The 144,179-nt window shown below is 42.5% G+C and overlaps 2 protein-coding genes across 3 annotated transcripts; both read right to left on the bottom strand.

The window, feature by feature from the left end:
- Nucleotides 1-42,883: 42,883 nt before the first annotated feature.
- Nucleotides 42,884-45,707, bottom strand: CARTPT (CART prepropeptide). The gene is made up of 3 exons (XM_054032399.1): nt 45,357-45,707; nt 44,952-45,035; nt 42,884-44,257 (listed from the first exon to the last, which is right to left on the bottom strand). Exons 1-3 carry the CDS (start codon nt 45,498-45,500, stop codon nt 44,150-44,152), a joined length of 336 nt encoding a protein of 111 aa, XP_053888374.1. The 5' UTR covers nt 45,501-45,707; the 3' UTR covers nt 42,884-44,149.
- A 14,712-nt stretch (nt 45,708-60,419) lies between these two features.
- Nucleotides 60,420-142,689, bottom strand: MCCC2 (methylcrotonyl-CoA carboxylase subunit 2). 2 transcript variants are annotated; one of them, XM_054032413.1, is made up of 17 exons: nt 142,504-142,684; nt 134,426-134,492; nt 131,705-131,789; nt 127,860-127,961; nt 125,063-125,190; nt 118,196-118,308; nt 110,199-110,312; nt 96,564-96,628; nt 92,398-92,497; nt 90,134-90,229; nt 88,693-88,765; nt 88,367-88,443; nt 81,591-81,657; nt 81,207-81,363; nt 80,228-80,342; nt 70,753-70,838; nt 60,420-60,831 (listed from the first exon to the last, which is right to left on the bottom strand). In XM_054032413.1, exons 1-17 carry the CDS (start codon nt 142,633-142,635, stop codon nt 60,714-60,716), a joined length of 1,695 nt encoding a protein of 564 aa, XP_053888388.1. In that variant the 5' UTR covers nt 142,636-142,684; the 3' UTR covers nt 60,420-60,713. The 2 variants fall into 2 exon arrangements, with proteins under 2 accessions (XP_053888388.1, XP_053888389.1); XM_054032414.1 differs by lacking the exon at nt 70,753-70,838 and having other exon boundaries at nt 60,709-60,831; nt 142,504-142,689.
- Nucleotides 142,690-144,179: the final 1,490 nt, after the last annotated feature.

Here is a 144,179-nt window from a genome sequence, read left to right as displayed (position 1 = left end):
CAGCATCAGAGCTGGAAGGGGGACACAGGCTAAATGCTCTGTGGTGTCAGAGCTGGGAACAGAACACTGGGAAACAGACTCTGCTGGTGTACAGAGCGATGGATATGCTTGTTTGGAGTTAACCCCAGTAAACATCAGATTGTCTGCACTTCAGACTTCTGGTCTTTAATTGCTTGCTGTCTGTGTGACAAGAACCAGGGAAGTGGGAGGGTGGAGGGAAAGCCCTCTAACAGGGATCACAGTTGCACTGGGGGTTAGGCAGAGATAGCTTCCTGGATGTCTAGTGTGAGGCAGCCCTGCAGTTGCCCAGAGGTAGAATCTTGGGTTTCTAGGGACCTTGGACAATGAACACTGACGTGTGGAGAGAAAGATTAGACACCTCCAGGATTAGGCAGCAGCTGAGTGAGGATTGCAATGGAACCTAAAACAGAGACTAAGGTGTCTACACTAGAAGCATAGGTCAGCAAAAACTGCCTTGCATCAACTTAACTATGAAGATATACACATTGCAATGCTCCTCCCACTGCCTTAACTCACCTGCTACACCAACCTAATAAAACCACCCAGACGAGAGGCATAGAGCTTTCTGTGACACAGTGTCAGGGTAGACAATGTGTTGCTTGTGTCACCTTAAATGGCCTCCAGGAGGTGTCCCAAAATGCCCACTGTGACATTGACTGCTCTGGTCACTGTTTTGAACTCCACTGCCCTGCAGCCAGGGCTGGCTCCAGCTTTTTTGCTGCCCCCAAGCGACAGGGAAAAAAAAAAAAAAAGAAAGCCGCGACCAGCGGCAGTTCAGCAGCACCTCTGCTGCGCTGCTTCATTTTTCAGCAGCAATTCGGTGGTGGGTCCTTCGCTCAGAAAGGGACTGAGGGACCCGCTGCCGAACTGTCGCCAAGACCCAGACGTGCCACCCCTTTCCATTGGCCGCCCCAAGCACCTGCTTACTGCACTGGTGCCTGGAGCCAACCCTACCTGCAGCCAGGTACACAGGTGAACAATCCTCCCCCTTTAAAGCCCTGGGGAGTTTTGAAATTGCTCTTCCTGTTTGCTCAGGGTGGAGAGCTAACATAACTGCCCAGATGAACATGTTGATTCCACATAGCAAATGGACTCCAAACTGATTCATGACTGACTAGTGAAAATTTGGCATTGCCAGCTTCTGCACAGCAATTGCCACTTGCGTCTCTACTGTTACTGTAGCTTTCATTTTGGTGTCCCTGCGCTGAAGGACTGGGGTGAGCTCTGCACATCCGAAAGTTGAGAGCCATCCCTAAAAGTCATCCCAGACCTGCATAATGATGCAATCCCACCACACAGTGCTTGTTTCTCAAGCCCAGAACTGATGGTCCACCGTGTGCAGCTGCTCCATGAATGCCAACAGCAATCTTTAATTGTTTCTGTCTGTGGCACAGAGCAGGGCAGACACCACAGCATCAGAGTTGCAGCTCATGAAATACTGCAGGATCCACGATCTTGCCACACTCTGCATCACTTGATTGTTTGTCATATGTTTGGGGTTAAAAGCAACAGAGGGCCCTGTGGCACCTTAAGACTAACAGAAGTATTGGGAGCATAAGCTTTCGTGGGTAAGAACCTCACTTCTTACCCACAAGAACCGCAACTTGCATCTGAAGAAGTGAGGTTCTTACCCACGAAAGCTTATGCTCCCAATACTTCGTTTAGTCTTAAGGTGCCACAGGACCCTCTGTTGCTTTTTACAGATTCAGACTAACATGGCTACCCCTCTGATACATGTTTTGGGTTGGCTGTGTTACAATGCAATACCTGAAGAGCTTTTCTATTTCTTCCTCTGACAGCAGTGTCTCTGTGCCCTTAATTACTATTCTTGCCCTTCCCTGGACATTTTCTACTTCTTCTATAGTAGAAATGGCGTAACCAGAATTGAACCCAATATTCAAGATGAAGGTGTTCCATCCATTCACACAATTTCATTGACACCCTTTCTGGATTTTTTTTTTTTTAAATGGACCCTTCTATCTCCTCTGCCTTTACCACTTTTGTGCCTGGAACAGCTGTTTTCATTGAGTTGTCCACAATGATGTTCAAGTCAGAACAATAATTATATCCCAGCTGCCTGAAACATGCATAGTATTTAACTAACCCACAAAATATACTGTCAAAGTAATTGAGGCTTATTACAGTTGGTTTGTCCGGTTTTTCTTAAAGCATCAGTTAACTCCTGGCAAGCAGGAAAAATTAGCTTGCTTTATTTACAATAACCAATTCCTTTTGCATGCAAGGGAAATTTGCTTTAAACAGGGCTAGACCAGTATTGCATCTATAGTAAATGTTACAAAACACTTTTCAGTTTAAGGTTTAAAGGCTCAAATTCTTCTAAAAGTAAAGTTTGCAAATGAGTTACAATAGTTGCAAAAGTTGGTATTTTCCAGTTACTTATGCTGTGGGCAGCAGCTATTAAGCATTACCAGCAGCTCAGTTTTGTCCTCAGAGGAATCTATAGTATTGCTCAATTGTACAGTTATGACAATTTCACAGTTCTATGCAATTCATTGTGTGGGTGATTACTGTTCCATGGCATATTTTGGTTACACTTTATAAACTATTACAAAATGCAGCTTTAATGTAAAGGGTTAATAGATGTTTTAATGAATGATTAAATTGTTAGTCACAATAGATCAATGGGTTGCTTATAACCTGTGCTGTGTTTCTAACCATCACTAATACATTGGTCATGTCAGTAACATGCTTATGACATCCATCATTAACCCTTTATCTTACATTTATAAATAGTTGATAAAGTGGGACTGACCATTATGTTTGTTTTTGAAGTGGCTGTATAAAGTGCAGTATTTTCATGATGAAAATAAAGAAATTCTTACAACTGCTGTACTGTAGGGAATATTTTTACATTGGTGGATATGGACAAGATGGCTATCACTGACTTCCACATTTCTGTGAATTAAGAGCCATAGTTTGGCACATCCAGAAACTAATTCAAGAGACAAAACAGCCCCAGCCCAGAGCCTGTGATTTACTTACTCTTCCTGAATTTCAGGACAAAGGGGTCCACTTAAGGCCTCCAGCATTGGTAGTTCTGCTATGTGGAGGACAGGCAGCTGCAGAGCAGGTTCCCAGCAGGACGCCACATGCCCATTCCCTGGGAGGTCTGGACTCCTTGCCAATTCTACATAAGCCATCCCAGAGTTAAGAGTTATGATACTCTGAAGAGCCCTGCTGATTTTAAATGGGGCTACTCATGCAGTAAGCTACTACTCAATGTGAACAAAGGTAGCAAGATCTGGCCTTTGAGTAGTCCCATTGAAACCAATGGCTCTACACCCATAATCAATCGTTTTGAAGGATACAGCCCAAGCTTTTTTCAATTCCAATATCAATGATCCTGAGTCTACAATAGCACAGAATAGTACATTGAGGTTTCAATAAGTTTTGTACACAGGCAGATCTCAGTATGAATTAGGGAATGCTTTTTGTTTTAATTTTACAATCAATTTGCTATTATTCACATGCGGTTTAGGCTGTACCTTGTCATTTATAGTCAAGCTTTCCCATCATTAGGATTATAAATTACCCCTGCTTTTCTAAACAGACTTATCTGGAAAAAAAAAAAAAAAAAAACACTTCACGTGTAGAGAGCCATGTTAGAACAATACATACAGAGATGGGATGCATGAAACCAGCAATATTAGAGAAGGACTGTCTTTAGACAGTCATGTTAAACTGACACCTCACCAAGGATTGTGAACCCCCAGATAAGAACCCTGAATTAAGGAGAGAAGGGGTATTGTTTGTTCTTATTGTCTCGTATGGCTTGTTTGTTTTTAAGAATGTTCAGTGTTGAGTGTAATTATGTTAGTTGATTCAGTAACTAAATACAAAATTGCAGACAGTACATTAGATACATAGAGTAATTTGGAAAAATGTTTAAGAAAAATATGCAATAAATATTTTACTGAAATATTTTGACCTAGTCTAAACAAGCCACTTATGTTCAGCTATTCATTTATTTTATTTGCTGACTTCAGCATTGCTGGATATACAGTATACTACAGTTTTCATTACTTGAGTAGCCTACTGCTGCCCTTCAGTGGGAGATACTGATGTAGCACTAGGACTAGCTATTTTTGTTTGCAGTAAGAAAGTGTATGCTAAAGAAACAAACAAAGTCTTCATCATACCAAATACTGTGCAAACACTTAAAAGGTAAAACGATGGGTTTAGTTCATATTTTAGAAACCATGTTCATTGCAAAATCCACTACAAAATCATGCAGAACTTGAACATTTTCCCAAGAATTATCCCTCAGATTCAATGTTTTATGTCTTTCATATTATGACTGTGCAAGCCATTTTAATATGCCTAACTGTACTTCTGAAAGAGCACATTTGGTTTTAAAGGCTACTGAATTTCCTAATAAAATCCAATACATTGATATTGACAAACAATCTTTAAAGAGCCATAGTAAGTGTCCCAGTATCTTGCAATAAAGTTAAAGCAATATTTATTTTTTCAATATTTAGATGAAACCCTCTGGGGTATGGATCAATTTATTCCCAATAGGTATAGGATATACTGTATGAAACATAGCTTAGGCTTCAAGAGTACAATAGGCACTTGCACTGGCATGGAGTACCTCTGATGTCAATGCCCCTCTTTCCCCACCCTATACACCAGCTGTTAGGGTTCCTTCCCCACTCTAAACTCTAGGGCAGAGGTAGGCAACCTATGGCACGGGTGCCGAAGGCGGCACGTGAGCTGATTCAGTGGCACTCACACTGCCAGGGTCCTGGCCACTGGTCCGGGGGCTCTGCATTTTAATTTAATTTTAAATGAAGATTCTTAAACATTTTTAAAACCTTATTTACTTTACATACAACAATAGTTTAGTTATATATTAAAGACTTTTAGAAAGAGACCTTCTAAAAACATTAAAATGTATTACTGGCACGCAAAACCTTAAATTAGAGTGAATAAATGAAGACTCGGCACACCACTTCTGAAAGGTTGCCGATCCCTGCTCTAGGGTACAGATATGGGGACCCGCATGAAAGACCCCGTAAGCTTATTTTTACCAGGTTTAGGTTTTGTTTCAGGTTGGCCCTTCTGATATTTGCTCCAACTGCTACTCAAAGACTTTTTGCAGATGCTCCAGGTGTTCTGCCCATGAATCAGAAAAAATGGCCACATCAAGGTAGGCGATTGCAGATTCTCCCAATCCCACTAGGAGACCATCTACAAGTTTCTGGAAAGTGGCGGGTGCATTTCGCAGCCCGAAAGGCAGTACATTAATTCATACAGCCCTTCATGGGTGATGAAGGCTGACCTTTCCTTGGCGGGTTTATCTAGCGGTACTTGCCAGTACCCCTTGGTTAAGTCTAAGGTAGGGATGAACTGGGCATGTCCCAGTTTCTCCAATAACTCATCTGGGTATGGCATTGAATAGTTGTCTGGGCGAGTTACAGCATTTAGATTATGGTAGTCCACGCAAAAGTGTATCTCCCCATCTGGTTTGGGAACCAGAACCACTGGAGATGCCCATGCACTGTTAGAGGGGTGGATTACACCCATCTGTAGCAAGTCCTGGATCTCCTGTTCTATAGCAGTTTTAGCCTGAGGAGACACCCGATAAGGTTGAGCTCTAATTGGGCGAGCATTACCTGTGTCAATGGAGTAGTATGCCCGTTTGGTCCGTCCTGGGGTGGCTGAGAACATTGGCGCGAAGCTAGTGCACAGCTTCTTGATCTGCTGTCATTGCATATGTCCAAGGGTCATGGAGAAGTTCACCTCTTCCTCACCACTGTCACTTTTTCCTTCGTAGTAGACACCTTCAGGCCACTCTGCATCATCTCCTCCCTAGGCTGTAAACTGACAACCCTTTAATTCTCTGGAATAAAAGGACTTTAGAGAATTAACATGGTACACCTTAGGCTTTAGGTTTGAGGTGCGGGATGCTATGAGATAGTTAACAGCTCCCAGGTGCTCTTGGACCGTGAATGGCCCTTCCCACGACGCTTCCACCTTATGGAGCTGTAGCACCTTCAAGACCATGACCTGGTCCCCTACTTTGAAGGAACGCTCTCTGGCATGTTTATCATACCAGCTTTTTGCTCTTCCTGAGCATCTTTTAAGTTCTCTAGCAAGGGCTAAAGAGTTTTGGAGGGTGTTTTGTATGTTGCTTACAAAGTCTAGAATGTTAGTTCCTGGAGAAGGCGTAAACCCCTCCCATTGCTGCTTCACCAACTGTAATGGCCCCTTAACCTCGCGGCCATACACAAGTTCAAATGGTGAAAACCCTAAACTGCGATGTGGTACAGCCCTGTAGGCAAAGAGCAACTGCTGCAACACTAAGTCCCAATCATTGGAGTGCTCATTTACGAATTTACGTATCATGGCCCCCAAAGTTCCATTAAATCTTTCCACCAGGCCATTTGTTTGATGGTGGTAAAAAGGGGTGGCAACCAAGTGGTTCACCCCATGAGCTTCCCACAGGGCCGGTTCCAAGCAAGCAGGTGCTTGGGGCAGCCAAGGGGAAGGGGCGGCACATTGGGCTGTTCGGCGCAATTCGGTGGCAGGTCCCTCTCAGAGGGAAGCACCTGCCACCGAATTACCCCGAAGAAGAAAGTGGCGTGGTGGAGCTGCTGCTGGAGTGCCGCCGATCGCGATTGCGGCTTTTTTTTTTTTTTTTTCTTGCCGCTTGGGGTGCCAAAAACCCTTGAGCCAGTCCTGGCTGCGGGTGACCATTCCCACCCTCTTGGCTAGCTTCACATGGTTGGCCAAGTCTTCCCCAGCAGCATGGGAATGGGATAATCATCATAGACTGCAAAAGTCCACATTCCTGACCAGCTCTTGTACTGGACAGGCAACTTGACTGTAGGCAAGTTTAGAGAGTTGAAGGGTTGAATTGTCACCTGGGCCTCTGGGTTGATGAATTTGGGCTCCACTAAGGATTGGTGGATATCTGACATTTGTGCTCCAGTGTCCCTCCACGCAATAATCTTTTTCCCGCCCACACTCATGGTTTTCCTTCACTCTGAGGGTATCTGGGAGGCATCTGAGCCTGGAGGGCCTTTGCAGTTCATTACACCAGAATCACACCAATCTGTTGGGTCAGTTGGCCTTTATATGCCCCAGGTCATTACATTTAAAACATTGCCCAGCTGACTGGTCACTGGGGTGAGGTGGGTTGCTGGAGACTGGTGTGGTGGGACAATAAGGGGTTTGGGGTTTTCCTTGAGATGTAGGTGGGCCTTGGGCTGCCCCCAGTGGTAGGGTTTTGTTTCAGGTTGCCCCTTCTGATATTTGTTCAAACTGCTACTAGTTTTTTTTTCTTTTCTGCCACCTCCACCCATTTGGTTCCAATCTCCCCCACCTCGATTACAGTTTTGGACTTCCCATCTAGGATATACCTTTCTATTTCCTCAGGAACACCCTCTAAGAACTGCTCCATTTGCATTAGGAAAGGCAGATCTTCCAGAGATTTAACGCTTGCTCCTGATATCCAGGCATCCCAATTTCTTACAATGTGGCAGGCATGTCGGGAAAATGCCACGTCTGGTTTCCACTTCAGGGCTCTGAACTGCCGACAGGCATGCTCAGGTGTTAGCCCCATTCTAATTTTGGCCTTGTTTTTAAGAAGTTCGTAGCTGTTCATGTGTTCCTTATGCATTTCAGCTGCCACCTCTGCTAAGGGTCCACTGAGTTGTGGCCTCAAGCTCCACCATATACTTTTCTGTAGAGATGCTGTACCCAAGGCAGGCCCTTTCAAAATTTTCTAAGAATGCCTCTGTATCATCGCCTCCCTTGTAGGTGGGGAACTTTCTAGGATGGGGAGCAGCACCTGGAGAAGGATTGCTAGGGTTGTCTGGTATATTCTGCTTAGCCCTGGCCCTCTCTAACTCCAGTTCATTCTTCTTCTTTCTTTATCCTCCATCCTGTTTTTTTCTGCCTCCATAGCTCTCTTGTGGGCACTTCTTCTGCCTCCATCCTGGCTGTTTCTGCCTCCATTCTGGCTTTTTCTCTGGCCATCTGTCGATCATGTTCTTTTTGTGTTTCTTCAGCTTCAAATCTGGCTAATTCCAGTTTTTTCTGGACGCCACTTTCTGTCATCCTAGCCTTCCTGTGCTTAATCTAGCTTAACCCGAGAGCTAGAAAGAAAAAGGAAAAGAAGCACCTCTGTAAAAATCAGGATGGAAGCTAACTTTACAGGGCAATCAGATTCAAAACACAGAGGATTTCCCCTCTAGGTAAAACTTTAAGATTACAAGAACAGGGATAAACCTCCCTCTTAGTACAGGAAAAATTCAAGCTAAAACAAAAGATAATCTAATGCATTTCTTTGCTATTACTTACTATTTCTGCAATACTAGATGTAGGGTTACCATACGTCCGGTTTTTCCCGGACATGTCCGGCTTTTCGGCAATCAACCCCCCGTCCGGGGGGAATTGCCAAAAAGCCGAACATGTCCGGGAAAATGCTGGCCGGGCACTTCCCCTCCTGGGCTCCGGCGGCGCAGGGTCCGGAGGCAAGGGGGCTGCCCGAAGCCGGTAGCGCTCGGGCAGCTCAGCTCTTAAACAGAGCCGAAGAATCAGGGGAGGAGCAGAGCCTCCAGCCGTGGCGGCTCTGCTCCTCCCCTGACTCTTCGGCTCTGTTTAAGAGCCGAGCACTACGGGCTTTGGGCAGCCCCCATGCCTCCGGACCCTGCACCGCCGGAGCCCGGGAGGGGAAGTGCCCTGCCGGGGGCGCAGGGTCCAGAGGCATAGGGGCTGCCCAAAGCCCAAGCGCTACCGGCTTCACGGTTTGCCGGGCAGCCTCCAGACCCTGCGCCCCCGCCTGGGCGCTTCCCCTCCCGGAATCCAGCTGCGCTGCGGAAGCGCCAGCCGGGGGCGCAGGGTCTGGGGGCTGCCTGGCAAACCGTGAAGCCGGTAGCGCTCGGGCAGCCCTTTTCGCGTGGCTGGGAGTGGGAGGGAGGAGGGGGCGGAGTTAGGGTGGGGAAGGAGCGGAGTTGGGGCGGGGCTGGGGGTGGGAAATGGGCGGGGCCAGGGCCCCATGGAGGGTCCTCTTTTTTTATTTGTCAAATATGGTAACCCTACTAGATGCTTAGTCAAGCTATGGCTTAGGGAGATGTATTTGCCCTGCTTTGGTTCCTTTGCTGACTCAAAGAGACCAAAACAAAGACACAAACAAAAACCTTCCCCCACAGACTTGAGATCTTCTCCTCTTATTGGTCCTTTTGGTCAGGTGCCAACCAGGTTATCTGAGCTTCTTAACCCTTAACAGGGAAAAGAGGAATTAACCCTTTACAGGCTAAAGACGGATTTTATGCTATCCTTAGCTGTATGTTTATGACACCAGCAGTTGATGGATCTTTGCTGCCTAAACCTAAAAGTCCTTATTGAACTGAGTAGTGCCACTAAATAAGGGCTTGCAGAACTGGAGCCTTATGTGGATGTAATTTGTTCCAACATGAACTGTTTCATAATTCATAAACTGTGTCAATTTGTTATTTTGCTAAACTCCAAATCTGGGGACATTATGTACTTGAATATCTGGATCTGTTGGCACTATAGCAGAATTCTAAATTAGTTAATACTGGGACATATGTCCCTCTGCAGCCAGAGGGGATATTAAAAAAAAAAGAAAGAAAACAGGATCTCTGCTGTTACAGATTGTGGAAGGGGAGAGCACGTTGGTTTTCTGCTTCCCCTGACCCTGCAAGAAGCCCTTCCTGTGCAGCTTGTGCTCCCTAGGCCAAGAGTGAAACCAGGAAGGTGCCCTGGACAGTTACCATCACATTCCCTCAAGCCCTCTCGACTTGCCATGTCACTTAATGCTGACCTATCAACAGCACCTTGCCTGCTTTTCCTCTGTGCTCCAGAGTCTTTGGGGGAAGAGATGACTAGCAGATTCCTCAGAGGGCCCACTGTAGGACCAAAGGGCCTCCACATGGCTAACCCTGTAGATTCCATTAGTTCTGGGGATCTGGGAGACAAACTCACTCACTTGCTGCTTTAGTGAGACACTGGATACAAGCCATGTGCTTAACAAAAGAATGCAAGAGATATTCTGCAATTGCAAAGTCGGAGTTTAGGCCTTTGCACGGATGTAGCCTCTCCAGGGGACAATATAGCCCCTTATGTTCATTACAGCTGCTGAGGACATTTTCAGATTTCAAAGTTTCAATGAAAAGTGTGACTTTTTTCTGATTTTTGACCAGATCAAGTGTTGATGAAAACATGGAGATTAATGAGAAGACAACATGAACATTTCCCCCCAAAGTATACCTAGAAAAAACAAAGCTTGAGAAATAATATATGTGTGGGGGGGAAAAAAAAATCAAAGCCCTCTTCTGGTATTTCAGAGTAACAGGTTTGTACTGCTGCACTGAGTGTACTGCAGGGATGCATATTATTGCTGCTCTGTCACTGAGCTACCCATTGCATTTATACAACTTTTAAGAAAGGGGTGGGACACAAATCTGCTGACTCATTGCTGCCCCACAGGTGTTGCAGTGATGCTTAAGTGCAGCATTCAGGCCAGCTAGCAGCAATTTCATGCTCTTGCAGCATTCAGGAATAGCAATCAAGGCGTCTTTATAAGAAAAGAACAAGTAGTCTTCCACAAGGCCAGTCCCCGAATTTGTTTTTCTCTACAGGATTCATGTGTTTGAGCTCTCCCATATTTTCAGGCACGGGAGTCTTAAGTCTGTGGACTGCTGTCTACAAAGCGCTACAGATCTGTTCCTTCAAGCTGTTTCAGCAGTCCCTGTTCTGCACACCACCCCCTCACAGAGCATCACAGAAGCCATGGAGTAGAAATAAGGTCTGACTTCTCTGGAACCACAGCCTCCTACCCCTGGCCCTGAAAGGGGACTATTTAATCTAGCTGTGCTAGGGCTTACGACACAGTTGAGAAGTTCTGATTCCAGCCAATAGAAAAGTACAGGGACATGACTGCAGTACATGATAATACAAAGGGATGCTGACGGGGCCAGTGCAAGGATGTTTCGCGGCCTAAGCGAAACTTCCACCTTGTGCCCTCCCTCCTCCACGAGCCCTGCGGCAGCTCCCCGCCCCCCCCCCCCGCCCTGAGGAGCCCCTCCCCCATGGCAGCTCCCCACCCCCCCCTCCGCCCAGAGGCACTCCCCCGCAGCAGCTCCCCCCCCGCCCAGAGGCGCCACCCCCTGCGGCAGCTCCCCTCCCTACGCACCCCTACCTGGGGAGCCATGCGGCAGCTCCCCACCCCAGTTCACCTCTGCTCCACCCCCTCCGAGCCCTGCAGCAGCTCCCCATCCCTGCCCTCTGCCCTGAGGCGCCTCCCCCATGGCAGCTCTCCAACCCCACCCGGGGAGCCATGCAGCAGCTCCCCACCCCAGCTCACCTCTACTCCGCCTCCTCCCCAAGCACGCCGTCGCTGCTCCACTTCTCCCGCCTCCTAGGCTTGCAGCGCCAATCAGCTGTTTGGCGCCGCAAGCCTGGGAGGGAGAGAAGCAGAGCGGGGCAGTGTGCTCAGGGGAGGAGGTGGAGCAGAGGTGGGCTGGGGGGGCGGGAGTTCCCCTGCGTGCCGCCCCCTCCTTACTTGCTGCAGGCGGCCCTCCCCGCACCCCCCTACCCCAGCCCCCTCCGCCGAAATGCTAGTGGTGACCGGGGCAGCCAAAAATCCCGTTGCCGCTGAAGAAAATGCCGCCCCCCAAATCCTAGTGCCCTAGGCAACTGCCTAGGTCGCCTAATAGGTTGCACCGGCCCTGGATGCTGAGTGGCGATTCCTTCTCCACCCAGAAGCATCGTAAACAAATTGCCTGACTACTGCTGCTTTAGTTAGAGGCTTCTCTCTAGTCTCTTCCATGGCAGAGACGACTACTTTTGTTGGACCAGCTCTGCTTCAAACTCCCATTTCCCCATCCTAATAATAACAACAAGCATGCTAATGTGTTACACTTCAGGGGTATGAGGATTAGTGAAAACACATTGGACTCAACTCAACCCTTAGGCCAGCAGAATAGGGCCTGGTGATAGTACCTTCAGTGGTGGGGAGGAGTTGGGAGGATCATGGGTGCCTTGCATCTCCTTCTGCTGAGTTTACAGTCAGCAGCCTTGAAGACAAAGGTGCTGGGTGAGGAGGAGAATTGGACAGCCCAAGATGCACTAGTTCAGTGCATTCCATGGGCAGTCTCTGCTAGTGGAGGTTGCTATGGAGCCCTGCCTGCAAATTAAAGCTGCCCTGGATTGGCAAATCATGAAGAGTGGATACTAGTACAAATGCTGCCTACCTTCCCTGAGAAGTGAATCCTCCCTGCTGTAGCAGCAGCAGCTGAAACAGGTGGGGGCAATTTGCATCCCCCAGCCTCAGCCAGGATGAACAAAGTCCATTCACACTAAAGTATTCACACTAAAAAGTACCCTGTACACAGAGATGAAAGTAAGCCGGTACGCCCCAGTACGGCGTACCGGCAAGAGCTGGTTTGCTCTACCGGGGCGGCCCAGCTTCCCCAGGGGGCAATTTAAAGGGCCTGGGGCTCCCAGCAGGGGCTGGAGTCACCAGAGTCTTACTGCTGGAGCCCTGGGGTAGGGCTGTGGGGCTCTGGGGGCTATTTAAAGGGCTGGGGCGGTAGAAGCAGGGGAGTCCTGGGCCCTGTAAATAGCCCCCGGAGCCCAGGAGTAGCGGGGGGCTCTAGGGGCTATTTAAAGGGCCCAGGGCTCCAAATGTATTTGCCACCCTGGTCCTTTAAATAGCTGCGGGAGCCCCACTGCTTCCCCAGGGTTCCTGCGGCTATTTACAGGGCCGGGGCAGTAGAAGCAGGGGAGCCGCGGGCCCTTTAAATAGCCCCTGGAGCCCCAGGTTGCTGCTGCTACCCCGGTGGGTGGGGTAGGATGGCACTTACCTTACAGGGTGGGCTGGGGCTAGCTCTGACTCCCTCAGCCATGCCCCTGCCACCCTAGGCCCTGCCTCTTCCGGGGGCCAGAGCTGGCCCCAGCGTACCGGTAAGTCACTAGATTTACTTTCACCCCTGCCTGTACAGCACCTAAAAGGGAGATTTTCCCTTAAGAAAAGCCTGTAGTTCTAAACCAAAGGCTATGTTCAGCAGACCTATCAGGACACTAGTGCCACTTTTACCCTATTTTGATTCATGCAGCAGAGTCTAAACAATCCCATAGATCTATTTAAGAAAAGAGCACACAAGAGCACAGATGCCCAGATATGTTCCCTGGAGCCTCCTGCAGAGAATCAAAGGGAACAGAAACTGCATTATCACCCCCTCACTCACACCTTGTGGAACACAGCCTCATTAGATACAGCTCTTCACTTTATAAAGCAATTGTATGGATAATAGTTTGGTTCAGGGTTTTTCCAAATACAGCCTTTAGTCAGCATTAATCACATATGTCTGTTAATTGCTGGCATGAGGGTTAGGACAGCCAGCCAGCCTTATTGACATTCCTGGCTTGGAGAGACACCCTCAACACTCCCAGCTGATGCACACTCCAGATCATTGGGGCATGGCATGTACACATGTGTTACAACACGGTGCCCACTCTCTATATGACAGTTCTGCTAGGGTTCAAGTGGCAGGCAAAGGCAGCATCATGACACTGGCATTTTTCCACCTGATGACAATTGCTGCAATTAAGGAGCCAAAAATCGTATTCCAGAACAGTGAAGTATGAAATGACTGAGGAGTTGAAGACACTTGAGGGTGCCAGATAGCAGACTGTATCAAAGCAAGCCTCTGGGAAACCTATTAGGAACATATGGGGGGTGACAAATGTCTGGGACACAAAAGTAGCACCCACAGGCATGCTCTGCAACAAGAAAAAGCCCCTGGCAAATAGTGGCAGCAGCGTACTAGCTTAAGCACAAAAGAGTCAATGGGACAAAGCAGAAAATGCAAGCTGTGCATTTGTGTCAAGAAACAGGCCACCGGGTTTAGAGCCCCAATGGACTCCCTGGTTTTGTTGTTAAATGAGCGTAGCAGGATAGCTGCAATGAATGAGATCTGAACAGAGCTGGGTAAATAGGAGAATAACTTATTCATGAACATTTTAAACAATTTCTAAATAAAACTATTTCAGCAGCGTTCACACTCCACTCCATTCATTTTTCTGAGCATCACGCAAGTGAAGTTCTGCCAGTACAAGTATGTGCAAAAAGCAAGTGTCAGGCTCACAGCAGAGATTCATTTAATTTAATAAAATTGGATTGGTGCCAAAATAAAATCATTGTGGGTGGAAGCCAAAGTAGTTTCACCCCACATTGTGCAGGGCACAATAGCCAAATCCTATGGTTAATAAGAAAGTCTTTGCCCCACTTCTTGGGTGAGGCTATATTTATTTCAGGCTCTTAATAGAATAAAAACAAAAATGAAAGTGCAAGACCCACCACAGATCTCTTCCACTCAAGGTCCCAAGCCTGCTGCTTTGGTTACAGGCTTTAAAAGCACACAATTACAAGAAGAGAGTCCCAGAACATAGGGGTCCCTCCCTACCAGCTCCCTGGGCAAAACAGGCCTTAACATTAACTCTGACTAGCCTCTGAGCTCCCCAGTCCACATGTAGCGTCAGTAGGTTATATAGTTCCTTATTGGCAAGGTAACAAGGCTCATGTGCCAAACAAACAAACCTCATCAATTTGCCACACCTGGTCCTTTGTAAACACTGTAGTAGAGGCAAGGATAGAAGGGGTTTCCTTCCAGGGACTAGCTTTGAACAGGACTTCAAAATGTCCTCCTCCAAGAGCACCAAGGACTAGTATATCCCATCATCCCCTGAAGTAGTTTAGAAAGGTTGAGTCATCCAACCAGGGAACAGACAATACCACGTGACTTGGACACCAATCACATTGCTCAAACATTGAATACTCTAAGAAATATTCAGTAAAGAGCTCAAAAAAAACCAAACAATCCACAGCCTGGAATCGCTCAATGTTTATGGAGCAATTTTGAAGAGAAAAATCATGAAGATCCTGGTTCATCAGGGCTGCAAATGTTTTTAGGGGCCCAGGGCAAAATCTGAACCTAAGGCCCCCCAAGCTGTCCCAAAGAATTGCAACTGAGTGGAAGCTGGCGGGGGGAGGGAGAAAGGTGTTGGAGAGTGAGTCCACACCACATTTGCCCTGCAACAACTGCTCAACTCTTGTCCTGCAGGGCTGGTTCCAGCTCCCTGCTCCAAGAGGTGCAAGTCGACATGAAGGGTCACAGTGCCACTCAGGTGGTGCTGCAACCCCACGTACTAGGTTGCAATGCCAGTTTGGGGGCCATCCCATCTCAACTGGGGGAAGGGGCTCCCCCTCCTAATGGCCCTGTGGTTCATACAGCTAGAAAACAGGGAATGCTAATGTGACAAACTGTTTTCTTCCCACTGACATCACCTCCATCTTGCCTTTGTTCAGCTTCAGCCAGGTGCTGTCTCATCCAGGCAATAGAATTGTTAGGAGATGGTGCTACTTATGTCAGAGTTGTGTGAAGGAGATGTAGAACTAGAAGATAGATGATTTTCATCTTCCTCCCTTAACCCCTTGTGCCCCAAAGCAGGTAAAGGCAGCAGGGCCAGGTGTTCAACACACACAACATCAGAACACACACACTAGACTTTAGGTTTATAAACCAGAAAAACCTGGAATGTCAGCACCAACACTTTCTTCAAAAGGTCCTCAACATAAAGTGGGAGGATCACTGCACTAATGCCAGTGTCCACAGAGGCCAACATCTTCAGTGTTGAGGCCCAGATTATCCAGCACCAGCTGAGGTGGAGCAGGCAGTGTGTGCACATGCCTGATGTACACTTACCAAAACAACCGCTGTACGCCCAACTCAAAGGAGAAAGGAAATGGGGAGGCCAAAAGAAACACTTTAAAGACACCTTCAAGATAAATCTCCAGTCATGTGGCATTGACACCACACACTGGGAGACAGTAGCCCAGGACAGGGATAACTGGCAAAGACCTGTCAGAGAGGGAATGTCCATTTGAGGAAAATCGCCTTCCTCTGGTTGCAGAAAAAGTGCCAGAAAAGAAAAGACAGACAACTGTCATGCAGCCCAACCCTGATTTCCAACACCACCTGCAATGTCTGCTAACGAGCCTGCGGTCAAGGATCGGACTCCTCTGTCAGTCAAAGGAGCCATAAACACCTGCGAAAGATCATCCTCAACCTTGAGGGATCACTGACAAAAGGCAGCAGGGACAGCACTACATACAAATAGAGCTTATTTTAAGGAAATGGGTCCCGATGCCCCCTTGCTGTCCACGTGCAAAGCACATTCCTTTGACCTTGCCTTGTCTAACACAGTCAGGCGGGCGGTTAAACAAAACCCTATCAAAGCAAAACACAATTTTCCTCCCTTGGGAGAGAATGTGTGTGAGAGAGAGAATGAGAACACATGAACCAAACGTAACAGGTGTTAGTCATGTTGCTTAATGCACTACTGGAAGGTGCTCAGGCACTACAGTGATAAGGATGATATAAGACCCTATCTAGGATAGCAGCTTGCAGATGATTCAGTCATTTAAGACCACAGTGTCTTACAATTTCTCTCAATGGCTTTTTATGGTATAAAAGGATGGGTGTGGGAGGACTATTAATCATACACAGCAAGAGGTGTTAATCCAGGAGTTCCTGTGTGGGAGGAGGAGGAAGTTTAGGAACAGGATTAAACTTTCTCTAATGATCAAACTTTCAGAGCACAAGACACTTTAAGTGTGTAATACTCAATTACATCCATGGATGTCAGTGAAGGACCACTGTTTGAGTATTCTGGAAGAAAACACAGTTTAAAATGAAATAGCTCAAGGTACTTAAGGGCATTGCCTAAAAGACACAGGAGCCAAACTAGATATCAAAAGGGCAGATTGCTATGCATTTCCAAAAATGCCCTCCTAAAAAACATACGAGGGTCAACATATGCTTAGGGTGCCCTCCCCTTTGTATAGCTTAAGTGCTCTCCTTTTACTGCCCACCCAAATGGTCTGTCCTAACCCACAACACTCTGTGTGCAATTCTGGTCTCCCATATTTAAGAAAGACGAATTAAAACTGGAAGAGGTGCAGAGAAGAGCTACTGGGATGATCAGAGGAACTGAGAACCTACTTTGCCAGAGGAGACTTAAGAAACTTGGCTTGTTTAGCCTAACAAAAACAAAGACTGGGGAGATGTGATTGCTCCCTATAAATAGAGAGGGATAAACACCAGAAAGGGAAAGGAATTAAGTTAGGGGCCCTATGCTGGCACAAAACCAAATGGATATAAACTGGCCATCAATAAGTTTAGGCATGAAATTAGATGAAGGTTTCTAGCAGTCAGAAGAGTAAGGTTCTAAAACTGGCTCCCAAGGGGAATAGTTGGGGGGGAGGACTTGTTTCAAGACTGAGCTTGATAAGTTTATGGAGGGGATGGTATGAGGAGGTTGCCTACAATGGCCTATGACCTATCCATGACTGCTATTAGCAAATATCTCCAATGGCCAGAGAGGGGACACTAAAGGGGGAGGGCTCTGAGTTACTAAAGAGAATTCTCCCCAGGTATCTGGCTGGTGAGTCTTGTTTACATGTTTAGGATCTAACTGATCACCATATTTGGGTTCAGGAAGGAATCTTCCTTCCAGGTCAGATTGGCAGAGACCCTGGTGGATTGCAGTATTGTGCACAGGTCACCTTGCTAGTTTGAACTAGAGTAAATGGGGGGATTCTCTGTATCTTGAAGTCTTCAAATAATAATAATTAATAATAAAGATTTGAGGACTTCAGTAACTCAGCCAGATGTTATGAGCCTATTACAAGGGTGATTGGGTGAGGTTCTGTTGCCTGCAATGTTGCAGGAGGTCAGAATAAATGATCATGATGATCTCTTTTGCACTTAAATTTTGAGTCTCTTTATGCCTCCTGCCAGCACTTGGGGCTTTGTCTCTCTGCATCTCCCCATACTTCCTTTTCATGGGGCAAGTCCCTGGTGTCTGTTCCCTTCTCACTCCCAAATCGCTCTAGGAGGCTGGCCTTCTCCTCCAATTCCCCCAGGTCTCTATCTATCTAACCCATCTCTCCCAGTGTCCTACCTTAAGCTTCTATTCAGGGGTAGGCAACCTATGGCATGTGTGCCAAAGGCAGCATGCACGCTGATTTTCAGTGGCACTCACACTGCCGGGGTCCTGGCCACCGGTCCAGGGTGGGGCTCTGCATTTTAATTTAATGTTAAATGAAGCTTCTTAAACATTTTAAAAACCTTATTTACAACAATAGTTTAGTTATATATTATAGACTTATAGAAAGAGACCTTCTAAAAACATTAAAATGTATTAACTGGCACGCGAAACCTTAAATTAGAGTGAATAAATGAAGACTCAGCACACCACTTCTGAAGGTTGCCGACCCCTGTTCTAATTAGTAAGAGAGACAAATGCTGCCATCTGCTGTTCCTCTAAGAATATGGCTGCCTTCCTGTGCTGCTGTTGCAACTCCAGAAGCTGCCCCAGGAACTGGGGAGAGAGGAGATGGAAGCAGACACCTAGGCAAAAGCTTAGCTTTAGAATGGAGCTAGTCAAAACATGGAATCTGTTCCCGTTTCCCCCACCTGGCATGCAGTTAGAGAGGAGGCTGGCCTGAAGGAGAGTCCCTATCTGTAGGGGATTGACCCTTCCCCCCCGACCCATGACCAAATCCAAGCCCCACTGCCTGGCTTGGATTAGCAGAGGCAGCTGGTATGCTGTGTATCAGGGCTTCTCTGAGAAAGTATTTATTGTGATGGTGGTCATGCTGAAATAAGATTGTGTTAATTACGCCTCCCTCTCTAGTTCAGTTAAAGCACTCACACAGACCAAGGGATTGAACAAAGAAATAACTTATTAACATCAGCAATCCTGCTGCTTTAACCATTTAACATTGCAACAGGGCATCAGTGAACAATGCCATTAGCAGAGCCAGTTTAACAGTGCAGCAGTGAATGCCCCCATCAGTCCAGCAAAGACTAGCATTTAACAGTGCAACAGAGAATACCAACAATCCTGCTGCAACAGTTGACATTGAAACTGTGACCCATAGTAGCAGCCCCCCGCCTTATGAACGTGTGGTGCACTCAAGGGGTACAGTGCCAGTACTGCACATGGTCTGGGTACTTCATCACTCCACCATCTCTGCCTCGGGGTGCAGTGAGAAGGGTGAACCTGATCATACATACTTCCTTCCAGGCACTGGCTTACACACACACACCCCAACCCAGAGGGGGCACCTCAGGAGAGTTCATGGCTGCAGGATGAGGCTGCTCCTGAACCAAGGCTGGTGCTGGGGCTCTGCTGCCCACAGTTCCCTCACACCATTCATACATGGCCATTTGCCAGTGGCCCTCTTTGCACTGCTGCAGGCAGTCTTGTTCTGGCATGACCCAAACAGGAGAAATACTCAGCCAGCAGGTGCTACTCCTGTAATGGACTGTTAGTTATATGTTCAGCCACTAGGTAGAACCATGTGTAATGTATCTTACCTGCACTGAGAATAGCTATAGTTGGCAGTACATAAAGGGTCTTAAGGAGAACACATTTTTGTATCTCTTTCTGGGGTGGAAGCTCTGTAACCAGTCCATACATGGCATATCACATGCCGTCTGAATGCAAAGCTCTTGTCTTTGTAAGTTGTTTGTGGTGAACTGGCCCATGCAATTCAGAATAGCTCCAGGGCTAGTCAAGGCTGTGTTCTACCATCCTCTTAGTTGTAGCCTAGAATTACCATTGCTACTCTGGCATCATTTGCTGAAGCTTAAAGTTCTTCAAGACCTTTTGCCAAATACATCTCCACCAGAAGGCCCTCCTGTGACCTCTTCCTCCTGCTTCTCTTATTCTGACCCGTGGCAAGGTTCAGAGCCTTCTGGGAGGAATTGCTAGGATGCACTTGTCCGAATGTGCCTTGAAGGAAAGAAATAGTACATCATTTTTCTGTCAAGGGTTAAAACAGAAAGAAGCATCACTTCTTTAACTTTAAAAGCAAGGCTTAAACAACAACTTTTATCTCTAGGCCTTCGCTCCCCAACAAAAGCAAAACTGTTTTGCAGCTGCTGAATTCTAGGGATCTTGAGCATAGTAACAATGGTAAGACCTTTACGAGTAAAAATAAGCTTAACACCATTTTGGGAAGCTTGAGTGCATAGTGAGGAGCAGGGCTGGGACACCAGAATGTTACCAGGGATGCTCTTAATATTATTTCAGGATGTGTCCGCCTTGGAAAATGCTAACCTCCCTCAGTGGATCAGCTACTTTCTTAGCAGAACAGCAGATGGCAGACTTCAAGAAAACCCTCAGTTTACACACTGGCCTTCTTTTGTCAGCTCCAGATTAAAGGACAATAAATGCCTGTTGGGGAATGGTCAGCTTCAGAGAGAAGTTGGAGCTGCCTAAAAATCTGAAGAACCATCTGGAAAGTCTGCTTTACAGAGAGTTCTATTACCCAATACCACAAGAATGGGGTAAAATTCAGGCCAACAGCCAGACTGTTGAACTGGATGCAGGAACATCCATACTACAGTTCTTTCCACCCCACCCCATACCCCTGCAGAAGTCAGAAACCAGTCCTGTGCTTTTGAAGTGCTGTTAACTGTACACCAAAGAAAGGCCCTGCAGTGGACTGACTTCCTGGGGCAGTGGTAACAGAGTTTGGATTGCCTCTTTAAGTGCTGAAATACTACTGCCGGTGAGAGAGAGAGAGAGCGCATAGTGCTATATATGCACCCCACAGTTAATTGTACCCTCCCCTGATTCTGCTTTCACAGGCATTTACAGTGCCGGATTGGCACATGTGCAGTGATGTGCTGCAAAATAAATCCATCAGAATTACAAGGTGGGTGAGGTAATCTTACATTGGACCAACTTCTTTTGATGAAAGACAAGCTGGCAGTACATTCTTTGGCTCTGTGTAGCTTGAAAGCTCGTCTTTTTCACCAAGAGAAGTTGGTCCAATAAAGAGACATTACCTCACCCACCTTGTCTCTGTAATATCCTGAGACCAACACTGCACACAATCTATCAGAACACCTAAAAAAAATTTCCCCATTGCTTAGAATCCATCTTGGTGCTGGGGATGTTGACCAGCGGTGGGGGAAATGGAGGCTGCTGATGCTAAGGCACCATTAGTGTATGCTGTAGGAGTAGGGGGGGGTTGGTTTACCACACTTGGCAGGGAATGGTTTTTGCAGCTGTACTGAAGCCAGGCTTCTGGATGCTGGGCTATGAGGTGGAATGATGGTTCCATTATGTGTGGCAGTATCAGAATCTTGCCCTCTGGACACCAGGGGTTGGCAGGTTCCCATGCCCAGAAAGGAGGGAAGCTACAAGCATCTGCCTGCCCTCTACCACACAACATCCTCCATTCAGATTAATCCTACAACTGCTAGGATAGGCCCCGTATGTCACTCCCTACCCCCTGACCATAACAGGAATGGGAAATGGAGTCCTTACCTGGGTGAGCTGATGAAGGTCCCTCCATCGCTTCCTCCATCTCCTCACTTGAGTCCCGGATGTGGCCTGAATAGCTGTAGTCCTCAGTGGAGAGTGTCAGCACTACCTCACTGGAGGTGGTTGTCAGTGATAGCTTTCAGTCCTCCTCAGGGACTTATGGTCAGATCCTCATGAACTTCCCCAGGAGCACTTGAGCCATCAAGTGTGAGGATGGGCTCTGTACTTGGGGCACCACAGAGCCCCTGGTTGAACTGCTTGTAGTACAGCGAGCTCATCAGTTCTGGACCAGACTGGAGTTCTAATCCTTTGCCTGATGGTATTGGATCTTCTCCCAGTACTGCTGGCCAGTCCAGTTGATCACTTCAGACAGTTTGAGCTCTCCTTGGATACCTGCCGATTTCTGGTCTTGGACCCAAAAATCATAAGTCCTGCTGGCATCACACCACAACTGAACAGGCAGTTTGGTGTCAGCCTCAGGCCAGGGAGCCATATGCTATGAAGAGGGTTTTCCACAGGTCACCACCTGACTGATGAAGCCTAACAGCAGATCTAGAGCAAGTATTACAGGTGTGGAGTGCTACATGTAAGTGGGATCTGACCACTGAAGTGTCATATTTACACTGGGTTAACTTCCTGTCTCAAGGCAGGGAGGGATAAACAAAAATATGCCAAGGCAGGGATTTGAGGAATGCCCTTGGGGGACTTCTAGCACGTGAGTGGCCTGTTACTGAGTTTCCTCTGCATTATTAGCTCAGAAGCACTCAGACTTCAGCCCACACTCCCAGCAGGCTAGTTACCTCAAGCTTAAAGCCCCACTTACAAAAATCTCTAGTTTGAGTTGTGTGGACAAAAGTTGGCTTCAAGCTAACAAGAGACAAGACCTCTGCGTGTATTGCTGTGCTAGACATAACTGGGGTCTCCCATGCTCCAGGCCAAATAGCACAAACTATAGTCATAAAATAGCACCTACAGGTGAATCTGACTCACCATCATTGTCCAGTTCCACCCAATCTAATGTAATCCTTCTGCCCATCAGAGTTGGCAGCAACAAGGGCCAGGTTCAGTATCTGGGGGTTCTGTTTTAATAACACAATGCAAAACTGGCTTGAGCCCCCACCCAGTGACCTGGGACAATTACATACCACCCCCTGGGTGCCTCTAAGAGGCAATACTTCCCCTCTCGCATGGGAAGGAATCTGAGTGTAGCAAAAGCCTTTTAATGAAGAAGGGAAAGAATGCGGCATTATGTTGGGGAAACACCACAAACAGGATTCATAACACAAACCATCAGCAAAATATCCACCCCCAAGTTAGTCTGGCAGTGTCCTTTTCCCCTCAGGGTCTTAAGTCCAGCAACCCAACAGTCACCCCACCCAGTGTCTGACCTTGGTCAGTGCAGCCCCCAGAGTTCAGAACTTCATCTGCAGAGTTTACCTCCCAGCCTAGGTGGAAGTGGCAGGAGGTTTGGGGGAAGACATCTTACATGCTCCTCTGCTCGGGTTGAAGGCCGAGTGCCATGCCCCTCCATGGAGTTCTGCTGCAATCTTCACCGCCAGCTGCGCCTCTCCACCAGTCATCCTGCTGGCTGCTCCTTTCCGCTCTCCACCAGCCACCTGACTATCCGCTCTGCTCTCCGCCAGCCGCCCTGCTATCCACTCCACTCACTATCCTGATGTCTGCTCCACTAGCTTGTCTTCAGGCCCCCCTGACTTAACACAGCTCTCACTGACTTTAGCTGGTAGTAGGGGAGCCTCAGTGCTAATGCACCATTAGTCCAAAGTAAATCTAATGCTTAGACCTAAGTATCAGTGATTTCAGCTCTACCATATGTAACAAGACTACTAATGGAGTCAAAATTAGCTCTGTTATTACATAATAGCAATAGGCAGGCTCAAAGCCATGTACACATACCTGTAGCCTACCTCTCAGGTCAGTGGGCTTTGGAACCCATGTCCCTTGCCTAGTGAGTGCTGCTTAGTTGAGGAGGAATCCCTTCATCAAAAAATGCCAAGTATAGTTCTACTGTCCTTGATTCACATATCCAGGATAACAACCCTTTATTACTCCTGCCCCAATAACAAAGAGACTGGGGTTCCCACAGCAGCTAAAGTGACCATTTGGGCAGGCAGTCCATCATGCTAGGCAGGGTGGGTGTGCCCATGCAAACGAGATCAGCCTTGAAGTCCTTTTCCACAGCTCACCACCAGATGTCAGGGTAGCACTCATTCTGACTCTGCTTACACTAAGGAGCTCATTTCAGACTCCACTACTCTTTGAGAGGGCAAGAAATCAAAGACAATCCATCAGCCTCAACTAGGCTTGCTGGGATGAATGCAGATGGAAAGAAAAAAAACTGTCTTGTCTTCCAGAATCTGAACCAGATGGACCTAAGCCATCACAAGTACAAACAGACTGGAAAGAAATAATCTGCCAAGAAAGGCAAAGGAACAATGGAAAGACTTAAAGCTCTAGCTGGCCATTACCCTGTGATGTGACTAGCTTTGTAAACACATGTTGTTAGAAATCCTGCTTCAAGTTCCCAACAATCTTCTCACTGTATGGGGAGAAAAATCCCCAGCAATCTGGCACTCATACGGTTAATGAGGAGGATATCATTTATTAAAACTAGATGGTTAATAAAGTACTTAATGGAAACAGCAGCACACTGTATCATACATTTTATATTGTGTTTTTTGTCCTTAAGGATTTATTAACCATGCACAGGTACAGGAACAACTTCACCCAACACGGAATACAGCCATCTCTGATGTGGAATGCAACAGTTATTAAACAGCATGCATCAGCACAGGAAGTCAAGAATACCAGGCCAGATTCTGAGTAGGGTGGAAGGACTGAGGCAGAAAGAAGTTGATCCTGGGGACAGTTCTGTGCCAGCTTGGTCCCTGGCATATATTAGAACAGTTGTAAGGCTGTTCTAAGCTACATTGTACATGTACAATCCTCAGGGGCCATTCCATTAGCAGGGGACTAGTGGAGCATAGTGATACCACAGCACTGCCCTTTTCCTCCTTGCTACAACCCCAGTGCCAGGAGTCAGGATGGCTTAAACCACTACAGCTGTTCTATAACACCAGAAAATTACCTAATGCACAGAGAATTCTTCTGCCACTCAGCTCTACTGGCTTTAGGACAGCTTTGCACTACCAGATCTGTGCAAAGCTGCCCTAGTGGACCCAAGTATCAAACTCCTGAAATGGAAGAAGGAATTTAGATTGAAAGAATGAATGACTGGAATGTGCTGATCACATTGCAATTTGAGTTAATATCCCTCATTACCAAATGGGTCATAAGTGCTTAGAATGGCCACAATAGGCACACAGCCTCCAATTTACACAGAGTACCTCCATTAGCACAATAGCGTTTAATACCGTGCTGATCCAGTGATGATTCAAAAGGGAAAATATCAACTACAGAATTACCACTGCCACTTTCTGCAGCTTTCGAGCATTCATTGGATGTTTCCCATCCAAGTCTGACCAACCCCTACAGTACTTGGTGCTTGTCTACACTTGAAATGCTACAGTGGCACAGCTGCACTGCTGTAGTGCTTCAGTGTAGACACTACCTACGCTGATAGGAGTTCTCCCCCAGCACAGGTATTCCACCTTCAAGAGGCAGTAGCTAGATCAATGGAAGAATTCTTCTGTCAACTTAGTGCTGTCCATAGCTGGAGAACCCAGGAAAAAATGAAGCCTAGGTAATCCACCCTCCCACCCCCAAGCCTGGCACCCCAGGCGGTTACCTGCAGGGCCGGCTCCAGGCACCAGCTTGGCAAGCAGGTGCTTGGGATGGCCACTCTGGAGAGGGGTGGCAGGTCCAGCGATTCGGGGGCAATTCAGCAGATGGTCCCTCACTCTTGCTGGGAGTGAAGGACCTTCCGCCAAATTGCCGCCGCAGATTGCGATCGCGGCTTTTTTTTTTTTTTTTTTGGCTGCTTGGGGCGGCCAAAACCCTGGAGCCGACCCTGGTTACCTGTGTCACCTGTCCCTAAATCCAGCCCTGGGGCTACCTGTGTTCATGATCAGCACCAGCTCTCTGGCCACGGCCATTCCTTCTGCAATGGACTGTGTCCTCATGCATGCTACACCTCAAACAAAGGTGTAGCAAAGATCATACTGATATCTGTATTCGCTCCATCAGCTCAGAGGGTCCCAGAGTACCTTTCTGCAGCACTTCAGTTAACAAGTCACAGTTGGTGAGTGAAGCAAAGCATTCTGTCCATACTTAATCCAGGCAACAACAAATGGTGACTGACTGTTCTCAGAATGAGCTGTGGCCTATCTGAGGTAAACAGCATAAATCAAATGCTCTAGTTGTCACATCAGTCCCTAGCTACTTGAGTTATTTTATCTGAATCAAGAACAAATTTCACTAGACAGATTGGCTTTTAGAGTAAATTGTCTGTAAATATTCTCTCTTTTTTTAAAGTCTGTCCTTCACATAGTAATTTCTCAGTTACATGGGTCTATAGGGACTGAATAGATTTTTTGCATCCACCTTCTCTTTTTATTTTTCCTCCTCATGAGATCATTGTTGTCAGGTGGGGGACTCCTGAATTTTAGTTCCAGTTTTGACACAGATTGAGGGCCAGATCAGGCCCTGCCTGGTTAGGGTACAGGGGAAGGCACAAGGAGGAGCTGCCTTCTCTCCCTGAGCCCTCTGCCCTTTGACAAGGGCTGCTTCCCCTAATGCCCCAGGTAGCCCTCCCTTCCACGCCAGCACAGCTATCTGGGCAGCGAAGAAAGCATGCTACACCATTCGAAGAGAGGTGCAATCGCTCCTGGAATTTCCCACACTGTTTATGAAACTAGAAGACACATTTCTTACATGTCCTTTTATGTTGATTCTTTACTCAGCACTAGTCACCTCTCTATGTCCCTTGACTGAATGCTCCCCACCTCTTCCTCACATAACCCTTACATTTATTTTGATGCATGCTGCTGACTCAGTGATTCATTTTCCTGGCTCTCCCACAACTGCTCTGAATATTGATTGTCGAGCGTCAAGCCTTTTCTATTTCTTGATCTCGGCTGAGCAAAATGGATTAATCAGTGAGGATTATTTATGTAGTTGCTGTCACTGATTAATATGTCTCAAGAGATTTTAAAGAAAAACAGGGTATTTTTAATGATGTTGAAACAGCAGTAAATACAATCTTAAAATGAAGAGTTGTGTGTCAGTTCTGGCACTCTGTGATAGTCTGGTGCTGTCTCAGGCAAAGCAGAGCTCAGTAAAAACATCCTAATAATTTTACATCACTGTTCCTTTAGGCTTACATAGCTATTATACAGAAGGAAATGAAAACTGGGAGGTTTTTAAATGTGAACGGCAATGGGTCTAGTGGTCAGAGCATGGGACTGGTGGTCAGGAGACCTCAGTTTCTGATTTGCTGTGTGATCTTGAGCAAAAACACAATCAACCTGTGCCTCAGTTTCCTATCCTATATGATGGGAATAATGATCCTCACTCTCATTTACAAAACAGTGTTAAATCATACCCTCACTGAAATCAATGGGAATTTTGCCACTGATTTCAGTGGAGCCAGGATTTCACTCTGATAGCCAGATGAGATCCATTATATAAATGCACCATCTTAATTATTATAACAAAGAAGATGTACATTGAAAATCTGTTTATAAGCAAGATTGTCTTTATTTTTCAACTAGCAAGCCAAATACCCAACCAAACCAAAATAATTCTTCTTAATAAAACAGAAAATAATCCGTGGTACAGCTCTCTCTGTGCTGCAGATTTTAGATGTGGAGCACAGTGTATAAATATAAATCTTTCTGTACTTACATAGCAGCTTTTTCCTGCGATTTTAAATCATTTGACAAGCATCACAACCAACCAGAGCTGTATCAAAGCTTCCAGCCTGTAATTCAGTCATAATAATTGAAGTAATAGAAGTTGTGCGTGATCAGTACCTCTGAAAATCAGGCCTCAGGTGCCTCATGTTGAGATGAACTGAGGCACTCAAAATTTTTGAAAATGTGCAGAGGCAAGGGCTTGATCCTGCTCCCTTTTAAGGGAATGGAAATTTTGCCATTGACCAGTTGGAACAGGATTGGTCCGTATATGCAAAACTGGGAAGAGAACTCATGTTTTAACTCAGTCTCTTTTCAACACCTTCTCCTTAGAATGTACAATAGTATAGCAATATAAAGCACTGAACTAAATGTGCAAATTGACTAACTAAAGACAGAAAACAGGAAATCCCTTCATAGGCTGAGGTGGTCCTCATTAAAGCAAATTAATATTTGGTGGGGGAAGGCTAAGCAAGTCTGTTATTAAAGTCTCATACCAAAAATAAAGGTAAAATACAGTTATGACACTTCCCCTCTAAGCTATGTTTAATACTATATTGAATTGATCTTTCCAGTGAGTGGTGAGTCACATAGTGGAATGGGAACACTTTTGGTTCTCCATTTCTGGGTATTTGTACGGCACTCAGCACTGCAGTATCTGTGTGTCTAGGATATGTAGCTCTTCATAGCAATCAATTATTTGATGTGCTGTGATAGACAACTTGACTGAGAAAAGTCCTTTCAGATAATGTTTCCTCTTGATCAACACTCTTGTCAGTGGTTGGAAATTGAAAGGGAAGTCAAAAGTCTAAGGCGAGCCTTCATATTTCATTTCTTTTAATCTCCAGAGGAATAGGACTAGTTTATAGACTAGGTTATAGAACCGACATGGCATAGCTGCCTCAGTACTTCGTTAATGGAAAACAAATGTACAAGGAATTAGAGATGAATTAGAGTTCGGCTACAAAAAATGTACAGGTATGGCAACCTAGTTAAGTATCTGTAAGATATTTTCTTTAACAGTCAGGGTTGGTAGGAGATAATTTTGAAGCCATAGAAACCCTGGTTCTGCAGTCTACATCTATTTAGCAACACTTAAGCATGTCCTCACCCACAACTATTTCACATTTGGGGACAATATATACCTTCAAGTCAGCGGCACTGCTATGGGTACCCGCATGGCCCCACAATATGCCAACATTTTTATGGCTGACTTAGAACAACGCTTCCTTAGCTCTCGTCCCCTAACGCCCCTACTCTACTTGCGCTACATTGATGACATCTTCATCATCTGGACCCATGGAAAAGAAGCCCTTGAGGAATTTCACCATGATTTCAATAATTTCCATCCCACCATCAACCTCAGCCTAGATCAATCCACACAAGCGGTCCATTTCCTGGACACTACTGTGCTAATAAGCGATGGTCACATCAATACCACCCTATACCGGAAACCTACTGACCGCTACACTTACCTACATGCCTCCAGCTTCCATCCAGGACACACCACACGATCCATTGTCTACAGCCAAGCTCTAAGATATAACCGCATTTGCTCCAATCCCTCGGATAGAGACAAGCACCTACAAGATCTCTATCAAGCATTCTTAAAACTACAATACCCACCTGCTGAAGTGAAAAAACAGATTGACAGAGCCAGACGAGTACCCAGAAGTCACCTCCTACAAGACAGGCCCAACAAAGAAAATAACAGAACACCACTAGCTGTCACCTTCAGCCCCCAACTAAAACCTCTCCAGCGCATCATCAGAGATCTACAACCTATCCTGAAAGATGATCCTTTACTCTCAAAGATCTTGGGAGACAGACCTGTCCTCGCTTACAGACAACCCCCCAACCTAAAGCAAATACTCACCAGCAACCACACATCACTGAACAAAACCACTAACCCAGGAACCTATCCTTGTAACAAACCCCGATGCCAACTCTGTCCACATATCTATTCAAGTGACATCATCATAGGACCTAATCACATCAGCCATACCATCAGGGGCTCGTTCACCTGCACATCTACCAATGTGATCTATGCCATCATGTGCCAGCAATGCCCCTCTGCCATGTACATTGGCCAAACCGGACAGTCTCTACGCAAAAGAATTAATGGACACAAATCTGACATCAGGAATCAAAATACTCAAAAACCAGTGGGAGAACACTTTAACCTGTCTGGTCATTCAGTGACAGACCTGCGGGTGGCTATATTACAACAGAAAAACTTCAAAAACAGACTCCAAAGAGAGACTGCAGAGCTAGAATTGATATGCAAACTAGACACAATCAACTCCGGTTTGAATAAGGACTGGGAATGGCTGAGCCATTACAAACGTTGACTATCTCCCCTTGTAAGTACTCTCACACTTCTTATCACACTGTCTGTACTCGGCTAGCTTGATTATCACTTCAAAAGTTTTTTTTTTTTTTTCTCTTAATTAATTGGCCTCTCAGAGTTAGTAAGACAACTCCCACCTGTTTATGCTCTCTGTATGTGTGTATATATATCTCCTCATTATATGTTCCATTCTATATGCATCCGAAGAAGTGGGCTGTAGTCCACGAAAGCTTATGCTCTAATAAATTTGTTAGTCTCTAAGGTGCCACAAGTACTCCTGTTCTTCTTTCTACTTAAGCATGGGTTTAGCTTTAGGTTTAAGTAAGTTCAACCATTCAGCATTTTCAATAGTGACTTGAATAATGGAATGGAGAGTATACTTATAAAAATTTGATGACACCAAGCTAGGAAGAATTGCAAGCACTCTGGAGGACTGGAATAGAATTCAAAGTGGCCTTGATAAATTAGAGAACAGGCCTGAAATCAACAAGATGAAATTCAATAGAGACAAGTGCAAAGTATTACACTTAGGAGGCAAAAATCAAATACACAACCACAAAATGGGGACTAAGTGGCTAGGCCAGGGGTTCTCAAACTGTGGGTCGGGACCCCTCAGGGGGTCGTGAAGTTATTACATGGGGGGTTGCGAGCTGTCCGCCTCCACCCCAAACACAGCTTTGAATCCAGTGTTTCTAATGGTGTTAAATATATAAAAATAAGTGTTTTTAATTTAGGGGGGGGGGTCGAACTCAGAGGCTTGCTATGTGAAAGGGGTGACCAGTACAAAAGTTTGAGAACTACTGGGCTAGGCAGTAGTAATGCAGAAAAGAAACTGGGGCTTCTAGTGGATCACAGTTTGGATATGAGCAATAGTGAAAGAGTCTAATATCATTCTGGGGTGTATTAAAAGTTGTGGCATGTGTAAGCCACAGGAGATAATTGTCCCTCTCTGCTCAGCACTGGTGAGCTCAAGTATTCATTATGTCCATTTTGGGCACCACTCTTTAAGAAAGATGTGGACAAATTGGAGGGAGTTCAGGGAAGAGCAGCATAAATAAGAAGTTTGGAAAAGCTGACCTATAAGGAAAAGTTAAAAAACTGGTCATGTTTAGTCTTAAGGAAAGAAGACAGAGGAGGGACCTGATGATAAGTCTTCAAATATGTTAAGGGCTGTTATAAAAGAGGATGATATATTTTTCTCTGTGTCCATTGAGCATAGAACAAGTCGTAATGGGCTTAATCTACAGCAAGGGAGATTTAGGTTAAATATTAAGAAAAACTTCCTAATTATAAAGATAATTAGTACTGGAATAGGCTTTCAAGGGAGGCTGTGGGATCCCAGTTATTGGATGTATTTGAAAACAGGTTAGACAAACACATGTCAGGGAGGGTCCAGGTATATTTGATCCTGCGATAGTGCAGGGGGCTGTATGAGAAGATCTCTCAAGGTCCCTTTCAGTCCTACATTTCTATGATTCCATGTTCTTAAAGCATTTATTGAAGAGCGATGGTCTTAAACAGTACTCATTTTGGCCCAGAGATCGGAATGCATTTTACCACAAATCTCAAAGTTGTAAAGAAGAGGACTCCAAAGCAGAATATACCTTAAATTAGGACCTTCAAGCAGTTAAAAAAAATTGTGATTAATTGCACTGTTAAACAATAGAATACCATTTAAATATTTTTGGATGTTTTCTACATTTTCAAAGATATTGATTTCAATTACAATACAGAACAAAGTGTACAGTGCTCACCTTATTTTTTATTACAAGTATTGGCACTGTAAAAAACAAGACATAGTATTTTTTCAATTTACCTAATACAAGTGCTGTAGTGCAATCTCTTTATCATGAAAGTTGAACTTACAAATGTAGAATTATGTAAAATGTTAGAGCATGCAAGTCCACTCAGTCCTACTTCTTGTTCAGCCAATTGCTCAGACAAATAAGTTTGTTTACATTTGCAGGAGATAATACTGCATGCTTCTTGTTTACAATGTCACCTGAAAATGAGAACAGGTGTTTGCATGGCACTATTGTAACCAGAGTCGCAAGATATTTATGTGCCAGATGTGCTAAAGATTCATATGTCCCCTCATGCTTCAACCACCATTCCAGAGGACATGTATCCATGGTGATGACGCGTTCTGCTTGATAACAATCCAAAGCAGTGTGGACTGACGCATGTTCTTTTTCATCATCTGAGTCAGATGCCACCAGCAGAAGGCTGATTTTCATTTTTGGTGATTTGGGTTCTGTAGTTTCTGCATCAGAGTGTTGCTCTTTTAAGACTTCTGAAAGCATGCTCAACACCTCATCCCTCTCAGATTTTGGAAGGCAGATACTTAAATCTTGGATCAAGTGCTGTAGCTATCTTTAGAAATCTCACATTGGTACCTTCTTTGGGTTTTGTAAGATCTGCAATGAAAATGTTGTTAAAATGAACAACATGTGCTGGGTCATCATCCGAGACTGCACTAACATGAAATATATGGCAGAATGCGGTAAAACAGATCCGGTGACATACAATTCTCCCCCCAAGGAGTTCAGTCACAAATTTAATTAACAAATTATTTTTTTAACAAGCATCTTCAGCATGGAAGCATGTCCTCTGGAACGATGGTCGAAGCATATCTGGCATGTAAATGCCTTGCAATGCCGGCTACAAAAGTGCCATGCAAATAGCTGTTCTCACTTTCTGGTGACATTGTAAATAAGAAGAGGGCAGCATTATCTCCTGTAAATGTAAACAAACTTATTTGTCTTAGTGATTGGCTGAAGAAGTAGGACTGAGTGGACTTGTAGGATCTGAAGTTTACATAACTGCAGTCAAAAACAAAACAATGTAACAAAAAAAAAATCTACATTTGTAAGTTGCACTTTCACAGCAAAGAAATTGCATTACAATACTTGTATGAGGTGAATTGAAAAATACTCCTTTGTTTATCATTTTTACGTTGCAAATTTGTAATAAAAATACACTTTGATTTCAATTACAACACAGAATACAATATATGAGAAAATGTAGAAAAACATCCAAAATCTTTAATAAATTTCAATTGGTATTCTATTGTTTAACAGTGCAATTAAAACTGCCATTAATGTTTTTGCGTTAATCATGTGAGTTAACTGCGATTAATCGACAGTCCAAACTAAAAATATATACCACACCTTCCCACACCCCACCACCATGGAGGGAATTCCAGTGGAAAAATAATTGAACACTTCCATATTCCAGGAAATACCAGCAGGGTGAACCCGGCTGGCTGCTGCTGGAGAGGACATTGACAAGTAGGTCACCACATCAGTTTTCTGACACTCCCCCACAATTTCAAACTTTTTGATCACGTGTGAATAAAAAGTTTATCAAAATACAAAAGTTTTTTTTCTGTACTTAGCTTACTTGGAAAGATATTTATTGAAAACATCATTAGCAGAAAGGAAACACAATGAGATAGCAAACAGAGCACAGCTCAGACCAGCCAATCCCAAAACCAGTTTGTGTTTTGGACTGTAGTCAACTATATAATAAAGTAAAAGAGCCTTTTAGGCTATAGCTGCATTATCTAGAGGTGTTGACCTCTCATTTATATATTTAATAAATAAGAGCTGTGTCTAACATATCTGCACCAAAACCACACATTACCTGGATATTAGAATACCATTTTACCAAATATCTGTTTGTATATCAATGCTGCCCTAAGAACTTTTGTATAGAACTATAATGCAACCAGTACCTGTGCATGTGTCCTTACTTTTATATAACAATATCATACTTTAGAATATATGGTACAGTCTATTTTAAATGTAAATGTAAATATAAAGTTCAGTTTCTCACACACACACACACACACACACACACACACACACACACACACACACACACACACACAGTTTCAACCAGCTCAAACAAAGCAAGTAGCCCAGGTTTCTGTCCTCATCTTTCTTCCAATTCTAATCCACAGGCTACAAACTCTAAACCTACTGTATCTACAGTATATAGTGATCCATGTTTTCCCCCTACTTGGCATAAACACTAAGAGCAGGGGCTTAGTCTATAAATAGACTGTCCTCCATTTTAAATTCCCTTGCCAACCTCACAGAGCTAGCTTCTGGTGCAGTAAAGCAGCTAAACTTAAGGAAAGAGGGAACAGGGAAAGAAAGGACAGATGGGAAAGGGGAAGAGCTGGCAAGTGCTGGAGCAGAACATACACCCTCTGTCTAAAGGAAAAAAGATTCATTCCTCCTTTGTCTTGATCCTAGAGTTCTCTTGGACAAGTATCATTTCAGATTCCCCATCACAATGATTATACATTTTCCAGGTTATCTGAATCCAAGTGCATTCAGAGGGGGTGAATTCAAATATAAAACAGAGTATTCCTCACATCCCTATAAGTCAGTAAAATTTTATTGAATGTTACTAAATGGTGAGCAGGCCTCAGAGACATGGCAAATTTTGGAAAGGTTACTAGTCAAATAAATGACAGGAGGTTTAGTTCTATTTCCTGGAAGTATATGATTGAGTTTAATGGAATTAATTGTCAGATTCTTCAGTTTGTGTGTGTGTGTATTATTTACATTTATATATATATTTCACTAAAACGTGTGTGTGTGTGTGTACACACTCACATACATACACGCATTTTAGTGAATCCCACGGGTGAAATCCTGGCCTTATTGAAGTAAATGGGAATTGATTTCAGTGGAACCAGGATTTCAGCATGTGTGTTTAATATGTTGCTGGAACATTTACAGTTTTGATATTAACTTCTTGAATTTCCTCCTTTCTTTACAAAATAATAGACAAAAGTCAGTCCAAAAGAAAGAGGTTCCTCTGAATTCTACTTGGTAGTAAGAGGTAAACATCACCTGCTTCCATATGAGAGAGGGTTTGGGGGGCAGTCATTGTCTGGAAAATGAAACAGTTTCTCAGAAGGCTATAAGGACAATAGTAAGGACCTCAATATATTTTTCTTCTTCTCCAGATTTGGAAATGAGAACAGTGACTGTGGTCAGCTCAGTGTCACAAGGACAATTTATGATGTGAAAAAAATGTGTTTGTCCAAAACTAAACAAGACAATGAACAAAGCTGGTGATTAGCCTGGAAGAACATATATAACATTTCTTTCCTCTTATGTAGCTTCCATATGCCTTCCCTCTGATAGACTCACACCATGAGCATTGCAATTACAAGTGCTGTTGAGGAACTAACTAAAGAGTCTATGTTTAAATGCACACCCTTCCTATCTATAGGAGTAACTACATCTGTCTATAGTAAAAAATTTTGGACTTGAGCCAGGTGTTCTTCTTGTTTATCTAACTCTATCCACATTTAAAATGCACATTGTCAAGATGTGTACTTGAAAAAAATTAGAAAGTATAGTATAAAACTCAGAAACAGGCAATTTATTCAAAAAAGAGACCATCCACTTTTATCCAATACGTGCTTCAGGGAAAGCCTGCATGAAAGATGTAGGGTACTTTACATGGTGAGGTATGGAAAATCCTTCAGAATGCACTAAAGTAGTATGGATAACGTAAAAGTGAAGAGGGAACAGGAAAGAACAATGGTGACAGTCTAGAGAGATACCAATCAAACATTTCACTAATGCACATATTCTTTTCTAAAGAACATTGATAGGTCAAAGATCAGATGAAACTTCCAGAGAGACTAGGAGGGAAATGCTATTCAAACTCCCAGTGAATGTGGCATTTGAAGGAAATACATTTTGCTGAGGTGGATTAGAAGAAAAATTTAGACATTATTCACAGCTGAACAAAGCCCTTGGAAGCCATATAGAAAATAGGATATTACAGAATAAATCATAGCAATCAGTTCTAAAGTGTGATTAAGAGAACCAAAATGAGAGCAAGCTGATTTCTATTTCACTTCAGCCCAACTTCAAGTCAATATGTTGTCATAAAAGTAACTCACAATGTCTGATTTAGACAATTCAAACAGCCTCAGCGGCTGTACACACATCTCCCCAATATTACTCTAACACTTTTTGTAACAGAGCCATGATTCCTCTGAAACATATCAAAATTAATGCTTTCTTGAGATGTATTGGTTGAGGGGAGCCCACTGCATATGATTTTGCATATGCAAAATCACTTTCTGAATTCCTGACTATAAAAATCTTTCACTCCAACATGGTTGCTATCATCCTTGGAATGACTACTATGGCAGCACCTTTCCTCTAGCTAGAGAAGGAGGTCGCTCTTCAAGGCCATCATGAGAGCTGCAACGAATTAGCCCTATTCAACCAAATGTGGTTTCCATGGTTCTCAGATAACATGCAGATGAGCATGGTGCGTAGATTGATTGGTCAAATCAATAGGCTATACGGTGGCCACAGGTCTCTAAAAAGAACCACAGACTGAATTTCCCAGCTGCAGTCCTTAGGTCTTGATCTACCTTTAATCCAGGAAACTGCCTAATATTCAAACTGAATTGCTCAGTTTCCATCAGTCACGTTACTCATAGTCATACCGGCTATATGAAACTGAGCCAAACTGGGTAGCTGGAGTTCAGTGTTCATGGATTTACTTGTAAATGGAGATCTATACATACACTATATTGTCTTCTGTGAATTGTTACCCTCAACCCTTTTAGATAATCTGTATATTTTTCTCTGCAGGATGCTATTATCATATTGATGGTTCAGGGGATGTTTTCATATTGATTAACACAAGGCAGCTGCACATGCTAGACTGAATTATTAATGATTAAAGTCATCCAGTGATCTATGTAATTCTGTTCAGTGACAGCATATCCTTCTTACTGAAAATGATACAGCTGACTCTGTAGAGGTGCAAACTGGGAATGCACAATACCACTGTCTAAGATTTGCACAAACAGACCCTTCATTTATTATTTGCTTTTCATCTGAAGACCCTTTGTGGATTATAACTGACTAATTCTAAATATTCCTTATGTGTTTCATGCTTTTCAGATTTATTTATCTGCTCATTACTCATCATTATCATGGTTTTACAAATGAATTGCCAGTTGGATAGAGCAATTGAAGAGATATTGGTTGTGACGTCAAAAAATTAGCAGAAACCTGAAAGCAAAGATAAGGGGAGAGTGGAACCACAATAGCACTGATATTTCACATTGCAATGCATCATTCTATCTATTGTCCCTGTCACTGTGTTTAGACCATGAACTACAGAACTAGATCTGTGTAGACAGTATTGAGCAATAGACACACCACTTTCAAAACCAGCCAAAGAAAAATGAAATATTTTCATCCTTGCTTAAAAAAACTTGGGGCTACTAATAAGGTAGGAGATTACTAATACTAATAATAAGGTAGATTGCTGAATTGAGGTAAGTGGTATGTTGGTAACTAACAGGGAGAAAATACTATTTTTCTGCTAAATAAAGTTGCATCACTTTTTTTATTGGGTCAAAATTAAAATGCACAATACCTGCTCCTTCTCATAGGAAAAGGAAAACAAATATTTGTATTGCCACCCATCCTTTCCACACAAATGATCTATATCAGTGGTTCTCAACTAGGGGTACATGTACTCCTGGGGATATACAGAGTTCTTCCAGGGAGTACATCAACTCATCTAGATATTTGCCTAGTTTTACAACAGGCTACATAAAAAGCACTAGAGAAGTCAGTACAAACTACAATTTCACACAATGACTTGTTTATACTACACACTGACATGGAAGTACAATATTGATATTCCAATTTATTTATTTTATAATTATATCATAAAAATGAGAAATAAAGCAATTTTTCAGTGTGTTGTGACAATTTTGTATTTTTATGTCAGATTTTTGTAAGCAAGTAGTTTAAGTGAGGTGAAACTTGGGATATGCAAGACAAGTCAGACTCCTGAAAAGGGTACAGTAGTCTGGAGAGGTTGAGAGCTACTTATCTATATCACCTACTAGTCCCCCAATTTTGTTTTCTTTACTATTATCAGGCTCAGTGCAATAAAACTGACTGGTTATGAAGTGTATGGAATGTGGCAGAAAGGAAACATTAGGCCTATTCTTTTCAAAATGAACTAGAGAGCTTTAAACCCGCATGGACTCCTTCTTAAGACCTGATCTACACCAAAACTTGGGTCAATGTCACTCAGGGCTGTAAAAAATGTTATGCCCTGAGCACTGTAGTTAGGTTAACCTAAACCCTGTGTAAACCTAGCTACTGCCCCTCAGAGAGGTGGATAACCTACGTCAGTGGAAAAGCCCTTCTGTTGATGTAGGACACCTCTAAATTATGGCACTACAGTGGTACAGCTGCAAGGCTCTAGCTGTGCAACTGTAGCAGCTGCAGTGTAGATGTAGCCTAAAATAACACATCCTCAAGCTCTGTGGAAGAAAAGAAGAGGATCAACGGCAGAGCTTAATTTGTGCCAGGGCTTGCCAGAGCTGAGCCCCGGCACCTCTCAGCTTGGCAGTTCAGAGCCTCAGCCCCTCTGGGCTTCCCATGTCAGTTATGAAAGTAAAATAATTACTTGAGCCCCAGCACCTCTTTCATCACAAAGAAAGCGCTGATGGACAGACAATTTAAACTGAACCTAGACTAAAATTAGATCAGTATTTTGAAGAGTAACGAACACGTGAGTGTCAAGTGTCGGAGTAGAAGGATGGCTTCTCCCTCAGTCGTATGAAGTTTTCCTTATGTACAATGCCAGTACTGGCTACTCTCAGAGGCGATATTTGTTATTTTATCATTTAAAATCTTAGAGATTTGTTGTATGCTATTATGAGTTTTTATTTAACTCTATTTGGAGTTGGGTCTTATGACAAGAAAAATGAGAACAAACAAGCTGAATGTGTCCTGGCAATATGTATTAGTCTTGTTTTGTATTAATGATTTCAATAAAAAGCTATATTATAAAAAAGCGTAGATGTGCATGGAATGCTATTTGTTCAAATGAGTGTGGTACAATGCACTGTCTAAAAACACCCACTGCCTTAGAAAAGCTAAATCAAATATTTGCTATGCCTTCAACCTTCTGTACTCTCTATATTCCCCTTAGACACAAAATTAAGCAATCCCCACGCCACAACCTGCTGCCCATTCAGTTCCTCAGATCCCCACGCAGTCATGTTCCCCTCATTTCCTGGTTCCTTCCTCCCTCTAGTTCCTTCCCCTTTCTCCATGGGTCCAGCATCTGCACAGCCTCCAGTTGCCTGCCAGCCCTAATCTCCTCCCCCAGGACCCAGCATCTACCGCCTGCTCACTCCTTGGATTCTTTCCCTGGCCCCACATTCCATAGCAACTTCACATCAGTCCTCAGCAGCACAGACCTCCCACTTTTAAAAGTGATGGGGCCATGACCCCTGGGCCTCCCCCTCTCCATGTTGGGAACCTTTGTGCTAGTAAGAAGTTATTAGAATGATATGGTGTAACACCTACCCAAACCATGTTACTCATTAATTCATTGGCTTTTGAGTTAAGCTAAAGTACAGAACCAAGCCTTCTTGTAGGTGGATGGTAGCACCACTATTGTTAAAGTTGAAACCAGCTTACTGTTTAACAGCCAGTTTTCTAAGTGCTTTAAACAATTAATACATTCCTGTCAATTACATTCAACATTGCCATGATCACACATTTTAGGGTACTTAATGGTTGTCTCCTAGCAACAGACTTTCCTCTTATGGCAGCTTGTCTCCCCCAGAGTATGTTCTGAATATTTTGGGTCAAACTCTCAACTCACTATAGTTTCTGAAACCTAGTCAGGAAGGAGTACCTTCCTTTAGATCAGTCTGATTTCTTATCAAAAGGAAATCACTGATTCTGTAATTTGAGTACAGTTATCAAATAAAACATGGATATTTTAGATAATCAAAGTTTCAATTCTATTATTTACCCCATATCACAAAAAAGGGACATTTCTCTTTCATAAATGCCCCAGGAGTTCATGGTTTATAAAATAGCTTGCCAAACACAAATAAAAAACAGCTATCCTGAAGAAGCTAGTGGAAACTCTCTCGGAATCTGCAGATTTGCCACTGATATACATAATCATAATCATAATAATAATAATAATAAAATTCATATCATGTGGATGTCAACAGTACAATGTTGTTTGATTTACATTTGAATCACTAAGGCAAGCCAATCATGAATTTGCCACTTTACTAGAAGAGTTTGATTCAGGGGTTGATTGGTCAAGTAGTGTCATCTAGTTGTCAGAACTAAGGCCCATGACCTGCAGTGGGGTTGTTGGTAGGGGAGCCCAGGTCCTCCCACTCCACCAGGCTCTGACCCAGGGCCCTTTGGCGGCTATCAGTGATCCTACAGTCAAGGCTGCCCTCCACGGGCCACTTCCTAGCTCCTCTCCCCCCCACAATTGTCCCACAGTCACAGTCTGGGTTAAGGCAATGTGAAGGGTACCCATTCACCACAAGGCACTTTCATATGGCAATGTGCAGTTTGGTAGCTCTCTTTCTGAGGCAGCAACTTCCTCCTCCCGTGGTACGCTCAGTCCAAGGGTGTTCCCAGGCTGGGGTAGTCCAAACAAAAAATAAAAGGGCTTACCAAAGTCAGAATTCATATGAGGGGGGAAGAGGGGAATGCTTCCCTCTCAGGCTGTCTCTGTGGCAGGTCCTCCCTTCCCTCAGGGAGGGACCTTTTAGCAGCAGTCTTAGGGAGAGATTCTGACTTCACTCAGCTCTCCTCTGTTAGAGTTGCAGATCTGCTCTCTTCCCCAGTCTGCCCCCAAATGAACTGCTCCCTGGCCTTTTAACTCCTCCTGCAGTTGGAGCATCTCCTACAAATGTGATGGAGCGGGGCTGGCTGAGCCTAAAGTAGTTCCCTAACCCCTTGTTGCCCAGTGGGGGGTTGTACACCCCATCACACATGGTACATTAACTGCAATTTCTTATCCAGCTAAGCTTGGAATTCTCTCAGAACAATAGATTTGTCTTTGCAGATTTTGATGATACAAAGTGATTTTTACAACCAAAACCAGACCTGGTGCTGAATGTATTGATTTTAGGACCAGAAGGAATCATTGTAATAATCTAGTCTGATCTTCTGCATAACATAAGCCTAAGATCCTCACACAGTGATCTCTGCATCAAGCCTATAACTTCTGTTTGATCTAGAACATACCTTTTAGAAAGACATTCAGTCTTGATTTAAAGACATCAAGTGATGGAGAATCCAGCACATCCTTAGCTAAGATGTGGCAATGATTAATTATCCTCACTGTTAAAAAGCTGTGTCTGATTTCTAGCCTGAATTTATCTAGCTGTGGCTCCCACCCATTGGCCTTCATAATGTCTTTTTCTGCTATTTAAGCAGCAGAGGGACATGATGGATAAGAATCTACTGTCCTTTATGTCTTTCGCCCGCAGGTGCTTGTAGACTGTGATCAAGTCACCTCTTAACTTTTTCTTGGACAAATTAAATAGATTTAACTTCCTAAGCCTCTCTCTATAATGTATGTTTTCCAGACCTTGACTCATTCTTGCTGCTCTTTTCCTGAATCGTTTCCAATTTTTAACATCCTGTTTGAAGGGTGGACACCAGAACTGAACACAGCATTCAGCCAATGGTCTCACCAATGCCTCCCTACTCCTACTTGATCTATACCAAGGGACTGTGTTTGCCCTGTTAGCTGTAGCACTACACCGGAGCTCATGTTTGCTTGGTTATCTACCATGTGGCCAATACCTCTTTAGTGTCACTGCATTCCAGAATACAGTCACCCACATTTTGTAAGTGTAGCCTACATTCTTTGTTTCTATATGCATGACCTTGTATTTGGCTGTATTCAAATGTATGTTATTCTAATGAGACTACCTTACCAAGTATGCCATATCAACCAGTTAATTGACCAGTCCCCATCATTACATAGCACTCTGCCAATTTTTTGCACTTCGCCAAGCTCCTCCTGCTGTGACTGGCTAACCTCCTTCAGCGTAGAGAAGAGCTCCTGGCTGCATGCATCTCTGACCTCCGAGTCATCCTCTGCCTCGGGGTTCCCCTCCCCCTCCACATCCTCGTCCAAGATTTCCTCCTCCTGGTTTGGTCCACTCTGGACTGGTATGCGCGCCACCGAAGTATCCATAGTGGCCTTCGCTGTGGAAGTGGGGATTGCACCTGAGTATCGCATCCAGCTCTTTGTAGAACCAGCAGCTCATGGGCGCAGCACCGGAGCAGCGGTTTGCCTCCCGCACCTTGTGATAGGCATTCCACAGCTCCTTCACTTTGACTCTGCACTGCAGTGTGTCCCGGTCATGGCCCCTTTCTGTCATGCATCATGAAATCTGTCCATAGGTATCATAATTCCTACGGCTGGAGCGCAGCTGGGACTGCACGGCCTCATCTCCCCAAATGCTGATGAGGTCCAGCAGCTCAGCATTGCTCCAAGCACAGGATTGCCTGGTGTATGGAGCAGGCATGGTCACCTGGAAAGATGCACTGAGACCACTGAATACGTCACTGAGCAAAGACAAAGGGGAGTTTCAAAATTCCCAAGGAATTTAAAGGGTGGGGCTCACAGTTGGTCACCTAAGGGCAGGGCAGTAGAGTTCAAACCTATGACCAGAGAGGCAAGAACAGGCATTGTGGGACACTTCCCGGAGGCCAATCCCAGCCCTGTAATCAACCAGGGTGTCTATACTGGCACCGCAGTGCTGTAGCCCCAGCACAGAAAGCTGTACGCCTCTCATTGGGGTGGTTTTTTTTACAGTGCTGCAACTGCGCAGTTTCAGCACACTAAGTGGCTGGGCAGTGTGTACACCTCAGGAGTTACACCTAGGGTGACCAGACAGCAAGTGTGAAAAATCAGGATGAGGTGTGTGTGTGGGGGGGGGGGGCAATAGGCACCTATATAAGAAAAAGCCCCAAATATCAGGACTGTCCTTATAAAATTGGGACATCTGGTAACCCTAGTTACTGCACAGAAACTTGCCAGTGTAGTCTCCCAAGGTAAAGGAAGAATAATAACTGAGCTATTTGACTATGACATTCTGGCAAAATCATACACATTTGTTGGAATTTGAATAAAATTAATAAAATGAGGCTAAGCCTCAATTTGTACACAAAACTCACAGCAGAAATGTCTTTTTAAGTATCCAACTGTCCATTTTCACATGCAGTCTATGCCATTTGTGTGCACAATCATGGTAACTGACCTGCATTTTTGCAGATGGGAGCTCTGACAATGTGGTCCAAAATGTATTAATAATGCAGATATTACCAAAACAAAAGAAAGTTAAAATCTTTTACAGTTTACAAAAGAAATTCCTTGCAGTGCTTGTTGACAAAATTAAAACTTTTTCCAAACATTGTCCTTGTCACCATGATTTTATTAACGGAGAGTAAATAAAGGTTGAAAACACATTATGACTTTTTTGAAACATATAGGACACCTATGAAACATATAATAGAAGCTTTACATAAGTTTGTTATAGAAATATGTGAATAATTTGTCTTGTGTGCCTTTAAATAATTTAAACATTCTGCATCATTTGGTAATGAATCTAGACAGTTTCTCTCTACAGTAGCCCTGGGAAAGCAATTGATTAATCAGACAGGAAGATGTTACTATACCAGTGAGTCCTATCAATTTCATGCAAGATTTCCTCGAGTGTTTGATTAATATTGTAAGATTATCATTCTTAGATCTACAGGGTGGGTTAAATTCTACCCTCAAAGGCATGAACACTCTCCCACTGGCCCTTATGGAGTTGTATGTACTGAACTGAATGAAGATACTGGGCCAGAGTGTTTTTCACATAGAAGTGCCTCTGCATCACTAACGACAACTGAAGGATCCCCATATTTTCCAAGTTTTGCCCCTCACACTCATATACACCTTTGTGTTCCAAGTCAAAATGCAGTCACCCTTCTGAACAAGGAGGACTGGAGAAACCTCTGAAATCCACTGCTTATTTTTCCTGTGGAGTTGGTATTTTGCAATGAGGCACTTCCCACCCTGTAGGGAATGAGCATGCTGCATCCAAAGTGCTTCCATTCTTTCAACTGAGACACCAAAGCTGGGCTTTGATGATTCAGTAATACCCGCAGCAGCAGCTGCTAAATGGGTTGGTCAACAGAAGGGTGTTTCAGTACTGTTCTGTTAAGCTATAATGGTGATGTAGCCAATCATACAGTTTCCCTAGCATGAAGCAGACTTATAGACTGTAATGCAAAAAGGCAATAAACTAAAAACATCACTATGAATAATTTGTACATGCTGTATTATTTTGTCTTTGTTTCCCCCTCAGTTCATTTCTGGAAAAGCCTGTCATTTACAAGTGCTGTCTAGCTCTAATTTTCGTTAGGACATTCCACATACAAAAATACAATTTGCAAATATAAGAAACTCCTTTACACAGCGATACACACATTTTGACCGACAAAATTAAACAGAGAAAGCGAGTACAAATGCTGAACGTCAGACATGGCACTGCTCTGGCACCTTTAGAATGTCTAACTGACTTTCTCTGAATAACAAACCACAAGACGTTTTCTCCACTGTCTTCGGGTGAGCACAGGTATTACTTTCAGGCAAGGTCACTGGGTCCTTTTGTTGTTCCGTGGGGAATTCTTTATAAGCATTTCAAAAGAAAAGAGTTACAAGAAGTTCCTCTTGGACAGTCGCAGAGCTTCCCAATTCTAGCTCCTTTCCTCACTGCACACTGCTCGCCAGCGTCACACTGTAAATAGCAACAAACTCTTAGGGACAGGACAGAGCAAAGCAACCGACATGGTCAAGGTCTCAATTCCTGGTTATTTTTACAGCACCCGGAGGCGCTACAATAAATTATTTACTTTCAGCTACTAAAACATTTATCTCAAAGTTCCTCATTTTTCTTTAGAATTGCTTCAGTTTCCATCTCAGTTGTTTCGAGATAGGGTGAGAAACGTGACATTTACAGCAACAATGTTAAAGACTGAATTTGCCAGCAGTGGGAGCCAAACTAAGGCATTTTATGCTGCAGAAATTAAACAGAAGAGTTACGAAAAGCTGATCAACTCAATGAACTACAAAGGTATTTTCCCAGGAGAGAAGCAGCGCATTCCCAGCTTGAGAAGAGGGCACAGATCCTGATCTCAGTAACACGGGTGTAAATCTGGAGTGTCTCTACGGAAGGCACTGGACTTACTCCAGATTTACACCCTTACGCCGGTGTATTTGAGATCTGTATCTCCCCCACTGTTATCTTTCAAGTATTTATCTAATTCAGTTTCATGGTCTAGTCCAATGCTAAGGTGCTCCTGAGTTTCCAGATAAATAGCCTCAGTTGAATTTATCCTGCTGTCCCAATCGCTGTAGTGGGGAGAGCCCATTTTTGGCCTTGGAAACATTTGACAGAACCTGAGGCTTGGCTCGGATCTGAAATCACTCACCATGGGGACTTGGCCGAACTTCTTCTCGTAAACTGGGATCCTTTTACTTTTCAGCTTCTCCAGGACCTCCTGCAGCGCCTCGATCTGCAAACATACAAACGTTCAGCCCACCGGGGCGCTGCCCTCCGCGGACACAGAGCCGGGAGCCCCAGCGCCGAGCACCTAGCGCCTTAAGGCAGGCGCCCCGCTCCGTTTCCCGGAGGGCTGTCGAGACAGAGCTGGAGTGTCCAGCTCTCGGGCTACCTGGAGCCCAGATCCAGCGCTGCGGCTGCATGAAATACCCCCAGCTGCTCGGTACCTAGCGAGGGGGTTCGGGGAGGATCCCAGCCTGGGCTCCACCAGCCCTCGCCTCCCCGGGAGCCGTGCACATGGCTCGGCTGAGCTCCCCTGTGGGCGGGCACCTACCAGCTCTTTCTCGTGGGACGTGTCCTCCATGGTGGGGTAAAGGTCCAAGGCGCGAGGCTGCAGCTCCGGCTCCTCCTGGCCGCGGGCCCCGAGAAGCAGCACGAAGGTGGCGCTCAGGAGAGCTAGAAGCCGGGCGCTCTCCATGGTGCTGAAGCGCCGCGGAGCCGCCGGGCCCCTTCTTTATAGAGCGCGCGGGGGGCGTGGGGGGGGCACCTGTTGACAGAGCCCTTGCACCGCGCTACGTCAATGGCCCCCGCCCCGGAGAGGCTCCTGGTTGCAGGCAGTGACCTCAGCCTCCAGCAGGGCAGGGAAAGGGGACGGGAGCTTAGGGCAAGCGAACGAGCAGCTGCCTTAAACAGCAACAAGCCGATGTGTGTGCGCCAAGGGGCTGATCCCCCCAGCTATATGAGTTACCTCCTGATCCCCTGGAGCCCCGGGGGAAAGCGGAGCGGGGGTGGGGGAAGGGAATTGGATGTTGGGTTTTTCCGCTGAAGGAAAATTCAGATTTTTCAAAATATTTGTCAAAGTCCGTGGGTGGCTAAAGCAGCAGGCCCGTGTTAACGGCTCGGGGTTCCTGCCCACTAGTAGAACTACCCATGAAAGCTCTCATGTAATAGTAATACATACATGCTGCACAGAGCTTGTGTGTTGGTGCGGCTTTTATTCAAACACACTAGTCAAATACTCGTCAACACCTTACTATTTGGTGAATTCCATCATTGTTTAGGGAATAGCTTATTCAACCAATGTTTCCAGTATCGACCTGCTTCAGCAGTCAATGCTGTTGAAAGAATACATCAACATAAAGTTATGTTTTAATATGTTCCTTGTCCCTTACGCTAACTGCTCACCTCTAGTTTTAGTAATCTAATTTCTAAGATCACATTCCACATAGGGATAGATGAAACATTGACTAGCTGAGCAGCAAGGATAGGGGGAAATGGCAACTGATCAGAGTGAAAAACTAATGCAGCTCTGTGTAAGCTCCAAAGCTTGTCTGTCTCACCAACAGAAGTTGGTCCAATAAAATAAAATACCTCACCCACCTTCTCTCTAATATCCTGAAATGAATGGGGCTACAATAACACTGCAGAACACAATCCCATTTTATTGACAGGAACAGAGGCACAATGACAATGTCACCGTTGGTGCCAATTTGAGACACTTAGGACCTGATTTTTCAGAGTACTTAGCATTTTATAACACTTATGTTCAAAGTAAACCCAGCTATTGTCTTAAATTGCAGCTGTGTGCATGCTCAGCATTTGTGCAAATCAGATCCCAAGGTCTTGAGTTGAACAGCCATAAACAAGGAACATGCAATCAGTGAAAAGTTTAGTTTAAGTGACTTGATTGTCCAGCATCACATAGCAACTCTGTGGCAGAGGCAGAGATAGAATCCAATTCTCCAGACCAGCATTCAACTGCCTTACCCATAAGACCATCCTTTCTCTTCTTGCAGCCCCTGCATCATTCACTACACATCTTCTAACTTCGGCAACAAAAGAGTCAGGGATCCTATAGCCAAATGCCTCCAGCACTACTCAACCCTGATTCATCTCCAGAGGATGATCTATCAGCACACTGAATGAGACAGGGATCCTGTGGAAAAAATAGTATGTAATCATATAAAGGTCATATCATAATGCATATATACAAGGGGGCCAAACTAAAGTTGCATGAGCAACCTTAATTCAAGCAATTCCTAACTTTTAATTGACTTTGCAACCTTAATCTTTTAGTGTAGTTTTGTGTGAGAGATATTATTAGTGGCCAGAGACTCCAGTCAGTCTCAGGGCTCCATTTTTCTACAAGTCCCAAGATCACCTAGGAAGATGTGTGTAGGGGCCTGGACTAGATGACCTAGCAAGGTCCCTTCCAGTCCTACAATTCTACGAGTCTATGTGCCCTGCCACAAAAAGCTCACACCAAGAAAAGAAGCAACATGGTACATGTGTGGTAGGGGAGAAGGCTACAATTTTAAAGGATATTTGCTTTTTTCTGTTTGTTTTGAATATATAAATAATTTCCTCTATCCCTGACTGCCTCTCAACACAGTCTTCATTAATTGGCTGACTTCTTGTAGGATCTGCAGCAGACATGAGGATCCAGAGTATGGCTAGCACCTTGCCTATACCACTCCTGGGCGGGCATTCCCTGCACTAGCACATCAGCAGTTATAGCTTCTAAGAGGGTTTTGTGGGGTTGGGACATTGATTGTTGGTTGGAATGGGAAAAGCTAAGGCCTGGTCTACACTACACGGTTAAGTCCACACAAGGCAGCTTATGTCAACCTAACTGTGGATGTGTCTACACTTAAATTTCACTCCTGATGACATAAATGCCCTGCTACACCAACACAATAACACCACCTCCCTGAATGGCATAGAGTTAAGGTCAACGTAGTTAGCTCAACACAGTGTCAATATAGATACAGAGTTACTTAAATGGACTGCTACTGGCATGCAGGAGGTGTCCCACAATGCCCCCACCCTGGCCTCTCTGGTCACTGTTGGGAACTCTATTGCCGAGTGGCCAGGTGACCAGGGAACCACTCCTCCCCTTTAATGCTTTGCAAATTTTTGAAGTTTCTTTTCCTGATTTCCCAGCTTATGGAGAACACCTAGCAACTGACCATGCCAACTCCACGCTGAAGAAGCACTGCTACCTGTAGTACACAAGAGGTGTTGGATCTCCTCGGTCTGCGGAGAGAAGAGGCTGTGCAGGCACAGCTCCAATCCAGCCATAGAAATGTCAACATCTATGAGCAGATTGCTCAGAGCATGGAGGAGAAAGGCTACAAGAGGGACCAGCAGCAGTGCCGCTTAAAAGTCAAGGAGCTGCAGCAGGTGTACCAGAAGGAAAAGGGGACCAGCAATCAATCTGATGCAGAGCTGCAGACCTGCTGCGGAGACCTCACCACCACCCCTATCAACCCCATGGATACTTCGGAGGAGCTTGAGTCACAGGCCCTGCACCATAAACAGGAAGGAAGAGGAGTATTGGGACAGGTGGCCTAAGGCATCCAGATGTGCAGTGAGCCAGGACATGTTTTTGACCCCACCGCAGCCCAGCCAGTCCCAACAGTTGAGCGTGGGCGAGCCTGATGCTGGGGAAGGATGCAGCTTGCTTTTAAATTACAGGGATAGAACTCAAAGTAGCAGGTCACATCTGTTGATTACTGTTTTTACTTGTACCAGAAGAAGTAGTGAAACAACCAAGAGGTACAGTTCCTATCTCCTTTCCACAGTTTATGTGCACCAGGATGTCTGTGAATCCTCCATAGAGATCTCAATGAAACTTTCATGGAGGTAGTCTGCAATCTTCTATTAAAGGTTTCTAGGGAGGGCTGTCTTATTTCTTCTGCCATGGTAGGACACTTTCCCATGCCACTAAGCGATTACTTCAGTCGGCACCATTGGAGTATACCTGCTAGCAGTATATGGTCCCAGGAGGCACTGTGACAACAGCAGAAGCTCTGTCTCTGTCATCCTCAGACGTGAGATATCAGCCGAAATCACCATTGCCCATAAAAAACTGTGCCTTTATTCAGTTTCTTTGACGTATACACATACACTCAGGCCTGTGAGCTATTCCCTCCTCATTTTTCCAACACCACCCAAGCTTACAACTGGTGTGGATGAAGGGGAGTGAGTTCAGCATCCTAAGTTTCAATTTCTGTCATGAATACACTGACCTCTGTTCGATGCATCATTAGCTGCTGGCGTTGTTGCTTTGAAGGTCTCCCTCTCCACACCAGTGGAATGCCTGAAACAAATGAGGAGAAAGATGAGGACTCGGGATGATGTGTTCCAGGAGATCCTGCAAGCCAGTGCTGCATCAGAGAACTAGCACAGGGCTTGGAGGTTCACCCTTGCAGACAGCATGGACAGGGATAGAGTGAAGAGGAGAAAGGCACAAGAAAAGGAGAGGGATGTGCAGCAGGAGATGCTTGCCCTTTTCGGGCAGCAAACAGAGATGCTGCAGACTCTGGTGGACCTGTATGTTCAACAGTCTTAGACTCACCTCCCTCTGCAGCCCATAGAGAATTCCATATCAGAACCTCCTTGCACCCCACCCCACTCAACCTTCCAAATGGCATCAGAGATTTCTGCACTACCCCCAACCACGCTACCCCAGGGGACATTAAGTGCCCAGACACTTACCTGTGAAAGACATGGTTGGTGTATGTGCATCTGAAATGGAAATAACTGTTCTTTCCGCTTCATAAATTCTCTTCTCTTAATTCATCAAATTATATTAAGTTATAATTTTTATTTTATTTTATAAAATGTTATATTTTGAAACATAATTCATCTTTATTAGTTTACAACATATGCGGGCTGGTACTGAGTAGGTATAACACCCACCAATTTCCTATAACTTCATTTTATAAGTTCTATAACAACAGCATACACTGACAATATTAATTGGTGCACTGGCAATGTTACACACACACACACACACACACACACACACACACACACACACCACTGCAAGGTTCATACTGGTCTGAAAAAGAGCAAGGCCAGGTAGAGCGCACTCTACAGCAACACATACTACTCTGGCTCACTATTAAAATGATCTTTCAAAGCCTCCCTGAGCCGTTAAGCTCTTCTTATAGTCCTGGAATCTGGCTGTTCACAATCAGCAGACAGCTGGTGAACTAAAATCCCTGCTTGCAGCTTTCTGAACATCCTGTGTTCTTAAAGATGTGCATATTCTGTACCTACCCTGACTAGCCCTCATTGATGTCGGGAAAGCATCCCCAGTGATCCACCAGCACTTGTATTACATGGAAAAGTAGTAGTTTCTGTTGATGTACTCTGCAGCAAGCAGGTCTGGTGCTAAAATAGGGATACACATGCTATCTATCACCCCGCCACAATTTAAGAAGCCCACTGCTGCAAAACCATCCACTATGTCCTACACATTGCCCAGAGTCAGAGTCCTGTATAGCAGGAGGTGATTAATGGCCCTGTACACTTGCATCACACCAACCCCAGCAGTCAATTTCCCAACTCCAAATTGATTCCTGGCTGATCAGTAGCAATCTGACATTGCAAGTTTCCACAGTGCAATTGCCACTCACATCTCAACTGTCCATGCAGCTGTCATTTTGGTGGCCCTGCGCTGGAGCGAGTTCAGCATACAGATCCAGGAATGTGGTCTTGCACATCCGAAAGTTCTGCAGCCACTGCTCATCATCCCAAGCCTGCGTGACAATGAGATCCCACCACTCAGTGCTTGTTTCTCAGGCCTAGAACTGGGCTCCACTATCTGCAGCTGCTCCATGAATGCCGCCAACAGCCTTGAATTGTTTCTCTTTATATAGCACAGGCATCTGGCTTCCAAGGAATCGTCATGTTCCCCATGGCTCCTCTTGCAACTCTGTAAATACTGCAGGATCAAGTGCAATGTTCTCACAATGCACATCACTATAGTGCAGAGCTATGCAGGATCCATGCTTCTGTCAGAGAAGGCTGGAAGGACACGTGGGTTTGCAGGGATTTTGAAAGGAGGCACAAAATATTGTGGAATAGAGAACCCTTTATTATGGGAAGTTGAACCCAGGGTGCCAGTCACCCCTGCATGGCTGGTTTCAGCCCCATGAGGGATTGCTAAAACTTCCCCAAACACTGAATGGTGGCAAGCTGCACAGTGGAATAGCTGCCCACAGTGCACTGCCATTTGCGTCGATACAAGCACTCCTGGTGAGGACGCACATCACCTACACAAGGAGCATAGTGTGGACACTTACAAACGATGTAATAACTGCAGTGGCTGTATGCCGACATAACTGAGGTCAACATAATTTTGTAGTGTAGACATCGCCTAAGTTAATGAGTTGGGTAATGGGCAGCCTCAGCAGCATCTCCATAGCCTGCGACTACGGTGCCATCAGTGTATGCTCTGTAATTAATAGACTTTCTGCCACATTTAAAGACTTACCACCTCTGCTCACTGGCCCCTGAGAGGTAGCTGCCCCAGGGGTGGAGGGCTAGTGTAGACAGAAGAAAGATTTTAAAATGGAACTAATAGTGGTGGCTAGGGCGTCAGTTAGGAACAGCCTACAAAAAGAGAGTAAACAAATATAATAGAAAAATAAGAGGCACAAACCCTAGGGTTGTATTTTTCAAAAGAAGAGAAATATTAAAGGGAGCACAGAGAGTTATGGTTTGACTGGGAATTTATAACATATTTTAAGTCAGTTAAATGATTCAGAACCATTAAGTCATACTCATTGCTTGCTGATGTAACTGCATGATCTCATTACTGTTCCTTCTTTGCTCTCATGCTCTTGTTTGCTTGCCACATTTATTTGAGTCTGGTTTTTCCCTGCTCTTTGGAGCAGGGACTATGTCTACATGTGTGTTTATACAGCACCTATTAGCATTCCCAAGAGAAATCTGCAGTACAGTTGAAATACGCAATGTTGTAGTAGTTGATTTGGTCCCAGGATATTAGAGAGACAAGGGCAATGAGGTAATGTCTTTTATTGGGCCAACTTCTGTTAGGTCTGGTCTATACTACCCGCCTGAATCGGCGGGTAGAAATCGACCTCTCGGGGATCGATTTATCGCGTCCCGTCGGGACGCGACAATCGATCCCCAAATCGGCGCTCTAACTCCACCAGCAGAGGTGGTAGTAAGCGCCGCCGACAAAAAGCGGCAGAAGTCGATTTTGCCGCCGTCCTCACAACGGGGTAAGTCGGCTGCAATACGTCGAATTCAGCTACGCTATTCACGTAGCTGAATTTGCGTATCTTAAATCGACTCCCCGCTGTAGTGTAGATGTACCCTTAGTGAGAGAGAAGTTTTTGAGCTCTTCTTCAGGACTGGGAAAGGTATTCAGTGTGTTGCACCTAAATACAAGGTAAAACAGTTGGTTAGCATAAGTAATTAACACATATTTCAAGGGATCATTCAAGGTGAAGTGGCCCATTAACACCTCTCCAGTCATTGGGAGAGGAGGAGGAAGTAGGGGGCCGTTAGTGGGTTATACATCAGCTTCACCAATGGAATCCCACAGACAACTATATACAAGAAAGCCACGGATCACCCACTTACCTTCGAAGATCCAGTAACCAGCTAAACACATCAAGTAATTTGATATCTATCCCAGGCCCTTGGATACCACAAACATGCTCAGAGAAGAAAGTCCGGGATATACACCTTAACACACTTAAAACCACCTTCACCAAACAAGGACACTCCACCAGAGAAGTAAATCACATCAAGGAACAGGTCACCCAAATACCCTGAGAGAACCTACTTCAATACAGAAAAACCCACTCCGACCACACACTCATAGTTGTCACCTACCACCCCACACTGGAACCCACACGGGGTATGATCAAACATCTACAATCCATACTCGATGGGAACCCCATCCCGAAAGAAATCTTTCCTGAACCCCCACTTCAGGCCTTCAAACAACCCCCAACCTCTCCAAGCTAATCATCAGATGCAAGCTTCCCTCAGACCAAGACACACCAACTCAAAGCAGCACCTGACCCGGCTAGAACAATAGATGTAAAACCTGTAGACAAAACTTCACTGCTACAATAATCGACACCTCCCATAACACACCTTTTAAGATCTCTAGGTTCTACACAGAACATGAGCCTATCACAACATGAGCCTATCATCCAGTGCACTAAATGCCCCAACAACAACTATGTGGGCAAACGAGACAATCACTACGCGTTTGAATGAACTCACACAGAAAAATGATAAAAGACAAAAACACCCTATCACCTGTGGGTGAACATTTTCCACAGAGCGATCACTCTATATTTGACCTATCAGTCCTCATCCTCAAAGGAAACCTGCACAACACTTTCAAAGACAAGCCTGGGAGTTTAAATTCATAACTTTTCTAGACACTGAAAATCATGGACTGAATAGAGTCACTGGATTTATGGCTTCTGACAACAATCTATAACACACTAACAACCCTCCCAGCATCTCTCCCCATGACTTGTCTACACTTACAATGCTGCACCTGCACCGCTGTAGCTCTTCAGTGAAGACACTACCCTATGCAGATGGGAGGGGTTCTCCCTTGAGTGTATGTACTCCTCCTACCCAAGCGTCAGTAGCTAGGTTGAGGGAGAATTCCCCCGTCAACCTAGCACTGTCTACACCAGAGATTAGGTCGGTTTAACTGCGTTGCTCAACTTGTCTCTCTCTCACCAACCGAAGTTGGTCCAGTAAAAGATATAACCTCACCCACCTTGTCTCTTTAATACAATTAATTTCAGCTTCTAGGATGGGTGAACCACTCATAGCAAATTCAGGATCATACATGTGAGCATACAGGAGGGAGGCTGAAGGGGACATGTCTCTTCTCACCCCACTCCAATTTTTGCTATCCTAATTGTCCCCCTGATGCACTAATGCATTCTCACTCCTGGTTCTCTGCTCCCCCAACTTTAGTATATAATTATTCCACTGCTTTCACTCATGTATTTGCTTTTGTGGGGAGGAGTATTTTAGGGGAAACGATGATCCAGATAAACTTTAGAGGGCCTCTAAATAAAGCAAAACGAAAGGTGAGAGACAAACTAGCCACAATACAGAAGGACAGAAAATCAGCTTACTCAGATGCAAAAGGGGATCAGTGGAACTTGACCTGTCCTTTAGCTACCAATCTAAGAGTAAAGCTTGACCTGTATTTTGAAATAAGAACATATATTTGGTGTGATTTATACAAAAGAGGGAGGTGGCCAAAACCCCAAAACCTCAGCTGTTTTTTTTTCCTTAAAAAAACAAAACAAAACAACAACAACAAAAAACCCTCTGCATTATTTTCAGGTTAGGGACTACACTTTAATTTAAACATTGAAATTGTAATTCATATTTCTCCACATTCAAGATGATGATTTGCCCCAATCTATAATTACAGTGTTATCTATTGCTGTGTTTAGATTCATACTCAAATATTTTTGTGCATTGTGCACATCTACCACAATAATAATTAAAGAGTGGTATGCACAGTTCAAGAGGATGTATATATGGAAAATACCAAATAAAATAATCAACTAGCATAAAAAATGCATGAGCAACAGAAGCCCCATGGCAAAAATAACATCAATGTCATTCTTCGTAATCCATAAATATGCTAAGAAGTTTCTGGCACTGTACCAAGACCTAATGAGTCCTATCACTAAAAATGCAGTTGAGTGCTGTAGCATCACAGACCTCCTTATCTCCAGGTACTTTACCTTCAATCAATAAGGATAGGCATGGACTATAAACAAGCCTTTTGTTACCAAATACTAATCTCCAGAAATATCAAAGTCACTCAAACATCCTTACGTTTATGCTACACTCATTGCAGATTAAATTTGAATAGGAAATACATGTAATGACTATCAGCATTTAGATACAAAGTCCATTTCCTAGTTAACCATTGTGTGAGCTTTTCATAAACCTCTAATGTTAGAAAATAATGCAAATTTCTGCTCTGCAATCCTAATCTCCTAAAGCAGAACTCAAAGTAACACAGTATTTATTCAGTAGTGTGGTTATAAGCATTCGTGGATTATTCTACTCTTTTGCTTGAAGTATGTACACAGCTGGACTTGTTTTTGAGATTATTAGGCTTTAAAGATTCAAGTTAAGCATATGCTCAAGTGTTTTGCTGAATCAGAGCCTTGAAAGCAGACACTTAGCTTTAAGCACATGCTTCAATGTTTTGCTGAACAGGAATGGACTTGCTTAAATGCTTTGCAAATTAATCTAGAAACCTCAATTTAAAAAAATGCTCTGCTATTGGCTTTCTGAATCAGCCCAGTAAAATGGATTGTCTTTCACTGAAATCTACAAAAGCAAAGGAAATTTAATTTAAATTGAGGGTTCTTCTGTTTGAAGTAATAATTAATTGAAACCAGAGGCAAACTAGAAAGAGAACATCTGCTTTAATAAGAGATACCAATTCAACTGCATGAGCAAGAGATCTGAAATATTCTCTTAGTAGAAGAGACCAGTTCTCATGGGATTCCAGTCACATAAAAACTAGCAAGAATATTCAAGTTACAAGCTTCATATCAGAAAAATCCTGAGGGGAAAACCACAGAACCAGTGATTTCTTAGAGCTGACTTGTACAAATTTGCTATTCAGTCCTGTGCACAAAGCCACCACGGAGTCTCTGCACCAATTAAGTCTTGCTTAAATCTTCCAAACAGCCATTTAGGTTCTTTGGGCAGGAATAAATGTCCCCCCTTGTGACATTTTCAACATAGACTAAGTAGTTTGGGTAAGTAACCACTTCTCAGTTTCCTTAAGGAACCTGGTACTAGAGATGGGGCAGGACGTGGATTTTCAATTTCATGGGAAATACCATATTTTTTTGTGGGGGAGGAGGCAGAATCTAAAATGGAACAAGCCCCCAAAATTCAAAATTTCTCATGAAATCACATCCTGAGGGGGGTTTTTTTGGGTCAGTCAAAACATTTTGTTTTGATAAAATTGAAACAGTACATTCCAGCTGAGACTTTCATCAAAACCTTGTCTTGATTTTATATTTTAAAAAGCATTCATTTTGAAAAGCCATTTTGAAACAAAACATTTAAATGTCATTTTGTTTTTTCCCCTAACTGAAATTTCTTCAAAATCAACATGTTTTTCTAAATTTTCTAAGTTTTGATTTTAACACTAGCATTTTTGTGTCAAAAAATGTTTGGCTGAAAAGTTTCCAACCAGCTCTACCTAGTACACTTTTGGATGCCATAAAGTATTACAAACAGTGGGTGTCAAATACACCCCATGGCTGATCTATCAATTCATTGTGTTATGTCAAGAAACCTACGAATTAAAGTCATATATATGCAATACCAAGGGACAGGACGGCAAGTACAGTCTGTCTCAGCCATAATTCTGTATTTCTTTGGGGTTTAAAACTGACTAAAGGGACACTTATCAACCTTTCTAAACTCATACTTTTTCCTCTCTTAAATGTGTTATATATATATATATGGGATGTACACTGAAGGTTTTAAAGACTTAGAACTAGATTTAGCCAGAGGTTATAGAAGTGAAAAGGGAAACTCCAGGGGCAACGGTGGCACAAGGTGTGTACCGCTCCCATAGTGTGCGCACACAGCTCCCAAAAGTGGGCAGCACTGACAGGAATGAAAGGACCAGGCTAGAGCAGCCAGAGGATATCATATTTCAGTGCACCCATTAAGTTTCCTCTACTGGTTGGACTCCTGTGTCTTTACACTTGCATTTTAAAGCTGTCATCCACTAAAAATCCACCCAAGCCATGGCTATTGGGCAAACAATGCCTGTCATCTTTGTCAGTCACCTCTGCTACAAAACTACTTATTTCTTTACCATTTAATTTCAAGATCTCATGTTCTTTTCACACCGAAACAGCTACATTGATTTCAATGCAAATTATGAACATACAAATAATATGGGATCAGGCCCCCAGTGTAAACATGCTCCACATCATCATCAGATGTTATAGCATGAATGATGCATCCCAAGCTTCACAGCCAGTGGGTCCAAGTAGAACAAGCTGTTACTTCAGCAGCTGTGTGCTTGACTGTGCTCTGCAGTGGCTCTTCTGTCATTTTTTTCACGTTCTATCCACTGTGTAGGAAATGTCCAGGTACAAACTACAGGACGCTAATATGAAAAGATTATCTAAGAAGCAGTTTCACACATGGTGGGGAAATGCTAATTATTTAATTAGTGTTTAATTCAATTATTTAATGTAATTAATTAAGTTGTGCTTCATATCTTCCTCTCGATAGACCTACATTGGTGGGGCTTGCCAAAGCTTGTGTTAATTCTACAGCGAGCTTGTTTCAGGAGATATGTTTTGTTAGAACGGAACAGTCCCATTTATCCAGAGACATGTTTTGACTTGCGGCTACACATGTATTAGACTGAAGATACTGCAGCGAAAGTAAATAACTATTCCTTCACATTATAACAAGCAAGAGGAAAGGAACATTCTCTGAGGCATGAATCCATATAAATGTATCCACTTTCATTAGCTACATCTCAACACTATTGATTACTATTCCATACTCAGAATTATTTCATTACTATTTTCTCTGTGGGAATGCTTCCATGCATAGTATATTATGCCAAAGTGATCCCCTGCTGTTTAAATAACTGGTCTACCAGATCAGGTGGCTGAAAGACAGATCATCTGATAGAAATAGTAAAAAAGGAGGCAAGAGCCTGAAAGCCTGAAGTAATGTCGCTATTTGAGCAGTTATTGGTGATATATATTAACCTTCACTTTTATTTTCAAGCATGCTTGCTAGGCTTTATTTTATACACAGTCTTGCTGCTATTTTCATAGGGGTTAAAGGATAGCCTCTCCATATTTTCAGAAGCAAGCTGCCTGAGGCAAAGAGCATGTCCAACCCCGGTTATAAAACCTTATTATGCAATAACAAGTACAAGAATAAATAACAAAATACAGATTTTTTCCCCTACTGCAGTTTTAACTACAAAAATTTAAAATATTCCTCTCATAACTATACATGTAAGGGTCAAAATACAATATTAAGAATGTCCACATTAGTATAGCGTTGAGGGGAATATATCCATAGCTATGGAAATAACCTTTTAATGACACAGAATAAACAACTTCTTATAGACTGGAAGGAATTGATATCTGATCACTTACAGACACAGGTAAAATCTTAGACTTTTGTGCAAAGCGGGGGTATGCATGGGACCTAATATTTGGCCCAGTGTTGGGCTACATGTATTCAATATTCATGTCCCACTCAATAACCATCACTTCTCCAGACAACCTGCCTGTTTCAGTTTGCTCTCCCATTCCCCAAGGAGTCTAAATGAGAGGTAGCTGGGTGAATTTCTTTCCTTCAACCTTCTGGGACCAGGGGAACTTCTCCCCTCTACTCCACAAGCCAGGGAAAGCCAGCACCGGCATGCTCTCCTGATGCTTCTTCTCCCCACAGGCCAGAGTAGGGACTAAATAGGATCAGCATCTGAGTAGCTGAATTATGCAGGTGTTTGGTCCCCAGTCATGAGTAACAGCACCAGCCATCCAATTTGGCATTCATCTACCTGAGGTTTGGGCATTCAGAATACCAAGCTAAGGAAAAATTACCTTTCTCCAGTGACACATGGCACAATCTTCAACCCCTAACTCTGGAAAGAGTAATTGCCATGCTTGACATTTAGGCTCTGTAAGCTACATTATATTAAATATACACAAAAATATGTTAGCCCTAGAACTCTAACAAAGCATCACATTACACTGAAATGTTAAGCCCTGATTCAACAAAGCACTTACACATGTGCTTCAACCCATTAAAGTCAATGAGATTTAAGCATGTGCTTAAAATTTGGCATCGTGAGCCATGTGGGCAGACTGCTGAGCCCATGTAGAGCCACAATTACCCAGAGGATCATACTTCCAGGGAGAGTGTGACACTGCACTCCATATTCTTCATAGAGATATTATATGAATATATCAATCATAATGTATTTTATGCAGGATAGGTCATGTGAGATATCATTGGAATCATTGAATATGATTATCCTATTTGTATGCATGTATCATTTTTGTATCTGAAGTTAGGAATATTGTATCTGTATTACAATCGTGTTTACACATGGGGAATGCCAACTAGACAAAATGCTCTCAGTCTAGATGGCTGGTTGGGAAGGGCCCATTAAAGTTAATGAACAATACGCCTTAGAAGACGCTTATTGCCCACCGTGTGTGTGCGTGGGGAGCTTCCTGAGGATGCTACAAATAACCTCTGGCCACTGTGAGACTACAAGAAACTGGTGCTGGACTCCATCTTGAGATACCAGTGCTTTTCCACTGACTGACATGGAAATCAAGCTTTGAAACAAAGGGTTCCCGCCATATGCAAAAGATATATAAGGCAGAAGAGTGACATCATTGTGGCTCTTCACTGACTCCCCACCCAAAGAGACTCCTGGAAACACCTGAGGAACAAAGAGGGAACTGCGAGAAGTGCTGGACTCAGGCTAAAGGGATTTTTAGCCCGTGAATGGAACACCCAGGGATTCTAAGCTGTAAGCCAGTGCAGCTTACTGCTTAAGAATCTGCAGCCTGCTTGTATCATCTCTTAGAGTGAGGATCTGCTATTCATATCCAATCTCTTTTGTATATTAAGCTTAGATTGTGGTTTTATTTGCTAGGTAATCTGCTTTGATCTGTTTGCTATCCCTTATAATCACTTAAAATCTATCTTTTGTAGTTAATAAACTTGTTTTTCCTTTGTCTAAAACCAGTGTGTGTGGGAATCATAATTTGGGGCAGAAAGCTGTGTATATTCCTCTCCACACTGAGGGAGGGGACGAATTTCATGATCTTACACTGTACAGTTCCCTGTGCAGCACAAGATGGTATAATTTTGGGTTTACACCTCAGGGGAAGGGGGGGCATACCTGAGTAACTGGGAAATTCCTTAGCTGAAGTCTTCCCATGCAAAGCTGCTCATGGCGTTGGTTTGTAACTGCAGCTGGGTGTGTCCCTATTTGTATGTGTGCTAGAAGGAGCTTGAGAGCTTGTCAGCAATACAGTGTAAAGGGAGCTCAGGCTGGTGGGTCAGGCACACTCAGTGATACCCCAGTTCCAGATGGCGCCCGGGGGGAAACCCGTCACAGAGGGGTCTTAGGCACCTGAGAAAGTGGTCCAGTTTTCAAAAGTGCTGAGCATCAACAACCCCCACTGACACCAATATGCCTTTGCTAGCTCTCCCAACAAGTTTAATACAGCTTGGCTAGCATCCATCAGATTCACTGTTAATTGTTTTAATTTCAGGTGATAATACAGAAAAGTAATGTATGTTGGGGGAAAAGACAACAGAGAAAGACCAGAATGCCAATGATTAATAGGTACGCAATATACAATTTCATGCTGTCTTGCGCCCATTGGCTGTCTTCACTGTAATGCTCTTCGCAGAAAAGCAGAATATGTGGCAGTTGGGGGAGGTGGTTTGTCTGACTGCAAGAGTAACTTCTACGTTTTGTAGGTAAAATGTGGATTTAAAAGGAGCAAACACAGAGAAACACCAGAAACAGAACTCATTTCATGGATGTAATTTTAATGGTTAAGAGATCATAGCAGTGATTCTCTGACAAACAGATCTAGCTTAATGCTGATAGTTACAATTTATTCACCCAAATGCAAAATTCAGTATTACAGAAATGATGTATGCACTGATCCCAGGCGATATTAAAAAAAAATACTTAAGCATGAAAGTATGAAAATTGTTATATCAAAAATCTAAATGTACGAACTCCTCAGAATTACCTGTGTACATTTAATCTTTAATCTTAATTAAAAATGTACAAGGGTGTTCTGAAAAGTCATTTAGATCACATCCTGAAAACTCCAAATTCTGTCCTCTTGGTGGGTGCATTTAGTGCTGCACTAAGACTCAGACCCAAAACAAGTCTTGTATCAGCGGGGTCAATAATTCCATCGTCCCATAATCTGAAATTAGACCAAACAAGAAAAGAAGAATTATATAAACAGTTTACAAGAGATAGGCCTTCAGCCACACAGAAGTAAATAAATATTTCTATTGGAGGGAGTGGATAAAAAAAGGGCCAAATTCTGATTTAAGACAATTGAGCTACTTCGTATTTATGCTGATACAACAAAGCAAAATTTCGTGCCTACTTTTTTATTATTTCTATAATTTGTCTTCTAGATTTAACTATACAGTTCAAAATAAATGACTAGAATAATCTCTACCTACTTTAAATGGGATTATTCATACTATTTTTTTAGTATGAAAATGGCATCCTAAATTCAAGAGAAAATTTTTTTATGAGAAATAAATGGAAAAGATCCCAATGTCATGAAAATGGCTCCCCATCCTGTTGGTAACTATATTCTAAAAAGTAAATTAACATCATTAATAAACGTTATTTGGCTTATCTTAGCTGTCAACTCAAGATGTTTAGTTATGAAAGCATAAGGATTTAAAGTGCTGGAGTATATTTTTTATGGACTGCCAACAATTATTTCACTAATCTTCTTTACTGAAGTCTATTTCTAAACAGTTGTAAATTAATCTGTGCCATAGTGAAGTCCCTGAAAGCAATGAATTCATAAAGCTATGCCACAGTAACAAAAAAACACCTCTGAATTCCAAACAACTAACCTCCCAATTGACAGGCACTTCTGCACCTGCTTAATATTAAGCATGCAAGCAATTGAAGTTAAGCACACGTGGGACTGTTTGCAGGCTCAGCGCCAAAAGAGTTCCATCCCGCTAAAATTAACTCCATAGCAAAAATTCTAAACGTCCTAAAAATTGTATATGTTGTACAACTACCTTCCCTAGGCACTTTGTTTAGAACCAGATGCTGAAGTCCTATTGCAGCTAAAGTCCCATTTAAATCAATGTGAATTTTAACCAGCTGAGGGACTGCAACACAACATGAAATATCTAAAAAAAAAAGTAAAAAAAAAAAAATTTCCTTCCCCATGCCCAAAGAGAGCAACTTATTTTGCAATCTTTTCTGAGATTATTACATTGTTGTCATGTCTGACAATTTTATTCTGTGTCTTTAAAATTACTGCTCTGCTTTTGGTAAATTAGTTTTTGAAAGTGATGATCCTTTCATGTTATTTTAAAACAATGGGTAGTCAACACTGAATTTTTAATCAAGAACAAAAATATTCTTCCCTTCTGGCTAAAGTTTCAAGTTGTCAATTTTATATTGTTTGAGGATTAGTTTGGGTTTTTTTAAATCAAATTACACAGGAAAGAAAACATTTAGCACACTTACCTCAAAACAAAAGAAGAGAATAAAGAGAACTGCATAGTGTATGTAAATAAGTATTCATGAGTCTTAGTCACCAATAGAAGTTTGCAACAATTTTGTAAATTTGTTTTAGTTTAGCATTTGTTGTTAGCATCACTTTCACCAAGTCACAGCAAATAATTTTTAAAATAGCTAATTACATTTTCTCTATTACAACTTGGGTACACTCAAAACAGGATATCCAGAAACTCACTTCTCCTAGGATGCTCCCAAGAATCAAACTACACCACCTCTACCCCGATATAACGCTGTCCTCGGGAGCAAAAAAATCTTACCGCGTTATAGGTGTTATATCGAACTTGCTTTGATCCGCCGGAGTGCACGGCCCCGCCCCGCCGGAGCACTGCTTTACTGCGTTATATCCGAATTCGTGTTATATCAGGGTAGAGGTGTATATTAAAACCAACAAACCTATTAGTTAACCTTTTCCCTTCTCTGGATTTTCCAGTCTGTATCCTGTCCTCTCTCTGTTTGTCTCTATGGGTACATCTACATAATAGCAAGTCTCAGAACCCAGGTCAACTGACTCGTGCTCACAGGGCTCATGCTAAGGGACTAAAAATAGCTCCTTAGGGAGGAGCCCAGGTTCTGAAATCTGGAGAGGGAGGCAGGGCCTCTGAGCCCAGCCCTCAGCCGGAGCAGTAATATTTACATTGCTTTTTTTTATCCCTGTAGCACAAGCTCCATGAGCCTGAGTCAGTTAACCTGGGCTCTGAGACTAGCTTCCCTGGCATTTTTGTTTGGTTGCTTTTTTTGCCATGTAGATGTACCCTCTGGCTCCTATCCCCCAATGAGAGCTGCTAGCAGGCACTCTTACACCCACATGGAGTCACACTAGCAGATCCTGTTGCAGGATAGCAACACACAGTCTGTGCTTATGTGCTGGATAGCATAATACATGTTGTCAGCACTTAGGATGTGATTCAGGAAAGCATCCCTATTCAGGAAAGCACTTAAGCACACACTTATGTCCTACTAAATTTGACAGAGTGTAAGCACAAGATTGGAGCTAAGTATGTGATTAAGTGCTTTTCTAAATTGGGGCTTTTAATAATAATCATTCATTAATTACAACCTTTTGGTGTATTTTAACAATAATATTACATTGAAAAATTAAGTGCTCAAATTAGGTGCTTTTTCTCCTTAAGCCACAGCAGTGAAACACAAAACAAAAGTATAATTAGAAAACTCTTGCACTCAGAAGAGCTAGAGGACCAATCGAACTCCCACTGAAGTCAATAGGACTAGTGTTTCTATTGACTTTAATGGAAGTTATGTCAGGCCTTAAACTCTTCAGGAATAATGAGTATGTCCCATATCTATGCATAAAACCCCAGTTTAAGAAAATGTCAGTGGGATCACTGTCTAAGATATACATGGCCAACATTTTGTAACATCAGAGAATACATGTTACCAAGAACACTTCAGCAGTTTTCACTACAAATTTCACATAAAAATGCATTCATAGAATCATAGAATATCAGGTTTGGAAGGGAACTCAGGAGATCATCTTGTCCAACCCCCTGCTCAAAGCAGGCCCAATCCCCAGACAGATTTTTGCCCCAGATCCCTAAATGGCCCCCTCAAGGATTGAATTCACAACCCTGGGTTTAGCAGACCAATGCACAAACCACTGAGCTATCATTATTTTTATTACCCATTAGAATCAGATTTAGTTTTGATCAGCTTAATTTCTTGGCACAATGGAATAATCGTTGGGATATCTCAGTGAACCAGTTTCATGAGATCAAACCCTCAGTCACCCTGCTCCTCATAATCTTAAAAGGGTAATAAAAATTAACTATTTATAGTGATTTATCTTTGTTCTAAGTGTGATTTCATTTCAATTTTCTGATAGTTACATGTTTGTTTGGTCCTTCTGGAAGGGACCTGCAGTATTCAGATCTACCTCACTATTTGGTGTAATGATTTTTCAATCTCCTTTAGTAAAACATCAAAATTGAATGAAATATTTCAAATCCATTAAAGATGTTTAATGTAACTGTATTTTTGTGGGATAAGTTATATTAAGAAAGTGTTGCTGGCCCAAAGCAATTAACCTCAGAAGTTCAGCCTTATAAAAGGCTATTGCTGTAGTAAAGACCTTTCAAAACTTTACACACCTTTTCTTTTTTTAATAGAATACTTGTTTTTTGTAATGACAAACTAGCTTTTATTGACAGCCTCAAAGATTTTACACTGTATAAGGTAAAGATTGCTTTCAAGGTCACCACTACCTTCTGCTTTTCTTTGTTTAAAGAAAACTGTCTTCTGTATTGGGACATAACATTAAACATCCTATTAAAAACCCAATGCTAGAACATGAATCACATCTATGTTCATAAAATATTCAGAACAGGGACTCTGAGTAAAAGAAACAAACAGACCAGAAAAGAAAATGGCCCATGTAATTTGTTACAACGTAAACTGATTAAACTCCATTTGGAAACCTGTAAGCAGATTAATATAGCTCATTAAAAAGGGAGCTGGCTAACGACTCTCGTTAATTAAGACTGTTCAGAGTGAAAGGTTCTATTCAGACAATTGATTAAAATTTGATTATAAAATACAACTAAGGGGAAGTACATTGACATCCTGAAGATAACAAATGATAATTTATAAGCAAAACTGCATATAGGGAAATATGCTTCCATTTTAAGACCATAAAAGCATTTTTCTTCTTTACTTTCAAATTTATTGCTCAAGGGCTTCAAAACCCACAGAAATCAATTGAACACATCCCACTGACTTCAATGGGCTTTGAATCAGGCCCCAAGAGCGTGGACAGAGACTATATAACTTCATACACATTTACCAACAGGACAGCACAAGGTAGATTCAAACACTGCCTGTCTCATGCAGTGATCAAAACGAATACAGACATTATCTCCGCCTACAACCTCCTGTCCCCTTACTGAAGGCATCTTGTTGGTCTGATTAGCACAAAACAAAGCCAGTTTTGGCAGAATCCAGTTTTGATTTCATTACCTGATGCCCAGCACTTGGCTGGGTTGATTCTCACTTGACTACACAGGTGGCAAGACTGATCGCCATGTTTGGAGTCAGGAAGGAATTATCTCCTCCCAGAAAACTGACCATTGCACTGAGGAAGTGGGTTACTTTTCCTTCGTACACTGCAGCATGTGACATTCAGTAAACATATTGTTATGCCTGCATGCAAATTTGTTGGCTAATGGAAGCAAAGTGTCTCTAACCCCTACTTCATGCAGGGGAAACATCCATTTCTGCAGTGCTTGTAATAATTACTCCTGGGGGAATTTTGTGCCACTGCGCGTGCGCAGAATTCATATCCTCTGCAGATTTCTTTGCTTTCCTGCAGGAAAAGGATTTTCTGACAGGGAAGCAAAGGCAAGCTGCAAGAGCGGTCATGCACCCCTCCTTAGCAGCACAAGTACATCGTTTCAGGCACCCAGAGCAGTCAGCGGAGAGGTAAATCACCACAGGGCTGGGGACACCCCAGCCAGTGGCCCCTACCCTGCGCCGGGATCAGCTGACAGTCCCAGCTGAGCTGGAGGTGGGAGAGGACAGGGCTTCCTCTTCCCCTGCAAAGAGTAAATAGGGCTGTGTCAGACCCACCCCCAGAAACCTCCCCCCAGCTGCAGGATGTTCAGCATCCTCCCCTGCTTCCTGCCCCTATCTCTCCTCTGCCACAGGGGGAGGGGTCACTGTACCATGAGTTGCTCCCTCATCTGCCCAACCCCCATGCATCCCGACCTCCCATACCTGGACCCCTCCTGCCAAACCTCACCAGACCCCCCCTCAGCCCTCCATACCCGAACCCCATCCCACTGAACCTCAACCCTTGCACAGCTAGAGCCTCCCTGCAACAAGACCCCCTGCTTCCGGACCCCCACCTCTGCACCCAGACCCCCCCACTGAGCTCCCTTCACTCAAACCCCTACTCTGACAAGCCCCACCCCCATGAGCCCTCACATCCAGACCCCCACCCCACTGACCCGCAACTAGCTGCACCCAGACTCCCACCCCCCAAGCCCCACTCCCACAACACCCAGACCCCTCCACTGAGACTCCCCCTACCCAGACCCCATGCTGAGCTCCAACCACCTTCACCTGGATGCCCCTGTAGAGTCCTATTGCCCCTGTATCTGGAATCCCCACAATGAGCCTCTGTGCATCCAGATTCCTTCATGCCTAGACCACTCACTGACCTGCCTGCACCCAGACTGTCCCTCACAGAACCCTCTCACCCCACACCTGGATCCCCCCACACTGAGCCCCTCCACACTTGGATCCTGCCTTGTTGAGCCTGCCTGCCCCACACCTGGTGCACCTGGCGCAGAGGGGCAGGGGCCCAGGGTATTTCTGGGGCAGGCCCAACAACTGTGCTGTGTCAGGGTCGTGTGCAGCCTCACCACTGAGTCCGTGTCCCGGGGAGGGGAGGGGAAGGACTGCAGGGTGATCTCCCACTTTCATGCAGCCAGTGGCCTGTGATCCCACTGCCATGCTGGACCCTCTGCATTTATTTATTGACAAATAAAACGTGCAGAATTTTAAAATACTGTGCACAGAATTTTTAATTTTTTTGGCACAGAATTCCCTCAGGAGTAAATAATACTTTATATCATTGGTGACTGGACTAGGCCACCAAACTGCAAAAATAGTAGTGTAAAGCTTAGTGTCTTAATCCAGTTTTCCAAACTCTGAGGCTACATCTACACTACGGGGGGGGTGTCGATTTAAGATACGCAAATTCAGCTACGCTATTCGATGTATCGCAGCCGACTTACCCCGCTGTAGGGATGGCGGCAAAATTGACCTCTGCGGCTTCCCGTCGACGGCGCTTGACTCCCACCTCCGCTGGTGGAGTAAGACCATCGATTCGGGGATCGATTGTCGCGTCCCAACGGGACGCGATAAATCGATCCCCGAGAGGTCGATTTCTACCCGCCGATTCCGGTGGGTAGTTTAGACCCAGCCTCAGATCTTACTGAGGAAAATGAAGTGTATGAAGGGAGTAGGCATACAACGACATGATTGGTGGGGACAGGTATGAATACTGGGCACAGTTAGAAGACAACCCTATTAAGGTGCACAATTCTTTCCACAGGAAAAAAAGAATAGGTGGGACTTGAGGGCTCCCAGACCATGTATATTCAGGGTCTTAGACCAGGTCTACACTATAGACTTACATCGGTAGAACTAAGTCGCTCAGGAGTGTGAAAAATCCACATCTCTGAGCAACATCATTCTACTGACCTAACCTCTGGTGTAGACAGCGCTATGTCAGTGGGAGAGCTTCTTCCATCGACATAGCTACCGCCTCTCACGGAAGAGATTAACTATGCTAACAGGAGAAGTTCTCCCATCAATGTAGGAGAGTCTTCACTTAAGCACTACAGTAGTGCAGCTGTACTGATGCAGTGTTTTAAGTGTAGGCCTGCCCTTAGACTGTAAGGTCTTCAGGCCAGAGACTTGTCTTATTTTATGACTGTGAAGCTCCTAGCTCATTTTGGGACAGTGTTTTATTAACAAACAAACAAACTATCTGCCCTCCCTTGACTGAAGAATTAGGTGAAGATTTTTTTTTAAAGGATGCCTAAAGTTAGGTTCCTTGCTGAGTACTCAGCAGCTCCCACTGAAATTAGACCACTTATTTAGGTATCCAAAGATGGGTTTGGGGCCTAAATTTTTCAAAATGACTAGTTATTTTAGGTACCCAAGTTGCAGGAGCCTGCCTTTCAGAAACTGCTGAGCACCCTTTAAGATGTCACAAGCTAGGCACCCAAAAATCACTTGACACCCTTGAGAATGTAAACACACATTTTTTAAAAATGTGGGCCCATGGCTAATATTTAAATCTCTCTCCTTCACATAACTACTGCTCTAAATATTAACAATGAGCTGTGGGCTGTTTGGGGGGAAACTGAGTTGTTTTTTACATCACAACTGTACACATGTTGCATGCCTAATAAATCCAATAATTTTTCAGTCCTCAGTACAAAGAGATTATGAATGAGATTCCAGTGGATATTAACAAAATCAAAGAGTTCATTTTCTCCTGCAGGAGATTATGGATTTGGTTTAAATACAAATACCCTGACTGTAATTTTTTAATGTAATTAGTTCAGTGAAAAATTCTTCTGCTTACAATCCAATCATAAAAAATTAAAATCCTTACTGTATATTTTCTCTCTGCCTGAGGGATAAATCCGAGGCTTTGTAAGAGTGATATAGGGCCAGATCCTCAACTGGTACAAACCAAACTAGCTCTATTGACTTTAATGGAACCACACTGATTTACACTAGCTGAGGACCTGGTCCACAGTCTCTATCTATACTCAGAGCAAATCTTATAAAACTTCAATTGGCTAAAAAATAGATGAAGTGTGCAAGCCATCATGTCACCGATCAATACATATTAGTAATAATTTATGACTTCATAAATAATACCCTAACCTGAGAGTAAAAAAATCCAAACAAAACAGATTGCTTTGTGTCTACATAATTACTAGGAGTTGACATATGGATAGAAACTACTTAAGTATAGGAGCTTAATGCTTACAAACACCTGTTAACATACTTTTATTAAAGTGGTTAAACTGATCACATTTACAATTGTAACAATGCAAATTTACCCCTGCTGACAGAGTGTGTCTGGAATTAAAGAATTCTAAGCATACTCTGTGGATTTACCAAAAGAGAAACTTCTTGCTAACTTTTAGCATAGTCTATATCTTTAGTCAAATGTATTCATTTATTTACTACCATAAGCAAAAGATGAAAATAAATATAATACTTGGGGTCACTGCCATTAAAAATAATTGAGTGTAGGAATCACTGGTGAGAAAAGGGTAGGAGCAAATTACTTGAGTTTTAAGGAGAGATTTGAAGGAAGACACCAGGGGTCACAACATAGGCCCACTACAGCTAGCTAGTTAATCAGAACTTGTAAGACTTAAGGAATAGACAGTTAGATCTTGGAATAATGCTTGTTGTTAACTGTGATGCAATTCTTTTTATAAGCTGTGTACGTTGCCATTAGTGAAATTGAGAACAAGGAGAAGCAGGCAGCATGATGAGAGATAAGGCAAGTCAGGGAAGAGACTACAATGGTACCATATGGCAAAAGAAAGAAAGAGAGAAGGGTGTAGGGAATGGTTAGGAGTAGTGGAAATAGAAACAGAGGCTGGTCTACACCTAAAAATTGGATTGACCTAGCTACGTCACTCACGACTGTGAAAAATTGTGTGCCCTGTGGTGACATATTTGGTCTGCGTAACACCCAGTCTTCCGTTGACTTAGCTACCGCCTCTCGGAGGAGTGGATTACCTATAGTGACGGAAAAATAACCCTACATCACTGTAGCGAATGTCTACGCTGTGGTGTTACAACAGCAAAGCTGCAATGCCATAGCTGTGTCACTACAGCATCTGTAGTGTAGACATAGCCAGAGATATAAGGAAAAATGATGTAGTATTTTGTAAGTAAAGACAAAGAACTTGAATTTGATAGCATAAGGGTAAGGAACCCTTTAGAAGGATTCATGGGAGGACTGATGTGATCAGAAGATGATTTTCCTGTCAGCATTTTGAACAGACCTGAGTGATGAGAGGCATGGGAGGGCGACGAAAATGATTTACAATAATAAATGCAACAGAAGATCAACACATGCACAAAATTTTAGTGGTGGCATCAGTAAAGAATTTGGTAACATCAAAATAGTAGTATCAGTCATTATCAAGACGCTAAATATGGAGTTAGAAGTGGAGAGAAGTGTCAAAAATGTCAGAAGGTTGCAGTATATATGCTCACTATAAAACGAAAAGAGAACACATTATTTATATTTTAATGGTATGTGCCCTACTCCAGAATAGCGTGCCCATATACTTGATCACCTCACCTCAAGGAAGCTATAAAAAGGAATTAAAAAGAACCCAAGAAGGAGGACAAATAGTAACATGCTGAGGTTTACATGAAAAGTAAGGTTGCAAAGACTATGATCATTTAACCTGTAAGGGCATTTGACTTAAAAGGGATTTAACTGAGGTATTCAAAATATATAAACCCAACCTTTATAACCTTTTGAAAAAGGAAGCATACTTTGAATTATTAAAGCAACGTCCCTTTACCCAGTGCACAAATAACCCGTGGACGGTCATATATACACAAATACAAAATTGGACACTGAAAAAAGTGGGTAAGTTTATCATCCTTGATGTTTATAGCTCTACAAGCTACAACCATGATATGAGAAATCAAATGTCATGCTTCATAGGATACTATGACCAGCTGCAGGAATCTGTAAAGAATCTCCCTCTCCACCACATCCCCACGTACACAGCGGTACACAACTAACTTGCTGCATTCTGGAAACATCCGCCTTCCTTTAAGGCATCAGGTACTGGCTGCTGTCAGAAACAAGATAGATGGAACCATAGTTTGGATTGCATAGTACCTGTGGACACTGAACAAAACCTTTGTTCCAGATTGTTTAAAACTGTATGTAACTGGTCTGTTGTTCAGCATTAAGATCTAAAAGGTGTTAACACATTCTGGTTATATCATCAAGTTCTGGGAATAGTCATTTATATGTTACCTTGCACTGGAATAATAAGGGTTTCCCTCCTCTTCAAACCTCCTAATGATTGGCTCCTTCAAAGCTGCTTCATCTGCCTCAGATAACTGTAGGGAATAAAGCAAGTAACTGAACACTGTCTATACAAGAAATTCTTCAAAATACCTACTTACACAATGACATCAAATCCCCACCTCAAACAACAGCCAAGAAGTGACTTGCTAGACTATCTCCAGAGACAAAGTCTTTTATTGGACCAACTACTGTTGGTGAGAGAGACAAGCTTTCGAGCCAAACACAGCTCTTCTTCAGATCTGGGAAAGTTACTCAGAGCATCACAGCTAAATGCTAGATGGAACAGATTGTTAGGCCAAAGTAATTAGCACATACAAAAATAGGGGGTTAGTGGGTTACAAATTGTTGTAATAAGCCATAAATCCAGTGTCTCTGTTCAGTCCATGATTTTTAGAGTCTAGCGGAGTTATGAATTTAAGCTCCCAGGCTCATCTTTTGAAAGTGTTGTGCAGGTTTCTTTTGAGGATGAGAATGGATAGGTAAGATATAGAGTGATCACTTTGTGAAAAAAGTGTTCACCCCTGGGTGATAGGGTGTTTTTGTTTTTTATCATTTTCCTGTGTGAGTTCATTAGACAGCATAGTGATTGACTCATTTAACCACATAGTTGATATTGGGACATTTAGGTATACCGCATATTGTAATTGGCATGTGTAGAATCCATGGATCTTGAAAGGTGTGTTGTGGGGGGTACTGATCATTGTAGCAGTGGAAATATGTCTACAAGTTTTTCATCTGTTGTTCTGGCCGGGTCTGGTGCCGCTTTGAATTGGTGCGTCCTAGTCTGTGGGGAGCTTGCATCTGATTATGAGCTTGGAGAAGTTGGGGGGCTGTTTGAAGGCCAGAAGGGGGGGGGGGGGAGTTCAGCAAAGATTTCTTTCAGGATGTGATCCCCATTGAGTATGGGTTGTAGTTTGATGATACCCATATGAGTTACAGTATGGGGTGAGAAGTGACAACTATAGGTAGGAGGTTGGAAGGAGTGGTGGTGTCCACAACCCACAGAACACCACCTCTGGGAGAAACCATGGCACCATACCCAACAGATGGACACTAAACGACACCCAAACTTCATCACTTTATCAAGACTACCACTCACTGGAGCTGAATTATCTCTACTCTCTAAGGCCTTGGCTACACTTGCAAGTTACAGCACTGTAAAGCCTCCCCCAGTGCTGTAACTCACTCCCCGTCCAAACTGGCAGGGCACGTACAGCGCTGTATCTCCCTGGGTACACCGCTGCAGGTACTCCACATCTCCGAGAGGAATAATAGCTGCAGCGGAGTGGCTACGACTCACGGGTGTGAGTGTAAACGCTTACAGCGCTGAAATAATCACCTTGTCAAGTGGCCAATCCTCTCCATTGTTGGGACCGGCTGAAGGAATGCGTAAGTGCCGGTTTCAAAGCTCGTACCACAGAGAAAAGCAAACAGTTTGCAGCTTACTTTGAGTGAGTAAATGAATGAGCAGGGGGCCGGGAGTTTGGAACTTGCAAAATAGAGAGCTGACATGCTCCAAAAAGCACTCTCTCTTCCCCCACACTCCCTGTCACAATCCACCCCACCCCCCTGTTTTGAAAAGCACGTTGCAGCCACATGAATGCTGGGATAGCTGCTCATAATGCACCGCTCCCAACACAGCTGCAAATGTGGCAAGTGTGGCCACACCACTGCGCTGGTAGCTGTCAGTGTGGACAGACTGCAGCGCTTTTCCCTACTCAGCTGTACGAAGATAGGTTTACCTCACAGCGCTGTACAGCTGCAAGTGTAGCCAAGGCCTAAGGGACTGTACTTCTGCCCCACTATTTATTTTTGTGTTGGATGGCTGTCAGTGGGAGTGGGGTGAGGTCAGTTGTTCTGGATTTCTTGCATGATTTCCAGGTAACAGTCTTGGATTTTTTCCTCAAGTGTGTCCTATGACTGTAGAGGTACTAACAGGCCACTCTACCTTGAATAGCCCCTTAGAATATGTGCTAACTACTTATGCTAAAGAATCTGTTCCCCCTTTCATGTAGCTGCGATGCTTGTACCTTTCCCAGACCTGAAGAAGAGCTGTGTGTAAGAATATAAGAACTGCCATACTGGGTCAAACCAAAGGATCATCTAGCCCAGTATCCAGTGGCCAATGCCAGGTGCCTCAGAGGGAATGAACAGAACAGGTAATCATCAAGTGATCCATCCTCTGTTTCCCATTCCCAGCTTCTGGCAAACAGGCTATGGACACCATCCTTGCCCATCCTGGCTAATAGCCATTGATGGACCTATCCTCCATGAACTTATCTAGTTCTTTTTTGAACCTCGTTACAGTCTTGGCCTTCACAACATCCTCTGGCAAGGCATTCCACAGGTTGACTGTGCGTTGTGTGAAAAAATACTTCCTTTTGTTTGTTTTAAACCTGCTGCCTATTAATTTCATTTGGTGACCCCTAGTTCTTGTGTTATGAGAAGGAGTAAATAACACTTCCTTATTTACTTTCTCCACACCAATCATGATTTTATAGACCTCAATCACATCCCCTCTTAGTGTGGCTCGAAAGCCTATTGCTCACACCAACAGAAATTGATTCAATAAAAATCATTACCTCACCCACCTTCTCTCTCTAATATCCTAGGACCAACACGGCTATAATCACACTGCATAAACCATCTCCAGGCATTTTTCACCTTGCTCCACCCACAAGTCTCAATTTAGTGTATCAAGTGACATGCATTAAAATTAAAACAGGCACCTTGACAATTTTTGGGTAGAAAAGGATAAAACAACTCTATCCTAATGCATGTCAAAAAGGTCTAATAAAATCTCCATTTTCAGTTGCTTATTAGTCATGTATTTAAGAGTTTTTAAGTGCTGTAATTTGAGATTAGCTATTTTAAAATTATTTAGACTATTTTTGAAATGATAAATATAGTAAAATAAACCAGGTTTTGGACTTCTCTTTCAGCTGAGATTCTGCTTTAAGCCAGAATTTCCTAACCCTCCTAACCTTGGGCTGTTCCAGACACAATGTAATTTAAACAGCCCTGGAAGCCTAAATTATGGCAACCTCCCATACTGCAGTCCCAATATACCCCTGCTATCCCAGTATCCCGCCTACACCAGAGCTTGTGAGGGGATGCTTGGCAGGCAGCTTTACAGCTGTCATCTGCATGCGTGTAGTGGGGAAATCCTCCCTCGCCAATCCAGGTCTTTTAGTCTGTGACTGCAGACCTTTCGCATGGTCTAAAGGGACTAGAACGGAAGGAGGATTTCACACCCCCTTTTTTTAAATCTTTAATTAAATATAAATAGGCTAAATTCTCAGCTGTCACAAATTGGTGTTGCTTCCTCAACTTCCGTTAATGGGACTATTCCTACATTTAAAGTTAAGCATGTATTTAAGTTCTTTGTTGGATCAGCTGAGAATCTGGAACAACATTATTTTAAAAAAAATAAAACAAATTTTGAAAGCCATTACTTTGAAAAGTAAACAAAACACATCGTGCTTATGTTAATATTTTGATCATTTATTTATTTTCTTATATATATTTGCTTCTGTCAATACACAATATTTTATTTCTCTTAAGCCCAACACTGCTGGAGTTCATTGCCTGTGAAATTAAGGGTAAGGATGAACCTAGCCACTTCCAGAAAGACCTTAAGATGCACTTCTTTGGCCAGATGGTCTCAAATGACTGAAATCCTGATCCAACAAAGCACTTATGCATTTGGTTAACTTTAAGCACGTGAGCAGTCCCATTAAAGTCAATGGTCCAGATTCTCTGCTGGCCTGAGCCTCGTGTAATCATTTGCACCAATGAAACTCAAGCACATGCTTTGCTGAACTGGGGTGCCTGTCCTGGTTGCCTAGCTGACTGATATACTACAGTTTTTGATCTCTTACTGTCATCTTGATATTCTTAATTTAAGCTTTGTAAGGCAACTACAGTATTTGGCAGCAAATAAATGCTAATAAATACAAAGTTCTGGCTTTCCTTAACTATAACCACAAAAACATAAAATGACACTTATATCATGTCTCATTTGAGGTTCTGAAAACATTTTACAAACTAACTTTAATTCAGTATCACAACTTCTCTTCATGGTATTATCTCTATTCTACAGATTGAGGAAAACGAGGCAAAGAGAGAGGAAGGATGAATTTCACTCTACCCATATACAGCCCAAGTATTCAGGCTATACGCAATTGGAATGCTAAGCAGATGGGGAGATAAAATCCACAAGCCTCGTTATCCTAATTGTTATTCACAATAAAAAACTCTGAGTATCAATATTACAATAAAAACACTTTAATGCAAAATATTAGTTTAATACATAATAAGGAAAATGTTCATAGCCAATGACAATGTCCATTTTCTGTTTCATTATTAATATTGAGTTTCTACATTTGACTCCAAACTATTCTGTAATCCACTGAAACAGATCATTTCACAACTAAGGATGTATTCAGTTTCCATGGCAACTATAGATGTCTCCCATTTCGTGTTAGTGATCAAGATGCCCTGACATAACCATAAGAAATATCATATAAAAACAGTCACAAGTTATGTTTTCTAATTCCTTTGCCTATTTATTAAATCAAAACAATTAAAGGCTTATTTAAATACCACAAATTTCAAATGAAAATGGTGAAATCAGCCACTGCAAACATAATTGGAAAAAGACACTCTGTGCTCTCAGATATTCCTCTAATTGCCCACACAAGGGGAATCTCCAAATGCTAAGCTGAGGCAGGGCTGAGGATCTGGCCCTAGGGCCCAAAGAGATAGAAAACCTGAAAAAAAAATTTTTTTAAGTAATTGTCTCCTAAGCCAGTGGTAACAGGGCAAGTCACTTGCTATATGGAAGATGCAAGCACTAGCATTTCATGAACACCTCCTGCTAGTCAAACCAGTGAGCAGCATTAACAGAAGCCTTAAACTGTTAAGTGTCAGATTCATAGATTCCAAAGCCAGACAGGCCCATTGTGATAATCTTGTCTGACTTCCTGTATAAATCAGGTCATAGAACTTCCCCAAAATAATCCCTGGAGCAGACCTTTTAGAAAAACATCCTATCTTGATTTAAAAATTATCAGTGATGGAGAACCCACCACAACTCTTGGTAAATTGTTCCAATGGTTAATTACCTTCACTGTTCATAGATTCATAGATTATAGGACTGGAAGGGACCTCGAGAGGTCATCGAGTCCAGTCCCCTGCCCGCATGGCAGGACCAAATACTGTCTAGACCATCCCTGATAGACATTTATCTAACCTACTCTTAAATGTCTCCAGAGACGGAGATTCCACAACCTCCCTAGGCAATTTGTTCCAGTGTTTAACCACCCTGACAGTTAGGAACTTTTTCCTAATGTCCAACCTAGACCTCCCTTGCTGCAGTTTAAACCCATTGTTTCTGGTTCTATCCTTAGAGGCTAAGGTGAACAAGTTCTCTCCCTCCTCCTTATGACACCCTTTTAGATACCTGAAAACTGCTATCATGTCCCCTCTCAGTCTTCTCTTTTCCAAACTAAACAAACCCAATTCTTTCAGCCTTCCTTCATAGGTCATGTTCTCAAGACCTTTAATCATTCTTGTTGCTCTTCTTTGGACCCTTTCCAATTTCTCCACATCTTTTTTAAAATGCGGCGCCCAGAACTGGACACAATACTCCAGCTGAGGCCTAACCAGAGCAGAGTAGAGCGGAAGAATGACTTCTCGTGTCTTGCTCACAACACACCTGTTAATACATCCCAGAATCATGTTTGCTTTTTTTGCAACAGCATCACACTGTTGACTCATATTTAGCTTGTGGTCCACTATAACCCCTAGATCCCTTTCTGCCGTACTCCTTCCTAGACAGTCTTTTCCCATTCTGTATGTGTGAAATTGATTTTTCCTTCCTAAGTGGAGCACTTTGCATTTGTCTTTGTTAAACTTCATCCTGTTTAACTCAGACCATTTCTCCAATTTGTCCAGATCATTTTGAATTATGACCCTGTCCTCCAAAGCAGTTGCAATCCCTCCCAGTTTGGTATCATCCGCAAACTTAATAAGCGTACTTTCTATGCCAATATCTAAGTCGTTGATGAAGATATTGAACAGAGCCGGTCCCAAAACAGACCCCTGCGGTACCCCACTCGTTACGCCTTTCCAGCAGGATTGGGAACCATTAATAACAACTCTCTGAGTACGGTTATCCAGCCAGTTATGCACCCACCTTATAGTAGCCCCATCTAAATTGTATTTGCCTAGTTTATCGATAAGAATATCATGCGAGACCGTATCAAATGCCTTACTAAAGTCTAGGTATACCACATCCACCGCTTCACCCTTATCCACAAGGCTCGTTATCTTATCAAAGAAAGCTATCAGATTGGTTTGACATGATTTGTTCTTCACAAATCCATGCTGGCTGTTCCCTATCACCTTACCACCTTCCAAGTGTTTGCAGATGATTTCCTTAATTACTTGCTCCATTATCTTCCCTGGCACAGAAGTTAAACTAATTGGTCTGTAGTATCCTGGGTTGTTTTTATTTCCCTTTTTATAGATGGGCACTATATTTGCCCTTTTCCAGTCTTCTGGAATCTCTCCCGTCTCCCATGACTTTCCAAAGATAATAGCTAGAGGCTCAGATACCTCCTCTATTAGCTCCTTGAGTATTCTAGGATGCATTTCATCAGGCCCGGGTGACTTGCAAGCATCTAACTTTTCTAAGTGATTTTTAACTTGTTCTTTTTTTATTTTATCCGCTAAACCTACCCCCTTCCCATTAGTATTCACTATGTTAGGCATTTTTTATGTTAAAAATGCACACTTTATTTCCAGTCTGCATTTGTATAGCTTCAGTTTTCAGCCATTAGATCATATTCTACCTTTGTCTGATAGATTGAAAAGCCCATTATTAAAAATTTGTTCCCTGTGTAGGTACTTATGAACTGATCAAGTTACCCCTTAACGTTCTTTGTAAAGCTAGATAGATTGAGTCTATCACCATAAGCATGTTTTCTAATCCTTTAATCATTCTTATGACTCGTCTCTGTTCCCTCTCCAGTTTAACATCTTTCTGGAATTGTGGACACCAGAACTGGACACATAGTATTCCAGCAGTGGTTGCAGCAGTGCTACATGCAAAAATAAAATAACTTCTCCATCCCTACTTAAGAATCCCCTGTTTATGCATTCCAGGATTGCATTAGCCCTTTTGGCCACAGCATGGCACTGGGAGCTCACGTTTAGCTCATTATCCACCATGACCCTCAGATTTTTTTCAGTCAGTACTTCCCAGGATAGATGTAGCTATGGCCTACATACTTTGTTACTAGGTATATACATTTACATTTAGCCACATTAAAATGCAAGTTGTTTGCTTGAATCCAGTTTACCAAGCAATCTAGATCACTCTGAATCAAAGACCTGTCCTCTTCATTATTTACCACTCCCCCAATCTTCATGTCATCTGCAAACTTTATCAATAATGATTTTATGTTCTCTTCCAGGTCATATACAAAAATGTTAAATAGCATAGGCCAAGAACCAATCCCTGTGGCTCCCCACTAGAAACATACCCGCTCGATGACCATTTCCCATTTACAATTACATATTGAGACCTATCAGTTAGACAGCTTTTAGTCCATTTAATGAGCCCCTATTGTTCTAGTTCTTTAATTAAAATGTTGTATGATAGCACTCTAGCAGTTCAAAGGAAAGGTATTACAACGTCAGCCAGCTAGAATGCAAGATTAGATGAGAATGATGGTACAAAAGGTAGATCATGCCAAACCAACCTGATCTCCTTCTTTGAGAAGGTAACAGATCTTTTAGACAAAGGAAATGCAGTGGATCTAATTTACCCAATTTCAGTAAGGCATCTGATACGGTTCCACATGGGGAATTATTAGCTAAATTGGAAAAGATGGGGATCAATATGAAAATTGAAAGGTGGATAAGGAACTGGTTAAAGGGGGGACTACAACGGGTCGTACTGAAAGGTGAACTGTCAGGCTGGAGGGAGGTTACTAGTGGAGTTCCACAGGGATTGGTTTTGGGACCAATCTTATTTAATCTTTTTATTACTGACCTTGGCACAAAAAATGGGAATGTGCTAATAAAGTTTGCGGATGACACAAAGCTGGGAGGTATTGCCAATACAGAGAAGGACCGGGATATTATACAGGAAGATCTGGATGACCTGGTAAACTGGAGTAATAGTAATAGGATGAAATTTAATAGTGAAAAGTGCAAGATCATGCATTTAGGGATTAATAACAAGAATTTTTGTTATAACCTGGGGATGCATCATTTGGAAGTAACAGAGGAGGAGAAGGATCTCGGAGTATTGGTTGATCACAGGATGACTATGAGCCGCCAATGTGATATGGTCGTGAAAAAAGCGAATGCGGTCTTGGGATGCATCAGGTGAGATGTCCAGTAGAGATAAGGAGGTGTTAGTACCGTTATACAAGGCACTGGTGAGACCTCATCTGAAATACTGTGTGCAGTTCTGGTCTCCCATGTTTAAGACGGATGAATTCAAACTGGAACAGGTACAGAGAAGGGCTACTAGGATGATCCAACGAATGGAAAAACTGTCTTATGAAAGGAGACTCAAAGAGCGTGGCTTGTTTAGCTTAACCAAAAGGCGGCTGAGGAGAGATATGATTGCTCTCTATAAATATATCAGAGGGATAAATACCAGGGAGGGAGAGGAATTACTTAAGCTCAATACCAATGTGGACACAAGAACAAATGGATATAAACTGGCCATCAGGAAGTTTAGACTTGAAATTAGACAAAGGTTTCTAACCATCAGAGGAGTGAAGTTCTGGAACAGCCTTCCAAGGGGAGCAGTAGGGGTAAAAGATATATCTAGCTTCAAGACTAAGCTTGATAAATTTATGGAGGGGATGGTATGATGGGATAGCCTAATTTTGGCAATTAATTGATCTTTGACTATTAGCGGTAAACTCATATGCCCAATGGCCCAATAGGATCTGAGTTACTACAGAGAATTCTTTCCTGGGTGTCTGGCTGGTAAGTCTTGCCCACATGCTCAGGGTTTAGCTGATCGCCATATTTGGGGTCGGGAAGGAATTTTCCTCCAGAACAGATTGGCAGAGGCCTTGGGGGTTTTTCGCCTTCCTCTGCAGCATGGGGCATGGGTCACTTGCTGGAGGATTCTCTGCACCTTGAAGTCTTTAAATCATGATTTGAGGACTTCAATAGCTCAGACATAGGTTAGGGGTTTGATACAGGAGTGGGTGGGTGAGTTTCTGTGGCCTGCATTGTGCAGGAGGTCAGACTAGACGATCATAATGGTCCCTTCTGACCTTAAAGTCTATGATTCTACCCATAATACCAGAGGTAGGCCAAGAGTCTCTACTTTCATTTGGCATTTGCCTGGATCTTATCAGGGGTGAGCAGAAGAGAGTGACAGTACCTGTTTCCCCTCCCTTGCTTTTTGGTCCTTAGCTACTGTGGCCAGGACAGTTGCGGCTTGTTCTCCTCCCATCACTGAGATGCGAGCGTTTGGCCACATATAAAGAAATCTTGGACTGAAAAAATACAACATTAAACAAACTTAAAACAAAACACAAAGATCAGCTTTTTACCAGAGAATTAAAAATACACTGTTGAGGTGAACAATTCTGTTATGTGTATTGATAGGGTTTATTTTAGAAGTGTAAATTAATGTAGACCAATACTCCATTGTTTGTAACATCATGTTATAGGGTTTGAAAAATATGCTCCATTGTTTCCAATTTTAAAGGCTCTAGTATTTCCATTTCTTAAACATTTATCTTTCATCCCCCACCCCGAAAACAAACAAGAAAGCACACAAGACATAACAAATAAACCTGTCACATGACTCTTTACTTTAGTTAACAACTGCAGCTTCAATAGAACCAGAGGCATTGATGCCATCAAAAACACTATTTGAATAGTGTGAACAGAGACTAAAAAACTAACAAATTTTTTGGGCAGATCCTATAAACATTGCTCATACGAACAGACCCCCTGCAGCCAATGGGGCTTTCACACAAATAAGCACTACTTGTATGAATAAGGGTTACAGGGCCCAGCCCACTATGTTTGCTGTGGGATGCACAAAAAACGGCAACCATTTTTCATTTTTTAGCAATGGAGAAATAGTTTTGTTTTGTTTTTTAAAAGTTAGCTATTTATCTTCCCGAGAATTTCCTCCACCACAAAATTTTAAGACTAGTTAAGTTATGAGCCTAACAATCTCCACAAGGTCCTACAGCTATTATTTACTTCTGGTCGCACCCACTGTGTGCAAGATGCTTTCTAAACAAAGGCAGCACAATTTCTGTCAGGGTTAAAATTAATTTTTGGGTAATGGGATTTGAAAGTCATATGAAACCTTTACTTCCTATTATAATAGGAGTGATGCTTACCTGTATGCCCTTCCACACATACCATAGTTTCCAGCACCATAGGATCCTCCAATAATTACTGTTATTTTAGGTACACTGGCACAGGCTACAGCAGTTACCATCTTGGCTCCATCCTTTGCTATTCCTCCAGCTTCATAATCTCTACCAACCATGAAACCTAATACATTTTAAGATGAACAAGATCTTTCAGTTGCTAAATACTAGCTACGCATCACTCACTCAAACAAAACCATATTATTATAAATCATTGCTGGGAATGGGCCTATATGTTCAGACAGGCTTGTTTCTGACAATTGAGAGATACAGATAATATACACACAGATGCTGCCTCAATGCCTGAACCTGAATGACCAGCAACAAAGCCTATTAGTCAGGTTTACTCACCTGTGATGTTCTGCAAAAACACAATGGGAATATTTCTTTGGCAACATAATTGAATAAAATGAGTTCCCTGCAAACAGAGTAAAGGTAAATTGTTAAGAGATGAATGAGTGAAGCAATATCTACAGTCACTCTGTTTGATGTTATTGTCACTCTACTTCCAATGGACTTTTTGCCATAGGCTTCAAGTGGGAACAAGGCCAGGCCCTGCTTTGTTCCCTTCATCATAGGGGACACACTGGGGGCAGGACCCTCTTCCCACTAAAGTCAATAGCAAAACTTCCACTGACTTCAATGGAAACAGGAGCCTGTGAATAACGTGTAGGTTCAAAGATAAAGTAACAACTAATACTGTATAATGGAAAATAAACAGATAAAAACCGCAGTTATGAGTGAAACCTCATTTTTACATTCCTTCCAGTGAAATCTACCCAAATCCTCAGTGCCTTACCTTTCTTATTCTTCCAAACTACTGCAGTATTCGATTTCTCCATCATTTCCATGGAGCACAGAGGAAATTCTGTCTTTTTATTCTCTCTCTTCCTCCCTCTCCTCATTTCCTAACTAAGGGCTATTTTACCTAATAAAGAAATGGCAGCAGATTCCTCTGCAATCAGTTACACTCTAGTAATTGCTGCCATTAGAGGTGGGGTTAATTTAAAGAACAGATGTAGCAAACAGAAGGTAACAAAATTAAGGCTTCAGAGTAGCAACCGTGTTACTGCATTTAGCCGTATGGAGTGGAAATCCATCAACTTCATACAATTAAGGCTATGTCTACAGTAGGACTTTTGTCAGTAAAACTTTTGTCAGTCAGGGGTGTGAAAAAAAAACCACACCCCTGACTGACATAAGTTCTGGTGTGAACAGCGCTGTGTCATAGAGCGGTTACACAGGAGACCTTGCAGGAGCGCAACTGCAGCGGTACAACTGTGCTGCTGTAAGATCCGTACTGCCTAAGGCAACAAGAACAATGCTGCTGTATAGAAAGCCATTAACAGCCTGAGTCACTGCTCCCTTGTAGTTCCAGGGAGGCAGGGCAGCCTGAGGAAAGACTCCAGGATAACCTCAGCAGCAAAGGCAGTTTGGGGCTGCACTCAAGAATTTGAGAAACTACGAAACTTTTTCTTAATTTTATTGGCTTTGTCCATTAAATGTTTTGTTTTGCACATTAAACAATTGTACCTAAACCATCTTTGGCAAACCTACCCACAGTCACGCAGCCTTTGGGAATTTTTCCATCCCCATCCGCCCCACTCTAGCACTTCCAAAGGCCTGGTTGTTGCGGGGTGTGTGATGCAGGGTTCAGGTACAAAAACATTTTATTGTATTATGTTTGGAGGAATCCCATACAATTGATTGAACTTGAATGCTGACTGAAATGCTGACTGACTTGGAGAGCAGGTCAGGAGGACAAAGAATCCCACTAGCTAATTGAGCATGGCCAAGATCAGTGAGGCAAGGCAAAAAGCAGAGTATTTACAAAGCATCAGAGTAGTGAGATAGTCCACAAGATTATTTATGCCTGTGAGTCATTGCCAAGGATATTTTAGGCTTCATATTTCAGCCTATTACATATGGTTAGTTTTATCACATGTGAAGATAAAAAGAGCATGTTTTACATTCTTAGGTAAACCATGAAAAAATAACCAACAAGCTGAAATGGCTTTGCCACATTTTGGGGGGGGGGGGGGGGAAAACCTTAATTCTGTAACACAAAATCTATTCTGTGAGATAACAGTAAAAAATAACCTGAAAGGGCACGAAGCAGGTGGTCGTACTGATACTGAAAAATGTAAACTTGACACAAATGAAAGACTTGGCTTTTCAGTCAATATTACATATTGTTCCTTCATTTAAAAACCTTATTTATCCTCTGCTGATAGAGTTTAAATTAATAACCATTCTTTCAGACTATAAACCCCTGAGAGGTGCACCATAGCAACTGACCTGTTCACAATACTCAAATAACCCCTAGTTGCTAGCAAAGAGGGGAAAACTGATAATACACATAGAAGCACTCAAAAGACTAGTGATCACTTTGGGGAAAAGCCACAGTAGGCAAGGTCTGCCATTTTTAATAGGTATGTATAGTTTTGGAACTGTTACTAATAGTGTGTGCTTTCTTCGTTACATTATCAGGTTATGCCCATTACAGAAGATAAATCGTATGTTGTACAGACTAAGCTAAAAGTTAGGTGAGGGTCTCATTTATAAAAAAAAAAATAGAGCAGAGCAACAGTTCTGCTATAGTTAAGGTTAAGACCAGCTTTCTGTTTGCAGTTTGACTGTTCTAAATGCTCTAATCTGTATAGTTAATCAGATTGCCTTGAAATTTGGTGTGCCTCATGGAGAAGCAGGGTACAGATAGTGATCCAAATTTGGGGCCATTGGAACAAGGGGTTCCCAGGATACTGCTCCTAGAGGGAAAAAAAACAGCTTTTCTTAAAGTTGACATGTTCTGGCAACATTTTTTGCTCACATACAGAGACCAAACCAGGGCTCAGATCATCACATCAGGATCTCAGATGCTTGAAGGTTACCCCAACAGAGTGCATGGCACCCACCTTCCCTTTGGGGGAAATCAAATTAAAACATTTTTTGAAACAGAGTTTGCTTCTCCAGTTAGGCACTTTAAGGGCTTGTCTTCACGTATAGCACTACAGCTGCACCACTGTGGGGCTTTTGTGAAGACTTTACTGCACCAACAAAAGAACTTCTCTCATCAGCCTAATTAATCCACCTCCCTGAAAGACAGTAGCTATGTCAGTGGGAGAAGGCCTCCAGTTGACATAGTGCTGTCTACATGGGGGGGTTAGGTGGGTATAACTATGTTGCTCAAGGGTGTGGATTTTTCACACCCTTGAGTGGTGTAGTTATACTGACATAGGTCTGTAGTGTAGACCTGGCCTAAAGCTTATGCACTCCATGGATTACACTGAGAATATACAGAGTGAAGTGCTAACTGTCCATAAAACTATCTCTATGTCACAGGACCAGGATGGCTTCAAGGACACATTATGGTTACCAATTCTGAGCAACACTCTAGTCACTGTGAGCTCAAATCCAACCTAGGGCAGAAATTTGAAGTAAAAAAAAAAAAGCAGGCATATTGCTCCAATCTGCCTCTGTCAAAGGGGAATTTTTATTCTGGGGGAAAGTCCCTCTCCCTACACCTTGCTATGTGAGCTGGGATCTGAGGGTTCCTCTCCTCTCCCCTCCCCCCCTGGTCTCTGAGCCCAGCTCTCTGTCCCCATGGGTGCACCAGGATCAGGGGAAGGGTGTAACTTTCCTTTCCTGCTCCCCTCCCCATATGAGTATGGTTCTGGAGGGCCCCTGCCTTTCTGGGGGTGTGAGCCCCTCTCACTATACCTCCCCCAGGTGAGCCAGGATCTGGGGAAGTCCTGCGTCTGGATGGGGAGCTTAGAACAGGCATGCTTGGGTCATGCACCAAGAACAAACTGCTGAGACTGGCTGAGGAGTGAGGAGTAAGAATGGGTATCAAACTCTCCAGCACTTGGTGCAGGAGAGCACTCATTGACATGAAAGGAGCAGTTCACATGTCTCAGAGTATTGTTTCAGGCTGTACTAATCTCCATTAGGTATTCTCTTTCATCTGACAACATCTCATTGAGACAAATGGGCCACTGAACACCTCTGAAGCTGCTATGCAGCTGATGGATGCATAGAGGCTCTCCCTTATAGTCTCCCTCCTAATTTCATACAATATTATAATGGAGCACCAACTCGGCCCCCACTATGGTTGGGAAGTCCTTCTTGTTAAAAGGATTACTCTTCTTAATGCTCTAAAATACATGTGCTTACACAGATTGTCTTAAAATTTGCTATGCCTCATGGTACTGTAGGGTTAGCAAATCCACATGTGGGGTCATTGAGCAAGGTGTTCCCAAAATACAGTCACAAGGGGAAAAAAACAGTATTTCATTGAGTTCACAGATTCTAGCACCTCTGAAGTTTGAAACACACCCTGGGCAGAAATCTGAGAATGAACTATGAACAATTGTGAAAAATCTGCCTCTGTCCAGAGGGAGGGGGTGGGGTGTGTGGGAGGGGGTGTGGTGTGTGTGTTGGTATTTTTGTTTGGGGAGGGGTTTAGAAATGTAATCTGAACACAGCAGAATATTCAGAAGATGGTGCAACTATTTTTAAAAGAAAACAAAATACACATGCAAATGTTCACGAGGAAGGGAGAGGTGATTAGGGCTTAAAAAAAGGTTTGGGTCTGCAGCAAGGAATGGGGGTATTATGGGGTAAGTGGGAATGGGTGGCTGGGCAAGGAAGAGGGTTTAGGGGTCTCAGGTGAAAGGGAAGGGGTAGCACAGGAAGTTGGGGGTTTAGGAATGGGGGGCTGTTAGCTCTGAATTCTTCCCTTCTGTATGTGCACTGGGATCTGGGACAGCCCGATCCCTCTGCAGGTGTCTGAGACCTTCTCCCTGACCACTGTGTGTTTTGGGATCTTGGGGGCCCTACTAACCTTGGGGTGGGGTGTCTCGGTGGCCATACATAGCCCGTGAAATTTGAACATTTACCCATGATGCTGCTGTGGATTTTTTAAAAAAATTGTTATTTTCTCAGGACCAGGGTCGGCTCCAGGCACCAGCGAAGGAAGTAGGTGCCTGGGGCGGCCAATAGAAAGGGGCGGCACTCCGTCGGTTATTGGGGCGGCACGTCCAGGTCTTCAGCGGCACTTCGGTGGCAGCTCAATCTGTTTTTTTGTTTGTTTGTTTTTCTTCACCGCTTGGGGCAGCAAAAAAGCTGGAGCCGATCCTGCAAAGGACTTTGCTCATATCATTATGACTGCTCCAATTCACTCCTTCACCATTCAGTACGCTACACCTCACACAGTTAATGCAGCTGGAGTGAATGCAGATAATTCTCAGTAGCTATTGCCAGCTCCAGACGGCAGAATAGAGGTTGCATGGACATTTATTTTCCCGGTTTTCAGAAGTCTGAATTGTGCTGAATTTGATGTTCTGGAAGGTCACCGGTTACTGGGCAACCGTAACTCTGTGTTAATTAAGTTTTCTGCCATTTAACAGGAGAATATGAATTGGACAGGTCTGATTACAGAAGTGGCTGACAGTTACCACCAAGTTTCATGGGAGGACTCTGAACACTATCATTCCATTGTTCAGAACATGTACTCTATTTGGAGATTGGATTTTGATAAACTACTCTTATAGTGCCAGATACGATGGCATAAATAATAAGGAGAAAGAGAGAAAAAGTACTCCCTTGCTTTCTTGTTGATAGGAAAGCTTTTGCAATACTAATCACCAGAGAATACTGAAGGTATAAAAGGGTAATGAGGTCTTTACAAGCTGCAGAGAGCTGTAGAAAACAAATGTCACCAGAAAATGGTCTTATTTATTGCAATCCTTAAAGTTCAAAGTATTCTCCATTACACGCAGCTCAACTTTGTGCCTTGTTTCATGACACCTATGAGCCAAGCAAAATCTTTTCCCTTCTTCAACTTTTTCCAAAAAGCTCTCTTTCCCCCAGTCTTCCTGCACAACTTCCTCGCCAGTTCTGTGAGGATTTCATCAAAAGAGACCAGGATATAGGATAACTATTGCCCTTCTTCCCCGCAAAATAGAAATTCAGTTTGGCCTTATTACTGGTTTATTTAAAAAATCCAGAATCCCATATTTAAGTAAGACAGAACTTGGCCAATAGTCACCTTTTCACCTAAAGAGCCTCTCTGTTCCCTGATCCTTCTGTAAAAGCACTGACATATTCAGAACATTGTATTGGAGTAACACTTTTGTTTTTAAAAAAAGGAGCAAAAATACACTGTACCGAGGTTGTAAAGAAGATATAAGGATGTATATCAGGGATTGACAGCCTTTGGCATGCGCTCCGCCAAGGTAAGCACCCTGGCGGGCCGGGCCGGATTGTTTACCTGCCACATCCACAGGTTCGGCCGATCACGACTCCCACTAGCTGCGGTTCGCCGTCCCAGGCCAATGGGGGCTACAGGAAGCGGCCCGGGGCAAGGGATGTGCTGGCTGCCGCTTCCTGCTGCCCCCATCGGCCTGGAGCGGTGAACCGCAGCCAGTGGGCGCCGTGATCGGCCGTACCTGCGGACGCGGCAGGTAAACAAATCAGCCCGGCCCACCAGGGTGCTTACCCTGGTGGGCCGCGTGCCAAAGGTTGCCGATCCGTGATGTACATTATATATTTATTTTATTGGTTAGTTTATTTCAGGAGTTACCAAGGAGAAGTATGAAAAGCAAACCTATGGTAAGCCAACAAATTGGATACCAGAATGAGAAATAAGAGTACACTAGAAATTTTGACTGGGACTAAATTCTTGCCAATCACTACAAAAATTATGATTTACTGTAACATTTCAATTTTAAAGGGTTAGAATTTCATCTAACAATTACTTTTTAAAGCATTTGTATTGACTTTCCTATAACAGCTGGAGGTTTTAGAATTTATTACTTCAACTGTGTCATATCCATACAGCTTTGATTGCTCTTCCTGTAACTATACTTTCCTCTTACCATGTCTACCTCTTATCTGAAACAGTTATGGTAACACCATCTTTAATAAAATAAAGTCAATTACTTTTAAAGTCTATCAAGGAATTTTGGTCATTTCATGTTCACAGCAGATACTCACACAGACAAGTCCATCAGTTATTACAAAAAAAGACCATTTTTCCTCTTGGAAATTCTGGTTCAATAGTTGAATTCTCAGTAACAATGTTCAATTAAAATTTGAAAAGAGGCTCAATAACACATTAAACTTGCCTTCTTTGCTGACTCAGAGAAGAGAACTCCATTGTTTCCAATAATTCCTACTGGGTAACCAAATAGTCTAGCAAATCCTGAACAGGGAAAAAAGAACAACAACAAAAAGTTACAAATTTTCAGGTACATTGATTTCACTATAAAAAATGCAGAGCTAATACTATTTCCTTGATGCAGTGATGTGTCTCTTGAGGAAAGAATTTTTTTTATTATTAAATAATTTTAAAGCTCAGCACAATGGGTGAGCCAAACAAAATGATCCCACCTGTAAAACTGGGAGAAATATTTATATAATAATTTAAAATATATATATATGTTTTAAATACCTGTGATTAACGTATCCCCATATAAGGCTTTGAATTCATCAAATTTACTTCCATCTACAATTCTAGCAATGACCTTGAGGGGGTGGAAAAAAGAGGAAAATTAGGTTCCCCTCCTTATTTTAGTTTGCACTAAAATTTGTTTAGAAAGACAGAGTGCACTTTGACATTTAACTTGTCATCATGTATTCAAGGGATTTTGAAATAACCATTTCATTTTGATGGCAGGCAAAAGTTAGGCTGGGGGAAAAGAACCCTTTTACCTTATAAGTTATGCTTTACCTCTATTTTCATGAAAAGAGGGTCTATTTTAAAGGAGATTTAAAGCTTGAGAACATCAGGTCCCAAACTTTACACACCTTCTAAACTGAATTTTAAGTAAGTTCTTCTGTTTACTACGTCAGACAGAAAAACTGTTTTTTCCAGGCATATTAATCACAAATGGATACACTCACTATATATTTCAAAGATAGAAAAAGCTACATACATGCATTTGCCAGTCTCTTTAGAGGTACATGCATATGAAGCTTTGCTTATGTTTGGGACCTGTCATACAACAATGGATGATCAGTTTTAAAATTACCAAGATTCGGTTTTGTGACTAATCATATGAGCATAACCAGCAAGACACATGACAAAAGAAATGTCAACTTTAAAGAATAGGAAACTGGGGTATTAAAGTACTTCAGTGTCCCCGTAATGAAAGTGAGACTTCATGTCTCCTGGAAAAGTATTTAAAGGAGGTTTCAAGCCACGACTCTTAAATACAGACCAAATACTGGTCTTGCAGGCAAAGTCTGAGTAAATAGGCTTTGCACATGGGACCTTATGCAGGAGGACTTGGAGAGAATGCAGTCCTCCCCAACCCATAAACAGTGTGTAAACTGATTGTGCAGCTGTTACTGAGGCCTTAGGGTCCTCTAAGAGCATGTTGTGATCAGTAGATATGCAAAGTAGTGCTACATATTGTGGAGCAGCACTCTGCAGGGTGAGACCCCTTTGTGTGGCTGGGAGAGCTGAACTATTTCTGTTATGTTTGAGGCCTCCAGAATCCTTAAATCAGGACAGAATCCTTTATATTTAGCTCTACAGAATTAGCAAAAAAAGAAAGCTAAAATACTGTATTCGAGCAGTGGCCACGTGGTATAGAAGATCTGCAAACATATTAGTTAACTGTAGTCTTGGCAACCTTTTTAAAATACTATTAAACTCTAACCTTTGTTAATGCTTTTTTCAACAGAATAATAGAAAAGGGTTACATTTTTAACAATGCATTGACATTTTACTGGGCTTACCAAAACAAGAACATTTAAAACATTAGAAAGCCCAATACTATATTCTGAAGACAAATGTTGAGGAATAAATGAAGCATGCCTTCCTGCAAGGAAACTGAGTGTAAAAAGTATTTTGTGTGTGTATTTTGCAGCTACATTTTTATCTATACCTCTTTGACATCAAAGTTTCTTTTAATCTGATCCCCAACTATTCCATATAATTCATCAGCAGGATATAAAGGCTCTTCTGATGGTTCCACTGTCACCTGCAGCAATTTAATAAAGCTATTAAAATGACAAAGAAATTATTTCACACCATAAGCCAAAACAGCCTAGTGAATTTCCCAACTACCCTGTTCATAGCTACCCTTTCACCACTCATGCTCAAATCACTCTACTCGCTTCCCACCTTGTTTTGCGTCAAGTCCAAGCCCCTTACACTGAAGGGTCTGAACAGCATCAGTCCTCACTTTCTTTCTCTCCCTAACTCCTACTACTGCACACCTCACCTCTGCCCATGCTCCACACTGACAATTCCTCCCACTTTACCAAAACTTTTGTATCTTTCTCTCATTTGCATATCTGTACCCTTTTCCCCAACTAGATACCAGGGTGACTGGCACACTATAAACAGGAAAATATTTTTTCCAGGCCATTACTTATGTTTATATACCCTCTCCTCCTTCAGGCAGTGTACTCTGTCTCCTCAATCTGACCCTCTGACTTAAGCCAATTCCTCCACTCAGGGGTGAAAGTAACTTAAAGGATTTAACGGTACTCCGGAGTCCTTGGGAGGGGACGGGGCCTCAACCGGAAGAGGCATGGCCTCTACCGGAAGAGGCGGGGCCTTTAAATCCCCGGGAGCTTTAAATCAGGATTTAAAGAGCCCAGGGCTAGGGCTGTGGTAGCAGCAGCTGGGAGCCCCAGGCCCTTTAAATCACCCCAGAGCTACCAGCTGCAGAGGCTGGGAGCCCCGGGGCTGATTTAAAGGACCCGGGGCTCCAGCTTTCGCTACTGCAGCGGAGCCCCGGGCACTTTAAATCACCATCGGAGGAGGCTCCCGGCAGCCGCTGCTACCCCAGGACCCCAGCCTCTGGCGGAGCTTTAAAGGGCCCGGGGCTCCGCTGCAGTAGCAGCAGCTGGGAGCCCCTGGCCCTTTAAATCACCCCAGAGCCCCACCGCCGCTATCCCAGGGCTCCGGCAGTGGGGCTCGGGTGGCGATTTAAAGGGCCCCGGAGGGTAGCGGCAGTGGGATCCCCGGGCCCTTTAAATCACCACCCGAACCCTGCTGCTGGAGCCCCGGGGTAACAGAGGCAGCCAGGGGCTTGGGCGGTGATTTAAAGGGCCCAGGGCTCTGGCTGCCGCTACAGCCCTGGGCCCTTTAAATTGTCCCTGGAGCCCTGCTGCCGGAGCCCTGGGGAGGCAGCGGTGGGGCTCCGGCAGCAAGTTAAAGGGCCCGGGGTGGTAGTGGCTACTGGAGCCCCAGACCCTTTAAATTGTCCCCGGAGTCCTACTGCCAGAGCTCTGGGGAGGCGGTGGTGGGGCTCCGGCGGCTATTTTAAGGGCCGGGGCGGTAGCGGCTGCTGCAGTCCCGGACCCTTTAAATAGCTGCCGGAACCCTGCCGCTGCAACTCCAGGGCTCCGGAGACAATTTAAAGGGCCCGGGGCAGTAGCTGCAGCAGGAGCCCCAGGCCCTTTAAATCGCTGCCAGGGGAAGCCTATCCACCCCGTATGGTGCACCAGCTCTTGCCGGTACACCGTACCGGGGCGTACCGACTTACTTTCACCTCTGCCTCCACTACAAGCCATCCACCCTTTACATCAAACCTACCCCATTATTTTAAAATCAACAAGACACATGATGAACCTGAATTATTAATGATTTGACTACACCCCTTCCCGCTCCACTTCCTTTGTTCTAAAACCCAGATTCAAGGAGGTATTTCAGCATGTACCTGGTTTAAGCATGAGGAGGTCCCATTGAAGTCAATGGGACTGACTGCTCATATGCTTAAAATTAAGTACGTTGTGGAATTGGGCTTACCTTAATTTAGAGTATATTTCTGAAACAGTTACCCCAAACCCCTGCTTACAGATAGCTCTTTGGGATAGGAACTGTGTCTTTTTTCAATGTCAAAAATGTATTTAATGTCAGACATACCAATGCACTATACAAATAATAAGGAAAAACTAGATAAACAGGGTGGGTAAGATAATATCTCTTATTTTGAGCTACACAGAACTCTTCTCCAGTTCTGTTATTCAAAAGCTTCTCTCACCAACAGAAGTTGGTCCAATAAAAGACATTACCTCACCCAACATGTCTCACTAATATCCTGGGCCCAGCACAGCTATAACACAGCAAAAAAAGTTAAAATTATACATTTTAATTTAGAAAATGCATTATGTTCAAAAAATTCAAATATATACTTACATCTACTTTCTTTTGGTAATTTAAACTCCTCACAACTTTCCTAGCTAGATGAAGTGCATGATTGTCATCCAAAGCATAGTGATCAGTTACACCAGACTTTCTGCACAGATGTAAATATATATATATATATATATATATATATATATATATATAAAAATATAAATATATATGTAATATACACCACACATACACACAAAAACTGATAAAAATGAGTTTTTAAAATACTTTGGCCAAGATTTAAAAAATTAGATGCCTAAAATGAGGCTCCCAAATCCATATTTAGGAACTTAACTTAACATACAGTTTCAATTTTTTTTACTTTTGTAAAGAGACCACAAAGGCGGCAGACATCATATTTGCACTCCTCTTTTCTTATACATTTTTGCACCATCCATGTAGTTCCTTACATGGATTTAAAATACAAAGTGTTTCAATATTTAAAATAAAATCTAGTTTGAGCAGCCCAACACTTATGAGTAAGTGAACAATAAAAACCAATACATGTTGAAGAATGAAGAACTATTAAGGAAGAAAAATTTCAATACTAAACTTCTAAAATATGAGTTAAAATAGTGAATGAAAATAACTGAAATTATGGGGGAAATTTGACAGTGATTTTAAAATATTATTAATTGCCTGAATAATAACACTTTAATCACCAATAAACTGAAGTACAAAAAGAGCTTATTTATTCATTGTATTATAAAGGAATGCTTAAATTTTGCTTTTTTTTTTTTTCCCATTCTGAGAACATGAAAGTATATAGTTATTTCAATTTTGGTGGTATAGACTCTTAAAAAATGTTCCTTTTATCACTGGCTATTTTGATTTAGTGTACAATAAGGTACAGTTGACCATAAAGGAAAGAATCCTAGAAGGTATAAGATGTATAACCTTTTCCATGATTTAATAACCTAATAACGTAAAACACAGAATGCACAATAGAAATATACCTATAATATGTATGTTATTGCAGTTGATATATAATAACAAAAACTTTATTCCAACATATGATAGACTCATTCTATTGTAAGTATGGCAGTGTGGGTGTCATACAAGTTCTTATAATATTACCAATTCCATAACCTCAAAAATGCCAAAATAAAAAATACCAAGTCTTAAATAAAAAACAAATTTTGAATAGCCGATGATAAAGTAGTACCAGTAAAATACAACACCATAGAGTCTGGGGATCTGAGGTCAAACATGGTACCTAGAGACTTCCTAGAGTTTCTTTAGTTATTGAACAGGGACACCATTTTCAGTACAATTTCCACTACTATCATTGGATGGGGGCTATGGGCATTAAATGTGTACATTTAAATTACTGGATTGGTAAATTATGGAAGTGGGTTGTCTTCCTCTGAAAAAATGGTTACTCACCTTCTCGTAACTGTTTTTCTTCGAGATGTGTTGTCCATTTCAATCAAGTGTGTGTGTGCACACGTGCCTGGTAGCCGGAAGATTTTTCCCATAGTAGCCTCTGTCGGGTCAGGCTGGGTGCCCCCTGGAATCGCGCCTTTATAGCGCTCAGTATAGATCCTCTGACAGAGGGGTAGGATGGTGGGTATTGGAATGGACATGAACAATACATCTCTAAGAACAATAGTTACGAGAAGGCGAGTAACAGTTTTTTCTTCTTCAAGTGCTTGTTCATGTCCATTCCAATTAGGTGATTCACAAGCCCGAGTTCAGGAGGTGGGGTCGGAGCCGTCCACTGACTGGAGCACTGCTCTTCCAAAGTCTGCATCGTCTGTGGCCTGCTGGGTGATCGCATAGTGTGTGGTGAAAGTATATATGGAGGACCACATTGCTGCTCTGCAGATTTCCTGGGTGCCAGGAGCGCCGTTGAAGAGTCTTGAGCCCTGATGGAGTGCGCAGTGATTGGAGGAGCGGGCACCTTCACCGGGTTGTAGCACTCACGGATGCAGGACATGATCCATAATGAGATAAGTTGAGAGGAGACAGGAAGACCTTTCATTCTGTCCACCACTGCAACAAATAACTAGACCGTCTTTCAGAATGGCTTAATTCTCTCGATGTAGAAGGTTAGCGCTCTGCGGACATCTAATGAGTGAAGCTTTTCCCCTGCCGCTGGAGTGTGCCTTAGTTAGAACAGTGGTTCCAAAACTGGGGTTCTTGAACCCCTGGGGGTTCACAAAATGTTACAGGGGGTTCTTGGGAAAAAATTCCCTAATGGCGGACAGAGCTGTCAATAGGGAGCACGGGGCCTAGAGCCCCTGGACTTCCAAGAGCTAACCAGATCAAAGCAAGCATATCTATCACACTGAGGAGATTTAAAACTTCAAGACTCCTTATAAGAATTGGAAAGGGAGGTGGATATTTTTTGCTGTATTTAAAAGTAAATAGGCAGCTAGTCTGCTCCCTGCCATCAGCACCCAATGGATCCCGTGACTCTCGGGGATCCTGTTCAGGAGCAGACACGGACGGTGCCGTGCTTGGTCATGAGGCTGTCGGCACCGAACTTGGTGCTGGTGTCAGCGTTGGCAGTGCCTCTGGTGGCGTTGTCAGTACCGGGGTCGCTGTTGGTACTGCTGGTGGCACTGGAGCCGCTGTAGAGGCCGGTACTGATGTTGGCGCCGAAGCCACGGCTGGTGCCGAAGCCGGCAATGGTGCTGCAGCCAATGGTGTTGACGTCAGTGGCAGTGGTTCGGTGGCAGTGGTTCAGTGGCTGGTCGCTCAGCCGGTGGGATAAAGATGGCCGAAGCCACCGAAATCGCCACTGAGCGGGACCCTTGGCTTCTTCCCTGGCTCTGGTGAAAGGCCCAGGGAGTCCAGAAGGGCCACTGAGAGGGGTTCTGCCACTGCAGTGGCTACGGCGCCGGGTAAGCCCGTCTGTCCCACTGTGACCTGGACCTCCTGCCCCTGCTCTTATCAGAATGGTAGGTATCTGACTCCAACCCCAAGGTCTCCGAAAATGAAGACCACGGAGGAGCGTCCACAGGTGTTGGTGCCGGAGGGTGCCATGGAGGAGGAGAGCGCCGGGACATTATCACCGGCTTCCCTCTTGATTACACCTGGGGTCGGAGCCACCTCTGTGCTAGGGGGCGAGAACAGCGCTGTGAGATGCAGCAACTCTTGAGCCACTTCGAAAGCCTCCAGTGTCAAGGGGAGCAACAGTTGCTTGGCAGTAGAGTCCGGCGATCGCAATGGGCCCAGACTCAATTGCCTCGCCTCAGCAGGAGTCAATGCGGCCCTGCCCGGGGATCTAGTGCTGTGGCCCAACTGGGGTCTCACAGCCATTCGCTCCTTAGACTTAGCTGTGGGAGAACGCTCTCCCTCCGGCGGCTTCTTCTTCTGTGGCACTGGCAACTGAAACTGGTGCCTGGCCGACTGGCCGTGGGAAGAGCCGTGCCGGTCTCAGGAGTCATCCTTTTTTGGCACCGGTTCCTGGGATGACAGTGCCGGGGCACTCCGCGCCAACGTGCTGTGTGTGGGGTCTCCCGACCCAGGGTTTGAGTGGGGGCGAAGAGCTGCCTCCATTAGGAGAACCTTAACCTGCTGTTCCCCTTCTTTAATAGTTCTGGGAGGGAACTGGCAGTAGATCCTACACCGGTCCTTTTGGTGACCTTACCTTAGGCACCTTAGACAAGAAGTGTGGGGGTCACTCTTTGGCATGCGCTTAGCGCAGACCTCACAGGTTTTGAAACCCGGGGACCACGGCATACCCCAGTTGCGGGGAGTCAGAAGGGGGGGAACCCCCAACTAACTTTAAACTACTATACAATGAACTACAGAGAACTATACACAAAAAAATGGAGATAAAGGCACTTGCTAAGCAAGGGCTATGGGACATTCCAGCTAACCGTCACTGGCGGTAAGAAGGGACTGAAGGGGTGGCGGGTTGGCAGGGCTCTATATTGAGCACCACGAAGGCATGACTCCAGGGGTGCCCAGGCCGACCCGACAGAGGCTGCTATGGGAAAAATCTTCCGGCTACTGTGCATGCGCACACACCTGATTGGAATGGACATGAACAAGCACTCGAAGAAGAATTAGTTACTGGTCATTGCTGGACTAGGATACTAAACTAGATGGACCAACCTGCTACAGAAAATCTTTTGATCAGTTCATTTTTAGCCCCATTAAAAACTAAAAGGGGTGTGTGGAAAATGACAAGCCCCAGGGGGATTTGTTTGTTTTACCGGCAGTGAAGATCAGCACCTCCAAGATCCTCCGCTGATACTTCCTCACCAGTTGCCGCTTTAACCTATAATATATAAACAGTAGAATCAGGGAAAGAGTTTGCACTTACTTCACATGAATGTTTAGAAAAGTTTAGTAATAAAAAGAGTTCCTCTCCAAATGTTTCTTCACTAATTAGACTCAGTCATGTTTCTGCAATATTTTCCCGCTATAGTATTTATAATGTGCTAAGATGATCTTTTTTAAATTACCCACATTTCATGGAATTCATACCTTCATTATTCAGCATTTACACTTAAGTTCTATAGCCACAAAGCTCTTTCCTATACTAATGTGTGTGGGTATATGTGTTACCTGACCATTATTTTTTAGATTGAAACCATCACCTAATGCATACCTTATAAAAGTTATTATTCATCAATAGATTATTAGTGTAAACCATTTTTAATCTAGCTACAGGTATTCTGCTCTTTTTCACAATAAGTTAATGTCAAATGAGATGCTCTGCTGTATCCATAAATGTTCAAAGTGAGAACCACAAATGTCAGGCTTGCCCTCAGTTCCTGGAAGATACCAATGCCAAAATTAAATAATTCCTTTTTCAAATGGAATGTCACTAAACAAACCATTTCCCTACTTGCACATGGTACTAGTTTATATATTTTCTAATTCAAAATCTACTCTAATATTCAGTTATTTTCTTGACATACTCTTCTACAGATTTCAAATGTTTAATTTAGTTATTCTATTATTAACCTTAAAACAATCTGAATCCACCTATGCATTATTGAGTCTTGTCTCACACCCACAAAATAATTTAACAAGAAACCTTTTCTAAAAAGAGCACCTTTATAAAAGAAAACTATCTGAATTAAGTGTGATCTTCCTAAAAATAACTAGAAGGTGTGAAGTAACCTATTACATGAGGAAGATTGTGGTGATGTTGGAGATGGACATCTGGCTAGTTCATAAAATGTTTGATAGAATATGTAACTGAAGTTTCACTGGCAGCACACTAACCTCTGACACCTCATTGGACAAAGAGATAAAGTGTAGGAAGATACTTTCAGTGAGAACAGGAAGATACCTACCAGTTATGAATCTGAAAAGTGGCTTTATTGGTACACAGACTGAGATTATGACAAGAATCTGTACATTGCCAGATGACTGACAAGAAATCTGTTATGTGATGGATGGATTTCTTACAGTGCAATGTGCAGGCAATTGATGACTTATCTTTCCAAGAAGTGTTGTCCTTGGGCCCCATGGTCAGGCTATCTTGTAAAAACACTAGATTGTCCTTTGTTTCAGATGACTTTGCTTTGATGTGTGTTCCTTTTAACACCCACTTAAACCTCAAGTGATATATAGACATCATCTGTGAATTTCCTCTGAGATGCTAGGAGGACGTTAATCACCTTCTTAGAATGCGACACTCTATTTCTTTCCTTTCAGCTTCCCAGCTGATGAGTTAGGCAGCACTGGATTTTGGTTCAGGAAAAATCCCTGTATCACATTTGGGGTGCAATTTAGACCAGTAAGGGGTTGTGTCAGCACCTGCTCTGTAACCTGGGGTGCCTCACAATGCTTTACTGCTGTAGCTCTCAACCTGAGCTCCTCACAAATAGCCAAACAGCATGCAGGTCATACCCTGAGTGTCTGCATATAGCTGCAACCTGCCAGCAACACGGACCTCAGCAGCCTTGGTTACTACCTGCAGGGTGACCCATCATACTCCCAGTCCTGAATTGTCCCCCAAAATGTGTCTTCTGCACTGTCCAGCCCCTTCCTGGACAGTCCTGATATTATAGGTCCATTGCTCCTGTAAGGGAACAATATCCAACAGTTTGCTACTTTAAAGGGAATGACCCAAACAATCCAGTTTTGCATTCAAACTGAATTAGTTTGATTAATCTTTAAAACAAGTTTATTTAACTACAAAGAGATAGATTTTAAGTGAATACAAGTACAAGGCATTAAAGTCAGAAATGATTACAAGATAAAATGCTTTCTAGTGCTAAAACTTAAACTAGACTTTGTTCAAGATCAAATCCTTACCACATGCTCTCAGCAACAGGGCTGAACAAATTTCAGGGCAGGATCTCTCCCAAAGTCAAATGGCTACTTCCTTTGCCTTCTTAGGTGAGAAAGAAAGAGAGAAAGAGATAGCGAGAGATACCTTGAGGTGGTTTTGCCCCTCACTTTATAGTCCAGGCACTCTTTGAAATGCATTTTCCTGAGGGTTACATCTAAGTAAAGTTCATTCCTGCTCTGAGGTTGGAGTCATGGAGTCTCATGGTGAAAGAGGTTCTATGCTGTTTGCTAAAATATAGATCGATCTGTTACTGTACCCTTTCTTTGTCAAAAAATGGTCACTTGACAGGTGACTATCCATCAACTTTGATGACTCCTGACTAGAGCCATCAGCGTGTCCTTTCTCTCTGAGAAACAGGTTTATCCATTATGGTAACCACATTTCAGTCATAATCTCATCTTATGTTCATAACTTTACATATAATGTTGCTACATACATGTCACCATATTACTAACCAGTGAGTTATTACTTTTCAAGTGATACCTCACAAGGCATATTTTCTACAAAGATTATTACAATAATGTTCAGGGTGTGAATACAGGGTGCATTCGTGCACACTTTGTTACACACTGTGTTTTGTGTGTGTCCATAGGCTTCCAACCTGGCCTGTGATGCACAAAGGCTAGATGGTCTCGATTGCATTCCCTCAGTTCTGTGTGTGTCTTGCTGAGCCAGCCTGACTTTCCTTCTTTGCAGATTACTGAGAGACAGAGTGAGAGTTTCTGCCCAGAACATGAACAAGGCTAGTACTATAAGCAGTTGTGAATGTTTTCTGTCTTCTTGCAGTTATATACACATCACATTTCTGGAGAATCATCTACTAGAAATAGAGTAGTCAATTGTCAACAATCACATGAGACATTATACTCCATGTCTCCTTCTATTATACCTTCCCAAAGACATATAGGAGTCACAATATGTTCCCCTATATGGGTTCTAGTATCTGTGCTGATGAACAGGCTTCTTTGGATTTGACATCAGATAATGCTAAATATTAAGAATGATTTCACCAAGAGATTCTAGTATTGGATCTGGACCAAGATCTTTATATATTGATTTGCTGTAATTGTGGTCTGGAAGCAAAGCAAGAATTGTGCCAGGTATTGAGACATGAGACCAACTATCCCAGGAATGGATTTTATCTTCAGAGAGATGTGCTAATGTTTGGCAAATCAGACACCATCTTCTTCTCTTTCTCTTCTTAAACAAAGATGGTCATGGACAACAACTGAGATGCTGGAGTTTTATGAAGGCTGTAATTGGTCCCTCCACTTGTTCATTCAAAGCCATGTTTTTGAAGGTTTTTAAGTGATGACTGCTGGGCTCTACATAATGTGATAAGAAGGTTGTCAGATAAGGTTAGACTTTCACTTGAAGGGAGGGATCATATGACATTTGTGAATAAACCATGTAGAATTTATGAGTCCAGAAAAGGAGTGTTCTGTATTGAAAATACTTTCTGGGCGACTCTCCCCAATCATATTTTCAGTAGCTCTCCAGGAGGCTTATTTTCATGTTCTGAAGTTTTGGGAAGATAATACCCAATATTTCCACATGGAATATTGACCGTCTTATGGACTTGTTGAGGGACCTGAGAGCTAAAATGGGCTGCATGACATTGTTTCTCTTTGTACTACATAGAATCTTTTGCCCTTACCAAAATACCAGTCTCTCCACAGAACGTGTTGTATTTTTCCAGTGTAAGAAACTGTGATCATTGCACCCTTCATCTTCTGATGCTACAAAGGTCTTGTTGATAGTATTTGTTTATTTTAACTTACCTTGAGTAAAGGATAATCTTGTCACTGGGAGAATGAGTGAGTTCTATCAAATATCCTTCCCTGACTATCTCAAGCACTCATTTTCTGAGGTCAATCACGCACAGAGGAAGGTGTGCCTGGAAGCTCCCTTCATGGAGTGCAAGATCTGCCAGTATTTGGGAAACCCAAAATCCAGAGTGACTTTTAAAGGTGCCTCAGTGACTTTTATCTCTATCCTCTCCAAAGAGCTTACCAACAAAATATTTGGAAGTATACTGGATGGTAGCCTGCAATTCCAGTTCCCTCAAGTGGACCTATAGTTATTCCCAAGCCATGTCTTTGGAAGTTTTGAATGTACAGAAAGTCAGTCAGGTAAAGCAACAGTCCTGAAAAAGTTGCTAGGAAAATCTTGTTTAAAGGAGATTTTATGGAGTAGGGCTTTTGTTTGTTTGCTTGGAGTGGGGAGATTGGATGTTAGTGCATGCTCACAATAGCCTCCAGGTGAGCACAGAGCTGCATAGAGACTGCAGTCATTACTCTCATGGCTAAGGCTCCTGTATCCAGCTTTAACCGAATTGCTGATCTTAGTCTCTGTTGCTTTTGCAGGAATACTCCCTTGGCTGATCTGACTATGCCCTTTACTGTTATGAGACAGAAGCAGGTTTAATATTAGGTACAAGAAGATCTTGATAGGGAATTCCCACTCCACCTTAATGACACCCTCATAAACCAGTTGAAGAACTGCACAGATCTTTTTCAATTTTGCAGGGTTTTACTGTTATTTCATTTTCTAAAAACATAAGCACCTGTGAAGTTAGATTCCCATTTGTGCTTAATTCTGGGAAGCTTAGCTGAGAGTCTGAAGTATCTCATCGAAAGCCCCAGCTTTACAAAGTTCTCCTCTTTAGAGGATCTGAAGGGCAGAATCTCGCAGGAGAGGTTTTAAGACTTTACGCTGCCCCTTTTGGGGGCAATTTCCTTCACCAGTCCCTGGGCCAGACCCTGAGGGAAGGGGCCCTGTGAGGGGAAGAGCATGTTACCAGGGAGATTGAAAAGAGAGCCTGCAGACAAATATCTTGTACATCTCCCTATGGAGAATAGTAGCCACTTTGGCCCAGATCCTCAAAGGTGTTTAGGCTCCTAACCTCTATTAATTTTAACAAGTTAGGAGCCTTAATACCTTTGAGGACCTGAGCCTTTATGGTCTTCTGTAGGACCCCTGGAGTCTGGAAGGGGAAAGGAGGTAGGTCCATCTCCTAGGGAAGTAGATCGGAATCATTCAGCCCCATGCTCCTACTGCTGGGTCTGTACTGACTGGGGACTATCCACACAGAATGAGAGGTGAGCCAAAGTCACTGGTGACAAATGACTCATCAGTATCAGAAAGGCCCCATCACGGCACTGGAGGCCTTGCAGGTAAAATGGTTTATGGGAAGGGGGGATGCTTATGACCTTCTCAACCATCTGATCACAGACCTTGCCAGTGCTGTCTGGGGGCAGGAATCTTTTACTCCCGGTTGCTCTGGGAGGACCTTGCCTTCCCCAAAATTCAGGAGGGCTCTGAAAATCAGATACCTGTCTCTATACCACTCTTTCTGGAGTGATCTCAGTAAAAGGACTTTCCCTGTAACCTGCTTGACTCTTGCCATGGACCTTGCTCAGTCTCTGGCTGGGAGCCTGGCTCCCTGCAGCCTGTCATTGACCTCACCCACATGCTGGCTGGGGGTTAGTATCTCTGTGGCCCGCTTGACCACCTCAGCATGTACCTTGCACACGCCAGCTGGGAGCAGGTTTCCCTACAACCCGTTTGCTCTTTGTGAATGGGAGGGGAGGAGAGGTGCTGTCCTTCAAACCCTTCTCAGAAAGCCAAAAGATACACATTTTTAGTTTAGCAGTTTTGAGGAGAACCACCTCAATGTCAAAGAAGAAACAGAGAGAATTAGTTAAAAGTATTTTACAAATCTTGTCAAAGGTCCACTCCAAAGAGAGACTTATGTCTAAACTACGAAATTAGGTTAATTTAAGAGAAGTCGATTTTTTAGAAATCAATTTGATACAGTCGATTGTGTGTGTCCCCACTAAGTCGGCGGAGTGCGTCCACAGTACCGAGGCTAGTGTCAACTTTCGGAGCATTGCACCGTGGTAGCTATCCCACAGTTCCCACAGTCGCCGCCGTCCACTGGAATTCTGGGTTGAGCTCCCAATGCCTGATGGGGCAAAAACACTGTTGCGGGTGGTTCTGGGTACATGTCGTCAGGCCTCCCTCCATGAAAGCAACGGCAAAAAATCATTTCTCGCCTTTTTTCCTGGGTTACCCGTGCAGACAACATACCACGGCAAGCATGGAGCCCACTCAGCTCACTGTCACCGTACGTCTCCTGGGTGCTGCTGGCAGACGCGGTACTGCATTGGTACACAGCAGCAGCTCCTTGCCTTTGCAAATTAGCAAAGACAGTTAGCAGCCGTATTGTACCATCTGCTGCTGTCTCTTGGTTGCTCCTGGCTGACCTCAGTGAGGTCGGTCGGGGGCGCCTGGACAAAAATGGGAATGACGCCAGGTCATTCTCTTCTTTAAGTTTCACCTAATGGAGATTCAGGCCTGCCTGGAATATCATCCGAGCTGGAGACTTTTGCCTCAGGCTGCTCTCCCAGCTGGCAGCACCGCACGATCGCACCTACCCCAGCCTACCCCTTGCTCCCATGGCTCATGAAGCCTGGACAGTAGTAAGGAGCAGTTCAACTATAGCTGAGCAAGTGCAGAATGCTGGTAGAATGTGCCTTTGGACATTTAAAAGCTCGCTGGCGCTGTTTGCTGACTAGGCTGTTTGCGATTAGTTGCCTTTGTTGATTTTAATTCCCTGTAAGCCAACCCTGTAAGCCATGTCGTCAGTCGCCTCTCCCTCAGTGAGAGCAATGGCTGAGAATCGTTTCGCGCCTTTTTTCCGTGCAGACACCACACCATGGCAAGCATGGAGCCCATTCAGATCGCTGTGGCAGTTATGAGCACTGTAAACACCACTCACGTTATCCTGCAGTATATGCAGCACCAGAACCTACAAAAGGAGGCGATGGCAGCGCGGTGACGAGAGTGATGAGGACATGGACACAGAATTCTCTCAAAGCATGGGCCCTGGCAATTTGGACATCATGGTGGTAATGGGGAGGTTCATGCCATGGAACACCAATTCTGGGCCCGGGAAACAAGCACAGATTGGTGGAACCGCATAGTGTTGCAGGTCTGGGATGATTCCCAGTGGCTATGAAACTTTCGCATGCATAAGGGCACTTTCATGGAACTTTGTGACTTGCTTTCCCCTGCCCTGAAGCGCAAGAATACCAAGATGAGAGCAGCCCTCACAGTTCACAAGCGAGGGGCGATAGCCCTCTGGAAGCTTGCAATGCCAGACAGCTACCGGTCAGTCGGGAATCAATTTGGAGTGGGCAAATCTACTGTGGGGGCTGCTGTGATCCAAGTAGCCTACGCGATCACTGAGCTGCTGCTATCAAGGGTAGTGACTCTGGGAAATGTGCAGGTCATAGTGGATGGCTTTGCAGCAATGGGATTCCCTACCTGTGGTGAGGCGATAGATGGAATGCATATTCCTATCTTGGGACCAGAACACCAAAGCAGCCAGTACATAAACCGAAAGGGGTACTTTTCAATGGTGCTGCAAGCACTGGTGGATCACAAGGGATGTTTCACCAACATCAACGTGGGATGGACAGGAAAGGTACATGATGCTCACATCTTTAGGAACTCTGGTCTGTGTGCAGCAAGGGACTTACTTTCCAGACCAGAAAATAACCATTGGGGATGTTGAAATGCCTATAGTTATCCTTGGGGTCCCAGCCTACTCCTTAATGCCATGGCTCGTGAAGCCATACACAGGCACCCTGGACAGTAGTCAGAAGCTTTTCAACTATAGGCTGAGCAAGTGCAGAATGGTGGTAGAATGTGCATTTGGACGTTTAAAAGCACATTGGTGCAGTTTACTGACTCGGTTAGACCTCAGCTAAACCAATATTCTCATTATTACTGCTTGCTGTGTGCTCCACAATATCTGTGAGAGTAAGGGGGAGAAGTTTATGGCGGGGTGGGAGGTTGAGGCAAATCGCCTGGCCGCTGATTACATGCAGCCAGACACCAGGGCGGTTAGATTTCAGAGTAACAGCCGTGTTAGTCTGTATCCGCAAAAAGAAGAACAGGAGTACTTGTGGCACCTTAGAGACTAACAAATTTATTAGAGCATAAGCTTTCGTGGACTACAGCCCACTTCTTCGGATGCATATAGAATGGAACATATATTGAGGAGATATATATACACACATACAGAGAGCATAAACAGGTGGGAGTTGTCTTACCAACTCTGAGAGGCCAATTAATTAAGAGAAAAAAAAAAAAAACTTTTGAAGTGATAATCAAGCTAGCCCAGTACAGACAGTTTGATAATAAGTGTGAGAATACTTACAAGGGGAGATAGAGTCAATGTTTGTAATGGCTCAGCCATTCCCAGTCCTTATTCAAACCGGAGTTGATTGTGTCTAGTTTGCATATCAATTCTAGCTCAGCAGTCTCTCTTTGGAGGTTAGAAGCTTTGAAAACCAGTTTCATGACTGGCCAGGGGGCTACTGTGTGAAAGTTCTGTTTGTTTCTCCTTGATGAAAACCCGCCCCCTTGGTTCACTCTACTTCCCTGTAAGCCAACCACCCTCCCCTCCCCCCTTGATCACCGCTTGCAGAGGTAGTAAAGTCATTGTTGTTTCAAATTCATGCATTCTTTATTACTTCGTCACACAAATGGGGGGGATAACTGCCAAGGTAGCCCGGGAGGGGTGGAGGAGGAGGGAAGCACCGGGTGGGGTGGTGGAGGAGGGGAGGAGGAAGGACAAGGCCACACTGCACTTCAAAACATATTGAATACCAGCTTTCTATTGCTTGGGCAGTCCTCTGGGGTGGAGTGGTTGGGTGCCCGGAAAGCCCCCCCCCCACGTTCTTGGGCATCTGGGTGAGGAGGCTATGGAACTTGGGGAGGACGACGGTTGGTTACACAGGGGCTGTAGCAGCGGTCTGTGCTCCTGCTGCCTTTCCTGCACCTCAACAATACGCCGGAGAATATTAGTTTGATCCTCCAGTAGCCTGAGCATTGCTTCCTGCCTCCTCTCATCACGCTGATGCCACCTGTCCTCGCGTTCATTTTGTGATTTCCTGCACTCTGACAGTGTCTGCCTCCACGCATTCTGCTGGGCTCTTTCAGTGAGCTCAGAGAACATTTCATCGCGAGTGCATTTTTTTCGCCTTCTAATCTTCACTAGCCTCTGGGACGGAGATGATATGGGGAGTGTTGAAACATTTGCAGCTGCGGGAGGGGAAAAAAAGGGAGAGTAATATTTTAAAAGACATTTTAGAGAACAATCGGTAGACTCTTTCAGGCAGACATGGTAAGCCACAGTCTTTTGGCTTCTTTAACCTTCATAACATGTGGGAATGGTTTCAACCAGCAGCACCCCTGTGTCCCATACCAAGCACCCGTTGGGTTGGCCATTTAAAATGGGTTAGCCATTTAAAAGGAGGGGCTGCAGTTTTCGGGTTAACGTGCAGCACAAACCCAACTAAATCCCCCCACCCCACCCTATTCTCTGGGATGTTCGCTTCACCCCTGCCCCCACCCCACGGCGCACAGCGGGGATGATTTCTGTTCAGCCACAGGCAAATAGTCCAGCACGAACGGCCACCTCTGAATGTCCCCTTAATAAAATTCCTCTATTTTAACCAGGTGACCATGAATAATATCACTCTCCTGAGGATAATACAGAGAGATAAAGAACGGATGTTGCTTGAATGCCAGTAAACACAGGGACCATACACTGCCATGCTTTGTTATGCAATGATTCCAGACTACATGCTACTGGCCTGGTGTGGTAAAGTGTCCTACCATGTAGGACGGAATAAGGCTGCCCTCCCCAGAAACCTTTTGCAAAGGCTTTGGGAGTACATCCAGAGAGCTTCATTGAGATGTCCCTGGAGGAATTACGTGCCATCCCCATACACATTAACAGACTTTTCCAGTAGCTGTACTGGCCATGAATGCATCCCAAGTCTTCAGGGCAAATTAATTATTAAACACGCTTGCTTTTAAACCATGTACAAAAAGGTACACTCACCAGAGGTCCCTTCTCTGCCTTCAAGGTCCGTAAGCCCGCCTTGGGTGGGTTGGGAGGGTACTGGCTCCAGGGTGATAAAGAGTTCCTGGCTGTCGGGGAAAACGTTTTCTCCGCTTGCATGCTGTGCGCTATCTTCAACCTCCTCCTCATCATCATCTTCCTCGTCCCCAAAATCCGCATCCCTGTTGCGTGAGAATCCATTGACGGAGTCCAGCACAGGGGTGGGGTAGCTGTAGGGGCACCCCTAGAATGGCATGCAGCTCATCATAGAAGCGGCATGTCTGGGGCTCTGACTCGGAGTGGCCGTTTGCCTCCCTGGTTCTTTGGTAGGCTTGCCTCAGCTCCTTAAGTTTCACGCGGCACTGCTGCGGGTCCCTGTTATAACCTCTGTCCTTCATGCCCTTAGAGAATTTTTCAAATATTCCGGCGTTTCGTCTTTTGGAATGGAGTTCGGATAGCACGGATTCGTCTCCCCATACAGCGATCAGATCCAGTACCTCCCGTTCGGTCCATGCTGGAGCTCTTTTGCGATTCTGGGACTATATGGTCACCTGTGCAGATGAGCTCTGCTTGGTCATCTGTGCTGATCACCTCGCCATGCTGGCCAAACAGGAAATGAAATTCAAAAGTTCGCAGGGCTTTTCCTGACAACCTGGCCAGTGCATCGGAGTTGAGAGTGCTGTCCAGAGCGGTCACAATGGAGCACTCTGGGATAGCTCCCGGAAGCCAATACTGTCAAATTGCGTCCACACTACCCCAAATTCGACCCAGCAAGGTCGATTTCAGTGCTGATCCCCTCGTCGGGGAGGAGTACTGAAATCGATTTTCAGAGCCCTTTAAGTCGACAAAAATGGCTTCGTCGTGTGGACGGGTTAAATCGATCTAACGCTGCTAACTTCGACCTAAACTCATAGTGTAGACCAGGGCTTAGAGTCTGCCACGTATGCTGCTTAGAGGCAGAGAATTCTGGACAGTTCTTTCTGAGGGGTAGTCCTAAGCCCAGGCTCAGAGCAAAGATTTGGTGTGCCCCAGTTGCCATGGAGACGGAGAACAGCCCACTGTGCAGACCATCTGAAGGGGCTTAGAATAATCTAAAACGTAATGTTTTAAGGAAGTGTTTAGTTCATTTATTATAATTATACTGATCATTATGGAAAGCTAGAGTGTGAAAAAAGAAAATAAAAGATTTTGGACCTGAATTTTATATATTATAAAGTAATTGTTAAATCATTACAAACATAGAAATTGCCATGCTAGATCAAAAAGTGATCCATGTAATCCAAAATGTTGTCTCTGACAGTGGCCAGTGCCAGATGCATCAAAGGAAGATGCAACAAACCTCACAGTAGATAGTTATGGAATTACTTGCCAATAAGAGAAGCTTCTTGATCACTTCCATTAAACAGTGGTGGCTTATGCCCTGAAGTAATTTATCCTTCCTAATATAATTATGCATGTTATCTCTAGCCATATCCTAACTAAGCTTTTTCCCCTCAATAAAAGGTTACCTGGAGTCAGGGCTTTGGAGCAGAGCCCAGAGCTGGAGCGCGGAGCAGCTCCGGAGCAGTGGAGCTGCACGTTTTTGCCTGGAGTTGGAGCGGAGCCAGAGCACAGCTCCAAAGCCCTGCCTGGAGTATCTGGAAAGAGTCATCAGGTCTTGCTGACATTTCTGTTTTCAAGTAACATGTCTGTTCACATTTATGCCATTGTCCACAAGAAAATCCCAATCATCTTTCCAATTAAGACAGATAAAATAACTGTACAGAAAAATCCTTAATTGAGGAAAGTTCTCAGTTTATGTATAATCAATAAGATACCATTCTGGTGAACAGGATTAACACAAGGTACAAAAAGGAAAAAAGACTGGATTAACGCATTTTAAATGACATAATTAGTGCCTGAGAAATTCTAAAAGGAAATGAACAACAAATCAATTAGCACTAAATGGCACAGTTTCGTCATTCAGGACTTGCTATTGATTATTACATTTGTTTATGCTGATTACTTTGTTCTTTTCTTCAAACTGGAAAATCTCCATTGAAATAAAAACATAGAAAATACTTTCCCAGGCTAAACACCAACATGATTTTGTGCTTCATTTCCCTCCCACCCACACATTCTAATTATGTTTCTGCTGACAGGTTTGGAAAGAATTGTTAACGTTCAGCAACTATCAAGTTCACAAAGAAATATGTTTAATAACTATATATGCTTATTTTTGAACCCCACAGGAGTTATAAACTTACTCCATACATGGAGTCAAGTAAATTTACAAAATGCTGAAGTACCTGATTAATAGGACTAAATAAAACTAAAGTGAAGGGAATGGCTTCAAATGCCAGGGTGGACAGTGGGAATAAGAACAATGCCATTCAAATAAACATAGAATGTGAAAAAATGGCCAGTAGCAGTAATTTTGTGCTGGGAAGAGAAAAGTTATGTAATCATGCACAAATGATTCGTGAAAAATTTTCATTAAAAAAAAATAAATCTTGTTTCCATCTAGCTATACTTAGAAATGATATTGCTATATGTTCCCTGTGACCTAACTGGCTGACACAAGCAAACTCCCTCACCAGAGTCCTCCATCGCTGTCTCCCTAGGAATTGGGTAGTGTGATGTAATCAGCAATAAAGTTAACAACTGATTTCCCCATTTATACATACGCAAGTGCAAGCACTTTTGAGAGATATTTGGTGTCTACTAATTTTAGGCAACTGTAGCCCCTCAGATTGTTCCCAAAACACTCCACCATCTCGCAGCAAAGTGCTGCATCACATCACTGTGTTTAACAATATATTCCAGAATCATTAATGTGCTTTGTGAACATGCAAATTATTCCAGAATGAAGTGACTTTTATTCTGAAATACAGCATCCAAATAGAATAGCTATTCTGCTCAACTTCCCCATGTAGACAAGCCCTTAGTTCTAAAAGGTCCTACACATTAAATCCTGGCCCCCTTGAAGTTAATGGCAAAAGTCCCACGGACTTCGATGGGGCCAAGATTTTATCTATTGTTTTTAGCATGTCATCTATTTCCAGTGCTTCTTGTAATGTGGGGAGTCTACCTAATTCCTTATTTAATTAATTGTATTCTATTGATTTTTTTAACAGTTAACATTCAGCAAATACCACATCTTAACTTTTTTTCTAAATTGCATCCTGTAGTTAATTTAAAGTAGAATTGCCTGCCCAAGTCCCGGCCTACACTTAAAATTTATACTAGCAAAACTATGTCAGTTGGGGGTTTTTTTTGGTTTTGTTTTGTTTTATTTAACCAACATTGCTACGCCAGTAAAAGCCCTAGAGTAGATCCAATTATAATGGCAAAAAGCGCTTTTGCCAGGATAGTTTACTTCTTTCTTATGAAAAGCTTAACGTGATCTCATTTATACACTTGTTATACTGCTACTGCAGACAAGTATGAGAAAGCAAAGGTTTGATTTAAAATTTTAAAAGGTCAAAAAGTAATCTCAATAATGAATAGTTACTCATTTCTTTGGAGCAAAACAGGTCATAGGGAAAGGCTGAGTTACTTGTACAGCTGTACAATTTTCAGACACGCAAAGGCAGAAATTGTTTTAAATTATGTTGCTAAAAAAATGTGTCTACTTACCAATGGAGGTCCTCCCAAGAAAATTGTTCCCTGCTTGCCAACTATTATACTTTCATCAGCCATTGCAGGTACATATGCTCCTCCTGCTGTACAGGATCCCATTACCACTGCTATCTGAAGGAAAAACAGCAATATATATATTAACAAATCAGTCTAAACTCTTTGAAATTCAAAGGCACCTGTTCACTAATCTCTATTGTACAGATTTTATCAAAGGCTCTCTAGAAGTGACATGGGATCATTAACGTCCATGCAGAGCAGATAGGACCTTTTCCTCATTTTTTTTTTTTAGCATTTCTTTGGAAACTACATGGAATCTCTGTAGGTATGTTTATGACCCACATAGTCCAAGCATCTGAGGGCTTCCCCATTATTTAAACCAAATCCTCAGCTGGTGAAAATCAGCATAGCTGCACTGAAGTCAACAGCTGAGATCAGCTGATATACACAAGCACAAAGTCCCTAGGTTTAAGTGTCTGAGGACTGATGGCAGGACATTTTCAAGGAGGTGCCTCAATTTCAGTGGGAATTAATTTGCTTCACCAAAGGGTCTACCAACAAAGCCCACGTTTGCTGACATTAGTAGCAAAACATAAAGCACACCTCTTTTCTCAGGCTTTTGCCTGATAAGGTATTGGTGTCATGTTTATTTCTAATGGTGAGGTAAAGTCTAGCTGTTATTACACCACACACAGTTAATTTAGTGGCATTTTTAAAAGAACTGATTTGTCCCCAGATACCACAGTGAGGGGTGGATTGTTAAAAATGCAAAAACAAATGTATATATTAAAAAAAAAATGTAGCAGCCTGTGATACTAGAGTGAAGTTTTCTCTCAGCTCCAGTTTCAAGAAGGATTCAAAAAGAAAATAAATCCTTTCCAGGCACACTGATGCAAGCACAGAAATACCAGGCAGTGCAAAGCATACCATTGTCTAATGTATTATTATTTGCTCTCACACCTACTGAAAATACAGTTTGAACCACAAAAAGAGATTGGAATAATATTAATAAAAAGTGAAAACATGCAATCTTCCACTGTTACACATTGGCAATAACTTAATGGCTGCTATCAGCGGTGGATTAAGGTTTCCTGGGGCTCCTGGCCAGAGCAAGTGGGGGGGGGGGCTTCCAACACATTCCACCTGTGGTCCCGCCCCCATTCTGCCCCCTCTGCTTGCAGCCCCGCCCACAGCCCCACCTCTTTCTTCCCCTTCCCCAGGGCTCTGCCCAGTTCCACCCAGGGTCCCCCGCTCCTTCTGTGCCCCCAACTGCAGCCCTGCAACCTGTTTGTTACTTTCTGGCCCCCACTACCCCCTACTGCAGCCCCAAGACCAGAGAAGCTCTGTCCCCCCGCCACAGCCCCAGCAGGGAGTGAGAGCTCCCTCAGCCCTGAGGCTGCAGCAGGTAGCAAGAGCACCTCTAGTCCTCGAGCCACAGCGGGGGTCCTGGTTCTGGGGCTTCCCCTGCCACCCACCCCCACCCCTCCGCGCTTCTGCAAGGGACCAGGCTCTGGATAAATTTTTATTTTTCTGCCGGAGAACGAGGTCGGACACAGAGGCTTCCCCTGCCATCCGCTGGCTTCTGCCGGCGAGGGGGCTTCCCCTGCAGTCCTGGGCTTCTGCTAGGGATGTGGGGCGCTTGGGGCTTTCCCCGCTGCCCACCAGCTTCTGCCAGGGAGAGCTGTTTAGGGGCATGGGGGCTGCCCTGCCCAGCAGTGCTGCTGGGGAGCGTGAGGGCTTCCCCCACCCTGCCCGCCCGGCACGGGCCCTGTAGGCCCAGTGGCTAATCTGCCACTGGCTGCTATTAAAAAGCAAATGCGCTCTTCAAAAACAGATGGTCGGGGGCTTCACCTGCACCTGAAACAGGACTGAATGATGCCATCACGCCTCCTAGCATGGAGTCAAAAGGAGCTTTTTTAGCAGCTGGCATCTTGTACACCAAATTACACCCAGGACAGAGTGATGAATCAATGGGACTGTCTCTTACACATTTTATCAGACGTCATCAGGTATCCACAAGCCTAACGGTAGACTCCTTAAGAGTATCACTTATAATGGTCATCCCCCACCATATCCCTCTGCCAGGGGCTTTTGTTTTGTTTTTTTTTGCAAAATGACAAATTTTATTTTTTATGATGTTGTTGTGTTTGATATACAAGTTGTATTAATCATTTTTCAATATAAATATGGGATTTCAAAATTCTGGGATCCAAAGTAAAATAGATCTCCAAATCACTAAACTACAGAGCTAGTCAACTGACTGCATTCCTTTGTAGAATCTCATGGAACCTTCCAGACTAACTGAGAACTACATTTTCCTCAAATCTCCTAGAATGTTGTCAGTCATGCCCTGACAGGTATATAAGGGGCGAGGGAATCGCGACTCAGTCAGTGAGATATAAGAACAAACTGAAGTGAAGTGAGAGCCCAGCAGCAATATTGCAAACCTTGTTTTATTGTATAACTGTGAAAGTGTACTTGTGTTTTAAGCCTTGAAGAATGTAAGTAATGATTAATAAAAAAAATATTTAAATGAGATGCCAGAGATATCTATCGAACCTCTATCTACACAACAATGTAAAAGAAATACTGTTACTTTTTTTGCCATGCTTACCACATAATATTTGATGGCTTTCTAAGACTGCAGAACATAGACTTTTGCTCTCCCTAATACTGTCTGTTTTCCCCTGCAGAAAATAAAAGATGCCTTCATGAGCTCAGTATAGGAAGTGAAAAGCTCAACTGCAATCTAGTTTGCAGCAAGGGGCAAATTTGATGGGAAAATATCTGAAACAGAACACAGACCAGGCTGAACATAACAGTTATTTCCTCAGTTTGGTAGAGCTCCTTGGGAAATACAATGTCATGAGTGAGCACCTATGTCAAATAGTTCGTAAAGAAGCTATGAACCATTACTGCAAGAAAACAATTCAAAACTAATTGATTGACCTTATGTTATCAAGCACCTTCCTTGCCATAAGGTCAGTGGACAACTCTACTGGAAAAGGCTTAATAGAACTATTTATAAACATTTTGAATGAAAACAAAATAAAAGCTACAGCCAAGGCTACAAGAACAGTGTGAACATGAAGGGAAGAAACAGTGGTATCCAGACAAGAATCCTTGTGCTGAATCCAAGAGCTTTCTTCATGTATTGTGGCTGCCATTCCCTCAATCTGGTTGTGTCAGATGCATCTTCTTTAGATTGAGTATCTCTCTTCAGATTACTACAAAGGATATATGTCCTGTTTTCAGCATCAACTATCAGGTGAAAGATCCTCATGGACAATGTTACAAATCTGACTGTGAAGCCACTAAGTGATACTCGCTGGGAAAGCTGCATTGACAGCATAAGGCCAGTGAGCTACCAAGTGACTGAGGTTTATGACGCCCTGATGAAACTGGCGCAATCACCAGACCAGAATTTGACACCAGGCGCAAAGCCTGGCAAACCAGATCACTGACTTTAAATTTCTAGTCTCAGTGTGATTTGGCACAATATCTTATTACAGGAAACATTGTGAGCAAGGCATTACAAACTAAATCGATGGACATTGAGACTGCTATTATGAGGAGAAGCTGCCTTGATTTTGTTGTGGCCTACAGAGACAATAGATTTGAAGATGCCATAACTGCTGCGAAAGAAATGGCGGAAACCTTAGGAGTTGAGCCTGTCTTCAAGGAAATTCATATTCATTGGAAGAAGAGACAGTTTGGTTCAAGGGCAAAGATGAGGTGATGGGAAACTAAGAAGAAAAATTCAAGAGGGAGCCTTTTTTTGCTCACTCATTGACACTGCTCAAGTGCTCATCGAAGAACATTTCGGACAAATGAAGCACCACAAAAAAACCTGGTGGTTTTGTATGACCTTAGTAAGCTTTCGGTATACAGAAAAACACTCTAACAATTGTACAGATCTTCACCGGACATTGACACCTGGGGAATCTTCAGATGTCATTGATAAAGACCTCTATGACAACATCCATCACATTTTGCCACATGGTTAGCACTCTCCCCTCCAAGTTCTCCAATTCATTCATGATGCAGAGCTGAAGGACACTTTTCCTAATCCACTTTTCCTGGATAGCTTTGAGGATTCTTCTCATGCTGCTGGTCACAGTTGGGAGCGGTGAGTGCAGGTTTTTGAAGCTCAGCTCATTAAAACATATTTTCGATCGATGCTGGCCAACGAGTGACATCACTTGCTATTTTATCGCCTGAAAATGCCACTGGCCAGTCTTCGGATCTCTCCGATGCTGTGCTTCAGTTTGTGAGGGCAAAGGTGAGAAAAGCAGCCTTTTGAACTAAAGGACTAGGGTTAACATTCTAAGGCTGTCACCTATTGTAACACCATTTAATACTGGTCCACCCAATGTTGGTGTATAATTCGATTTCTTGATGTTAGTACATTTCACTTATTCTTAAAATTCAAGTTTCTATAAGCTTAGAGGAAACAATTTTTTTTATTTGCTTATATATGGCATGAATAAATACAGATTTACAGATCCTAGCGTGCAAATTTGTCGTTTTATAAGACAGGGATAACTCATGCATGCAAATCATGCATCAAAGTCATGAAATGGGCTATAAATGCAATAAAAAATAAGGTAGGCAAAATTTTAACAAATGGATGGGGCGCTGAACATGCTCTTCACCTGGGATACCATTTGGCCTAGGGCTGGCCCTGATCATAGTAGAACCTTCTACACTTAAAAATCTATGAATCTAGAAAGAGAAGCTTTTGCGTTCTACTGTGACACCAGTGTCAGGGACAGCACCAGTGTGATAAAAAGCGAAGGCAATATGTGAGCTAAAAAGTTATTTTTGAGGATGCTCTTTCTTGCCCAAGAGAAACAGTTTTGCCTGTTTAACCGCAGTAAATTGAGAGAGAACCACAAGTTTAGTTGGTCAAAGTGCTTTGTTAGGAAATTTTAAAGTATATTATTTCACAAATGCTTTTTGTCTAAATGAAAAGAAAAAAAACAAGGCTGCTGGAAGTAGCACTCACAGTGCTCAAAAATACATTCTATCTTAATTAGTAACAGAGTATAATCAAGGCTGGCACCCACTCTGGATTCATTTCAGTCAAAGAGAAATAAGAATAGTCAAGTAGAATAAGATTCTTTTCTAGTGTCGCCAAATTAGATTAAACTCCAGTTGCAGCAACAGTCTGATTTTCTGCAGAACACAACTTTTTAGTATTGACATTGCCAACAATGGACAGCAAGCCAAGAACAATGACCTCCCGTGTCAAAATGATTAACATGGATAGAAAAAAAAATAATCTAGCACTGCATTTTCTCAATACCAGTCTAAGAAAACGTCTTGTCAGACAAGGAAGATAATCTAAGTCACTGCTACGCATTAACAGATTTTCAAAACACAAATAGCTGCCCTTGGAAATAAGGATAAAAAACAAAAACTTTCAGGGAAAGCAAAGAGATCTTGATAGAGAATCTAAAATAACCCTTAAATAATAAGAGCTGTAGTAAAAATGTTTTCTACTTTTCTTTCCCTCTGTAAATGCTTTCAGAAAACTATCACCGTCGCCATATTGAACTGAGGGATAGATATGTTTTGATCAAAAGTAATTTCTTTCCTGCAGTCAGTATTTTGCTTATATAAAACCCAATATGTTTCCTCTATTTTGATGCCATATAATGGTCAATCTATGAAAACTATAGCTATAAATGTATTATATTTTGAATGTGTTTAAATGTTAGACATTTGATTACTTCAGAGTATTAAGGAAAATACTGAACATGATTTAAAAAAAAATGCTTTAAAAGCAGGGACCCTGCTAAAAAAAAATCAAGATTTCTCCAGTTCTGTTTTTTTTGCTTTGAACTTTCCCATTTTGAGTCACAACCTTCAGACTACAATCCCTCTGCTGGATAATGACTGGAGTCACTTTGGTGCTAATCATCTAGGCTTCTACTGACTGAGGTCTGGTCTACACTTACAACTTAAATCAACATAGCTATAACACTCAGGTGTGTGAAAAATCCACACCCCTGAGCACCGCAGCTATGCCTACCTACCGCCTGATGTGGAAGCAAGTAGGGCAATGGAAGAATGCTTCGTGAGGAGGTGGAGTTCCTATAGCAACGGAAAAACTCCTTCCATTGCCATAGTCTGTGTCTACACTATGGCGTTACTGTAGCATAACTACGATGTCATAGCTATGTCACTATAGCACCTGTAGTGTACACACTGCTTAATACAAAGTACTCCATCTACACAGGATGGAACCACTTCCACAGCATTCTCAGTCTCCCGCCTGGCTGCTGATTCTTTCTATGCTCCCTAAAGCCTTCTAGTCTCTTTCAAGAACTACAAGGAACCCATGAGTGAGAATAAAGTTAGTTAAAACTCCTTCCAAATAAATCACTCACTGATTCAGCATAATAGCAATGTAACTATCTGTTGACTCATGTTATTCCACTGAGCTGGTGGGACACCAATTATACCTAGCAGAAAGGGGTGCCAGAGGCTGCCTCTGCCCTGTTTTCCATAGAGGAGGCATTCAGTAACAATCATATGTAGGAGTATTGGGGAAGAATAAAACTAAAAAAGTAGAAAGCAGAACTTACTAATATCAATACTAGCAGTTGGTGACGTTCCTCAATATATCATGGTAGAGCTGAATGAGATCTTCCAAATTCAGTTTGAAATAGGTTCACAAGAGAATAGTGTGATTCATAATTCCCCCCCCCCAATATTATGTGAGAATTGTTTCACTTAGGTTCTCAGACCCTGAAGTTAAAAACAAGAATTAAATTTAAATGAATCCAATTTTTCCTATCTATGGTCTAATTTCATTGTAAATCATAGCCAAGGTTCAGGTTCATTAGCTTTGTGCCCACTCAAATGTCTGCTGGAACTGAAGGCTGGACTAGGCCTCATCTTCAATAAGAAAAGAACTTACTGTTCTCAAGGGAATTGATTTCCCTTTGTAAAACTGGGATAAAGTGTTTTATTTTATCATAATAAAAAGAGACACAGACTGCTAAACAGGGAAAACAGCAAATGTAACATTGTACTCTTGTCAGTCTCTCTCTCTCTCTCTCTCTCTCTCAATCTCAATAAAAATGGCTTCTGCTGGACCAAGTTGTCCTTCTTGATTAGAAGGCATAGCCTCAGCCAAACAAAGGAAGGAGAAAAACCCATGTGCTTTCATTGTAAAATTTATTCTAATTAACCCGGTTCAAAATAAAAATACACCAGAAATAGGATCCTGAAAAAAGGCCTCGTAACAATATCCACAAAAAGCAAAAAATTAGCAAAACCCACACTCCTCTAATATGCTCAAGACTGCAGTTGTCATTTCCATGTGTACGTTTTTTCTAATTAGGTGAGCTATTCTGCCAAGTTTTTTAATCCTCCTTCCTTCCTATATATCAATATATTGAATGCAGCAATGAATACAGAGAATTAAGTACTCATGTTACCAGTAATACCAGTATCTAAAACATGAAGACCCCCAAAACATTTCAAATTGAGACATCATGACTAACAGTAATTCTATGAATCATTAATACATTAGAAAATGACCTCTGTCAACAGCAGTACAAAAATGGTACACACACACACACACACACCTCTACCCCACTTAGCAAAATATGTCTCTCTACTCACCATCATGCACAGGGGTCCTCACCTCTCAAGCAATGATTCAGAATAATCATGTTGCAAATAATATCCTAAAGCACTCTTTCACCCCTTCATCCCAGGCTGACAATTTCTCTTTTTCTCCCACTCCAGGAGCAGCTAAGTCATATCACTAACCTTGAGGCTGAGAAGACAACCTATTTGTAAACCGTAATGCCATTCTGTGAACAGTCATGGTGTTTACAATGTCTTCAAATCCCCACGCTGAGCATCAGGTTAGCAAAACTTTAAGCTGCCAAAAACCTGAGGTGCTGGATGAGCCTTAAACCCAGATAGAAGAAGCAGGTATGCAGAGTAGCTAGCAATTTTTCCTTTAAAAAAGTTACCTGTGGAATTCTTTGTGAGGACATGAGTGCTTGATTATAAAAAATGCGACCAAAGTGATCTCGATCCGGAAATACTTCTGCTTGGCGGGGTAAGTTTGCTCCTCCGGAGTCAACTACGTCAAATGGAATGAAAAATAGATTTACATACAATTTATCTCTGCACAATTTTAAACAGAGATATTATTTCATATTATTTAAAAATTACTTGAAATGTCACCTGTCTGAAAAAATTTATACTTAATATACTAATCATGAAAAACAGATCAGGCTTCTCCACTTGCTAAAGGACAATTGATGACCACACATGAGAAGCTGTTATGCATCCTAAACATTTTTAGGTAAACTAATGGTAGCTGCCTTTAAAGATGTAATTACACTTGGCTTTACAAAACTTTTTAAACTCATCTGACAAACACCTGTTTGTTTTAAAAGACACTCCCTTATAGGCCTTAAAACTGGAAATTAAAAATTAAATTTTCTGTGTTCCAGGATAAACTTATTTCCTTCCTAAATATATACAATCTAATATCATTCACTGTAGCTGCAGAAATTAAAACTACACTTAATTTAAAAAATATATATAAGGAAAGACATTCTAAAGAAGGCACTGCTTAACCCCTCACTTCATGAGTGGTTGCAAGAGCCTGATGCTTTGTTTATAACTCGATAAATTACTGAAGAGCATACCTTTGATTTCAAAGAATAGGATCACACAGAATTGTTCACTGGCAACCCATTTGTTTTGATAATAAAAGTTCACAAGCCAAATATTGTTTATTAAGAAGTTAAACTGAAGAATTTATACTAAAAATATACTACCTATACCACAGCAAGCACATTTAGCACACACATTTGCTTATTTAATAAAATAATGTCTAAGCATGCTAAAATTAAAAAAATAATTTACTCAACCATTGACTTTTTTGACTGAACAAACAAACACAGAGTAAAACACATTGAGATGGAAAATACTGAAAGAAAAATGTCAAATGGTAAAAAGCTATTAACAGAAACTATAGATGAAGTTTGTGTTTTTATTCTTTTTTAGATGGGAGTATTTCAAAAGATGTAAGTAACTTTCTAAGAGAGCCTTTCAACAGAAATGATAAAACAACAAAATGACTTCAGTTCCTGTCTTTTACAGACCATCCCTGTCAGGTGTTCATCTAACTTGTTCTTAAAAACCTCCAATCACAGAGATTCCACAACATTGCTAGGTAATTTGTTCCTTACAGTTAGAAGTTCTTCCTAATGTCTAACCTAAATCTCCCTTGCAGCAATTCAAGCCCATTACTTCTTGTCCTGCCCTCAGTGATTAAGGAGAACAATTTATCAACCTCCTCTTTATAACAACCTTTTATGTACTTGAAGACTTAGCATGTAATGTTCCCCCTCAGTCTTCTCTTCATCTGTGTGCTAAATGTGCATGCTAAATGTGCTTGCTGTGAGGCCAGTGAGCTACCATATAAATTCTTCAACACTGAGATACTCCCATCTAAAAGATTACACAAGTCCACTTGTTTCAGTATTTCCTCACAGGTCATGTTTTCTAGACCTTTAATCATTTTTGTTCCTCTCCTGTGGATTTTTTCCAATTTGTCCACATCTTTCCCAAAGTATGGTGCCCAGAACTAGACACAATACTCCAATTGAAGCCTTATTAGTGCTGAGTAGAGTGGAAGAATTATTTTTGGCTTCCTTACAACACTCCTGCTAATACAGTAGAACCTCAGAATTATAAACACCATAGTTACAAACTGACCAGTCAACCACACACCTCATTTGGAACTGGAAGTACGCAATCAGGCAGCAGCAGAGACCCCCAAAAAAAAAAAAAAAAGCAAATACAGTACAGTGCTGTGTTAAACAAATGACTAAAAAAATAAAGGGAAAGCAGCATATTTCTTCTGCATAGTAATGTTTCAAAGCTGTATTAAGTCAATGTTCAGTTGTAAACTTTTGAAAGAACAACCATAAAGTTTTGTTCAGAGTTATGAACATTTCAGAGTTACAACCAACCTCCATTCCCGAGGTGTTCCTAACTCTGAGGTTCTACTGTACATCCCAGAATGATGTTCACTTTTTTTGCAATGGTATTATATTGTTGATTCATATTTAGTTTATTATCCACTATAAACCCCAGATCCTTTTCTGCAGCACTCCCATTTTGTATTTGTACAACCGATTGTTCCTTCCCAAGTGTAGTATTTTGCATTTCTCCTTACTGAATTTCATCCTATTTATTACAGTCCATTTCTCCAGTTTGTCCAGATCATCTGAATTCTAATCCTGTCCTCCAAAAGGCTTGCAACCCCTCCCAGCCTGGTACTGTCCACATTTATAAATGTACTCTCTCTGCAATTATTCAAATAACTTATAAAGATAATGAACAGAATCGGACCCAGGACAAATCCCTGCAGTACTCCACTTAACATGCCATTTCAGCTTGATTGTGAACCATTGATAACACTGGTCTACAATTTTTGAGTCGTCTGCTTCAGAGATAAAATGTGCTATTTATTATGTATTTTGATGTGCTGAATTCAAATATGACAATTAAAACAACTGATTGGATACTGTTTCTAAGATATTTAAGTTTTTACATTTTATGTCTATGTATATTGTGTAGATAGTAGAGTTTTAATCATAAATTGTAAACCTAGGTCTTTCTTTCCATGTGTTTATGGTTGCTTTACATGATAATATTTCACCTGTCCTGTTTATGTAACACTTTAAAAATCAGCAAAAGGGTTATCTAAATAAAATTTATTATGAAACAAAAGGCAAAAAGCTATTATGTACATAGTTTAGTCCTATTCAGTGTCTACTTGGCGCTTCTTGGCTTGTCTCTTGTATTCATTAAATGGAGCATCCCTTGTCACTGTCCAGCAATAGTCTGCAAGCATTGATGGGCTCCATTTGCCCTGATAGCATTTCTCCATTGCTGCAATGTCCTGGTGAAATCGCTCGCCGTGCTCGTCCCTCACTGCTCCACAGTTCGGTGGAAAAAAAATCTGGATGAGAGTGCAAAAAATGAAGAACAGGAGTACTTGTGGCACCTTAGAGACTAACAAATTTATTAGAGCATAAGCTTTCGTGGACTACAGCCCACTTCTTCGGATGCATATAGAATGGAACATATATTGAGGAGATATATATACACACATACAGAGAGCATAAACAGGTGGGAGTTGTCTTACCGACTCTGAGAGGCCAATTAATTAAGAGAAAAAAAAACTTTTGAAGTGATAATCAAGCTAGCCCAGTACAGACAGTTAAGAAGTGTGAGAATACTTACAAGGGGAGATAGATTCAATGTTTGTAATGGCTCAGGCATTCCCAGTCCTTATTCAAACCGGAGTTGATTGTGTCTAGTTTGCATATCAATTCCAGCTCAGCAGTCTCTCGTTGGAGTCTGTTTTTGAAGTTTTTCTGTTGTAATATAGTCACCCGCAGGTCTGTCATTGAATGACCAGACAGGTTAAAGTGTTCTCCCACTGGTTTTTGAGTATTTTGATTCCTGATGTCAGATTTGTGTCCATTAATTCTTTTGCGTAGAGACTGTCCGTTTGGCCAATGTACATGGCAGAGGGGCATTGCTGGCACATGATGGCATATATCACATTGGTAGATGTGCAGGTGAACGAGTCCCTGATGGTATGGCTGATGTGATTAGGTCCTATGATGATGTCACTTGAATAGATATGTGGACAGAGTTGGCATCGGGGTTTGTTACAAGGATAGGTTCCTGAGTTAGTGGTTTTGCTCAGTGATGTGTGGTTGCTGGTGAGTATTTGCTTTAGGTTGGGGGGTTGTCTGTAAGCGAGGACAGGTCTGTCTCCCAAGATCTGTGAGAGTAAAGGATCATCTTTCAGGATAGGTTGTAGATCTCTGATGATGCGCTGGAGAGGTTTTAGTTGGGGGCTGAAGGTGACAGCTAGTGGTGTTCTGTTATTTTCTTTGTTGGGCCTGTCTTGTAGGAGGTGACTTCTGGGTACTCGTCTGGCTCTGTCAATCTGTTTTTTCACTTCAGCAGGTGGGTATTGTAGTTTTAAGAATGCTTGATAGAGATCTTGTAGGTGCTTGTCTCTATCCGAGGGATTGGAGCAAATGCGGTTATATCTTAGAGCTTGGCTGTAGACAATGGATCGTGTGGTGTGTCCTGGATGGAAGCTGGAGGCATGTAGGTAAGTGTAGCGGTCGGTAGGTTTCCGGTATAGGGTGGTATTTATGTGACCATCGCTTATTAGCACAGTAGTGTCCAGGAAATGGACCGCTTGTGTGGATTGATCTAGGCTGAGGTTGATGGTGGGATGGAAATTATTGAAATCATGGTGAAATTCTCAAGGGCTTCTTTTCCATGGGTCCAGATGATGAAGATGTCATCAATGTAGTGCAAGTAGAGTAGGGGCGTTAGGGAACGAGAGCTAAGGAAGCGTTGTTCTAAGTCAGCCATAAAAATGTTGGCATATTGTGGGGCCATGCGGGTACCCATAGCAGTGCCGCTGACTTGAAGGTATATATTGTCCCCAAATGTGAAATAGTTGTGGGTGAGGACAAAATCACAAAGTTCAGCCACCAGGTTAGCTGTGACATTATCAGGGATACTGTTCCTGATAGCTTGTAGTCCATCTTTGTGTGGAATATTGGTGTAGAGGGCTTCTACGTCCATAGTGGCCAGGATGGTGTTTTCTGGAAGATCACCGATGGACTGTAGTTTCCTCAGGAAGTCAGTGGTGTCTCGAAGATAGCTGGGAGTGCTGGTAGCGTAGGGTCTGAGGAGAGAGTCTACATAACCAGACAAGCCTGATGTTAGGGTGCCAATGCCTGAGATGATGGGGCGTCCAGGATATCCAGGTTTATGGATTAATTTATTGGCCTCTCAGAGTCGGTAAGACAACTCCCACCTGTTTATGCTCTCTGTATGTGTGTATATATATCTCCTCAATATATGTTCCATTCTATATGCATCCGAAGAAGTGGGCTGTAGTCCACGAAAGCTTATGCTCTAATAAATTTGTTAGTCTCTAAGGTGCCACAAGTACTCCTGTTCTTCTTTTTGCGGATACAGACTAACACAGCTGCTACTCTGAAACAGTGCAAAAAATGTATCTTTAGTGATATGTTGCAACCAAGGCTTTTGTATGCCTTGAGGAGGTTTTCCACCAACAACCTGTAGTTGTCTGCCTTGTTGTTTCCGAGAAAATTTATTGCCACTAACTGGAAGGCTTTCCATGCCGTCTTTTCCTTGCCACGCAGTCCATGGTCAAATGCATCATCTCGAAGAAGTTCACGAATCTGAAGACCAACAAAGACACCTTCCTTTATCTTAGCTTCACTTAACCTTGGAAATTTTCCACGAAGGTACTAGAAAGCTGCTTGTGTTTTGTCAATGGCCTTGACAAAGTTCTTCATCAGACCCAGCTTGATGTGTAAGGGTGGTAACAAAATCTTCCTTGATTCAACAAGTGGTGGATGCTGAACACTTTTCCTCTCAGGCTCCAATGACTGTTGGAGTGGCCAATCTTTCTTGATGTAGTGGGAATCTCTTGCACGACTATCCCATTTGCAGAGAAAACAGCAGTACTTTGTGTATCCAGTCTGCAGACCAAGCAAGAGATCAACAACCTTCAAATCGCCACAAAGCTGCCACTGATGTTGGTCATAGTTTATGCACCTCAAAAGTTGTTTCATGTTGTCATAGGTTTCCTTCATATGGACTGCATGACCAACTGGAATTGATGGCAAAACATTGCCATTATGCAGTAAAACAGCTTTAAGACTCGTCCTCAATGAATCAATGAACAGTCTCCACTCATCTGGATCGTGAACGATGTTGAGGGCTGCCATCACACCATCGATGTTGTTGCAGGCTACAAGATCACCTTCTATTAAGAAGATCCTTTTAATGGTCATGGAACATGGAAACCCTAACATCACCTGCAGTATATTTGCAGTATAGTTGCAACATATGTGTGGGGCCCACCTCTTGTCCTGATCTCCAATTTTGCAGCCAAAATAAAGGTGATAGGCTTTCTTAACCATAGTGGTTATACTGCGCTTTTGTGATGCAAAAGTCACTTCACCACAAACATAGCAGAAGTTATCTGCACTGTTCACACAAGTACAAGGCATCTCTGCTCACTTTGGCTAAACAGAAATGTGTCCCTTTGCAAAATCAAACACTGACAAATAAGAGAGCACGATACTGTATGATTTCTAGAGCTGATATAGGGCAATTTGTTCAGCAGAGTGATGTAAGCTTCGTTATGATTCCTCATCCATGACTTCTAGGAATAACATGATGCAATTCATATCATATATGATGCAATACCAGCTTCAGATTGCATCATTCATTGTTTTGCCTAAAAAGCAAGTACTGTCCAAACCCAGTCATAGATTTATTCATAGATCCAGTCAAAGATGTATTTTAGTCATTTCTGGTTTAAATTGAGATCCCTTCCCTTTATAACTCACTTATCCTCCGCCATTCCCAAGTCAAGGGTCGTATATACTGACCCAATAGCATATCTTGAAAACTAGAGCCAATCAACAATTTCAAGCATCATTTTCATTCTCAGTGACCCAGAACTAGTAAAGTTTGACTACATTTATTTCAGATGCATTTTGGCTGTAGAGCAGTGTAACTACTCTCAGAGTACAGTTTCCCAATAGTTGTGCACCCACCTTATAGTAGGTTCATCTAGGGTATATGTCTCTAGTTTGTTTATGAGAAGGCCATTTGAGACATCAAAAGCTTTACTAAAGTCAAGATATAATGTTGATAGTGTCAATTTAAAAATGTAGTCTTCTAGCTAGAATCCCTGACCTTTGTTTAACAATAGCTATTTTTGTAATGGGACTTACCTAAATATAGACAAGGGAGATGATTTTGCATTGCAATTTCTTGAGCACGTAAATGTTTCTTCACCGTGACTGGATAGTAAGTACCACCTTTGACAGTTGCATCATTAGCAACAATCAAGCACTCCACTCTGAAAAGTAGAAACTTTATGAGAACCAAGCATATTTCCCAACTGATCTACTTTACCACTATAACCAGGATATCTGCAACAATTTCCATCAGCATTAAATGTTTATCGCTTTAAAACTGTTCCACTGTTAGATTCCCTCTCTTAAAGGCTGCATGTGATTTCATGTCATATTTGCTTTAAGTTCTTAGAAAAAACAATATTAATGAAGAAACATCTGAAATCTCTAGTTTTAAAGAAAGCTGCACCAATTTTACTGAGCATAACTGTACAGAAATGTAATAGAAAAGGAAACAATTTGTTGTTTAACATTTTCTTACTCTTTCAAAATCTGCTGCAATGTGCATGTCCCTCTCGAAAAATCCCTATTTCTGTGTTCTGTATTAGCAGCATTCATATTCTGAGAAGGGGACCTGTAGCATGACAGTCCAGTGTCAAAATATAAAGCAGTCCCCCAACCTTCTCTACAGTTGCATCAACTAAAGCAACAACTTTATAGCTTCAATTGTTGTTCATGTGGCAAAGCAATTGTTCTGTTGATTAGCAGCATGTAAATTGGAAAAAAATAGTTTACAATGCAGGGCTCCCACACTGTCCATGACAACAGTGATATTACTTTTCAACATAAGGCCACCCACAAGAAGTTAACAAAAACAGAGACTGTTTATTTTAACACAACACTCATGCTGGATTTAAAACCAACTGTAGCTAAATACACTTCGGAAATTCTCAGTCTAATACACTTTTGGAAGAAAAAAATACTTGGTTTTCTTAACTGTACTTAAGCACCTGGTTGAAAATGAAATACTTGCTGTCATCATTCCTGAGGAAAATAGTAATCAACACTCATGACTAGATAGATATACCTGTATTATCTTTGATGGCAGAAATGAAGCTCTCGGTGTGTTAGCATCAACATGGGAGTTTAGAACCAAGGAACTATGAATTTGTAATGTATTTTGTTAACTATTTCTTTTCAGTTCCAGATAAACTAACTTGATTTCTGGGCTTATTGAGAGAACAAGAGACAGGTTCTCAGCTCAGAGCAGCTGAGGAAAGCTAGTAGTAGTGGAGTGGAAAAGGTGTTTCTTAAGATACATTTCAACCACCCAGTTCTGGGCTGTTCAAGGATGCTCTAAACTACACTAGCTGCAGTCATCCCACAGGGACCACTGCACCAGTCTAGATCAGTGGAGAATCATGTGATCTGCCGTTCCCCTCAGGACCTTAGCTGAGGCTGAGAATCACTAAGACTCTTAAAAATATTTAAGCTGATTTTTTAAAATTTTGTTATTGACTTAACTCTGAGCCATTCTGTCTTTGCAGCACCATACCTTCATGCTAGAAGAGCCTGTGAGTGGCTCTACCTAGAGTGAGTCCATGAATAACCTAGACAGACTGTGAAAGCAAAGCAGCAACAGTTAGTTACTCACTGATCAGCCAACTTATGTGACAACAGAGTAGGTGAAATCCAAAACCACCAGAAATCTCCCAGAGTGACCCAGGTACTTAAAACTAAAAAAAACCTCTCCTCATTATTAGAAACAAACCCAAAGAACAGTTCCGCCTCAGTGGCATCCCCTTAAAGCCACAAGCCATTTGAACGTCCTTACTAAAAGAGATTTTATTTTGAAGAAAGGTAAATGGTTGTTCAGAATTTTTTTTTTTAAAGAAAGAAATATGGGAGGAGCTTGACCAATAAGCCATACATTGTGGGTGGCACAAGAAGGCACTAGATAAAATCATTACCCTCCTGGGGTTCCTTCAGCTTCCTGGCTCATCGTCCCTAAAGTAATATCCCGTCACAATAGGTTCAACAAGTGCATCATTCTCCCTTAGAGAGACTTTCTTACTCCAAGACATCTTTCCACATATTTAAAATTGCCTTTCTACCTCACCTATGTTCTTGCACAATTAACCATTTATTTCTCATCAGAAAGATAACAATGCAGCCTCCAAATGAGTTAATAGGGATGTTGATACATGTATTGTCTAAGGTCTGAGCTATGCTAGAAACTTAGATCAGTTTAATGACATCAGTCAGGGGTATGCAAAATCCACAGCCAACCTAAATCCACAACTCCCTTACCCCCATGTAGACGACACTAAGTTGACAGAAAAATTCTTCTGTCAACCTAGCTACTACCTCTCAGGGAGGTGGATTACCTACGCTGACAAGAGAACCGCTCCCATTGGCATAGACAGCACAGCTATGCCACTGCAGAATTCTAAGTGTAAACAAGCCCTAAGAATAATAATAAGAAGAACCTAGCTGAATCCTTTCCATGAAGTCAAAACTAAATAGGCAGAATAGCCATTTTAGTAATCTTCTGGGTCATAGGAGGCAAATACCAGAAAGCCTTCAATTTAATATTGGAAACAAAGTGCTAGATGGCTCCCAGCGCTGGAACTAGGAACCACACAAAAACATCCTCTCGCTCACATAATAGACATAATACACCTCTACCTCGATATAACGCTGTCCTCGGGAGCCAAAAAATCTTACCGTGTTATAGGTGAAACCGCGTTATATCGAACTTGCTTTGATCCACTGGAGTGCTCAGCCCCGCCCCCCCGGAGCACTGCTTTACCGCGTTATATCCGAATTCGTGTTATATCGGGTCGCGTTATATCATGGTAGAGGTGTATATAGATCACTGGCAATTTCTTACCCTGACACCCTTCCAATGCCTGTGATAATGCCTCCTGCCGGTACCTCTTCATTACCATACAACTGGTAACCTGCAAACTGGGAGAACTCCAAGAATGGAGACCTAAAAAAATGACAAACATTTTGATAGTGTTATTAACCGGAAGCAGCCTGACAAACATTATTTTCTTTTATAAAGTTCATGGTTTTAAAATGTGTTCTTGCAATCCATCTTCCAAACAATAGATATGTCAAGATTTCAAACCAACACTACTTGCCAGCAGGGTGGATAAAAATCAATGATTTTTTTTTTTAAATCGGATTTTTTTGAGGAAAAAACCTATTTAAGGATAGTTTTAATTAAGATACATTATAGCTCAAAGATATCTCATCATGGAATAAGGATTATAAATTCTAATTCTATAGTATGAGACAATATATAAATCTAATATAAGTTTAAGAAAAGTTTTGTAAATAAATTCCAATAGTTTATGGATTAGGGACCCAATCTTATGGGGATCCAGGGACTTCTGTATAGATTATTTAGGTTAATCTTTCTATCTACCCAATGGGACTCAGTTATTAGCCTAAAAGATACCATCAGAGATGCTTAATTTGCAGTTCTCAAACTGTGGATTTGTGTCTCCAGAGATAACCTGTTTGTTAACAGCAAAAATGTTTTTAAATAAATAAATAATATAGAGAGGTAAGAAACAACAGACTTCAACCCTATTGCTCCTCTGCAAATTTGTGTACACAGAGTCAATCCCTTACCTCTCTCTAAAGGTGCAAAGTTTCAAAAAGTTCAATGAATAGAAGATTGTTGGGGGCGGAATAAATCTGGACAAGGAGAAGAAGTCTGGAGATAAATGTGAGAAGGGAAGGACAGGCAGTAGAAACAAAAGTGAAACTGTTTGAGCAGCATATTCCAGAAGTCTTGAGGTCTTTCTGAGTGTAGCCTTCATTGATTTGAGATCTACCATACCATTCTCTCACTAGAAGGGAAAACCTATAATGGCAGCAGGCCATAAAAGAGACCCAGTTTGGGAATATTTTAATGAAGTTCCTCTACCTGTGGGTAAGAGAGGCATGCATGCAAAATGCAAACAGTGCAAAAAAGAAATGCAAGGCCTGGTTGCCCAAATAAAACATCATCACGAGAAGTGTTACTTCTCAGGAGAAAGCTGAGTTGAAGATGATGAAAGGAACATGTCTGAACACGCAGGATCTTCAGGATAGTAAACTTTTTTATTTCATACTTCTTTCCCAAGGACTTCCTTCTGGACTATTCTTGAATTATCATATTTGAGCAAAAAATATAGTTGTTACTCTATGGTACTATCATTTTAGATGCTGTTGTGATTAAAAAAAAAAAAAAAAAAGCTGAAATAGGCAGATCTTCCTTTTACAGTTTCACCTTTAAAGTAGTACTGAGTGTCAGTGAATGCAATGAGTAATACTAAATGAGTGACATGGTAATAATACTTAAATAACTGCATTGATTTATTTTGTTTAGGAGAATCCATCCCCTCAACATACAGGATTCTGAAGACTATCCACCTTCAAGATCACCATCATTTTCTATAGTTTCAGAGTTATCTGCCAATGATAGAGTTTCAGTCACATCATATATGTCACATAGCCACAGTATATCATCTGTAGCAAAAAGAAAAAAGAAAAAAAATCATCCAGAAACAACCATAGATAAATTTGTGATAAGAACCAGCAGATTACAAAATGAGGTAATTGATGAAAAAATTGCCCGGTTTGTTTATGCACCAACTCTCCTTTCCGTATGATTGAGAACCCACACTTCATTGACATGGTTCAGTCATCTATAAGACCAGGATACAGTCCACCCAACAGAGCAGATGTCGCAGGCAAATTGCTGGATAAAGTGTATGAAAGAGAAATTGAGCAGTGTGCAAAAGGTCTAGAGGGTGAAATTGTTAAGCTGAGTCTTGATGGGTGGAAAAATGTCCACAATGATCCTGTTGTATGTGCTTGTGTGACAACAGAAGAAGGGAATGTCTTCCTTACAGAAACAACTGATACATCAGGAAATGCACACACTGCAGAATACTTACAAGAAGTAGCAGTAAAAGCTGTAACAAACTGTGAAAAAAAATTCAAATGTCTAGTATGCAGCTTGGTCACAGACAATGCTGCAAATGTATCCAAGATGAGAAGAAATTTAGAAGAGAGTGCAGAGAGTCCCAAGCTAATAACATACGGTTTCAGTGCTCATTTGATGCACCTCCTAGACAAAGACTTCAGTGTTCCAGAAATAAAGGTTAATGTTGTTGAAATTGCAAAATACTTCCATAACAACCACTTTGCAGCAGCTGCTCTGAAAAAAGTGGGAGGAACCAAGCTAACTCTCCCACAAGACGTGCGATGGAACTCAGTAGTGGACTGTTTTGAGCACTGTATCAAGAACTGGCCTAATCTGATGACAGTTCGTGAAGAAAATCATGAACACAGCCAAAGTTCTCAGTATTGGGCTTAAGAGAAATGTTGAACACATGCTGAGTACCCTGAAGCCTATTTCTGTAGCCTTGAACAAAATGCAGGGAAATAGCTGTTTTATTGCTGAAGCTATTGAAATTTGGAAGGAACTGAGTGAGATCCTAGAAAGAGAAATATGCAATGACAGAGTTAAATTACAAGCATTAAAAAATGAATGGGAAAAGCACTATCTCCAGCTCATTTTCTTGCAAATATTCTCAATACTCAGTACCAGGGTCAAACCTTAACTGTTAGAAGTTGACAATGACATGGACATCCAGCAATCATTCCTCCATAATGCCAACTATAATAAACTTCAGAGCTAAGGGTGAACCATTCAAGAAAAAAGTTTGCTGATGATGTTTTAAAGAAAGTCACATCAGTGAACTGGTGGAAGTCACTTAAGCACTTGGATTCAGAGACTGTTGAAGTGATAATCTCAATTTTAACAGCAGTAACTTCTTCTGCCAGTGTAGAAAGAATATTTTCTTCCTTTGGACTAATTCATTCCAAATTGAGAAATCGTTTGGGACCTGAAAAAGCAGGAAAGCTTGTTTTTCTTTTCCAGATTATGAACAAAATGGAAAATGAAGGTGAAGACGACTGAGTTAGCTGCAGAAGCCAATATTTTAAGTTTCTCATATTGACCTGGCTGACATAGTCGATTTAATTTTTGCTTTGTTTTTAAAAATACATTTAACTATTTTAGTTAAAAACAATTTTAACAAAAACAAACTTGATTTTAAAAAACTTGACTGTTTAACTAAATTCAAAAATTCATATGCTTGTTTTGTTAAAATATTATATGTTTGTTGTTGAAGAAAAAAATCCAGAATACAGAACGTTGTTGTTTTAGTTAAATAAAACAATCTAAATGTCTGTCGGGTGATGTTCTCCTCCTAATACAGCCTGGCAAGAAAATCCTCCACATATTAATGATTAACCTGTTGAATTGGAGATAGTTCTCCTCCCAGTGACTTCATAAATATCTGCTTCAATTACCTTTGGTAAATGAAATAACCAAACAATCATTCATTTTCTGATATAGCTGTAAAACTAATCTGAAAAGTTTTCAAAATAAATCACTTTAAAAATGTGTGTATAGTGTGTACTTTCTAAAAATGAAATCTACATCTATCTCTAAGTTGTGAAGAATATGTATTAAGGTTATAACAACCAACAAGAATGTACTTTTATGTAGAAATCCGTGATTAAATCGAGTCTTCCTGACTAGTGATTTAAATCAAATCTACCCTGCTTGCCAGTAGTTTAGGAAACTTCAAAAAAAGAGACAGTTCTGTTAGCTTACACAACACAAAAGAGTATTTGATGCTTTATAGCCAATAATAAATTACCCACCCTGGATCTATGAGTCTGTCAATTCTCTCTCTGGGTAACAGCTTTCCTCTTGATGTATGAAGCTTCCGTGCCTTTTCTCCACCCCCTGTGATACAAGATCATTAATTAGATCTACTGTATACACAAATGAATAAATCACTATTTAACGTTTAACTTAGAATGAAAACAGAGCTGAATGCTCAATTACAAAAATACAGACCTTAAAGAGACAATATATTTAATAGAGCTTATATTTTAGATGACAGATTATCTGCATAATCTTAAATCAGTTTGTCATATATTCTAAGTTACTTTTTCTACATTCTTTACTAACAAAGTTTGAAAGCAAATAAACTCTCAGCTAATAGAGCTTATCTACTGCTGCCTTGGGTTTCATTTTGACAATGAACTAACAGAGCACTCAAAAACTCACTTTTTAGGGATCATAGGAAGGAGAGATGGACAGGAACCTACTGGGCTGTGTTCATTTCCCTACAGCACATTCTAAATTGTTTTGCTGAGTTCAGTTTTAAATTGCTCAACCGATGGGAGATTTCTCGGGAGATTACTCTAGAGTGTAGAAGACCTCACAGTTGGGGTGTACAGCATTTAACATTCAGCCTACGTTTCCTTTTGCTCCTCTTCATCCATTACTTCGTTATCTCACTTTGCACTTAAATTATACCTCTCATTCCTTGGCGTTTAACACCATTCCAACACTTGTTGCCAGCTGACATCTCTCACCCTCTTAGTAGCAGTGGCATGTACCATTTTATATTTCCTCAGAAACTAATCCCACAGATGTCAGTGAAGGCTAATTCAGTGAGAGCCATTCCTACCGATAGGGTGAAAGAGGGACACTTACCCTTTAGAATTATGCCAGACAGCCACCTGATCATTTTTATATGCTTCTATGCCTTTTCATTACACTACAGACTTCACAACTTCAGTGAATTCCACAGACTGAAGGGTAAACTAATGCTCAGGAGGAATATAAGTGAGCAGGATGAAGGAGAGTGACTGTGCAATACTTTGCTTTTCTCCTATCCCCATCTAATGGAAAAACATAGGAAGATTCACAGAAACAAACAGCCCTATCCTATTAGCCATGACCACCAATGGGAGGTGCTGAGCATCCTTCACATCCATTGAAATGAGTGGGAGACAAGGATATTCAGCATTTCCCAGGAGAAAATTTGCAATCCTGCAAGCAAGTAATAACGATAAAATTAAACATGCAACCTTAACTCTGTTCCCTTCCAAGGTTGTGAAAGAAATTGTATTGTAAGATTTGAGAAATAGCAATTTAACAAATAAACTCTCATAATGCAGACAAACAAAGGGGTAGAGTTGAAGTTGGAGGTCCAGCCTGCCACAATTAGTTGTGCAGCCCTGATGTAGTATTTTAAATTTTATATTCTTCACTTAGTTGGAATTAGTTAATTTGAATTTTACAATCATGAAGATTAATCCCTGTGTTTGTAGTTTTCCTATAGTACAAGGCATGGCTAAGTTCCTCAAAGATCATCTCTGCAAATTGAGGGTATATCTACACAACAGCAGCACCGTACTGTAGTTGCTTCTTACACTGACAGAAGGGTTTTTTCCATCCAAGTCTCCATGAGGCAGTAATTAAATCAACAGAAAAATTCTTTCACGGACCTAGCTACGTCTACACCGGGTTTTAGTTCGACATAACTATGTCTCACAGGGCACAACATTTTTCAAAGCCCTGAGCAATGTAGCGATGTCAATCTAGTTTTTAGGTGCAGACCAGGCCTGATACAGTAATTGACAACTTGAAAAGAAGTGTATTTGCCCAGCTGATTGGTTATAAAGGCAAAAAGCATAGCAACAGACTGGAATGAAGAAGGGAATACAGATGAAGTGAAAAACATATCAGTAAAAGTCTCTTATTAACAATCTTATTTGTTTAAAGGAATACTGTCATTAAATTCATTAAAACAACATACTTAGGAATTTAAAATTATTTTATTTTAATAATCAACTTTCTACTATTTATTCAGTTTGCTTACTTTTTGCCTCTCTCTCAGCTTGGACAATGAAATTAAGATACAGAGTAATTAAGTCAGCTTCACTTTCATTTAGAGTCTGTTTCTAGTCACTTTCAGATCCTTATGCAATAGCACACTGCTGTGCTATTTGAATGGCAAACATAGGGTATATTAATTTAAAAACTATTGCGATTTTTTAAAATGTCATGGAAACATGTTATTGGTGGTAGATTTTTGTTAAGCTTTATTATTATTATGGCAAAACCTAGATTTTTGAACCAAATTAGACCGGACGTTATCCTTTCAAAGTTTTCAACTAATGGAAGGTAGCAGAACTAGACTCAAATAGGAATAGCCCTACATTTCAATACATCTACTAGAATACATGTGAGAAAGAATCAGCCAGCTGAGAGAGAGAATGCCACCTCAGCCATCTCCAACCATGGCCATCTCTGATGCTTCAGAAAAAAACAGACCAAAAACCCTTCCAGAATATTTTTTTATTCATTCTTTCCTGACCCCTACAGGTGGCTGGCTGAAGCCTGAAGCATGAGCTTTTAGGAACATAAATGAGCCCTGAGCCTACTAACACAAGAAACCCCATCACTCAACACACTCATAAATTTGTCCAGTTTTTAAAAATTAAGATCAGTAAAGAAAAACTGTACAAAAAATAAATCCAAGGCTACTTTAAATAATGTTCTAAAATCACACACACAGAACTTACCTAATCTGATTTTTTCTGCTAGCTCTTGGAGTTCAGTTACTAGTGCTTTCATTCGTTCATAGTTTTCCTAGATGAGGGGGAAAATGTGAGCATTTAAACTTTAATCAACACTAACAGTAATATTTTAATAGAGAATCATGTCACAGGAAAATTTGTTAGTTACTGGTGATATCACATTGTTTGATCCTCTTCAAAAAAATTTATATTTTCTTACACTAATAACAATATTTCCACTTATCTTTTATCCAAGCATCTCAAAGTGCTTTCAAACAAGCCTCACAAGAGCGCTAGTGGAGTTAGATTCTCAGAAGACTTGTTTTATGTTTCAGTCAATCAGAAATCAGCTTATCCATAAAAGGAGGTTATGGGGGGGAAGGGTGCTTGGGTTTTTTCCTCTAAGTTTTAAGTTTTGTTTTTAACTAATCATTATAACACACATCAGAAGGATTCAGTTCAAATGCTAGTACTCCTATTTTGTGCCAAAAGATCATTGGTTCAAGTCCCAGCCTAAGGAGAAGTTAAAACTCAGATTCTCTATACTTATTCCAGCAGACTATTTAGGTATAAACTAGGGCTGCCAATCGCACTGTTAAACAATAATAGAATATCATTTATTTAAATATTTTTGGATGTTTTCTACATTTTCAAATATATTGATTCCAATTGCAACACAGAATACAAAGTGTACAGTGGTCACTTTATACTTATTTTTGATTACAAGTATTTGTACTGTAAAAAAACAAAAGAAATGGTATTTTTCCAATTCACGTAATACAAGTGCTGTAGTGCAATCTCTGTCATGAAAGTTGAACTTACAAATATAGAATTATGTACAAAAAAACTGTATTCAAAAACAAAACAATGTAAAATTTTAGAGCCTGCAAGTCCACTCAGTCCTACTGCTTGTTCAGCCATTCACTCAGACAAACAAGTTTGTTTACATTTGCAGGAGATAATGCTGCCTGCTTCATGTTTACAATGTCACCTGAAAGTGAGAACAGGCGTTCTCACGGCACTGTTGTAGCCGGCATCACAAGATATTTATGTGCCAGATGCGCTAAAGATTCATATGTCCCTTCAGGCTTCAACCACCATTCCAGGCAACATGCGTCCATGCTGATGACAGATTCTGCTCGATAACAATCCAAAGCAGTGGACTTACGCATGTTCATTTTCATTATCTGAGTCAGATGCCACCAGCAGAAGGTTGATTTTCTTTTTTGGTGGTTCAGGTTCTGTAGTTTCGGCATCGGAGTGTTGCTCTTTTAAGACTTCTGAAAGCACTGTCCACATCTCGTCCCTCTCAGATTTTGGACGGCACTTCAGATTCTTAAGCCTTGGGTCAAGTGTTATAGCTATCTTTAGAAATCTCACATTGGTACCTTCTTTGCATTTTGTCAAATCTGCAGTGAAAGTGTTCTTAAAATGAACAGCATGTGCTGGGTCATCATCCGAGACTGCTATAACATGAAATATATGGCAGAATGCCGGTAAAACAGAGCCAGAGACATACAATTCTCCCCCAAGGAGTTCAGTCACAAATTTAATTAACACATTTTTTTAATGAGCGCCATCAGCATAGAAGCATGTCCTCTGGAATAGTGGCCAAAGCATAAAGGGGCATATGAATGTTTAGCATATCTGGCATGTAAGTACCTTGCAATGCCGGCTACACAAGTGCCATGCAAATGCCTGTTCTCACTTTCTGGTGACATTGTAAATAAGAAGACGGCAGCATTATCTCCTATAAATGTAAGCAAACTTGTTTGTCTTACTGATTGGCTGAACAAGAAGTAGGACTCAGTGGACTTGTAGGCTCTGAAGTTTTACATTGTTTTGTTTTTGAGTGCAGTTATGTAACAAAACAAAATCTACATTTGTAAATTGCACTTTCATGACAAAGAAATTGCATTACAGTACTTGTATGAGGTGAATTGAAAAATACTATTTCTTTATCATTACAGTGCAAATATTTTAATAAAAAATATACACTTTGATTTCAATTATGACAGAATACAATATAGATATGAAAATGTAGAAAAACATCCACAATATTTAATAAATATCAATTGGTATACTATTAACAGTGCGTTTAAAACTGCGATTAATCATGATTAATTTTTTTTTAAAGTTAACTGCGATTAATCAACAGCCCTAGTATAAGCTAAAGACACCAAGATGCTCATCAAAGAAAGAATAAAAATATCCTGGTGGCCTAGCCAACATCCCTTCTTTTAATAAAACGGGCTCTGATGTTTTTGGATGTGAGTAATCCATTAATGAGCTCATAATTACTTCCCTGTTTGCCAGAGAATCACTGCACAAAATTATTAGTGCAGCAAACCTCAGTAATTAAAGATACTATCCAACCATGTTCCAATCTGGCTTTTTAAAGACTCTAATAAGAGTCGCTCTAGATAGATAGATAAAGAAAGAAGACAATAGCTATTGTGCACTCATTCATATTGAGTTATCTTATTGTTACCCAGTTAGAAAATATAGAACTCTGCTTTAATATCAACAGAACCACTCTGTTTAATTCTGAAAACGTAGAATTGCCAGTCAAGGTTAAGATTCTCCCAGATATCTAATGAGTCTCACAACAATAAGGCTCTCTCAGGTCAACACAAATAACCTGACTCACTCCTTTAGTCACAGAAAGGGCACAAGAGTGGTGGAGGGGAAAAGGAAAAGAAAGAGATGAAGTGCGCACATGCAGGAAAAAAGAAAACACAAAGACAATTTTAATTTTAGTTAATTTAATTTCATACTAGATCATACTCTGTCGCAAAAGATCATCACATGCATTCTGAAGTTATTACTGGAAGGTGAAAAATCCATTTTAAAATATCTTTACTGAAAAGTGAAAACATATAGTCTTAATACAGGGCTTTAAAATTTTGCCAGTCACCTACTAGTCAGAGCTGATATAAAAGATGTGTGGGGACCCATCAGCAAAGACACTTTGATTAAAAAATCCAGCTCTCAACCCCCCATACCAGCTCCTGGAAAAGGGTTCATGTTCTTAGCAGGATGCTCTCCTGGGACACTGCTTACATGTGCCATCTTTATTTATCACCCTTTGGCTAATGAGCATCTGATAAGATTGAAGCCTCTACCCTCAGCTGCTGGAAGAGAGATTCTCCCTTTCACATACTACCACTCTATAGCCTACTGGCTGCTGTGAGTATGGGGCATCTCCACAACCCTACACTTCTCCCCACACTTTCCAGGCTCCTGAAGGGAAGTGGTCTATTATGCTTCATTCCTCTTTCAGCCTTTTTTTTTTAGTTTTATTTTAATCCCCTCACCTTGCAAATAGCTCCAGTACCTACTTCTACTGTTCACCACTTTCCTAAATAGTAAGTATACATTGCAATTGATTATTGCTAGTTTTACTGGTGTCACAGGATTCCCAATAGCAAGCAAAAAACTGACCTGTCTTGTTAATTTCATTGCTCTGCTGCAGCAGCTGCGCAAGAGCTGTCAGCAGACTAAGGGAGACAAAACTGCATTCAGTTCACATCCAAAAGATGCTCTTTGTAGCCTTATTGATTAGCTTTTTCTTTTATCATAGATTCTAAGGCCCGAAAGGACCATTGTGATTACCTAGTCTGACCTCCTATATAACACAAGATATAGAACTTCACCAAAATAATTCCTAAAGCATATCTTTTAGAACAGGTGTTCTCAAAATCGATTGCATTGCAACCCCCTTCTGACAACAAAAATTATTTCACTACCCCAGGAAGGGGAACCGAAGCCTGAGCCCACCCAAGCCCCGCTGCCCTGGGCTGGGAGCCAAAGCCTGAGTCCCACTGCCCCAGGTGCGGGGAGCCTGTAACCTGAGCCCTTCCGCCCAGGGCTGAAGTCCTCAGACTTTGGTCCCCAGCAGTGGGCTTGGGGTTTGACCACGGGTGGTGGGGCTGGAGCTTTGGTTTCAGCCCTGGGCCCCTGCAAGTCTAACGGCAGCCTGGCGACCCCATTAGAACAGAGTCGCGATCCACTTTGGAGTCCCAACCCACAGTTTGAGAACTGCTGTTTTAGTTAAATACCTAATCTCGATGTAAAAGTGGTCAGTGACAGAGAATCCACCACGATTCTTGGTAAATTGCTCCAAGGGTTATTTACGCTGACTGTTAAAAATTTATGCTTTATTTCCAGTCTGCATTTGTCTAGCTTCAACTTCCAGCCATTGGATTGTGTTATAACTTTCTCTACTAGACTGAAGCACACTTATTAAACATTTGTTCCCCATGTAGGTACATACAGTCAATAATCAAGACACCCTTTTTTTTCTGTTAAGCTATATACATTTATCTCCTTGAGTTTTCTAATCCCTTAATTGTCTCTTGTGGATCTTCTCTGAACCCTCTCCAATTTATCAACATCCTTCTTGAATTGTGGACACCAGGACTGGACACCATATTTCAGTGGCAGTCGCACCAAGTCCAAATACAGAGGAAAAGTAACCTCTCTACTCCTACTTGGGATTCCTATTTATGCCTCCAAGAATTGCATTATCCCTTTTGGCTACAGCGCACTGGGAGCTCATGTTCAACTGATTGTCCACTATGACCCTCAAATATTTTTCAAAGCCATTGCTTCTCAGATTAGAGTCGTCCAGCCTGTAAGCATAGCCTACCTTTTTTGTTCCTAGATGTATAAATTTAGTCATATTAAAACACATATTGTTTTCTTGAGCCCAGTTTACCAAGCAACGTGGATCACTGTCAATCAGTGACATGTCCTCTTTATTATTTATCACTCCCCCAATTTGTGTGTCATCTGCAAACTTTACTAGTGATGACTTTATGTTTTCTTCCAGGTCATCAATAAAAATGTTAAATAGCATAAGGCCAAGAACAATCCCTTCAGGGTCCTACTAGAAATACATCCATTCAAGGAAAAGGATGATTCCCCATTTACAATTACATTTTGATACCTATCAGTTAGCCAGCTTTTAATCCATGATACAGGTGCCATATGAATTTTATATTGTTCTAGATTTTTAATCAAAATATCACGAAGTAACAAGTCAAATGCCCAAACTTGTAATCTCATTTTAAAAAAAAATCCAGTTAGTTTGACAGGATCTCTTTTTCATAAACCTGTGTTGGCTGGCATTAATTATATTACCCTCCTTTAATTCTTTATTAACGAAGTCCCACATCAGCCACCGTTATCTTGTCCAGAATCAAAGTCAGATAGACAGCCCTATAATTACCCAGATCATCCCATTTACCTTTTTTTTTTTTAAGATATTGGCACAACATTAGCTTTCTTCCAGTATTCTGGAGCTTCCCCAAATTTTTAAAATGTTATAAAATAACCATCACACATCTGTTTCATTTTTAAGCCTACAATAGTTACAACACCCCAAATCAGTGTAACTGTGATTAAGAAAAAATATTTTCTTTATTCTTTGTTTTCTTATGTGGTTCATTTGCCAGGATGCTTTCTCCTTTATTCAGTCAGTTGCCCCACAAGTGTCTCTTTCACACAGTATCAGGGAGATAAAACCCCCTTTTAAAAAAAGTGTTTGAAAAACCACAAATATTGGCAGACAGACTTGGAAACAGATACACCAGCTGAAATGAAACTCATTTTTTAAATTGACTAGATTGTGAGTTGACCACATCCCTTTAAATGCTGCATAAACTGATAACTTAGGCCACGAACTTGCAAAGGTTTAAGCATGTAAATAATTTTATGCATATGAATTATTGAATTCAGTGGGACTACTCTCATACATAAAGACACAGGCATGCTTAAGTCTTTGTGGGATCAGATCATTTAGCGACCCATCCCATCCTTTCCATTTGCCAATGGTAGAAGGGTTTTTCAGGCCATGGATGAATATATCATACCAAATGGAACTATTTAGTGAATTTGAGACTTGACTGTCTCCATTTTAATCCTAGTTCTCTAACTAGAACAGTGAATCATTCTACCCTAAGAAGCAGCAACAACAATACTTTTAAATCTTATCTTACGCTTTGAGCAAAATAATAATAAAAATTTAAAAAATAAAAGATTGCTCTTAGCAGTATGCATTATTACTTCTACCATATATTTCTGAACTTTTGTTATATAATGCTAAAAGGACAAGCAAGATGCCATGCATTCTTCTCTAGAAGAAAACTGTCTGTACTTTATATGAATACTATACAGATCTGTTGTTAATATGATAACTTCTAGATACAGCAATGCAAATCTGAGGTGGCAGAAATTACAAATGAATCCTGCAATTACTGAATGGTTAAGATCTCCTGTTGACCTCTGTTTGAAGCCACACTTGCAAAATGGCTACAGAATCTGGTCCTTTGGGTCTTTTTCCAGAATTTAAATTTTCCTTTTCTCTTTTTAAAATTACCCTTCTGGTTTGTAAGATAGTTTACATTTAGAAAGCCAACCTGTCTTGCTGAATTTACAGCCATAAAGACAAATATTAGCTAAGGGAAGTGTAACCTTCATCATTCACCTTATGCCTTCTTGTGTTTGCAATGTTATCCCATGTAATACATTTGTTTCAGACTGTAAGTGCCTCATGGCAGGGACCTTGGCTTTTCTGTGTTTGTAAAACATCACAGACACATATAGTGCTCTATAAGTAATTACTTCTACAAAAATGTTAACACTGTTTGCCACCTTACTGCTTGAATGACGTACAAGATGTATCCGAGTAAATGTGCTTGTCCAGTATAGCTGGACGTACCTGGCCTGTGTTGACGTCCCATAGGAAACTGCTGCCAAAATACATGAACATTTGAAAAAACAGTGAAAAGTTTGTTTAAAAAATATATATATATATACTGAGTCAGGTCTCATTTTTAGTTTGAATTTTGAGGGCACACACAGATGCCTAATACCAATTTAGTTAACTAAAGTAAAAATTAACTTTTGAACTCTTACAATATTTCTGACTCCTTTGGTTTATCATATATACTTACTAAAGTGTAACAGTCAGTTGTTTCATCCTCAAATTTACATTTTGCAAAACAAAACCTAAGATTAATGGAAATCTTTCTATAACGTGTTTTTGTTTGGTTGGCTGGTTCCATTTTTTGTTTTGTTGTTTGGGTTGTTGTTGTTGTTTTGTTTTTTTTAACTCCAATGGAAACATTTTAAAATAAATGCATATTCCTCTGCAGGGTTTGCAACCCACATACTACAGCACTATGAATCAAAAAGTGAAAGTGATTGATTTTCAGTGTTCAAGCCGGGGGAAAATGCATGTACACAAATAGATTAATTAGTGAAAAGTAAATTGAATCCTAACATGTACAGTTTTAAGTAAACCAAGTTTACTAGTACACAGCTTTGTTTCCAGTGGGATGAAGTTAACAATGCCCTTTTAAAATGATGCACAGATTAGCCAATTTACATCAACCAAAACTTCCTATTCTTTCCAAAATAAAGATATTTTTCCTCCTTGTTTTCTGCAGATACTGACTAAGTTGTAAAAAACATTGCTCACACCCTCGATTCACATTTAATTTCCAAGCAAATCATTGCTTCCAGCTTTCAATACATCAGTCAATGCCTTCTAAGGCACACTAACTCTCCACCTCTGTTTCACTAGTGAAGCTATCCTACTGCACAAAGCCCATTTACTCAGGCTGTACCAAGGGTCAGAATCTGGCCATTTGTCCGAAGAGATCCCTTTGCAGAAGAGTGGGAAGAAAGGACGTTTAATGTCCGCTCTTAGATTGCAAGCTGCTTGGAGCAGTGGCCACCTGCTCCTGACAGCCCGAGGCGCTCCTGGCAGCTAGCGGGCGCTACCGCCACCCCCATTATATAAATAACCTGAGGCGTGTGTTTGTGGGGAGGGGACAGGGACACGTTCCCCCTTTCTCTGGGTCTCCCTCAGGCTGCATGGGGCGAAGGCTGACACCACGTGTGTGGCCCTGCAAGGGGAGCACTACACTGCAGGGCCCGGGCCACAGGCACCAGGGCCGAGCTAGCCCGAGTAGCCGGGGCCAGACCGTCCTCGCAGTTTTCAATGGGAGCAGGAGCGGGGCCCAGACAAGCCCCCGAGCCCGGCCTGGTGGCGAGGCTGCCCCGGCCCGGCCTACCTGGTAGAGCGGGGAGCCGGCGTCAGGCTGCGAGCCCACCGCGGCCACCCTGTCCCCGTGGTACGCGCGGGCCAGAGTCGCGGCCGGGCGACAGAGCCGCAGCCCCAGCCGCCACTTCAGGCCCGCCAGCATCGCGGCGCGGAAGCTCCAGGCTAGGGGGCGGAAGCGGCAGCTTCCCAGGCCTGGAGCCGGCTGCCCCGCCACTCCCCCCGCTGCAGCCAATGGAAAGCGCGGGGCCGCGCTGCGGCTCCCCTTTGCTGCTGGGGACAGAGCCATCCCGCCGGGCTGCGGCATCGACCGGGGTAGGTCGGTCACCAAGGGACCAGCCGCCCCCTGCCCCGCAGCAGGGAGGCAGTAGCCTGGATGCACCCGGCCCCTCACACCGCGGTCGGTGCATAAGCATCTCTGGGAACAGAGCCTTTAAATAATAATGTAAAGGCGGGAATCTCAATAAGAAAAAGGGAAAACCTTTAAAACTGAGCAGCAGCGACAAAACATTATCCCACAGACAAGGGAAAAAACATTGATTTGAGCTGTGAAAGCTTTAAATTGGGTGGGGAACCTTTTTTCTATTAGGAGCTATTGACCCACAGAAAAAAAATCAGTCAGAGGCCACACAGAGCCCCACGGGAGGGCACAGAGGCTTAAAGCTTCCCCTAGGCTCTGGGGTGGGGCCATAAATGGGGGTTCAGGAGGGGGTTCTGGGCTGGAACATAGGGTTGGGGTGCAGGAGGAGGTAAGGGCTCTGGCTGGGGATGTGGGTGCTGGTGTGGGGCAGAGAGATTTGGGGCTCTGGGCTGGGGCCAAGGGTTGGGGTGCAGGGTCTGGGAGGGAGTTAGGGTGCAGGAGGGGGTTCAGACTTAGGGCAGGGTGTTGGGGTGCAGGGTCTGGGGGGAGTTAGGGTACAGAAGGGGGTTCAGACTTAGGGCAGGGGGTTGGGATGCAGGTGGGAGTGCAGGGTCTGGGGGGAGTTAGGGTGCAGAAGGGGGTTCCAACCTGGGGCAGGGGGTTTGGGCTCCGGCTGGGCAGTGCTTACCTCAGGCAGCTCCCGGTGGCACAGCAGAGCTAAGGCAGGCTCCCTGCCTGCTGGGGCTCCGCACTGCTCCAAGAGTGGCCGCTATGTCCAGCCCGGAGGCAGAGAGACCAGGGGGCTCTACGCCGTGCGTGCTGCCCGTGCCCACAGGTGCCACCCCCGCAGCTCCCATTGGCCACGCCGGGGGCGGGGGTAGTGCATGGAGCTTCCCTGATTCATCCCTGCTCTTAGGGGCCGAGAAACATGTTGGTTGCTGCTAGGAGCTGCACGGAGCCAACCAGATTTCTGGCAATCTGGCGAGCCGATGCTCAGGGCTTCTGGCCTGCGGCACCGAGACTTGCCGCAGGTTGGATGACATGAAGCAGCAGGCTGGATCCGGCCTGTGGGCCGTAGGTTCCCCACCCCTGCTTTAAATCCAGGTCATTTTGCAGTAAGTGACTGGTCTCTTGGGACTGGGAGCAACCTAAATGTAATGTGATGTGATTTCTGGTTTAAGTGTCCTTTTATCACAAAGTCCAGTTTGTCAGGGTGGCAAGATAGACTGGAGAGGCTAATGGGACTGTCTGACACCATGGTAAGACATGGTGAAATCCAATTATAGAACACACCACCAGTTTGACAGGTTTCAGAGTAGCAGCCGTGT

The sequence above is a fragment of the Malaclemys terrapin genome, chromosome 6 (assembly GCF_027887155.1).
Source record: "Malaclemys terrapin pileata isolate rMalTer1 chromosome 6, rMalTer1.hap1, whole genome shotgun sequence".
NCBI lineage: Eukaryota > Metazoa > Chordata > Testudines > Emydidae > Malaclemys > Malaclemys terrapin.
Note: the sequence above shows the minus strand (reverse complement) of the source record. Positions and strands in the feature narration are given on the sequence as shown.

Excerpts from the sequence above, each read along its gene's own strand:
- MCCC2 (XM_054032413.1), bottom strand. The coding sequence starts at position 142,635 with ATGCTGGCGGGCCTGAAGTGGCGGCTGGGGCTGCGGCTCTGTCGCCCG. Across the intron at positions 131,790-134,425 it reads AGCAGAAAAAATCAGATTAG|GGGGTGGAGAAAAGGCACGG; the intron begins GTAAGTTCTGTG and ends CTTGTATCACAG. Across the intron at positions 90,230-92,397 it reads ATTACCAAAAGAAAGTAGAT|GTGACAGTGGAACCATCAGA; the intron begins GTAAGTATATAT and ends AAATTGCTGCAG.
- CARTPT (XM_054032399.1), bottom strand. The coding sequence starts at position 45,500 with ATGGAGAGCGCCCGGCTTCTAGCTCTCCTGAGCGCCACCTTCGTGCTG. Across the intron at positions 45,036-45,356 it reads CGTCCCACGAGAAAGAGCTG|ATCGAGGCGCTGCAGGAGGT; the intron begins GTAGGTGCCCGC and ends GTATGTTTGCAG. Across the intron at positions 44,258-44,951 it reads AGTTCGGCCAAGTCCCCATG|TGTGACGCTGGCGAGCAGTG; the intron begins GTGAGTGATTTC and ends TGCTATTTACAG.